Genomic DNA, 144,179 nt, shown 5'->3' with positions numbered 1-144,179 from the left:
AGCATGTAATATCAACAATCAGGCAGCACTAGGCACTGAAGGTTTTAAAACTGTGCTCAACCAGTCACATTCAGATGCTTGAGGGAGATGCCTGGGATCTAAGCCAATAGCTTTTGACCTTAAAACAAAAGAAAAAATTCTGTGAACTGGAAGGTCTACTACTATCACTTTGTCCTTGTTAAAAAAATAAATATCTGTAATCCTGTGCCGTAGCGTTAAAAGGAAATAGGCCATGAATACAAAAGAGCATTGGCCAAAGGCCAAAGGATTGCTCACTTTGAGGAGTTCTCTCACTGTGAGGCATCAGGGCAGGATTTTTGTTTTTAAGTTGTCAGGGCAGCCAGGTCAATAGGTAGAAAGTAATAAAAAAATAAAAACCTAGGAATATTTCAGCCCGCGGACTCTCACAATGCTTAACCTGCAACATGTTCCACAGGCTGGCTGTGGGGTATATGACATTCACACAAGACAAATCCTTACTTAGCTTACTCACCAGAGCAGTCCCATTAATAATATTTTCACTGATAATTAAATTCAATTAATCAGTAAGGCAAACAGGATTTGGCTCGGAAGAGTTAATTGCTATAAGGCAGCAGACTACATGAGAGTCAAGCTCTCGGGGTCTGGTCAACTAATAAATTATTCTGATGATGTTAAACTTTAACTTGTTTGCTTGGTTGAGTTTGTCATCACGTGATAATCATCATCTCTTGCTGCCATTTTGGGGGGGTGGAGAGCACACGTTTCTCTCATAGTATTACTGCTCAGCTTAGCTCTCTGAAAAACAACTGAGAGCAGTAAACTCTTTGATGAACTGTTTATTAATATTGCTCCAAACCCAATATTGGCAAGTCCCTCTGCTTGATGCTTGTGTGAGCCTTTTTAAAGCAACTGACAGATTAACATCTGATCCGACGAAGTGGGTATTCACCCACGAAAGCTCATGCTCCAAAATGTCTGTTAGTCTATAAGGTGCCACAGGACTCTTTGCTGCTTTATCTGATTCCAGAGGCATCCCTAGTTCAGATGTGTCTGGGGCACGGTTAGTTATTTTTTTAATGACAGACCCAAGATTTTTTTTTTTTAAGTAATTTGATTTCAAATGAACGGGAAACATAATATCTTTCACATATCATCAGAAAAGATAATATAGAGGTAGGGGGAAATCCATTTGTTTCTGTGCTAAAGCAGAGGTCAGACCAAGCTGAAAGTTACTATTACACTTAACACAAGTCCTTTCCTGTTAGATTTCTACCATCTTATTTCATGATTTTAGGTTGTATAGCTTTTCTTTTCATTTTCTGCTTTAACAGTAAAAACACACTACAAATAAATGAAATGCTATTTTCTCTAAAAGCCGGATCCAACCTTCATTTAAGTCAATGGAAAGCATCCCATTGGCTTCAATGTAATTGTATTGGACCCCAAAGCCAGAATAAAATCCCATCTTTGTATATTTTAGATCTTAATTATAGCCCATATGCATCCCAAATGAATTCAATAGGGTTAGAAGGGAGAATTTAGCTCTTTAGGGTAATTCTGCACTTAGTGAGGTTCTTTTCTCAGTTTTCACTCATGCAATACTCCCATCGATTACACTGGGAATTGAGACTTGCTCCCTAGTTATTGGTCATAAAATGTTCTGGCCCTTTAAAGTATTCAGCCATGATATTTCCCTTGCTGACCTCCAGTGCCCCCAACCCTTATTTGTAGACAAATGGCACAGAATTGTCTGTTTCCCCTCTGAATTCAAGTCACTGTAGTGCAGAAGGTAAGATGCAAGCTGCAGACAGGGTATGAATGGGGCTTAAGTGATGCTTAGGGCCTTGTGCAAACCCAGTGCATTAGGGCAAATTTAGCCTTTTAAAAATCAAGACAAAAAAACTTCAGTCAAGTCTTCTCTAATTTTTCTCTTTTGCAGGCTAAATAATCAAAGTAAGTGCAAATTATTTGGGCCGAATCCAATTCCTAGCACCCAGCCTCAATAGCTGGGCTGTGTATAGGGGAGATCCCCAGGCTGTGGACCTACAGCAGAGCTGATCTGCAGACGCTACTTCTGACTCATGGCTGGAATAGCTCCTCCAGCCTGGGCATGCTCCCTGCACAGGAGGTGACAACATTATCTGCTCTTGGCAGATCCTCTGACCCACCCCAATCCATCCCCAGCCTGTCCCTGCTTTGTCTGCAACCCACTCCTGTGCTGCAGGCAGCTCCATGGGAGTTTGGCTCTAGAGCCCTGCATGGATCAACCCGCAATCCGACCCGGAATCCGCTAGCCGACTTTTACCTGTATCCTCATCCTTGCCCACAGCAGCAAGCTGTCTCACAAGGGCCCACCCACTCCAATCCCCATGGCCGGGGGTGGGCCCTGCTGTCCAGGAGCTAGCGGGCCAGGCCTGGGACTGGGAGTGCAGCCAGTGCTGCCAGGCTATGGTGGGGATGCTGGCACTGCCCGAGGGGCCGGAGCTGCTGGACAGGAAGTGGCACAGTGATCAGGTGCTGGACAGCCCTGACTCCGACCTGCTGCCCAGCCCCAGTCCCTGGCTGCTGCTGCTGCCTGCCCCGAGCATGCTGCGCCGCCGGTGAGGAGAGCCCTGTGCAGTTGTATCTGTATCCGATCCATTATCCACGTCTGCACGAGGCGCTGATCCCCACTGCTGGGCAGTGGTGAGGTCAGAATTTAGTGAGCCAAGCAGTGGATCAGCATCTGCTGCATGGTCTGGGTCTGGAGCCATGGGGAGTGCACCTCTTACCATCTCTGGTAAGAGTAGAGAGGCTTGATTAATTAATAGATGTAAAGTGTGAAGCTGCTAGGCAGGCATGAGACATTGTTATGAAGTTCTCTGCTGCTGCATCTCTTTCCAAAGGTTAGAGGAGGTGACCAGACTTGGACACAGCCTTGTCCTTCAAATGAACACAATGGTTCATGTCCCAGAGCATAGCCAGCAACCCAGCCCCTGAATAAAGCAGCCCCGTATGCTGACACTTTACGGAACATGCTGTGGTCTTCAGATCTTGGACACGCTCAACAGCTGGGAGCCCGATCCACTGGAACGAGTCCCCGTGACTTGACTGGGCTTTGGATCAGGTCGTGCTGTGAGCCAGGTAGGCATAAAGAGTCTACATGGGACCAGCATCCCCTGTGTGTTTACTGCACTTGAGCCCTGTCTCTTGTCAATTGCGAGGAACAATAGGGTCCATCACTGCATAGGAGAAAGTCAGGCAATTTGCACCAGGAATAATAATAATAATTCATGTTCATCTCAATTAACGTCACCTGCTGTCGTGCCGCTCTGCTCTCCAATATACTTAAATCCATCTGGAGTTTATCACCATCCTCATTAGTTTTTCAAAGCATTAAATGTTCAATAGAAGACACCATTCCCTTATTATTAACCTCATTGCCATGACAACAGATTTGTGTTTTGCTGGTTACTGCTTTAGTCTCCTTGAGACCAAGGCAGCACAATTGTCATATCTCAAATATTATGTGAATTATCTACAGTGGCACTCTGACCTGAGCTGTTTTCCGAATGGCTGCTTGGTCCATCTCATCCGCTGTTTATCCAGTTGCTAATCTGTGGGAAAGAGTGAAGTGGTCAGACCATCAAAATATACAGGATGCCAGGAGGGGTCAACGTGGGAACCTAAATAAAACAGGAAATGGCACAGAAGTGACCTCGGCTGGGGAAAAGTGCCATTGCACTAAGAAACAGGGCAAATCTAGTAGCCCATTCTCATTGCTTTCCACACACTAATTCCATGGCATATACGCCTGTCAGCAATCTATTTCCTTTTGTGTTCCAGGATAGTTGCCAATAAATAGTTGAATGGAAAAGGGGGGGTTATTCTTCTTGGGCAAGTCACTTCCTGCCCCATGCCTCAGTTTCCTCATTTGTAAAATGGGGATAAGGACACTGATTTTTGTTCAGGTGCTTTGAGCTCTATGGAGGAAAAGTGCTACATAAGAACTAAGTGTTGTTATCAAATTTGCATGGACATGGTGACCTTTGAATAACTATTCCACTGGTAGGTCTCCATTCCTCTATTTCCCTGTCTAGACTAGAGGGAAAGGAGTTTTTAAAAACTCCAACTGCCATGTTTTAAAACACCGCGTAACACCTCAAAGTATGTCTGCATTGCAAGTAGAGATGTGACTAGAGCAGGTGTAGACATGCACACATTTCAGCATGGGCTAACCATCTGAATAAGTACCCAGGGTTCCAGGCAGGCTTGTGCATCCCTGCTATTGGTACTTGCGCTAGCTAGAGTAAAACTATCTCTGGTCTGTCCATGCGTGTTGCAATCATACCTCTGAGGGCAGGGTAGACACATCCCAAACTGGTCTATAGTCGCATTTCCACTGAAACAACAAAAGGTGTGAATTGAAGCCCATTTGGTTATTTCACTGCAAATCTGGAGGTGGACCCTCGCTTTGGAGTCGCTAATGTCAATTTAGCTAAACTCAGGGCTCGTCTGCCCTTAAAATGTTGCATTGCTGCCAGGGCCGGCCCACAACATTTTGGCACCTGAGGTGGGGAGCTCAAATGATGCCCCCATGTCCCCTCGCTTGGGCCAAAACTTTGAAAGGTCTCAATTCTGCCTTCTTCCTGTTCTACCCCTCTCATGGTACTGCTCTGCTACCTATCCCAATAAAGGAGAACTAACAACTTAAAATGCCTCATTCAAAAATTTTAAGTAACACTTAACTTTCAAACACCTGAACAGTAAATGTAACTTTTCTTGTCTGCATAGTAAACACTGGCATTTTTATCTGTTTGAATAATCAAAGTGGTGCTTTCTGTGCCTTCTTGTTTGCAAAGGTTTGAACTGCTTCCTGAAGGTCCACCATCTGGGCCAGCTCATGCTTTATTGAGATGGTTGCAAGGCCGACCAGCCTCTCCTGTGTCATTGTGGAGCGTAGACGTGTTTTTATTAACTTCAGCTTGGAGAAGCTGTGTTCTCCACTGGCAACTGTTACAGGAAGTGTTAGAAGTATGCACAGAGCAACAAAAGCATTTGGAAAGAGGGTAGTCATCTTATTTGTGCACATATATTCCAGAACAGCCTTTGGAGATGATCCTGCTAAAATGTATCTTGAAAGGACTTTCAGTTCATCACCTAAGTCACTCACATCAGTATCGCACATGTCATCATGTGTCAACACTGTCTCTAGTGCCCTGCATTGCTGGTCTAGGTCTTCTTCAGGTATAGTGAGGAGTTTTGGAATATCATACAACATCCCAAATATACTGTTCTGTTCCTTGAGCTACATGAAACGTTCTTCAACTGATTATATTGCACAATCTAGCACCTGGTTAAATAATTCAACTTTAAATTATTGTTTGGGGTCTCTTATAGGATTATCCCATGCCTCGTAATCAAAATGTCTTCTTCTTCGGTGATTCTTGTATTCTTGAATGGGTGGGAAAATAGCTTCAATGTGAAGTTCCTCTGCCAACTTCTGTGCACTCCTCAGAACATTTTGAAATCCCTCATCTGACCAGTAAGACTGTATGTATGACTTTGCTTTGTCCAGTTGTTCCATTGCTCCAGATATATCAAGGTCAACACCTTGAAGTCTCTTGCTTACAACATTTATTTCAAACAGCATGTCATGCCACAACACTAAGCCACGTAGAAATTTGAAGTTATGTATGTTTCTGGTGATTCCATTTCCCTCTGCCACTGTTCTCTCACAAACAGTTCCTGTCATAGCATTATCCTCCATAATGGCAACTATGGCATCATCTGTCTTCCCAACTTGGTGTTTGATAGGCTTTATTGCCTCCACTCAACTTTCCCATTGTGTGGCACTCAGTGTTTCAATGTCAGAGAAGATGTTCCCAGATGTTGCTTCAAAATTTGCCATCAATGAATTAATGCAGAGAAAAATACATAGAAGCTTTGAATTACATGAAAAAATTCAGCAGCCTCACTAGAAGCTGATGCTGCATCATTGACCACCAAGTTCAATGAATGAGAATTGCATGGGACAAAAAAAGCTCAAGGGTTTAACTCTCGAATCGGTGTCTGCACTCCTCTGTTCTTTCCTCTCATGTTGGCACCTTTATCGTAGCCCTGACCTCTCATGTCAGCTATCGCAATTCCCGTATCTTCCAGCTTTTTAAGAAGCACATTTGTTATATCAGCTCCTGTAGTATCATCAACGTCAATACAGTCTAGAAAATACTCTCTGACAGTCACCATTGCAGGGACATTTTCACTAGGTTCTGTTGTTACAAAACGCACCTTTAAAGTAATTTATTCCATATGGCTGATGTCAGGTGTGCAGTCCAGAATAACAGAGTAATATCTTGCTGACATCAGATCTGCCACAATCTTCTGTTTGACTTTTGTTGCCAGTAACTGTATGATCTCATTTTGAATTGTTTTTCCAAGGTAGTGGTGTGTGTACATTTCTTGGGTGGTGACTCTTCTTAGATGCACCTGGAGATGCATCAAACTCAACCATCATCTCCACAATTTTAAGGATGTTTCCATTGTTTGGCACATACAGCTGATCTGAAGTGCCACACAGTGCTAGGTTTTGGGTAGCAAGCATTCTCACAATGGCAATGAGCCTTTTCAGAACATTTTTCCAGTAAGGAGACTCTGATGAAATCTTCTCTTGATGCTGATCATGTATGATGGCCTTTAACCTTAGTCTCATCTCAAGCTCTTTCCCCTATGGAATGCTCTCTGGTGATTTGCTGCCTTCTTATGGCATGCCAGATTTCTAACCAAATTTTTCCAGTCCTTTGTTCCTGTAGAACCCAATGTGGCTGGAACATTACACTGGGAGAGTTTGCAACAAAAACAGTATGCAGCATTCTGGGTTTTTGAGTACATAAGCCCTGGCCTCTCCACTTTGTCACCATTGGGGATTTCACGCCAGTAATGTGTTGGATGGAAACTTCTATTTTCATTGTCTTTGGGGAACTCAGCTCCATGAGAAGCTGGTGATAATCAGTTCAGGCTCCTGGAGGTTATATAGAGGTACATAAGAGGCTCCTCCACCTCTCTCTCCCTGCAGCTCCTGCTGCTTTCTGTTATTCCCCTCTCACCTTTTCTCCTGCTTGCCTGTTATGTCTCTTGTGCCCTCCTTCCTCCAGCACAGCACTCCACCATCTCTGTGCAGCTAGAGCAGAGAGAATACATATGCACCAGCAGCAGACACAATTTTCTACACTCTGGGTCCTAGTGGCCCCCCCCCCCCACCATCTGGCACCGGAGGCAGCCACCTCAGTTTGCCTCATGGTAAGGCCAGCCCTGATTGCTGCAGCTGTGCTGCCCTGTGCTTCAGTGAAGATACCGCGTACGCTGAAGGAAAGGGTTCTCCTAGAGAGGTAGTAGCTAGGTCAACAGGAGAATTCTCCCATCAACCTAGCACTGGACTGCACTGGAGGCTAGGTCAGTGTAGCTGCGTCTCTCAAGAGTGTGGGTTTTTCACACCCCGTGAGAGACAGCTATACTGAAGTGAATTTGACATGCACACCAAGCTTCAGTAACTTTAGCTAAATTGTCTTTAGCCACTTTTATTCTGAAATAAGAGAGTCCAAAGTGGCTAAAACAATTTAGCTGAAGTTCATCCTTAGAGGTTTTTAAGGCCCGGCTTGACAAAGCCCTGGCTGGGATGATTTAGTTGGTGTTGGTCCTGCTTTGAGCTGGGGGTTGGACTAGATACCTCCTGAGGTCTCGTCCAACCCTAATATTCTATGATTCTACTGAGCTTAGCTAAATCAACTTTAGACACTTTTATTCGGAAGTGAGAGAGTCCACACACAGATTTGCAGTGAAATAGTAAGATTGGGTTTAGAAAACAGACTTAACTAAGGCTATGTCCATAGGTGCCGACTCTGTGGGTGCTGCTGACAACATTTATTTCAAGCAGGGTTTGGGGTGGAAGCTGACAGCTCACGATCCCCCCCCATGCAATAACCTCGTGACCTGAGGGGTCCTGACCCCCAGTTTGAGAACCCCTGCCTTAGAGACTAACAAATTTATTTGGGCATAAGCTTTTGTGGGCTAGAACCCACTTCATCAGATGCATGAAGTGAAAAATACAGGAGCAAGTATAAATACATGCAAGAATGGGGGTTGCTTTACCAAGTGTGAGGTCAGTCTAACGAGATAAATCAATTAACAGCAGGATGTCAAGGGGAGGAAATAACTTTTGAAGTTGTAAGAGAATGGCCCATTACAGACAGTTGACAAGAAGGTGTGAGTAACAGTAGGGAGAAATTAGTACTGGGGAAATTAAGTTTAGGTTTTGTAATGACCCAACCACTCCCAGTCTTTATTCAGGCCTAATCTGATGATATCAAGTTTGCAAATTAATTTCAGTTCTGCAGTTTCTTGTTTGAGTCTGTTTTTGAAGTTTTGTTGTTGAAGAATTGCCACTTTTAGGTCTGTAAAAGCATCAAAGAATTCTGTGGCACCTTATAGACTAACAGACGTTTTGGAGCATGATCTTTCGTGGGTGAATACCCACTTTGTCGGATGCATGTATTCACCCACGAAAGCTCATGCTCCAAAACGTCTGTTAGTCTATAAGGTGCCACAGGATTCTTTGCTGCTTTTACAGATCCAGACTAACACGGCTACCCCTCTGATACTTGACACTTTTAGGTCTGTTATTGAGTCGCTTCTAGCCTACGACAGCTTATGCCCAAACAAATTTGTTAGTCTCTAAGGTGCCACAAAGACTCCTCCTTGTTTTTGCTGATACAGACTAACACGGCTACCACTCTGAAACCTGACATTTTATAGTTATCCCAGAACCTAAAGGGCGTCGGCAGCCTGTTATAGCAGCAAATAATACAAACGGATGTTGCATGAGAAGGCCATTGTTGACATTCTCAACAGAGCCTCCTAAAACAAAGCTTCACCCAGCATTACTGCCGCCGGCTAATGAAGCTGGGAGGATGGAAAGTACTGGGCCATCTTGTAGCCCAGTGGAGCAGCTTACCTGTATTATATTCATTGCTTTATTATTCTGTTTTATTATATTTAGCAGTAATGCAAAGATCCTGCAGGCTTTTATCCTGTAAGATTTGGCTTTAGCAGATAGCGTGAGGCCTCAGGCCTATAACCTTTGGCATAGATAAATTTAAGTGACTCATAAGTTATAGGGAACTGAAAGTAGCAATACAAGAAGGGAATTTTGTCCAGAATACCAACATCAGCCACCCACAGAACATAGCTGACACCAGCATCTGGAAGGTTCCGGGCAGAACGTCCGACTGCAAAGGTGCTATGGCAACAAATTGATGTGTATGCTAATAGGGTAACATCATACATACACTAACCGATAGAAAACAGACACCTTAAGGGGAGGAAATACAAATAAGGACCTCTATTGAATATACATTGGTCATGGTAACGTCGGTGTAACCTACTATAAAAGTAACATCCCAGGGGCAGCAAGTACAGAGATGTAGACCTTGGGAGGGGCCAGAGTGATGGCCACCGGGGAAGATGAGGATGGTGACGGTGATGAGAAAGATAATGCTTAACATTCCAGGGTGTAAGTATGTCCGTCCAAATGTACTTTCTGTATGATCTCTATCTGCCTCGTTGAGTTTAAGTGTGTGTATAACTTTGCTAAATTATGAATAAATCATTTATTTGTATATATATACAAAGAGTTCCTACAGTGTGAGTGTTGCACCTGTGCACATTGGGGTTCCCAAATTATATGATAATTTTACAATAATCTAACGGGGCCTGATCTTGGGACAAGAACCTGTTAATTCTCAAGTTATAAATTGTATATACCCAACTTTGGGGCAGGCTACAATCTAAAGGCTTTCAGACAGGAGAACTTCTGTTTGTTCCCAGTCATCTGCTCGCATTTTCATTCCAATGCTCCTACGATGGTCCTGGCACAGACAACTCCCATTTGTACATGATCAGGAAGTGACAATTACTAAGTTAGTTTTGGAAACTGCTGCAGTGGCCAGAGATACTCTCTCTCTCTCTCTCTCTCTCTCTCTCTCTCTCACACACACACACACACACGCATTTCTGGCTAAGTTACATTGTACCCATAGGGTTAAGAAATGGCTTTAAAGACCCTGCCCAAGAAGAGATCTTTATCCTTTCTGGCATTACCCTTGACTTTGCTAGTTTTTTATTCATAAAAGCTTCTTAGGGATAGTTGGACGGGGGTATGTGATAAGAACAGCAGTACACTGTAACACAGCACTTTGCATCTCAGACATGGTGTAGCCAGGTCTCCCAAAAATCCCCTTCCACAGAAGGGAAGTGGTATGACATGGGTAAACTAAACACAGAGAGGGGACGTGATTATTTGCTCCAGGCCATACAGACTGACTGAGTGGCAGAGCAGGAACTAGACCCCCACCTTGAGTCCTGATTCCTAGTCCCTTGCTCTAAACACAGACCTTATTGTAAGTCACAGACGTTTGTGACATCAGATAACACTGCCACAGCTGGGTACAAAGCTGTTGACACCCCTCTACTCCACTAGGTTTCACTGCCTAAACTCTTCTTCCCCTTGTGGCAATTTGCTGACATGGCTGGAGTTCCAGCCATTCATTAGGTACTTCCCTAACTGCAATCATACTATCACCAGAGTAGCTGGGTGCCCTCCCCAAGGATCACATCAACAAATAATCACCATGCACACAGAGCTAATGTAACTCACGCTGCTTGACCCAGCAGCAGGGATTGAACCCGTGACCTACCAAGCTAAAACCACGAGCCATTTATCACTTGAGCTGAGGAGCTTAGCCAGAAGCAACAGCCAACCTGTTAACCAGCCACAAGAAAGGGACAAAGACCCAAATCCTCGTAGCATGGATTTCAGGAATATTCCACTACCTTCTTTTGTGCCATGGGCAGATCCTCAGCTGGTTAAGTTGCCATATAGCCCTGAGAAACTTCCCCGAGGACAGAGACCTGGAGATCACAGCAAAAACGGAGTGAGCTTTCATGGAAAAGCCTAGTCAAAACAGGAGTCTTACAGCTGAATGTGTTCATGCTCTGGCTTAGGCAAGATGCAGGTGGAGGAAGCCATAGAGGTGACAGCCTCCCATAGACTGAAGCAGGTTCTGTTTCTCCACTCATGTGCCAAGATAGCCTTCAGAGCACTCATGAGATACTTGTCCCTGGCTCCAGTTGCCAGGGAGGACTAGTGGATAGGTCAGTATGGAAAGTGTGCTTGCCCCTTTAAAACAGGGAGGGAGAAATTACTTTTGTTCTCTCTCCTCCCTCTCACTTAGTTTGTCTCTTGACAGCAGCAAGCTGAACAGGGAAGACGGGAAGAGATACAGATAGATCTGCTGGCAACTGTCGGCCATAAGACCCTTACATTTTAATGCCGGTTACTGTCAATAGTACATCAGCGGTTTGAGTGAGGCCAGGCAATTGAGAATGCAGTGAGCTCTCGGCCTGGGATCAGGAGAGAAGGGAAGCTGTCTGGTGTGTGAGTCCATCAGCAAAAAAGGAAAGAGAAATCCCTTCCAGGGTTCTTCTGTTACAACTGACATTTATTGTTTATATTACAGTAGTGCCCAGTCCGAGATCAGGGCCCCAGACACGCAGGCAGAGGCACTCCCTGCCCCATAGACCTTACAGTTTAAATGGACCAGATCAGGGGGTCGGCAGCCTTTCAGAAGTGGTGTGCCAAGTCTTCATTTATTCACTAATTTAAGATTTCGCGTGCCAGTAGGGTGACCAGATGAGAGGAAGAAAATATTGGGACACATGTGGGGTGTTGCCGGCAGAGCAAAAAAAACAACCCCACAGTGCAAAATATCGGGACAAACTGTGTCCCGACCAAACATGGGTTGGGACACGGGACAAACGCCTAAATATCAGGAGAGTCTTGATTTTATCGGGACGTCTGTCACCCTACGTGCCAGTAATACTTGTTGACGTTTTTAGAAGGTCACTTTCCATAAGCCTATAATATATAACTAAACTATCGTTGTATGTAAAGTAAATAAGGTTTTAAAAATGTTTCAGAAGCTTCATTTAAAATTAAATTAAAATGCAGAGCCCCCCGGACTGGTGGCCAGGACCCGGGCAGTAAGAGTGCCACTGAAAATCAGCTCGTGTGCCGCCTTTGGCATGAGTGCCATAGGTTGCTGATCCCTGGACCAAACAAAGGGGTAGCAGAAGCACAGAGAGGGGAGTGGCTTGCCCAAAGTCACACAAGAGGCCAGGGGCAGAGTCAGGACCTCTGGCCTCCTGCCTCCCCATCAGGTCCCTATCCACTAGCCAGCGCACTGAGCAGGGGTGTTGGAACAATTTGTATCGTGGGGTTGCTGAGAGCCATTGAACCAAACTGTAAACTGATGGAAACCACTTCAAGCCTGAGGGTGCGACAACACCCCCTGCACCCTTAGTTGTAGTACCTATGCCACGAAGGCCTTTCTGCCACCACGGACTCAGTCATTCGTAACTGACCCAATCACTCTGCACCACCTGAAGCACATATGACTCAGCACATTCCCCACTCGCCAGGCGGAATCAGATCAAGGATGCTTGTGTAAGGAGCTCATGCTGGGCTTGTAATGGAGTTAGTCTGGCTTACCCCACACCGGCTGGATCAGAACTCTGTACATACCAGTCAGTGTGTCTGCTCTGCGCAACAGGCGCCTGGCTTCTTACCTGCCAGGGGCTGTGTTGTGCTCTCAGAATAAAGCCTGACGTTGCTTCAGAGTCGGTTGTGAGGGTTGTGAAAAGCAGAGTCTGTTGTGAGGGTTATATCACGGTCCATCACAACTTGCAGCTTTGTCCGGAGGGGGGCGGGGCGGGACACTCCCATTGTTCACACTTGTTGAACTGATTTAGCAGAGCACTACGATGGGGTAGAATTTTACACTTTACACCCTGAGAAATATTAAAGGGCATTATGGGATAGCTGGGACTTCAGAGGAATAATGGAGCGATTGATTTCCCACAACCCCCTGGGAATCTCCCTAATTTTTTTTAAAATTAGAATGGGACCTACTAGATTTTAAAATCTGATGTACAGGTTTGCTTGGTACATTTTTTAATCAGAGCAAAAGCTCATCCTTTTTAGAGCAAAAATGTCAGCAGACAGGTAATATCCATCCATTACATTGAATATTTTCCTTGGAGTGAACAAATATTTAGCAGCTATTCACAGATGCTTGTCATGTGACACATTAAAATGATATTAGACCATTTCCTCATCCAGATGTTAACCAGGGGGAAAGTCTCAGCGCTATAAATAGCAGTGTGCAGTGCACTGGTGGGAGATGACACTGCAGCGTTACCATTGTATTCACAGTGGGGGTACTTTTTAAAGAACAGGAAAACCGGGTATCTCGCTAAAACACACGCTTTAGAAACCACACCAGAAAAAAGGGGCGGGTTTGCCCCACATCTCTGAAAAGCCTGAGTAGCTTTAATGACATTCTGGCACAGTTACAGGAAAGGTTAATCACACCACGCTGTGTTGTTCACTGAGGGACAAATTCTTTCCGAGTGTAAATGGGCAAAACTCCACCGAGACCCGTAGAGCGGTACACACTTGTAACAGCAGCAAATGTGGCCTTTTGAGTTTATGTTCTGCTGCCTGAGGCAGATAACAGTAAGTCTTTTGTCGGTGGGTGCTAATGAACTTAGGTGACTCAGAGCAGCTGCTGGGAAATAGAACTGGGGAGCATTAAGTTTGCATTGCACCAGAATGATGCTAATGACAGTTCCAAATGTTTTGCTGAGCGGAATGACAGTATTGTGTATAGCTAGGCTCCAAAACTCCTGTATCCTGGAATTTATGTTATGAAGGTCACTATAAAGTTACGAAACAAACAAAAACCTCAATCTCTGTTTAGAGAAGGCAGAAGTTTCGGGAAGGAAAAAGCAGCCCATTTGACTTGAGTTTATAAGCAGGAGCAGCTTTTTTGTACAAGTTACTGACCATTTCGAGAGGAAGGAGAGGATGGACATAAGCTTTTCAACACTGACATTAACCTTGCTCTTGGTGAAAATTATGGTTGTCTTTACAGACCACTGCATTTGATCGTTTTTTAAACCGGTTTTCTGTGACGAATACAAGCACGAGAGAATGAAGTAACCTGCAATGCTACTAATTTGCTGGCTAAAACTTCTGACCATTTTAGGTAACAATATAAATAAAACTTGCCAGAGTCTGGACCTAAGCGCCCAGCTTGTGTTCTGGGATCTCTTAACGAAGTTTGCGTCAAGTTCTGTGGTGAATTTTTGCCAACAATTTGAAAAAACGTGAACGGTATTAATAATGACTATTAAGAATGATGCTGTATTGCTTTTCATCCAAAGACCCCAAAGTTGTCAACACACTTTACAAACAAAAGGCCAGATCCTTGGATCAGTACCGAAGTCAGAAGGTTGTATACAAAAGTAGTTTAAAGCTGACCTTTACATTCTTCTGATCTTACTTCTTCTCTATATAGACTGGTCCACCTTTGCTGTGTTAGAGCAGCCTAAGGGCTGGTCTAACTTATGCTAGCCTTTAACAGCCACAGGAGGACAAAACATAGACAGGAATTGAGCTGGTGCAGGGACATCTTGACCAGTTCCCCTTTTCTTTAGCTGGGCCCCTCTCCCTGCTACATACAGTGTATGAATCCCCTTTGTCGGCCCTTCGCCACTGGAGGATCCCCTTTGTACAGGGGCAATCCTCCCCAGACTGGTTGAAGTGAGGGTTTCAGCCAGATTATGCTAGTAGTGAAGTACAAAGTGTTCATTCCCCACTGGAGGATATGGACTGGGCTGGAATCACTGACCATGTTATGCTGGAGTCAGCTCTGTAGGACAAAAACTGAAGGTTAGCATTTCCAACTGGCCCTGCTCAGGGCAGGCGGTAGCACCTGAATCAGAATGTGGCCAAACACTAGGTTCAATATCCCTAACTCTATAGTAGTCATAGGATCCTTAGTTACCTTAAGTGATCAGGAGCGAGGACTGCGATTTTATGTCGCAGCTGAAAGATACTAGAAATGGACATTTCTAAAAGATCAACCCATTGGCAAACCCTTTCCCACACACCATTATTTTCCTAGCAAAAATCTCTGTTAACTTGTTAACTAGAAGACAGAAATCTACATTCTTCCTAGCTCTTGTCCCTTCTGGGAGGCCATGGACACTTCAGTTTATTTTGATTACTCATTCTTCTTCTCAACCAGTGTCTTCCACCTCAGTGATCACACTTATTCATAGAAACTGTATCCCCACACCCAGGCATGACATCTGGATAGATCTGTTACACCATTCTTATTGAAACCTATTGTGAGATGTTATCTGCTTCCATTGACTTAACTTGCAGGTGCAGTCAGCCATTTGTGCATCTAATGGGGTTCAATTGCTCACACATTAGTGGAAATTGCCATTGAAAATCTAGTCCTACATTTTGACTCTGGAGACAAGAAAAGGAGGTCTACTAACACGTAGCCCTTTTCACAGGGCTTTACAACTTTCACAAATATTGCCATTCATTCTATGGAGCCATGTCAGCAGAAACCCAGCCATATAATAAACAGAGGTAATAATGATATAGTAGGGCTCAGGAATTTCAATCAAAGCCTAGAGCCCGGTGGTGCTAGGTACTGTAGAGATCATCATCGCTTGTGGTTTCAAACCACAGCCAAGACATGATGTTGTCACTAATCTCAAATAGTTTCTTGGAAGTAGAGTGTCGAGGGGGGACATAGGTGGCTGGGCTAGTGGTTACTGTAGGATGGGGGGACAGGTCCCCATGCCTGCTAGGGTTCCGATCCAGAAGGTCAGCAGCCGAATCAAGAAACAAGAGTCAGGTACAGGAATTAGGAGACATGAGCATGTAGCGCTGGGTGAGCAGTCTGAAGCAGGGTGGAGCCTGGTTGTACAGATGACTTCCTGTTCCTCTTTCTGACTTAAGCAGGTGGAGCAGGCCAATCAGGAGCCAGCATCAGGTCCCAGGGTGGAGCTTCCTATGTGAACTGGGAGTCCAGGCATCCAGGTTCTAGCTGATGTCAGTAGCCATTGGATGGAGGGTTGGAGCACGATGACCCTCCAGGGACCATGTGGACCTGGGTTTGAGACCTGAAGGTCATGACATGTAGGATGTTGATGGGGACACTGCAACAGGCAGTATTCAAGTGTTTGCCTAGTCTCGCCACAGTTACATTAGGGGCCATTCCTCAGTTTCACTTGGTCATATTGTCACCAGTGTTTGCCACCCCAGGTCTTGCTTGATTTAGAGTACACTAGTGTTTTCACTGCAGATCACTGCCTTGTGGGAGTTGTTCTCAGCAAACCAGGTTCTCCAAAATAATTGGCATTTTCCACCATTTTGCTGCTCTGTAGCCTTCCAGTGGTATTTTGGGGTAGGGGATTTTCAAAAGCAAAGCTCTTCCTGGATTTCAGCCTCTTGGATGGTGGAATGTGTCCATGCAGATGACGTCTTAAATCATGCACCTATTTTTCTCTCCTTTTTACTGAAGGCATCCTGCTGCCTCATTGATGGTGGTGCAATCTCCATGAGGCAGTATAGTGACAGTATGGGAGCTGGTTTCAAAGTCTCTGTGGTGATCCTACAGGACTGATTGAGTTCCGTATCGGTTTTGTGTGCATGGCTTGAGTGTGACCATACTGGGGCACAGTACTCTGCAGCTTAGTAACACAGGGCAAGACTGGTTGCTCAGAGTGTTTGGGGGGTCTGTGCCCCATTTTGTGTTAACCAGTTTCTGGAGCATACAATTCCTGGAGTTCACTTTCTTTTTCAACTTCTTAATATGCTCCTTGAATGTCAGTGTTTTGTCTAATGTGCCCCCAAGGCACACCAGATGTTCATAGTGTTCAAGGACTGTACCATCGCAGGATATCTAGAGATTTTGCTTGGCGTGATGATGGAAGGCAGAACTAGGTACAGGAACCAAGTACATTAGTACTTTCTAAGTATATTCCGATAACCAGTTAGAATATGCTCATTGTCCTCAAATCTTTCCGATTGGGTGGCAATGCAAAGATCATCTACATAAATGAATCTTTGCACGTCAGAATTTTGGTTGGTCGTTTGTGTAGACATGGAACAACCGTGGTGACTAGTAACAAAGAAGACAATCCTTGTCCTAGAGAATGCACGATCGAGATGACAAAACAGGATGACTACGCCGATAAGTGTGGGCAGAGGTAGGGTGGGGGGGATGAGGTAACAATGAGACTAACAGAGGTTATCGTGAAAGCAGAAGTCTCAGCTTGCAACTTGCCTCACCATGGCTAGACAGGCACCATAGCAGAGATTTAAAAGAAGATAATGTTGTCGCTTTGTGAATTTTCACAGAAGGGTGGTGTGAGAGAAAAGCCCAGAGCTGCTTGAGGGAGAAGATAAGTGGGTGCCACTAGCTGCCATCATTGACAGAGCAAAGGTGGGGGATCAGTGGTTTGATAAGCGAGATCTGACAGACTGGGTGGGGCTAAATTGCTAGATCTGACAGACAGGGCGGGACTAACAAGAGAATGGCCAAAGTTTACCCCAGTGGTGAATTTTCCCACAATTTTGCACAAAGCAGCCAAAAAGCTAAATTTTAGGGCCCGAACCAAAGCCCACCGAAGTCAATGGAAAGGATCCCATTGGCTTCAATGAATTTTGGATTGAGCCCTTTCTCACATAGCTAGGGAAAGTGAAAGCTCTCCCCATCCCCATCCCCCCCACCGATTGGGCTGCTGCTTTTAGGACATGAACTGCTAGAAGCCTTTAAAAATAGATCCCTGACTTCCTGTTTTTTTTACAGCTTATCTGTTTGGAGGGGAATAAAGTTTGGCACCCGTTATTGTGTTTTCCCAACTTTCTTGTCAACTGACATGTGAGGGGTTTTTTTTGAAGTCCCTTTCAGCTTAGAATAATAGAAACAAACTATCAGAGGATTTATAGACTAGTATGGGTAACAAAGGAACCATCTGGTTTTATACCATTATATCTAAGTGGATTGTTCTCCCAGCAGTAATAAATCCATTACAACTCCGTCCAACTGCTACACTGTAGGAAGCAGAGGTATTTTCCTCTTTTATGTATCACATACCGGTAAAGTGGCCTATTAATTTCAAATAATAATAATAGCTGATATGTAAATAGTGCCTTCAATGAGGAAGGATCAGAAATGGCATGCAGCATCCGGGAACATCACCACCTATCACCGCAATGCAGCTATTTTATGGACTGAAATGGGAGAAATATTTAAATCATACATAGCTGCACTGTACAGCAGTTTAAGAAAGGAATTATCCAGTTGAAATTGCAGCACATTTTTAGGAAGCTAGCATATAAGTACTAAAGATGGAATGAGGACAGGACACCTGAGTGAGCACATCACGATGGATGATGATAAAGACCACAAGGTCAGAACCTTGGTTCTCTGCCTCATTGCAAAGACAGAGAGGGGAGGTGGTAGGATGCACAGATAAAAGTCCAGTGGTGAGCGGCTCATAGTCCAATAGATAGAACAATAGAATAGGCCATAGAATTTAAGGCCAGACGGGACCAGCAGACCAGACTAGATGATCTCCTGTATATCACAGACCACCAGCTCCATCCAGCACCTGCACACTGAACACAACAACTGAAATTAGACCAAAGTATTACAGCCCACAGGACACTAGACTACTATGATCCCTTTCTTAGTCCTTGCTCTGCCACTGCCCTGCAATAGAAACTTGGACAAGTAACCATCTCTCTGTGCCTTTGTTTCTCCTCCCACCCTTTCACCGTGTTGTCTATGTCACCTTTAAACACTTTGGGGCAGGGTCTGTCTCTTACTGAGTGTTTGTATAGCACCTAGCCCCAGTTTGAGGCCTGCTGCAGGCCCCACCATAATGCAAGTAAAATTATCAATAATTCTCCTTTTTGTTCTGTTTCTCCATATTTACCATATTCATTTTCTCCCAATGACCCTGGTCACCCCTGCAATCCTGGGAAAAGAGAAGGTGAGATATCTCATACTCAATGCTATTTAGCTCTTGTACACTGCAATGGCAGGTCCAGCTTTGAACTCGGGACTCTGATCTCATTCAAAATTACTGATCAGAAAATAAAACCAATGAAACACAGATACTTGAGATTCTTCACTGGCCTACTCATAAAACCATCTTCCATATACATTTTATTTACGGTATATGGCATTTTATGTCAGCCAAAAAAATGGTGGTTTTTCTTTATTAGAGGGGTGCGGATTGCAAAATATATGAACACTAAGAAAGCAACCCACAAATCCCTGTCTCCTAGTTGAGTTGTGTATCTGATATTTGAAACATATGCTTTTTTTTCCATGATGCTAAGCCTTGAATTTTGGTTTCCTGAACAGAATTTACCCAAATCAATGTTTATATAAAAATAGAATAAAATCATAACAATCATTCCATCCACCTAGTGCTTTTTAGCTGGAGGCACTACACACATTAATTAAATGTCACAAAATTTACCTACCTTGGTGTTCATGCATAAATATCATAATGCTTTCCATCCATATAGCACTCTCATCTGAGGGCACTGCAAACATTAAACAAACTTCACAACATCTCATTCTACTGAGGAGTAGTAACATGGTACATATTTAAGTTCATACTAATAGTTGGGCAAAGAGGGGCTAACCAACTTTAGCAAGGTCAGACACAGAGTCAGTTTTAGGGCTGGGATTAGTATTCAGAAGTCCTAATTCCCAGTCCCCTGTTCTAGCCTCTAGATCGCACCGCCTTTAAGGTCCCAGGTACATAGAAATGTTTCCAGGGAGAGAAATTCAGTTCACACCTGCTCTGGTGAATAGGTGAGCGTCAGTAGCAGCCGCATGCAATCAATACAGTTATTAGTATTTATTATTTGTATGGTGCCAGCATTGCATGACGCTTTTTATAGACAAGCGTGAAGAAAAGGTCAGTGTCTGAAGAATTTTTCAGTCTTGGCAATTACAGACAAAAGGAGAAGAGATGGAAAGCAACAAAATGAAGGTGACTGAAATGTCATTTTGCCAGCGCTCATGATTGTATTCCCTGGTGTTGGGAGCGTCTGTTTTTCTTAAAGCCACCACTCCTAGCATTATGTGAGAATCACATTTTACATTTTTTTTGAAGTTTCAAGCCTTCATGGTTGCAGAGAAAAACTTGAAAACATGGTCCCTAATGGCTCAAAAAAGAATTCTAAATGTGTTTGTTTTTTTTTTAAATAAAAACCCTCATGATTTTTAAGTCAGTCTCAAGCGGACCTGACTCAAGATTTTTGAATGCTTGGAGCTGTTAATACTGAACGCATTGTTCTGCAGCCTTTGGATTATATATTTTTGTGTGGAGGAAGAGGTCTAGTTTGTGAAACATTTTTGTGACTTCTAAGAATCTGGTTAGTTTCTCTCAGCAGAACTGTGAACAGCACCATAGAAACTGACCAGATCTTGTCAATTTCACACTGTCATTTTGAGGAAGGTAAGGCTCCCTCCTGCAGCAGCAAATTAAGTCTGTGCATCTTCTGCTGATCATAAGGTTCTAAACAGTAACTGAGTGAAACTTACAAAACCCTAGGGGGTTTCACCACTGCTGTTGGTCAGAAGCTATTTCTGTTCAGTTCCACTCTGCTGCTCTCTGGGAGAGTTATGACCCAAAATCTGGGGGGAGGAAGAGAATGGGAAACTTCCCTTCCCCTTTCTTTGTCTCTTTCTTCTGAGGAATTGGATTCTTTTACGTATGACAAATGTTGTGCTCTGATCCAGGAAACTAAATTATTTCCATCCTTGGAAAAATGAGATGGAATCAGAGTTTAATTCAACAGGCTTAATTAGCATCCCAACAGACTGCTGTCAACACAGCAGCTTAGAACTGGCAGGATTCTTAGAAAAACATTATTGCAGAGAGAGTGAGAGGAAAACGTGGGGTGACAGGAAATCATCTCTGATCCTCCCGCTTTCCCCTTAACAACATTCATTCACCGTTTAACTGTTCATTTACTGAGCAGCATTTATTAATTACGTAATAGACCACTATCAGAACTACAGTCCATTCTGTAAAGCTAAAGTGACATACCTATTTGTTTGATTGAGCTTTTTAAACATTGTAATGCAATTGTGCATCATTAAATATGTACAGGACCCCAGAGTGCTCTCTTAAATGGAGCTCTGATGTATGAGAACCAGTAGTAATAGTACCTCATCATATTTAGATCATGATTTGCATAACAGGTAAATGTTCTAATGATATTTAAACTACGTCCCACTGGCATGGTATTAAAACAAAAATGCAGTTTTTTAAAAAACAAAAACAAAATTAATCTGGATATTTGATTTGAATACTGGGGATGAAATTCTGGCCCATTGACTTCAATTGCAAAAATCCCACTGACTTCAATGGGACCAAGATTTCATAGAATCTCAGGGTTGGAAGGGACCTCAGGAGGTCCTCTAGTTCAACCCCCTGCTCAGAACAGGACCAATCCCCAGACTCCTAAATGGCCCCATCAAGGATTGAATTCACAACCCTAGGTTTAGCAGGCCAATGCTCCCTTGAGTACTTTCCCATAAGTTTGCCACTACTTATGGAGGCAGCATTGTCTACTGCTTAGAGCAAAGGACTGGAAGGCATGGATTAAGATTTTCAGAAGTGACCAGTTGTTTTTGATGCCCAACACGAGGCAGCTCTAAAGAGAGCTGACGGCCCTTTAAATTGTCTTTTTGGGCACCCAAAAATTACTTATTACTTCCAAAAAACTTGGCCATGGATTTTATTCCCAAATCTGCCTCTGACTCACTGTGTGCACGGAGTTTTGTAAAGCTATTGACACTATGATTCTGGGCAGAAAGTACTTTTTTTTTTTTTTAAGTATGAAGTATTATTAAACCAGTCGTGTCACTAAAAGCAGGGAAATTGCTATGCTGGTTGTGCTTTAAAAAGGCTCAGCTTTTCAAAACTCAATGCACTGCCTAACAACAGACACTTACATTCATATTTAGGCACTTACATAAGTGAGCTGATTTGCATGGATTTAGAGCACCCACAGCTCTCTGAGAATTTCCACAATAACTGTGGGCTATATTCGGCTGGCGGGTTCACCAATATAAATGTGGAAAACAAAAGGTTACTCTACATTTGATTATCAGTGTAACTAAGAGCAGGAGTTAGATCACAAACTTTGGATAGAGCTAGATTCCCCACCCCCCACCTTCTTTCCAGGGCAAATTGTTACTGTGACTTGAGACAAGGTAGGAGAGATAATATCTTTTATTAGACCAACTTCTGTTGGTGAAATGTACAAGCTTTCAAGCTATACAGAGCTCTCCTTCAGGTCCTGGGACCAATACGGCTACAACCACACAGCCACCAACGCAATTGTGAATTGTCCATTTATTCTGTTGCTCGGTGGGTGAGATTCAAACCCCTGATATTCACACAATAGCATTTTATATGATGTTTTCTTTCAGAACGGGTTTGTGTTCAGCTCCAGGGGAACTGTACGAAAACCAGGGACTTCACCTGAAGCTGTATTGCAGGTGCTCAGCACTTCAGGCAGCTTGATTCGATGTTTAAATATGGATCTAGCTGATAGGTTGAAGTATTTATTTGTAGCTTTTCTATGGCTCCCATCATCACAGCATTGGAGCACCTCGAAAAATGACTGAATTTAATCTGTGAGGCAGACAAATGTGCGGGAGGGGGGGGTCTGTTTTTTTTAAAAAACAGATGGGAAAATTGAGGCATTGAGAGGGTAAGTGACTTGCCCAAGGACACACAGGAAGTCTGTGGCAGAGCTGAACCCACATCTCTTGATGCGTATTTTCAAGCATGAAACCATCCATCCTCATTCCAGTTTTATACATCTGATTTTGTGGCCCTACTGCATAATGCTATAAGTGCTGTTTTACACTAGCTTTTACGCTAGCTGCGGCTGTAAGTTGGGACTCTTTTTTAAAGGTGTGCAGAGCAGTTTCATCTGTAGGTGCCATTCGTTTCTACACACACTCAGCAGCAGCGTCTGCTTGCTTTCCACTGATTTTCTTATTAAAATAAATCTTAAGATTAACAAAACAAATACACACCAGAAGCCAACATGATGCAATTCCACTTTTCTCTTCCACAGGTCACCACTTACACATTAAGGAAGGAAACTGCTGCTTCCATTCTGTGATTCTCTCGCCTGGTCTACAAGTTACTGCACAGCTAGCCAGGGCGTAACACTACAGCGCACAAGCTTACTGCACAACAACGTCCCATATCGGCACAGCTACAGCACATTGAAAAAAAAAATCACAAAAAAGGATGCCTCTCCATTCCGTTATGCCTGCATGCCAGCTAATGCTCTAGAAAAAGAATGCTATTGAATAGGTGACTAAATACATCAAGACAGTGCATGTGTGTGTAAGCGCACACTATTACACGTCATATACCTTCAAGTAGAAATGCCATCTGTTCTCACCCCGGCTACCCCACATCCAAAGTATTCCATCTCCATCCCATTCTCTCTCAAAGTGGAAATTCCTTTCTCTTTCCTTTAGGGAGTGATTTGATTATAGCTGGGCTCACTTTGTCTCTTAATTATAGTTACACATAAGTAAAACAGTATCGCGTGTGCAGAACACAATCCTTTTTGTCAACGGAAGCTTCTGACAGCTTCTGTCCAGCAGAACATTCAGCACCGAGTGGATCTGAATGTCATACCATTGCTCTCAAAAGCCAAACAAGATCGGGCCCCTTGAAATGATAGATTTTCATGTATTTTCAGCTTTATTTTTAAAAGGCAAGAACCCGTTGCCACAAGATATCACTGATGCCAAGGGCTTAGCAGAATTCCAAGATGGACATTTATATGGGTGAATGAGAATATCCAGAATTGCACTAAAAAGGATTAAACGCCCCCAAAATAGAAGGGATATAAACCCTCATGCTTCAGGGCACAAGCCACCCTGTAAATGATGGAGTTAGGAGGTAACATTCCTTGGGGGCAAGTTATCCTGTAACTGCAGGGTTCCTTGCACCTTTCTCTGACAACTGGTAGCGGGCACTGTTTAAAAGAGGATCCTGGAATCAAAGAAGATTAGGGTTGGAAGAGACTTCAGGAGGCCATCTAGTCCAACCCCCTGCTCAAAGCAGGACCAACAAAATCACCCCAGCCAGGGCTTTGTCAAGCCGAGCCTTAAAAACCTCTAAGGATACCTGACCAGATGGCCCACTCTGATCTTGTATGGCAATTCCTGTGTTCCTAGGATGTCCTTGGGGATAAATGACTCACTCCTGCAGTCCTTGCTATGGTAGAACTTGCTCCTGTAGCTGGGTCATATGCACCATGGAACCCTCCCACAGTGAGGTCACTTCCAGTCCCACCGAATGACTTCACTCAGGGCTTAGTGCACTGGACTTAGCTTTCACGTCCTAGATGAGAGTCACTCTAAGGAAGGGCAGGTGGTGTTGCCACTGCTGTCACCTGGGGCTTTATCCCATGGAGGTATGAGCGTTAGTTTGCAGCCTCAGTTTCATAGGAGCCCTGCTGGTGGATGCTGCTTAGAAGGTGCTTCAGAACATTTTGGGGCTATTCAGGCTGGCTTCAAGCCCTCAGCTGGAAGGAAGATTGTTGCCACATTCCACCTTTTAGCTTTTCTTCCCATGGTTGTCATTGCACCTTGGAGGCAGGGGTCCTGTGGGAAAAAATAGCATGTGAGTGTGTAATTAAAGAATGCATTATAATGCATGCGCACAAGCAGCCTGCATTCAGGTAGCACAAGCTTGTCCTAAATGTTGCATGCTGGACTTTGCAACCAGAAGTATCTTTTTTAAAATACACATTTGTGTATATAATTATTAATTAGCATTAGAGATCGTATGATGGCAATGCCACTAGATAAGGGGTGTGGGAAGCGTTTTGGGCAAAAAAATGTCTATGCCCCTTCCTCCTGTCCTGTGACTTTCTCCAATGCTCTGAGAATGGAACTGGTTCAAAACTCACAGTGTGGGACTGGAAGTTCAATGACAGGGCTCATGCAAACCCTAATCAGTTGGATCCGTGTCCCCACTTGCTTTGACACTCAAATGAGGAATCAGAGACACAGAGAAGCGAAGTGATTTCACTCGGTGAAGGTCAGTGGCATAACAGGGACTAGAATCCAGGTCTCCTGACTTAGTACACTGCCCTTAGTATGATCCACTGGCCCACAGTGCCGTTGCCTGGCATGATTTGGTCCTAACTAGGTAGCAAACATATTTATAGTCTGAGTCTTTCAAACACACTGAAGAACAGGAACATTTTAGGACAGTTCAGTTTAGCCAGCTCAGCACATAGACGACACTCAGGACTTGACTTCAGTGGGAGTTCAGCATGCAGGACTGGGCCCATAGAAATTAGAGACAGCGTCAACAGTACATTGTCTCCGTCTCTGCCTCGTTCTATATTTAATGGCTAAATCAATGGGGTCCCACCACTATCTGTGGTTCGCAGGTCATTAGGTCTTACTAGGCAGACATTTTCCTGGTAGTGACATTCTTCCTAGAGAATGTTGGCTAAGTTAGATTGTGTGAGTGTCAAGAAATCACTAAAATAAATTTGTGCTACTTTGAAATAAATCCTTGGTAACAATGAGCCAAATTCTATTCTTTTCTGCACTGGTGTAGACAGAGTGCAGCTCCACTGCGGTCAATGGGCCCGAATCACAGTGGCTCCGGATTTATACCGGCTAGCAGAATGTGGCTTCTGTCTGAGATTTAATTCTCTTTCCTATTCCTGCCATATCTGAAGAACAGTTTAATATGCTGAACTGAATAACAAAAGAAAAGGAGCTGCTGCCTAAGCCACGCTGAAAACACAAAGCTTGTTCCCTCACCTAGAGCCGTCTTGTTGCCTTCGCACATAATAATATTAATGATGATACAGCTCAGAAGGGTTATAAAAAGCCTTTCACTGGATTAAAGAAATGTATTTTTATTTTTTGCAGCTTGTAGTATTAAAGGCTGGGGAAGGAGACCACATGACAATTAACACACTGCTGGAAATTCAACACCATCATGTGACTTAATTCCAAGTTCATTGCTCAGGTTTTTCTGGTATGAAAACAAATGGTACCCAAAATGCTGCTTGAGAACATAACATACTTTATATGCTATTGGATAGTGTTATGTTTCCTACCAGGGTGATGATAATAAACACACCATTGAAGATATTGTATGAAAGGAAATAGCACAAAAAGAGATCTGAAAATAAAAGGCTAAAGACCAGGGCTGTCAATTAATCGCAGTTAACTCACGTGATTAACTCAAAAAAATTAATCTTGATTAAAAAAATTAATTGAGATTTATCACAGTTTTAATTGCACTGTTAAACAATAGAATACCAATTGAAATGTATTAAATATTTTTTGATGTTTTTCTACAGTTTCAAATATTTAATTTCAGTTTACAACACAGACTACAAAGTGTACAGTGCTCACTTTATATTATTATTTTTATTACAAATATTTGCACTGTAAAAATGATAAATGAAACGGTATTTTTCAATTCACTTCATACATGTACTGTAGTGCAATCTCTTTATCGTGAAAGTGTAACTTACAAATGTAGATTTTTTTTTGTTACATAACTTCACTCAAAACCAAAACAATGTAAAACTTTAGAGCCTACAGATCCGCTCAGTCCTACTTCTTGTTCAGCCAATCACTAAGACAAACAAGTTTGTTTACATTTGCAGGAGATAATGCTGCCCGCTTCTTATTTACAATGTCTCCTGAAAGTGAGAACAAGCATTCACATGGCACTGTTGTAGCCAGCATTGCTAGGTATTTACGGGTCAGGTATGCTAAACATTCATATGCCCCTTCGTGCTTTGGCCACCATTCCAGAGGACATGCTTCCATGCCAATGACGCTCGTTAAAAAAACTAATGCATTAATTAAATTTGTGACTGAACTCCTTGGGGGAGAATAGTATGTCTCCTGCTCTGTTTTACCTGCATTCTGACATGTATTTCATGTTATGGGAGTCTCAGATGACGATACAGCACATGTTGTTCAATTTAAGAACACTTCCATGGCAGAATTCACAAAATACAAAGAAGGTGCCTGTGAAGGGTTGGATCCCAGAAACACCCTTGGGACTGCCATCTGGTGCGTTGCCACTACCTCTGAGCCCATTTTCCCTGCCAGTCTGGGACTCCAGAACCTTGTCTTGTTTGAGCCAGACACGTTTGCCTGCTGCAAACACAGACCCAAGTCTGAACCACGACTCCTAAAAGCTGCAGGCTTCACTGAAAACAGCTTAAGAAGTGTTCCTGTCTCCAACACTCAGATGCCCAGCTCCCAATGGGGTCCAAACCCCATATAAATCCCTTTTATCCTGTATAAAGCTTATACAGGATAAACTCATAAATTGTTCGCCCTCTATAACACTGATAGAGCGATATGCACAGCTGTTTGCTCCCCACCCACCCCCCAGTTATTAATATATACTCTGGGTGAATTAATAAGTAAAAAGTGAACCTTTACTGCCTCTGACACATAAATATCTTGTGACGCTGGCTACTACAGTGCCATGTGAATGCCTGTGCTCGCTTTCAGGTGACATTGTAAACCAGAAGCAGGCAGAATTATCTCCTGAAAATGTAAACAAACTTGTTTGTCTGAGTGATTTGCTGAACAAGAAGTAGGACTGATTGGACTTGTAGGCGCTAAAGTTTTACATTGTTTTATTTTTGAGTGCAGTTCTATATTTTGTACATAATTCTACATTTGTAAGTTCAACTTTCATAATAAAGAGATTGCACTACATTACTTATATTAGGTGAACTGTAAAATACGATTTCTTTTTTCTTTTTTACAGTGCAAATATTTGTAATAAAAAATAAATATAAAGTGAGCACTGTACACTTTGTATTCTGTGTTGTAATTGAAATCAATATATTTGAAAATGTAGAAAACATCCAAAATATTAAAATAAATGGTATTCTATTATTGTTTAACAGAGTGATTAATTGCACAATTCATTTTTTTTAAATCACTTGACAGCCCTACTAAAGACCTTGGGAGTGATCTAGCAGGTAATAAAGCTGGCCAAACCTGGAGCACAGGATCCATTCGGAGTACACTTTACCATATGCTTACTTGCTTTCTTGGTTCCTAGGACATAATCATGTTGTAGGCACAAAATATACCCAAGACTGATCAATGTAGTGACCTCCACCCATAGCTGGAGCATCTGACATCTCATTTCCTTTGCCCTTCTTTTGCCATTTAAGTAGCTCGTTAAAAACAAATGGGGTGTGGAACTAATAATAATAAAGTTTTTTTTAAAAGGATATTTGAAATAATTTTTAATTGAAAAGTTTGAAAAGTTTCAACCAGCACCATAAAGAATAAAAAATCAGGAATAAAAGCTGGAAGAAGAGTGATAAATTTTCCCTCATAGGGTTTTATTCAAAACTTGGACTTTTGACCAGAGCTACATTTAAGCTAGCTTCTTAGTGAAGAACATACATGTATGCCAGATAGAGCAACAAATCAATTGTACTGGAATAAGGTCAAGACCCCAATCTTGCAATGAGCTGAGTGAAGATGGAACCCAGTTCCTGCAGGAAATCCTGTTGTCTACAATGGGGAAGGGCCTATGCAGGGCTCGGAGTGCATGGCTCTCACTGTGATACTGTGATCTAAATGAACATGAACCCTCTGAGTTGAGCAGATGCTCTACATTGGTTAAGAGAAATGAGAGCGAAAATACAGGCATAACGGATCCTAGGTTAGTAAAGAAAATGAGAACTAGCTCTCCTCATTACTGCATATGAATTTTCAGTACAAAAATGAGGGCCAGCTCTGGCTCTCAAATAGCTGGTTACATTATTCTTTTAAAAGCACACCATACGTTGTATACTACGTCAACCAGTAAGGCATTCTCCTTTTAGAGCATCCAGAGGACCTGAACTTGAACCAAAAGACCATCCTAGATAGTGCCCCAAGATTAGACAGTGTTTTGAAATAGATTTTAACGTAAGTTTTCTGTCCTCTACGGAGTAAGTTATTACCCGTTCTGCAAACAGGAAGGAATATCATGTTTCCCAGAGGACCCCACTTACAGAATATCAAGCCAAAATCAGAGTAATCTCACGGTGTATCATGTTTACTTTAGTTGCATATCTCATGCTAGTGAAGTAAATGAAATAATCACTTTGCACTACGCAAAAGGATTGCATTTATAAAAGTTCAGACCACCAACTGGTTCTGGTTTTCATACATACATCATACCCATACATAAACACATCTGAAAGTCTGAATATTTCTCCCATTAGGTATCAGAAAGAAGCTGTCAGGCTGAAGTTCAATGACATTTTAAAACACTACAGAGACAAGGTGGGTGAGGTAATATCTTTTATTGGACCAATTTCTGTTGGTCAGAGAGACAAGCTTTTGAGCTTACACTGAGCTCTTCTTCAGGTCTGGGAAATGTGCTCAGAGTGTCACCGATAGTTCAGCATAAGTAGTTAACAAATATTTCAAGGGAACATTCGAGGTGAAGTGGGCCGTTAACACCTCTCCAGTCATGGTGGCCTGGGGTGGCTTAGTGGGTCATAGATTGTTGTAATAAACCATAAATCTCGATTCAGTTCATGATTTTTAGTGTCTAGCAAAGTTATGAATTTAAGCTCCCAGGCTCGTCTTTTGAAGGTGATGTGCAGGTTTCCTTTGAGGGTGAGGATTGATAGGTCAGTTATGGAGTGATTGTTTTGTGAAAAGTCTTCACCCACAGGTGATGTGGTGTTTTTGTCTTCTATCATTTTCCTAGCAAAGAGTCCTGTGGCACCTTATAGACTAACAGACGTATTGGAGCATGAGCTTTCGTGGGTGAATACCATGTCTACATGCATCCGACGAAGTGGGTATTCACCCACGGAAGCTCATGCTCCAATACGTCTGTTAGTCTATAAGGTGCCACAGGACTCTGCTACTTTTACAGATCCAGACTAACACGGCTACCCCTCTGATACTTGATATCATTTTCCTGTGTGAGTTAATTTGAGATGATAGTGATTGTCTGGTTTCACCCTCGTACTTGTTGGTGAGGCATTTAGTGCACTGGATGAGATACACCACATGTTGTGATAGGCATGTGTAGGACCCATGGATCTTGAAAGGTATGTTGTGGGGGGCGTAGATTATTGTAGCAGTGGAAATTTGTCTACACGTTTTGCATCACTTGTTCTGGCATGGTTTGGTGCCGCTTTCCGTTGGTGGGTCCTGGTCTGTGGGGATCTTAAATCTGATGATGAGCTTGGCGAGGTTGGAGGGTTGATTGAAGGCCAGAAGTTGGGTTCAGGAAAGGTTTCCTTCAGGATGAGGTTTCCATTTAGTATGAGTTGTAATTGTTTCCTGATACTCTGTATGGGTTCCAGGTCCGGCTCCAGACCCCAGCGCGCCAAGCGCGTGCTTGGGACGGCATGCTGCAGGGGGTGCTCTGCCTGTTGCCGGGAGGACGGCAGGCGGCTCTGGTTGACCTCCCGCAGGCGTGCCTGCGAAGGGTCCACTGGTCCCGTGGCTTCAGTGGAGCATCCACAGGCATGCCTGCGGGAGGTCCACTGGAGCCGCGGGACCGGTGACCTCCAGAGCGCCCCCCACGGCGTGCCGCCCTGCTTGGGGCGGCGAAATTCCTAGAGCCGCCCCTGATGGGTTCCAGTGTGGGGTGGAAGGTGACAACTTGAGGCGTGTGGTCAGAGGGGGGGTTTAGTTCTGTATTGTCTCTCGGGGTATCTGGGTGGCCCATTCCATGATGCAATCTACTTCTCTGGTGGAGTGTCCATATTTGCTGAAAACAGTTTTAAGGGTGTTACAGTGTATATCCCGGACTTTCTCTTTGGAGCATGTTCTCTGGTATCTGAGTATCTGGCTGCAGAGAACAGATTTCTTGGTGCGTTTGAGGTAGTTACTGGAGCTGTGAAGGTAGGTGTGGTGATCTGTGGGTTTCTTGTATATCAGAGAGGCACTATTGGGCCTCAATTCCTTCCCTGCTTCCTTCCGAGAGTAGCAATTTACAGCTAGCACATACCAGCAGCCAGAGCTGTCCCCGGGGTAGGGCAACCAGGGTGACTGCTCCAGGCCCCGTGCTTTGGGGGCCCCACACTTTGGTGTGATTGGCCAGCATGGTCGGTCCCAGAAGAGACGAATCCATCACTTCCGCCCCAGGCTCCCCACCCCCACTCCAGGCCTTGCACTTTGGGGGACCTGCGGGCCGGTGTGATTGACTGGCACAGTCGGTCCTGGAAGAGTCAAAGCTGTCACTTCCACCCCAGGCCCCGCACCCCGCTAGGGACAGCCCTGCCAGCAGCACTAAATAACACCCTTCCACATTGGCTCATACTATTCCAAGCCTCTGCCCATTTCCACCCCTTCTTACCCACTGCCTGCTCACTGGCAAAAGTAGCCCTTCTATGTGCCTGAACCCAAGGTCTGGGTATCCCATGTAGGATGTGAAACGGGTCCTCATTCCCTCTTCCTGCTCTGTACGGAGAGAGTCAGTCTAGAGAGTATCTGGAGCACACTTACAGTTTCATGGCACATTTACAGTTTATTTGGTATATTACACATTGACTGTAAGGGCCAGATATGTGTGTTCACAAATCAAGCGATTCCTTGAATGAGCAAATTGATTAATGATGAATGAAAATGCCAGTTTGTCTGTGCAAATCAGCATTTGCAAGTAAAGTTATCTGGTTTGGCCATACGGATGTGCAGTTTAGTCATAGAAAATGGATGCACCTACTAAGTTTGTCATCAACATTTAAGGAGGGAATTTGAACACTGGCTTGAAGTAAAATAATTTTCTAAGTTCACACACACACACACACCACTAGTTTTGCCTAGTTTATGAGCAGAGATGTAGTTATGTCTCTGTAATACTAGGTAATGGAGGAGTTTGCGGACTAAAAGCAAAACATAATCGATTACGCAAGTCCCTTATCAGTGACAGGACTTGCCACATATCTGCCCGTATACCACATTGGATGCGACTCTAATTGGGCTCTGTTGATCCCCAGGCAGGACAGTAGCTCCACGCCACCTGATAAGACAACTGACTTAAGCTCATCTCAGCTGGATGCGTATCTGAGAGACCTCCCTGGAGAAGTAATAGATAGCAATTAGATTAAACCATTAACCATTACATGTTGAGGGGAGGCAAATGCTTACTTGGCTGATTCTCATGAAGCTTTGCAGGGAGACTGAACCTTTCAATCATTCACAAATGCAGAGAGAATGACAAAGATTTGTAAGATCTGACTTTTGACCTTTGTTTTTAGATCCCATCCCTGCAGACTACACCATGATGAGGTGGGAAGGCTTTCATGTCCTCATGGCCCAAAGAGCTATGTTGGTGAGGGTTTTTAAGTTTAAAATCTGCTAAGCACCCAAGCTGGATAAGGTCAAAGGGCAGGGACCAGACACAAAGCAGTCCACCAGTTCTTCAGGTTGGGGACTGAGCGATAGGCCAACAACTTTTCCTTGTAAAACTAAGTTAGGCAGTAGAAACACAATGCATGGGCGGCGGGTGAACCCTCCCTTAGGGGAGGCTAGCCCTGGCACTACCCTTTTGCCTGAGGCACCCCCCATGGCCAGAACCCCGAGATCCCACCCCCATGGCCAGAGGAGCCCCAAGCCCCCTGCAGCTGGAGGAGCCCCAGGCCAGCCTGAACCACCCCAGCCAAGACATCAAGCTGCCCCATGGGAAAAACAAAAGCTCTTCCCAAAGCACCTGAGCGTTTTGTATGTGCCATGCAGATCCCGGGCGGCTGAGGACGAGGTATGTGCTACTCAGCTTCCTGGGTTCATCAGTAATATCTCTGGAGTCTCTCCAGAGAGCTGAGTAGCAGATACTGTCAGCCGCCCTGGAACCTGAATGGCACATAATAAAAACTCCCTCCGTCGGAAGCCCAGCCCATGCAAACCGCCCAAAATCCGCTACCCAGCATCCAGCGGCGGCGGCTGCTTCAGGGGAGGCTATACCCACCGCCTATGACAACAAGGGAGTGACTGCAGCAAACGGCATGAGAGACGGGGATGGCAGAGCCTTGTTTGTGCCCTAATCAATGGCTGATAGCATAGGAAATATTCAGATTCAACAAGATCAGACCTTCCATTGGGTTCTTTACGAGTGCGTTACCATGGTGTTATTAGTCACTGTATATTAACTAAGCTAGGCAGAGAATACCTGGGTGTAAAGCAGATAAATAAAGGATATTGTAGATATCAAAGAAAGTAATAAAAGGAATTTGAATGCCCAGTGTTGCCACAGCTACAGAAATAGCAAGTATTCCGCAAAGGTCATTTCCTTCAGATGGTTATAAATATGATGTGATTTAATCTGAAAGATGCTTTATACCAAGGTAAGTCTGTGATCTTACTAGTGATCCCCTGAAAGGCAGCAAAGGAACCAGCCCTCTCATGCGGGAGCGTATTGCACTACAGATCTTGAACAGGGTGTTTCCAGACACAGCATATCCCCACTCCACTCCCCTGGGGGAGTCAGAGCAACAGCCATGTGTCACATCAGCATTGGGGTCCAAAGATCTCCAGGGTCTTCTAGCCCAGAGGGGAAAGTGAGCGTCTGATATTTCTAATGACAAAAATCATGCAAATCCCCAGGGGTTATATAATGAAAAATCAACCTTGAATCAATCTTTATGCAACACAAAGACAGGAAAGTGCAGGAACGTGGGTTGTGACTGAAAGACTTCATCTACGTCTGCATGCATCTGCCTACAAACAGGATGCATCTAAAACAGCTCAGCATGTCCACACAGTGACATATTTCCCACTACGCCCACGCATGGACAGTGTTGGCTTGTCCATGTCTACTGTGCTGCACAGTTCTCCCCAGCTCCCTTTAGGCCTTTTAGGATCACGCTGGCACCCTTGTAAGCCCCAGCGACGACTGTGGTGTACTGCTTCTTCCAAGAGCCAGCTGAGCTTAGTCATCTGCTGGGCTGTTGTGGAGCTTGTGGTTTTATACCTTAGCAACCTCAAACAAAGAGAAGCACGCTGTCGCTGATCTACCTCAACCAAAGTAAACAATCAGCGCTGGTGTGTGCTGTGACCCTGCTGACACAAACGGACGATGTGGAAAAAAATACACCACCTCCCACCCCCCACCAACTCACTTGGGGCTCTGTGAAGGACAAGATTCCAGTCACGCTTTCTTCTTTTCTAATCCCATCCACTTTCTCTAGCCTGGGAGACAGCTGAGCCATTTGCTAACCAAAGGGTTTTAGTGCTTACTGGTAAACAGCCTGGGGAATGCACGTTTGGTGTTCTAGGGAATAGGGCTCGCAAAAGAACACACAATGGCCATAGGCTTAACCATTCCTGATCTGCCTCCAGCCAGCCAGTCGTGCCCCTCGGCCTGTCTCTGCCCTTCCTTCCTGCATGTCTTGTGGTCAACTTATTCCTAAGAGCTAAAACTGGACTCATGCTGTGAAATGGCTGAACCCCTTTCCATTCCCCATATCTCTGTCCCTGTTAAACAGTGTCACTGGGGACCCTCAGAGTCCAATCATCATCCATTGTCTAAGCACTGTACAGGCACACGTGAGAGACAGGCCCTGGGAAGGGAAACAAAGAGGTGAGGTGATTTGCCCAGGGTTACGCAGCAGTGATAGCCAGGACTAGAACCCAAGTCCCCCAATCCATCTGCTAGAGCACGTTGCTTTACCTTAGACTCCTCCTTCTTTTTCTTCCCTCAGCCAGGCAGTGTCCTCATGCAAAGCTGCTCGTCAGCTGCAAAGTTGTGGAATTTGTGGTTTTTCTCCATAGTGTCCTGGGCATATAACCATTCCATTCTAAGGGGCGCAAATACTCACACCGACCTCAGGAGACAACATCATCAATGGCCACAACTTGCATGAAGCCCCTTAGATCTGCATTTCAAGGTAAAAGGTGTTCAAAGTCCTCTGCCTTCCTTGAACAGAATTGGCTGGTTTGGGATGATCTTATAATGAACCAATGTCTCCAGAAACACGTAACATTAAACTCACTTTCATGGACTTGAATCCAAACCTACAACGAACGAATAACAGTCACGGGTCTTTGCCACACAACCTCAGGCAATGTTTGCTTTCTAAGCCTTCATAAACAATATGCATTTGAGAGGTCTGCACTTCTAGGGGGCTGATTCACCATCACATTATTGGAGTTTTACACAACAGTGTAACTCCCCTGACGTCTCCAAAAGAAAAGTAGACGTGTGGAAACATCACATCACTGCCCTTGTCTCTCTGCACAGCCTCAAACGTTTCCAGCCTCCCGGCATCAGACACTTGCCAGCATGAGCTACAAGTTACCATCACCCTCGTCACCTATAGTTCACAGATCCAGCCCTCGACTGTCTTCCAGTTCACTCACTGTTTAGCCAGGCATACTTAGAACAATGCTTTCTAAACACCTACATACCATAGACTGGTTGCTTCTCCATCCCAATTGACCACTACTTGTTAAGAAACCACAGCATGTTACCCTATACAGTCCAGAAACAGCACCTCCTGCCCGCCCCCCTGGTCCATCCACTATAAGGCCGAAAAGCCAATCTGCCTTATCCACCCTACATGGGCAGGAAATCCAGTATCGTCCCTACTTACTTTCCCCTTGTGTGTCAGAGACCCTCACCTTCAGCCAAACAAGAAACACCGAGTTCATATGAGCCTACTTCTCAGGTCAGGCCAGTACATTACTATTTCACTCTAGCGCGTGTGTAGCATGTGTTACAATTTCATTTGTAGTCAATGATTTTGAAAACAATTCTAAAACTGGGTTTACAACATAAGTGTATCCCTATTAGATGGATGATGGGATGCAGTAGAGGAGCAATGGAGCAGTGATTTAAAAAATGTGCAATATAGTATTTTATAGGTTTACAGTTGTATGAATTGTGGGTGCGTACAAACATTGATCTACCGTCTCTAAAACCAAGCAGATAGAGCAGTGGCCTGGATCGGGGTTCTGTTCCTGGCTCTGACCTGCTGTGTGGGTTGGGGAAACTGAGTCACAGAGCAATGAAGTGCCTTGCCCAGTGTACAAGATGGTGATAATGCCACTGACTACCTTCATAAAAGGCTTTGAGAACTACTGATGAAACGCTGTACATCCCTTCATGTGCCAATATATATTTACGCCTGTATCTGTAATTTTCATTCCATGCATCTGAAGAAGTGGATTTTTTATCCACGAAAGCTTATGCCCAAATAAATCTGTTAGTCTTTAAGGTGTCACCGGACTCCTTGTTGTTTTTGTTTAAGAGCTAGGTAGTAATTAGTACAGTAATATTATAATTAAGGGTGTTTCATAATTGTAAGACTAGAGTTATCCTGACCAAACTAGTTTAAGCGCTGGAATTTGCCATCTCTAAAGTGAATAGTTTGCTTTTATATACAGTGGGCCCACGGCCTGGAGGTGGGGAAGGGAAAGGCAGTTGTACACCAGCTTTTTGGTCTGCAGAGGCTGGATCTGACCCAGCGTTGTCAGCGTCAGGTTTTTCTCTAGGTTTGCCACCCACCAACTCAAACCTGGTATAGCCAGAGCATAAAGCCACTTGGGCCACACCCACTTTTGCCTTGCCACGCCCTCTCCACCAGGCACGGAAAGGGGAGCGCAGAAACAGGATGGCCAACTGTACACCACCTGGCCATTCCACAGCTCTGGGAGAATCCCCAAGAGACTGCGCCAGCTGGCTGTAAGTCTCCTCTGCACCCCAGAGTGGGCCAGTAGGTGTGTCAGTTTTTAATGGAACACGGTGCAAACTGGAGGAATACTATAGCTGAGAGGTAAGGAAAACGGCAGTATGCCTGTGATGAAGGAATCACACATTAAAAAAATAAAGAGCAAGCATCTGTTACCATCCACACTTGGATGGCTCATAAACTATTGTTCCTATCAGGGAAATTAAATTATAGGGAATTGAAATGTTTGTGGATATTTGATATTAAGATTTTTCTCCAGCAGAAACCAAAAACAGTCGCTCTTAAGTCATGTCTTTATTGCTAAGAATGTTTTCATTTTACGCTTGAACTAGACACAGGCCTGATCTAGACGCCCAGCTCCAAAAGGCTCTAAACTAGTGGATTTAAAACCCCGACAAAAATCCAGACTCTGTGAATGGGTCCCTGTTACTATAATGGGACAAACTGGACCTTAAACCCACCCATCTGGGAGCATTTGAAATCGAAGATCCAAAGCTTGGAATTGCCACTTCTCTTTATAAAGGGCTGAACTGGAGCCCCAGATCTAAACACTGCAACATTTACACAGGGAGTGTGTTGCCATCGAGTGCAAAGCTAGGTCTGAAGAAGTCCTGTTTGTAAGTAACTTTTATTGTTGTTGCAACCTGAGCACCTCAATGAAAGGATGGGGTGTGTGATGGGGGCAGTCCCATATCATGCCCCCTGGTGGCAAGATGTGGTTTTTCAGGTATTCCACCCTCAGCTCCCTTGAGGTTCTTGCAATAAGAATAAAGACCCTTGTGCAGTCGTACTGGACTACAGATCCTTCAGTTCCAACTCTTGTTCCCCTTTAAACCAGGAGCTCCATAGCCCTCCTTGGGAGTCTGTGCTGTGATTAAGGCAAAAACTTCTCCTTGGTTCACATGTCCCCAATCCTTTTTCTAGGGCCTGTGTCGACAACTCAGACTGACCGCGGCCCTGAATCAGCTTCTCTGAGCCAGCACCTTTTAAATCTGTCCTTTCCCCATGGCAGGCAGGCCTCTCTCAAGCTGCCTGCTCACTCCCTGCTCCTTTAATCTCTTTGGAGGCTTCGCTTTTATCCCTAGGTTTGGGACTGATTTAGCCACCCAACTTACCTATCCTTATTTCCAGTGACAGTGGAGAATTTGTTTGAAACACATGATGGAAAACACTATTTGACCAGAGCTGCCCTTTTTATGCCCAAGGGCTCCACTTGGCTGTAGAAGTGCAAAGTAGCATCATCATCAGGCCGTGCCCAACTCAAAAGTCACAGATGGTCCAGACTTTTGGACAAATCGGAAATCGAGGTAAGTTATGCAATTTCAGCTACATTAATAATGTAGCCGAAGCCGACGGTCTTAGATCGACTTACCGTGGTATCTTCACCGCAGTGAGTCGACTGCTGCCGCCCCCCCGCGTCAACTCTGCCTGCACCTCTCGTGGCGCTGGAGTTCAGGAGTCGACAGGCGAGCGCTTGGGGGTCGATTTATCGCATCTAGACTAGACTAGACGCGATAAATCGATCCTCACTGGATCGGTCGCTACCCGCCGATCCGGTGGGTAGTGAAGACATACCCCAAGGGATGTGAAGCTTTCTGCATTGCATTGCAGGGCCACTTGTACTGCACCTGGTCTCCCCTGTCATGAGAGGGGTTCAGTTTACTCACTCTCTCTCTCTCTCTCTCAGAACAAAGGAGGACTCAAGCGAATAAAGAGAATAGTAAGCAGGTTTACTCCAGCCTGTATCTGTTGATCTCTAGCTTTTGTATGAAACCTATCATGGGGTTATAAAAGAAGGAAACCTTTGTCTTTAGTTCCAAAGGCATTGCAGGGATTTTGTGAGCAAATTGTTCCCAAAAACTTACTTTATCCCTGTCCCCACGCTAATAACTAACAAATTCTCTCATGTTACTCTCAGTGTATTGCTTAATGTAGAACATTACACTACCTGGATGCTTAGTATTAGCACTACTGTAAGCCACAGTTAGTGAGCTGTACCCATAGACTTAGTTTTGTCTATATGCTCATGCCAATTATTTAGCTGAACGTACCACTTGCTGTCCACCACCTAGCAATCCGTCTTTGGTGGGGGGATCCACAGGAGGCAATCAACCTGGATTGTAGCCTTCATGGCATCATGGAAGGATACAATCAGACTGTGGAGGACTGGGGACAGCAAAGTCTCTCGCAATTGGAAAAGTCCCTTTCTGTTAATCAGGGTAAAAGCTTTACAAGAGCGATGTGGAGAGGTTTCCTTGTTCTTGACACTTTTCTTGCAGTTGCCTTAGTGCAAAGACCATGTTGATAGTTGATCTACTGGCACGGAAGCCGCACTGACTCTCTGCATATACATGTGCAGTAAAAACATGCAGTTATTTGACCATGACCTGTGTGAATGCCCCATGAGAACCACTAAAGAGAGAGAGTCCTCTGGAGTTGTTGCAATCACTCAGATCTCCTTTGTTTTTAACATGACATTATGAAGCTGGTATCCTTCAATGTGCTGTGGTGTCCTTCTTTCCATCCAGCAGGCCAGCCAAACATGGTGCCTGAACACCTGCACAACCTGTCCTCCTTATGTCAGTACTTCAGCTGGAATTCCATCTTGTCCTGTAGCCTTTCCTGCTGCTAGGGAGGGGATACCCCTTTCAAGCTTATTTAGAGATGGCTCTCTATGAAACTCTTCAATAACCTGAAGCCTAACTCAATTTTAGAAGAACGTCCGCAGTGAATACTAGAAATCTCAACATTTATACCAATTTTACTGTTAGAGAAACCTGCACAGAGCAAAGTTACTATTAATGCACTTCATCGCCCACTGCCAGGAGACTGTGTAAGCCATCTATTCTATGGACCTGTCGCTTACAGACTTCTCTGCACTCCTTGATCAAAGACAATAGATATTTTTAGAGCCCATTATTCCCTTGCTGTAATCTTTATCGTCAGGTTTGTGGTTGCCATAATCGGCCACTTTGACATTCACATGTGAAGGAGGTGTTAACAGGCTTGTTGCAGGGTGTACTCCTGGGAAATTCTGGCTTGATTGTTTAAAAACAAACGCAGAGAAATTGCAGAATGCCAGCCTAATTAACACAAGCATACGTGGCTTATTGTAGTACTTAGATGGAACAAATAATGAATGGAAAGTTGACATGACTTTTCAAAAGGATTTTAATTCTGCCCACATTGGCTTACCCACAGATGCAATGAATCTTTAGATAGCAGGCTTGGCTGTAGCCTACCGAACAGATTAAGCAGAGCCGTTTTTTTTAAAGGCACAGTATTTGGAATTACTTTAATGCAGGATCTGCAGCTCAGGAGAATGAAGTCCTCCATTCATATTTCAAACAGTACAGCCTCTCTATCTTCCATCAAGTTGCCTCTATCTTCTCTGGAGACACCACCTCAAGGGGTTATTCTTCTAGGTCATTGTGGGAGCTTTTACAATGGTCACTTATCTTTTGGGAATTGAAGAGAGACCCACCAAACAGGCAAATGAAACAGCTTTCGGATCAGAACTAGTTTCTATTATTATTGACCTGGCCTGGATTTGAGCCAGCAACCTAGAAGTAGAAGGTGCTGTACACCATCAAGTGAGGCTACAGAGAGATAAGATTGCACCATAGACTTTTAAAAAACGAACTCTTTTGAATTACAGCTGGAGTACAGAGGACTGTCCCACTTACTGGAAATGAGTGAATTATCACCTGCTTCATTCCAGGCGAGGCTGAGGCAAAGCTAGTGGGAATGGGATTTCAACACAACAATGGCTACTGTTATTTGATGAGTTTGATTTGCCCCCTAATCACCTAGTCCCCTTCAATCCTTAGTGCAGGAAAATTATCACACATCTAGTTTATTAACAAAGCTCAGATTTTGCAGCCAGTTCCTCACCCCTTTGTTATTTTGTCAGTCAGACCGAGTTATGTAACATGCTCGGCATGTTTTACAAACACCGACAGCACTGGCTCAGGGTACGGGCAGGGGCGGCTCTAGAAATTACGCCCCCCCCAGCGGGGCGCGCGCCGCCCGCCCTCCCCCGGCGGCTGGGGCAGAAGTGTCTGCGGCGGGTGCGCTGGGTTCAGCGGCTGCTCAAGCGAGCCGCGGAGAAGAGGAACCTCCCGCGTCATGCCGCGGCAGGTCCGCTCCCCGGGGGCTCGGTGGACCTCCCACAGGCTGACTGCGGAAAGGCTGGAGCCAGCCCTGGGTACGGGCATCTGGAATGAGCAGTGCAGGATGCAGCCAATACCACAGTGCCCATTAGTTCACCCACAACATGTCAAAGCAGAAAGCTCCTCATTTTTAATCCCTTTGCATTACTAAAAAAGGCAAGTGCTAACAACATGGGAACTGCTCGGTCCAAGGCCCACCTTTACAAAAGGAAGTGTCGTGCAATGGTTAGAACAAGGGACACCTGGCTCTCCCACTGGCTTGCTTGGTAACTCCAGAAAGGCCTACAATTTCTCCATGACCCAACATCAACATTTCTAAAATGGTGAGGATAGTACCCATCTTTCTTAAGTACTTTGAGATCCTCAGCTGAAAGGCACTACAGCATATGGTTCGGCTCACTGGTATAAATCAGCATTGACTTCAAAGGAGCTCTCCCAATTTACTGAAGCTGAGGATCTAGCCATGCAAGTGTAAAGGTTTATTATGTTAATGATCTCCTCACTACCACGCTATCATTTAAGTTTTTCTTGGCTTCTCCTACCCACTGCCAGGAGGGATGCTGCACACAAGTTATCAGAAGATTAATTTGTCAGGATGGCCTTAGAAGCTGGTTGGCGTTCTTCTAGGGTCTGCCCAGAGCGTTGAAAAATTGTACAAAACGCCCACGGAAATACTCCAACCGTAGCTCTGCCCAGATAAAATAAAATGTGCAGTGTAAAATAACAGACACAGACAACTAGCTTTCCAAACACAGTGCGCACACCAGCATGGAACTGGGCGTGTGAGCCACACTCAGAGTGAACGTGTGTGCATGCGTATGTCCAACTGCAGTGCAACCAGAATACGAGAAAATCAGAGTGCAGTTTCCCATTTGCACACAAGGTCTGTTGTGTGAAAATTTAGCATGCTAGAAAAGATGGGACTGTTTGTGGTGTAACGTGTTACTCACCGGAAGTAATGTGGGGAGAATCAAACTCTCTAGCCAGATTTTGCTGCCAGTCAACCAAGAGAACCTGCATTGAAATTAATGGATTTGTACTAAGATAACAGAACAGAATCGGACACTAATCTATAATTTAGAGGAGGATTGCTTGGTTCCTTGCTTAATTTTCCACATTTTCAATAGCTCTAAAATAGATTCTGACTCTTTAATGTGCATCCCTGTTTTAGGGGGGGAAAGGTACTATCATTAACTAATCTGCTTAGGACAATTCAGTTCAGTTGAAAGTGCCCACAACCAAAGAAAGATGAAAGGTATGTGGAGATTAGGGATTTACTTTATCCATGGTCTAAATTAAAGCATTTCAAGCCTGTAGAGCTGAGGTTGCAGAACAGCTGGTAGGTAACAGCCTGGTGGTTACCCGGCATTGACTTTTGTGCTACCTTGCGTATGTTGACTGGTAGAAATGGTAAGAGTCATTAGGACGCGGGTGTATGTGTAAATAATAAAAAATGGCCGGAGAGAATATCATGTGTAAGTGACTCTCATGCTAAGTAGATGACAGAGCTCCAGGCTGTGAGATGAACGTTATCTCTGGCATTACATGGAAGTGAGCTTCATCATCATTTATTTTCAAATGCAGGCCACAAAGGTTAATCAAACGAGGTGGCTTTTAATTTCCCCTTTTTAAATCTCTGTGCTTGCGAGCTGACATTTCATCCATAACAATATGTCAGCAGAGACTAGTGTTGTAGAACGGTAGGTTATGACAGGGAGAGAATTGCTTAATTCTTGTTTTATCAGTTTCAAGCTATGGAATAATCAAGGGACCTTCCACAGAATAAACATCATTTAAAAAAATTGAATTCTGTGCTGCTGAAGGGGTCTCATGGAGCACCCTAGGGACCAATGTCCCATATGCAGCTGCAGAGCAAGTAGCATGTGATAAGCAGTTTAAGGCTTCATACATTGCCTTGCCAATCACCTTGATTGTGTTTTGAAGGTGCCAGCTTTGGGGACTGTGAGACGGTGCTTACATCCTGTTGCCCCGTCAGCAATTAGCATCCCTGTTCCGAAGGCAATGCCAAGATAGAGAGGTGGCTTCCAAATCCTACTTTTTCTTTACCTCTCTCTGTAGCGAGACACCACCTTGTGGAAGAAATGCAAGTTAACCCCCCAGTGTCTGTTGTTCTCATATCATTGCAATGTAGGGACTGCCATATTGACTCAGACCTGTGCTCCATCTTCTCTAGCATCCTCTCAGCCAACTTCAAGCGAATAGGGAAAGGATAGTGGCCTTAGAATCACCTAGCACCTTTTGGCCCTCATGAGTGAGCGTCTCCCCCGACTCAGCCGTGGGAGCAGAATAAAGCTCCAAGTCAGGCAATGTTCTCATGTGACAATTCAGGTTGTCCAAAGACATGAGCGACCTCCAAGGAATTGTGGAGCTGATATTTCAAACCTAACAGGCAAGCAGAAAACAACTCAGAAGAAGCACTAAGGGCACCATTTTTCCTTAAAAGGAGAAGGCAAAGCAACATTTAAAAAACCTGTTTGACAGTTTTAAAACAACACAACGCTTGGTTGTGCAGCAAGGGGATTCCAAGGTTGCACACTGATAAAACTGTGTGATCTTAAATGAGTTGCATTTTCAGAGTTTGGATTGAGACACTTGAAGAAAACCAGGTTTCAAAGATCTTGGAGTTACAGGACCCAGGATGAAAAAGACTTATTAGATCATCTAGAGTAGGTGCCTGCCCATTCAGGATTGTTTACCACTGTACATTTATTAGTGTTTTCTTTGCTCTAGTTTGGGCTAAGTGAATTTCCTGGTTTATAATCTACTTAACATGAAAACTTACATTAAAAATAGGGTTTGTCTGACACAAAAAGCAAATTGACAGTTAAATAGAAAATGTTTCATGTGTCTTAGAATATTTAGGCAAAAAGGATACATTAGAAAAGCTATTAAGATGGGGCTCTGCTGTGCCTAGCTATTGTAATGGAAAGTACATTGAAAGCATTGAAAATAAAAAAGGCACAGAAAGAAATAATCAGCCAAATAGTCATCACAAATCTCAAATCCGAGCTGGCAAAATGGCATGCCAAGTTTCAGCTAAGCACATAGAATTCCAGCTGACAGATTCAACTAATTTACTGCTTTGTTTTTGGACATCAGGTTAAAACAATCTAAAGAAAAACTGAACCAATGCAACTACAGATTGAGTTTTCCAAGTGTGATGAGCTCAGATGGCAAAAGAAATGGGTATTTGACCCAATCATGCAAAATTTACTTTTTTCTTAAAATATTAGAATATATATCACCATATTATCAGTAGAAATGTGTTGCACAGTAACATCAAGGCAAGCATTTAAGAGTGTAAGAAGAATCTCGGACGGCAGGGAAAGATGGTCTTACGGTTAAGTCACTGGTCTGAGATGCATGAAATGTCAACGGGATTTAAGCACATGCTTAAAGTTAAGCATGAGCTTTGCTTAATAAGGATCTTAAGTGTGTACAGATAGGCTTTGCTGAATTGGGACTTTAATATCTCTGTGCTTCAGTTCCTCATCTAGAAGATCGGGATCATAATACTTCCTTTCTCTGTCTTTTCTATTTAAATTGTCATTTCTTGGGGAGGGGAGGGGAGGACCATCTTTTACTAGATATTTGTTCAGTGCCTAGAGCAGGGATTGGCAACCTGTGGCACGCCTGCCAAAGATGGCACGCGAGCCGATTTTTAATGGCACGCTGCTGCCTGCCGGAGTCCCTAGCCCTGTGTGTTAAATAGTTGCAATGGGGAGAATTTTCAAAAGCGCTTTGGTGACATAAGTACCTATGTTCCTATCTGAAAAGTGCCTAAGGCCTAATAAGAGTTTGGGTAACAATGTCCCAAAACCATCCAAGTGATTTAGGAACTTAAGCCAAGTCTACACTACAAACGTATGTAGGTATAACTGCATCACTCAGCGTGTCAAAAATCCGTACCCCGAGCGACGCAGTTATACCGACCTAATGCCCACTGTAGACAGCGCTGTTGACAGGACAGCTTCTCAAGTTGACATAACTACTGCCTCTCGCGGAGGTGAATTAATTATGCTGATAGGAGAAACTCTCCTGTTGGGTTAATAGCATCTTCACTAAAGCTCGACAGTGGGGCAGCTACACCAGTGCGGCTTTTTAAGTGTAGACCTGCCCTTAGTCACATTTTCAAAAGCAACATAGGAGCTTGAGTCTCATTTAAAAAAAAAATGGGACTTAGGTTCCTACGTTACTTTGGAGCCTAGGAATAAACCGAAGTCAATTGTTTGACTTTGAAAATTGTACCTAGTAGAACTAAATATAGAGATGAGAGTCTATTATGTATCAATGAATGGCCAAGATTTTGAAAAAAGGGGGCCTAAAGCTACATCCTTTTTTAGGCAGCTTAATCATAGGCCTGATTTTCAAAAGTGCTGAGCAACCAGCAGCTCCCACTGAATTCCCTTTGAAAATCAGGGGTGAAAGTTTGGCCTCACTGTGTCATTGAGTTTGCCAATGGCATAGCTCCCTTTGACTCCAGGGCAGTCAGGATTTCACCCTAGGGTCCTTATGCAGAAGCAGGATTTTCAAACGCTCTTGGCACTGGCCCAGTTCTGCACTCACTGAAGTCAGTGATGGTTTTCTTCACTTCAGTGGGAGCAGAGTTAGGCCAATGCAGAGGGCTCTGAAAATCCCACCCTAGATGCCTGAATCTGGACTTAGAAGTCCAATTTTAAGCACTCTTTCCTGAAAATTTTGACCTGTGTAATTAAGTAGCCTGTCTACCAAACATGGCTTTTTAAAGAAGATTTGAGAATTACAGTTCCTGGACCTGTTCCACTATTACCAAACCTGTATATGGTGCTGGTATCCCTGGCAATGGGATCTGCCATTTAACTGATATTTAAATATGTTCTCTTTAATGAGGCATTATACACAAAAACAGGTAACGCATCTTATTGTTAAAAGCCTGGGCAAGGTACAGACTTTCAAAGCTGCTGTAAGTTTAACGGTGGGTCGCAGGTATGTTAGACACATTAAGAGAACCCTGGCCTAAATTTTAAAAAATGATAAGCAATTTGTTGCTTCAATTGTTTGGAATGAAAATGAAAAGGGCCCAATTTTCAAAAAACGCTAAGCACTCATCCTCCAAAAATCAGGCCCTTTTAAAGTATCTGAAGTTGGGCACCCAAAAATTGGAACTCCAAAAAAAAAAAAAAAAAATCAGTAGCCACTTTTAGAAGCTCACTTTACAAATTGATAAATCTCTCTCTTTCCCATGTTTTCCAATGGTGATATACTTCTTTTGTAGGTAATCATCAGACTACCAGCTTCTTATTTGATTTTTAATTCAATTATCAAATTTTAATTCCATTTATGACATTTACTTTTTTTTTTTTTTTAAATCATGTTTATTGCAGTATGTGCAACCTTACAGGCAAGTGTTCATGCATATCAAAATTAAACAAAAGGTTAAAGCTGGGAGTCAGTCGTAGTGCTTTAGAGGAAAGATTATACAGAGAGGAAATGACTTGGAACAGGACAGAGAATCTTTATATGACAGCTCATAAAAACCTTGACAATAGATGCTAACCACAACACTGAAAATGGCTCTTTTAAGCAGCTCTGTAAATAAACTTTGATATAGCTAACATTTGCATAACAAGGTGGTTTTATCAGCACTAAAGCTGGTGCATTAAAATAACAGGAGACCCGAGATGAGCCACAGAGGCCCTCCTTTGGAAGTTAGCCTCAAATTTGCCTGCCTTTTGAACACAATATTTCCCCCCCCCCACTACTGCAAACTCGTTTGCACATTTTACCTTTTTCTTTCTTTGTTTTTGCGTTATGAATAAAGATCACCTGAACAGTAAATCCGAAGAACGTTCAAACTGCAGAAGGCTTTCATTAAAAATGAAAGAAAGTGCAATGCAGATTTTCAAATACCAGACAAGTTAAAAACAAAACAAAACAAAACAACCTCAATAAAAAGCTTTGTGTGACAGGGTTATTTAAATATAATCATATATCTGTCGTCAAACATGCCTGCTTAGAAAGGGGTTGTCAATTCTCCGGGAGTGGGGGTGGTCTGCAGTCAAGCCATTTTCTGCACGGAAAGCTTTTAAACAAGGCTGTCACATTTATTTTTAAATCCATCATGGGCATGGGAGTAGGAATCCACAATTATAATTTATTTCTATAACTGTAGCAGCCAAAGGCCTCAAATTAGGACTAGAGCACCATTATGCTAAGCATTGGACAAACCAAGAGGCTGATCCTGCAAATATTTACACATGCCAGTAATTTTACTCCCGTGAAGAGTCCCATTGAAGTCAATGGGATTACTCACCATAGTGTACTTCAGCACATGCATAAGAGTTTGCAGGACTGAGGTCACTGAATAGAATTTAGAATGAACATGGTCCCTAAAACCAGTTCTCTAATAGATCATCATCATCTGTCTAGGATTATTCACTCACAGACCGTGGTTATAATGGCCCAACACTCAAATTTGTGCAATATCTCTAACAGCGGATGAAAAGATATGCTTTGGTTACATGCGTGTTGTGACTGCTGCTTATGACACTGCTGCCCCTCTCTCTTTGTTGTATCCAACTTTTGCCTCTTGAGTTCTACTTAGGTTGTAAACTCTTTAGGTCCATCTCTTTATTGTATGTTTGTGCAGCGCCAAGCACAGTTGGGTTGAGGTGTGTAGGCTCTAAAGCAATATAAATAATATCAACTAGAGCTGTCTGAAAAATAGAACGTTCATCCCAGGGAAACTGACGTTCTGAAATTAGTTGGCATTTCAAATTGGAAAAAGTAAAGAAATAAAAATAAAAAACCGTACCAAGATTTCCCAGAATTAAAAATTCCACAAAGGATTGGTATTGGAAACAATTTGACATTGTAAAACTAAAAATATGGACATTTTTGATCAAAATGAATTGTGAAATACAAAATATCTCACTTTGAAATTTTTACTTGACACTTTTTTAAAAACAAATTCTCCCCACGGAGAAACCAAAAAATGCGGTTGGAAAATTTCCCATGGAGAATTTTGATTAAATTACATTTTCCAATGGGAAAAGTTTTCATGATAAAAATTTCAACCAGATCTAATAATGTTGAACTAAAGTCCATTTTATTGGGATGCTAACACAGAACCCCACTGCGCAAAGTTCTGAGCACCCTCAAATCCCATTTAAATTCCAGGGTCAAACCCAACTGGACATGTGCCTACCGTTTGACCAAGATAACATAAGAATTTTTACTATTGAATTCTATGGGTTGGGGTGCTGACTTCCTGACATTAAGATGTGCTTTTGTTTTTAAGTCACCTCTATTTTAAGAAAAAAGAAAAAAAATGCAGGTGTTTCAGCTGCTCCTATGTTACCTTAAAGGTGGGGGGGTGGTGGAAACCCAGGAAGGCTTGGAAGAGTAGAAGCAGATTTAATGAAACACTGCAGTCTGGATCCCACCCATATTGGAATGAATCTTCAGAAATTACATCCAGTAAAATGAGAGCAAATAAAGTTAGGACGTCATATGTTTAATCCTAAAGAATTTCTGTAAGAACAAAGTAGCTAGGGGAAGATTTATACATGGCTGCAGAAGTTCCATTGAGAGCAAAGTTTATTTATGTTTCCAGGCATTTACACTGCACTAAAGAGTGCTCCTGGATTCCTCGCTGCAGCTAAGGTCTCATATAGCCGCTCGATGGCCTGGAACCAGTATATATAAAATGCCATCTAAAGTTCCAGGATCCAGAACATTGGATCCTCAGGCCTAATGGAACTTTCATCTGTGCAGGAGACAGAGCTTTCTGAGGGCCAGTTTGAGACTGTGACAGAAATCTGCAAAAGAACTAAGAAGAAACGGTTACTCAGCTCTCATAACTGTTGTTCTTCGAGATGTGTTGCTCATATCCATTCCAATTAGGTGTGCCCGTGCTGTGTGCACGGCTGTCAGAAAGTTTTTCCCCTAGCAGCATCCGTCGGGTCGGCTGTGGAGCCCCCTTGAGTGGCGCCTTCATGGTGCTCAATATATGAACCTGCCAACTCGGCACCCCCTCAGTTCTTTCTTGCCGGCTACTCTGACAGAGGGGTAGGTGGGCAGGTTTGGAACGGATATGAGCAACACATGAAGAACAACAATTACGAGAGGTGAATAACTGTTTCTTCTTCTTTGAGTGATTGTTCATATCGATTCCAATTAGGTGACTCCCAAGCCTTACCTAGGCGGTGGGGTTGGAGTTAAGGAATGCTGATTGTAGCACTGCTCTACTGAAAGCCGCGTCATCCCTGGCGTGCCGGACGATGGCGTAGTGCGAGGTGAAGGTATGTACCAAGGACCAAGTTGCTGCCCTGCAGATTTCTTGGATCGGTACCTGGGCCAGGAACGCCATTGACAAGGCCTGGGCCCTAGTGGAGTGTGCGGTAAGAGCTGGGATCGGCACCCCGGCCAGCTCATAGCAAGGGTGGATGCAGGACTTGATCCATGAGGACATTCTTTGAGATGAGACCAGGAGGCCTTTCATCCAATCCGCCACTGTTACGAATAGCTGGTTTGATTTTCTGAATGGCTTAGTGCGCTTGATGTAGAAAGCTAGGGCTCTCCAGACATCGAGGGAATGTAGCTGCTGCTCCTGGGGACTAGCATGAGGCTTCAGGTAGAAGGCTTCAGGCTAGATGGGTAGAAAAATGTCCTGGCTAGTGTGAAAGTTCAACACCACCTTGGGGAGGAAGGCCGGGTGCAATTTGACGGTTCCAAGGCAAAAGTTGCATTCCTTTTTGGTCCTATGATGAAACCCCTTGCAAATCCTGCACCTATCGGCTTGATGAGCCTCTCCCAGGCACTTCAGACAAGAGTTGTGGGGGTCACCCATTGGCATGGGCTTGGAGCAGTATTTGAATCCCTGGGACTTGGGCATGAAAGCCCTCCCAAGAAAAAGCGGTCGGGATGGAGGGTAAACCCCCCAGCACAACTGCTACTAACTACAACAAAAATAAACGACAAGAATTAAAGAAATGTTAGAACAACTAGTATAACAACTACTATAAAACAAGCAAGGGAAACGTGGAGAACTAGCTAAGCAAGACGCCACAGTTCCAACGACTGTCACGGACGGTAAGAAGCAATTTATGGGATGCCGGGTCGGCAGGGTCATATATTGAGTGCCAGGAAGGCACCACTCCAGGGGGCTCCACAGCCGACCCTATGGGTGTTGCTAGGGGAAAAAACTTTCCAATGGCCGTGCACGCAGCACGCGCGCACCTAATTGGAATCGATATGAGCAATCATTCGAAGGAGAACCAACACACAAGCCTCACCGTCTTCTGCTTCAAGTGCCAGATGAACGTCTTTGATGTTGTCTTCCCTAATATATACCTACAGCTGCAGGTACGTGTATTAAAAATAACCCCCAAACCTATAAAACACTTCACTGCACATGCAATTCTCCCCAGGGGGAGAGGATGAGAGAAAGAACAGACCAGGCATGACACACGTTAGTCATGTTGTTTAATGCATTACAGGAAGGTGCTCACATACTACGGTGACAAGGGCAGGATAATAACTTAAGTAGAACAGAATCACCACCACAATGTCCGAGCACCTTAAACAGTCTAAGACATGCATGTAATCCTTTTGTGCAACTCTCTCTGCGTTTACATTTCTATAAAAGGTCCTACAGACTAGCTCAGCCTTATGGCCATAGCTGAGGATCACACAGCACAACTCACGAGGGGTGTGTGCAAAGCTTGCCTTTGTGCCCCCTTAAAATCCTTTGCTATCTGAGCGTGGGCTGATTCCTGATGCAACAATGAAGCCTGATGCTGGTTCTGAGTTGCGCTGGCTGACAATAGTCCCAATGGGCCTTTATAAAAGCCAACTGTTGCATACGGTCATCCTGGCCATACCACTTTCTCCCAGCCCATCCAAGCAGGTAGGGAGGTGGTTTAGTAGCGTCTATGCTGTCCCTAATATGTCATTATCCTAGAGGATCCTGCTATGCTGTGGGGACTCTCCTCTGAGCAACTAACTTGGCTGTTTGCCCTGAATTGGCTGGCAGCATGAAACAAAGTGGCTGTACCCCAGAAGAGGATCAGACCCAGTGTGCATGCATGTCCTATGCTGTTTAATAGCAAAACTTCCTCCTTATCCACAGGAACAAACTAAACAAACCTAACACTCCCACCTTCCTGGATAATCGTGACATTTTTTTCCAGCGTGTGATCAAACAGCTGTATAAAAGGCAAGATGAAATATCTAGCTCCGCCTAAGGGCTGAATCTGGAGGATGTTCATGCAACTGAACTCCTTAGATCAGGGGGTTCTCAAACTGGAGATCGGGACCCCTCAGGGGGTCGCAAGGTTATTACCTGGGGGGTCACGAGCTGTCAGCCTCCACCCCAAACCCCGCTTTGCCTCCAGCATTTATAATGGTGTTAAATATATAAAAAAGTGTTTTTAATTTATAAGGGGGAGTCACACTCAGAGGCTTGCTGTGTGAAAGGGGTCACCAGTACAAAAGTTTAAGAACCACTGCCCTAAATCCTTGCAGAATTACTGGACTAATGATTTAATCCCACCAGTTTGGAAGGCATCTTTTTGTTTATTTTGTGTATCGCTGAAACTTCTGGGAGCTTTGCACAAGCACCGTTGGGAGAGAGCCTACAGCTGCAGTGATGGAAGCAAGATTTCATAGAATTAATAGATTATTTCTGCTTTTAAATCCCTCCACCCTTTTTTTTTTAAAAAAAAGATGTTTTGTTCGAGTTACAGACTTCTATGGAAATAAACGATCTCCATTAAGAGGTACCAGCCAGTAAACATGCGCAGTGAGAACATGTGCAAGTTAGTTTCCACTTGTTTAGAATACGGTAAAACCAGAACACTCAGTGCCAAAGATTGGGTTTTGGTTGGAACAATACGCAGCAATGATTCTACAGAGAGGATAAAACAATACTTCTAAGAGCCAAATGCTCTCTGATCCCACCCATAAAGGTAGCAGAAGGCCCCAAACATAACAAAACTGCCATGTTCTCTCCCAGCCCCACCTCATTCTCATGTGCTAATCCAGAGGAACCCTTCCCCCCACCATTCTTGGAGCCATGAACACACCTGCAGACACATGGGATCAGCTGCATTCAGATCAAGGTGGTATGATGAGGCCCTATAGTTGTTTTTTGTACTTTTCCTTAAAATGTCTAGAGAGACAGTCTCAAAAAGTTTTGTTTCTGATTGATTTTTATATGAGAAAAAAACAACAATATCAGATCCTGAGTCCTCATTTTCCTGGACAATTCTTGAGGTTAAGAGCCAGTCTTCCAGAAAAATCAGGGAAGTCAGGACTTGTTATTTTGAATGTATTTAAAAAAAAAAGTTTGACACTCTCTTTATATATCATAAAAGCACTATAAAGGGACCCATACTTTTCAGCATCACAGTTTGCCTTTAAACTGGAACACCTTTGCTTTTCTGAATATAAGTCAGATTCTTGAGCTCCTAGTAGCCGAATTTTGTTATTTAAAAATGAAAATTTTTAAAAGCATGTTCCAACATCTGTTGTATGAGTGAATGATTCTCAGCTGTTAATTGTGGGCTAATTAGACACATCTGAATGCATGGACTAAGTAGAGCACTAAAGGCACCTAGATCTATAATTTAGCACCTAGAGTCAGTGCGTTGTTCCCACCCTCCACACCCACCTTTGTGGCCCACTGTGGAAGCAATTCCGTTTCCATTTCCTTCTTCGTCCTGCCAACAGTCCTGCTTTTCTTCAGGGAGGTTCTGTCGAGAAGCAGTCTCTAGTCCAAAGAAAACATAAAACAAGGGGTTCTTGCATCCCTTCTGGGCAACCGTTCCACCCTGCTCTCTCATAGAGTGCTGACCCTCCGGACTTTCTCATTAATGACCAGATACTACCTCAGCTGCTGACCATAGGTCTTCTTTGCTGAAGTCCTTCCCCCAGGTTCTCCCAGGGTGGATCCTTACTATCAATCTACCTTCATGACATGATCCTGGGGCTTTTTCCTAGGCCTGCCATGCCATGGGACCATCCTTTTCCTCAGCTACCCTTTCCCTTCAAGGCCACTCACAGACAATTACGTCCTTCTTACCCTTCTCCTCCCGAACTGAGAGAGCTCAGCCCTTTACAGAAATCACGCCTCTTCCCCAGCTGCGCTATCTGATCTGAATCAGCAAGGGTAGGAGGCAGTAGTTGATCCATCACAGGCAAGGCTAAGCCCAACTCCCCTAAAAGGGTCAGTCACTGACTTTGGTGGGTGCTCAACATCACTGAAAAATCAGTCCACTTTCATGTACATGTCTTACTTTAGACATCCACATGTGAAAATGTCAGCCAGTGATGCCACTGAAAATTCCAGAGCACAAACAACTAAACCACACCAATTTCAGCTTCATGTGAAACCAGCAATAAATACTGAATGGAAAAGATGAAGATTTGTAGGGATGTGAATTTATTTTTAAACCCCCAACTGATCATTATAAATTATGGACTTTTTAAAATATAAAATTATCAAATTTACCCAAAATGTCCTTTTAAGTATTGATTGAAGTATGTCAATTGCAAATAGATGAAAATGCCTCAATCTACTGTATTCTTTATTGAAAACATGAGATAGGTAGACTTTTGGGCCAGATCCTTGGCTGGTAAAAATCTGCGTTGCTCCATTGACTTCAATGGAACTGATTTAGACCACCTGACAATCTGGCCTCAAAATGTTTAGTTTATATAGTCCCAACCTCCAGCTGAATTTTCTTCTCTTTGGAGGAGATTGCCTGAGACTTTAGTGCTGAGATGTAACCTTTAAATATTCCACACCCACACACAAATTGAAGCTTCACTGTGAATTCCCCCTCCCCACTCCAAATTAGTTTTCTTTAGTTTACAGTGGAAAGGATTAAACTGAAAAGAGATGAAATATTATTAGCTACTTCTCTTGCATATAAGAGCATTGCAAACACATTGTCAAGCTGCCAGGTCAGAATCGTACCTTAGTTCATTAAAAAGCTTGCTTTAGTAAAACTTTGCTTATTTTCTATATGTCTGAAGAATTTTCTACATTGGCTGAAGTTAAACACTTATTAGTTAAAAATAAGAAACAAGTGAATTATACTAACACAGGGGTGGCCAACCTGAGCCTGAGAAGGAGCCAGAATTTACCAATGTGGATTGCCAAAGAGCCACAGTAACACATCTGCAGCCCCCCCTCAACTGACCCCTGCCCGCAGTGTCTCCCACCCGCCAGCTGCACCGCTGATCAGCACCTAACCCTCCATCCCTGCGGCTCCTGCCTGCCGCGATCAGCTGTTTTGTGGTAGGCAGGAGGCTTGGGGTGGGGAGGGGGAGGAGCAAGGGCGCAGTAGACTCAGGGCAGGGCCGGCTCCAGGGTTTTTGCAGAAGGAAAAAAAAAAAAAAAAGCTGTGATCGCGATTGGCGGCACTTCGGTGGCAGCTCCACCGCACTGCTTCTTTCTTCGGCAGCAATTTGGTGGCAGGCCCTTCCCTCTGAGAGGGACTGAAGGTCGCTGAATTTCTGCTGAAGACCCGGACATGCCGCCCCAAGCACCTGCTTGCTGCGCCGGTGCCTGGAGCCGGCCCTGCTCAGGGGAAGGGGCGGGAGCCTTGGGGGAAGGAGTGGAGTGGGCCTGGAGCAGAGCCAGGGCTTGAGCAGTAAGCATCCTGTAGCACACTGGAAAGTTGGTGCCTGTAGCTCCAGCCCTGGAGCTGGCGCCTATGCAAGGAGCCGCATATTAACCTCTGAAAAGCTGCATGTGACTCCGGAGCCACAGGTTGGCCACCTCTGTGCTAATGTAATGTAAACTTGTATTATTTTTATTAATATGCTCATAGCTTTCTTGGCATTGTTGCAGCCCTAAAATGAACTTTCTAGGTTCTGAGCAGCGCCAATGTTCATTCAAGTCTAATGGAGTGCCCAGCACAGCAGCTTGCAAAATTGCTCCTACTCATAACTTTTTCCACAGATAGAAGCACTTTGCAAGTAAGAGCTAAATTGTTGCTTCTCAAAAAGAAATAATACTGCCTAGTTTTTGCTTGCTTGCTGTAATTATCTATAAAGGTTAGAGCTTTTCCCCCACCCCCAAATGATTAGTAAATATAATAAGCCCGGATCCAGCAAACTACTTACACACATCTGCAGGAAAGGGAGAAAAGTGACTGTACTTTTGAAGTGCTCAGTATTTACATGAGTTCTCATATTTTGAGTTCAGATCTTCACAAAGGAAGTAATTTGCCTTGCCAAGCCCTGGGATATAAATAAGATGTTAAACCTGACTTATTGCCCTTGCCTTGGCATGTGATACACAGACAACGTTCAAGAATGACCATGTGGTACCTTAGCGCACACTGGTTTTCAAAATTACTGTCATTGCAACAGAAGTTTTAAGTTTTGAAGACCAAAAATAACCTTGTAGTTCTAATGTAGGAGTTTACCTAGTGTGCATATTTGAGGTGCAGTTAAAGATTGCTAAACACTGATGATTTTCTGTTGCAATCTTTACATTCTTATCTAATTGTTCCTTGATTTTATGGGGTTTGTTCTGCTCTAGTAAATTAGGTAGCCCTCATATACGCTCTTTTGGGTGGCTATTGGGAGTATGAATGATCGCATGTGGTCTGGTTAATCCAACATTTGGAATTGCTTAGGGATATTAAAAGTGTGGAGAGACTTAATTGAGAGCATGGTTATCATTTTCCAATACCTTTAGCATATAAGAGAAAAAGAAGATATTGCTATAGTGCTAAATACATAAATGTGTTCCATGACTAACAATAGATGAGATCCTCACCCCTGCTCTGGCCCGTCAATAGTCCTAAAAACCCAATTCCAACTGAGGGAGGATTGCATTAACTCAGGCACCAAGACAGACTTATACATAGCCATGCTCAAGAAGCTCATTTGGTTACTGACCACAGTTGTGCCAATGTAATTTAAACCCCCAAAGCTGGTTCTCCAAAATGCTGAATGGAGGGTGAAGGAGTACGTCGCTATGTCTTGTCCAACATGTGGCTTCACTCATCTAATTTCTCCTACCTCCTGCATTGAGGGAAGTGGGATGCAACTTTGACTTCCAGCCAGGGTCCCTGGGCAGGCCTGAGGGGGCATTGACCTCCTATTTGCCCTTGTTTGTAGAACCCAGCTAAAATCCACACTGATTGATGCTTTTAATAAAGTTGTAGCTTCTGCACGTAACCATACTATGGCAAACAATATGTGTCTCCTTGTTTCCATGTCCACCTCAGTGAGAAAAGTATTAAGCAAGCTGAGCTTTAGAAAGAAAATATATATATTAATTTATTTTTCCATGAAAATGCTTTACAAAGCTTTAGAGGAGGCACCAGATCTTAATGAAAACAGCCAGAGAAAATTCATGCTTATCTATAATCATTGTTTGTCTATCCATCAGAGTTCATCTCTGAAGCCACCACATCTACTATAGCAATTTCTTTTCTTCCAGGATATTACAGTACATTTACTTTGTATTTAGAAAAAAAGATATATATATTTTTTAAAAACTACTGTAATCCTAAAAAGATGTTAGAAAATTCAAACACACAATGCTACGTGTAAGGAGCTTACACATCTGGTTGCAGATGGAGATCCCTTAATTCAATTCTCCGGAGGTTCTGTACCAATTAATATATAACAACTATCTTGTAATATGTACAGTTAAAAAGGGATGTGGCTGCATTATATTTGGAATAGCAGATGTGACAACAAATAATACTCTATTCTAACATCAATGTCCCAAAAGGAATTCTGAACTTTTTATACTCAGGGAAGAACAAAACAAAAAGAAAGACTTAAGGGACATTTATCAAGGTGTTTAGATGTGAAAAATCTGGTCTTCAACATTGCTAAAATATGACACGCTTCTTAGAGCCAGATCCTCAATGAAGTTATATTGTTTTATGCCATTTCAGGATCTGGCCTTTAATATCTACCATAATTTATATTTTTAAAAAAATCGTCCAATATTTATATAGCACATGTAAAATCCAGGGGTGAAATCCTGGCCACTAACTTCCAGAGAGCCAGGATTTAACCCATAGAGTTTTACAATCATCATGCACATTTCCATATTAAAAACACAGAGGAACAGATCTCAATCTGTTGGCTTCAAGGGACCTACGTTGATATAGAACAGCAGAGGATCAGGCCAAGAATGTTTTTATTTCGATAAATCCAGTTTAAAGTGGAAGCTACATCAACACAAGTAGCAATTCTGCTCCTTCCACTTTGCTGTCATTACGAGATGATATTTTAATTTGTAAATCACAGCCCAACAGTGTAATCTTGATTGTGTGGTTTAAAACAGATGATCGTTTACAAAAAAACAACTGAAAACATGAGTTCTCCTGTTCTTTAAATGTTAAATATTCCCAACCCAGTTTTAAATCATCGTGATTTATTGGCCATTGTCAGGTTTCACAGAAATGTTGTAGCTTAAACAGGCTAAACAGAAAAGAGAAACATTTTTCATGGCTAGATGGGTGCATTCCTTTGCAAAATGTTAAGTGCAGAACATTTCAATGAAGCGGACTTACGAGTGTATTTTTACAAGTGGTTTTTTTTAAGCTCACCATCATAGATACTGTACGGGAACTAGGAAGGATTTGGAAATATTTGCAATGCTTTTGCTTAGCGCTGGGGCCTTGGGTAGGATAAAACATTCTCTGGTATACTTGAGAAAAGCAGGCCAGCAAAGAAGAGGTACACCAAACAATGAATAGCAATGGCTGTGCCAACATTCCCCAACTAACAGCCAGGGTTTTCAAACTTCCCAACTGTGACACAAGTGTCAACCTTTGGTAATAATGAAACCAAAATAGCAACAAGATAGAAAAAGAAAAAAAAAGGTATATTTTGCAAACCAAGCAACTAAAGTGTTTATTTTATAAAATCAAGACTTATTCAGCATAACCCTGTCTAGTGTGTTGGGATGCTATGCCGGAGGGTGAGGTTCTGAAGCGGGAGGGTGAACTTTGGGGGATCTTCCTTTGGTAGGTCAGAGGTAATAGGGCAGATTTTGATGGCAATAACACTAGTATAAATCCAGAGTAACTCCAGGGAAGAGAGGTAAAAAAATGCATGTGAAATCCATAATTGCTCCACTGACTCTGCATTTACATGATTGTAACTGAGATCAGAGTGAAGTCCATTGTCTTTGATCTGTGGGGTGAAATGGATGCCAGTTACATGATGGATGTCCATTGGTCACTGATGGTTCAAAAAAAGAAGTCTGAGCCACATCCTTGGCTGTGCCCTCTCCCCTTGCTCTTTACAAATGGGGAACTGAAGCACAGAGTGGTTCAAGTGACTCGCCCAAAGTCACATAGGAACTGAATCCAGGTCTCTCTAACCTTAGACCATCCTTCCTAGCCTTCTGGCTGCTCTAAGCAGAATTTCTAACTTCCTACGGATATCACAGACATACAAAAATTTGCATTACAGTAATTAAAGCGAGTGCAAGTTTCTCTGAGCTACAAATTGAACTGAAGCAGGGACAAAGGATGCAGGGATCAGTATGCACAATATATAGCATTTCTGGGAGAAAAATGAAGTTTTTCCTTTAAAGGAATAGGTGTGAAGTGCTTGCTTGAGACAAGAGTGCATCTTCTGCATCTGGGGGGAATATGTTTTCTATTTTTGGCATGAAACCATCTCAATGATGTAGTTAAGGACGATTTCCAGCTTTGTGGCAAGCAAAAAATGGAATGGGTACAATTTATTTGCACAGATAATTTGTGGAGTGCAATGAGGTGAGCAAATAGTCATAAATTTAATCAAAGACTGTTGGCTCTGGCCTGTTTTCTTATACTTACACTGCTTTTAATTCCCTTCCCCTACAATTTGCACTGAAATTCCACCCACAATTGCAATCTGCACACCTCTCCTCTACAGAAAAGAGTAAACTGTTCTGAATAAAAAAACAAAAACAACTCCTAGCCTCTATTGCTAAAATGTAAGCTGCTTCCCGAAACTAGGATAACTTAAAGTTGACCATGATGAAAGTGCTCAAAGGTCTGTTATGCCCTGATCCTAGACCTCAGATTTATGTGCCTGTGACGGTAATCCCAGTGTTTAGTAATATCTCTTCCCAATAAATGTATATATGAAAGAGAGATGTTTTAAATTAGTAATAACTGAAAAAGTGGAAGCTTTAAAAAAAATCAGGGTATGGCCCTTTAATCAATTTATACATGCACATTTAGGGAGAGAATAATACCTGTAATACTATATTGAAAGCTCTGATGCATTACATTTAAATAAAATAAGAGCTACACACAGATAATTTTTCTAAAGCAAGAAGCTCAAAAAAGTGACACTTTAGGATAACAGACTGGTTAACTCTGTACAAGTTTTTTTAATCTAGGAAAATGACCGGCTCACATTTTTATTATCCTGACCAACTCGAAATGGACAAATATGAATTATTATCTTAAAATTCAGAGAACAGTCCAATTTGGTTGAATGATATACTCAAGACAATAGAAATGGTCTGATGTGTCATTTCTAACTACTGAAACTCATACTTGGTTTTATTGGTAGGTGACAAAAAATTTATGAACTAGATGGAAGTAGAACTCAGGTTTCCTGGCTATTATCCAAGATTTTTATGTAAATTATATATATAGAATATATATTTTAAAAAGAGCACAGCTTTTGTTATACTAACTCTAAGGACTGGTAAATTATTAATATCTTTTCCTTAACCCTGCAAATATCATTTGCAAACAGCAAGTAGACCCAGAAGCCAATTTTTCTGTCTATTTCAAACACTAAAATAAAACTTAGGCTCATTGGCTTGTCCTAAAAAACCTGAAAGCATAGGTGAAGAAGGCTGCTTAAAAGATTCATGTTCAAACCCTAGCACTGCTGCTGAGTATTAATAGAGAGCTTCCAGATCATGGATATGCTGACATTTGATTTTAAGAGGGAAGGAAAAGCCAAGCCACTCTCTATTGTTCCCTTAAAACAAAAGTCTCAGAGTTCACAAGCAACATTTTAGTCAGTTTCAGAGCAGGAAAGACCCTCAACAAATTATCTCAGCCATTTACTAACAGGTGTTATGAACTATTCTGACTATTTTAGGAGAACTGGCTATTAAAAATATCATTCACTTACACATACTAAAATATACTTTATAAGAGTTATTATTTTAAAACTATGTGCAAATTCATGTTGCACATTAGAAAGCTGAAGTCTATTTTGTTGGTTTTTTTTCCTCTTATCAGAATTAAACCTTGTGATTAGAGTATTGGGCCCGATGCAAATACCACTGAAGTCAACAGGAGTCCATCCAATCCATGTAAAGAAATCTACTTATGCCATTTACCATGATAACTGATAGTGAAGAAACGAAGGATATTTACTCACCTGAAGAAACTTGCTTGAAGCAAACTGAATTTTGTATTACAGTATCATTGTTGGAAGAGAAGACTAGTACTGATTGCTAATGAAGGCTGAGATCCTCCAAACACACGCATGAGTTAATTACCATATAAGTTGCCCTACTGAGCACAGTGTTCTGATTCAAAGCCCACTGAAATCAACGGAAAGACTCCCATTGACTTCAAAGACCTTTGGATCAGGCCCTAAGTGTATAAAGTTACCCAGGAGCACAAGTATTTGCAGAATTAGGAGTCTTATACTATTCACAGAGGAGTTGTAAAACCATGAAAGGAAAACCATTCATTTGAGAGAAATAGTTGACATTTAATGGTTGCAAGTTAGAGTAAGAAATATTACTTACACTCTACTCTCTAAAATACAAATGGAAACACTAATTAGAAAAACTCCTGCATGCCAACTTTATATAGGCACATTTGTGGTGTAACATTTCTATATGACCTCAAACAGTTCATTTCTCAAAAGTTTTTCCACACAATTGTGCTCTTCAAATAAGGCATAAATATCTAGTTTTAAGAAACAGACTTGATTTGCACAAAAACAAACAGCCCTGTGTTTTCAAAATATATTACATGTGTTTTAAATGCTTTCATCGTAAAATAAGAAAAATAATTCTTTTATGACCTGCAGAAACAAAAATCAAGTTTTTAACATTCTATTAAAAACAGAGGGTGTAAAAAAAGGAAAGTTGCAGTTGTTCTTCCCCAAATGATTTCGATGTTGCTACAGTATGCAGTGCAAAAGAATATCAGCAATATCACAATGTAATACTGGTCCTTCAAAAATGGACTCTTCAAATGGTTGCTCACGGCTTAAAATTGCCTAGGCCCAATCTATTCACAATAGTCAACAGACAAAGTTTAAGGATGTTATTGCTCACATAACAACAAAAAGAAATAAAGTGACCAAGATACCATTACAATTTTTCTTGATTCAGCACAAGGCATTTCTGCTTCATCTTACAAAGCATATTATGCTTTAGAACTCTTCATATGCTATTGGAAGACGAGGAAAAAAATCTACTAATATTTTTTTGCCCGTAAAAACGTTAGAAAGTAAAACTAGAGTGTGAATCTGTTGGGTTTTTGGTTTAGTTAAAATGCATATGTCAGCTCTACTTGAGCTGTGCTACCTTGGTTTGTATCAGCTATCTGTAAAAGCTGACTGAATGAGATTCCTTTCATCATACAGGCACTGCTGTCTTTGCTACAGTAATAGAGGCACACTTTGATAGACAGTACAGCTTCGGATGACAGGCAGCTACTGGGTAACTGCAAGGAGATGAGAGGTTGATGGGAAATGTCCTCAATTTCTCCAGATGGATTCTGTCCCTGAAGTAGCCACTCATTACCTGGAAAAGAAAAATATGGTGTCACTGCCTTTTATACACAAAGTTAAATCTCACAAGGCATCAATTTGTGCATGATTTTAGTTTTAGGACAACATATCATATTTTCTCACATGCAACAGCAGTGGAAACTTCGCTGGATTCTCCCAGTCTGCTAGAAAATTGAAAATGAATTCACAAATACTTTTTATTGTATAAAGCTTGGATTTAAACATGTGGGTGCACCTGACTGTCTTAGGTATGCGCAAAGAATCTGCAATATGCTTTGTAAGCTGATATTCAAATTTCTCTGTTCAGTTAACAGGAAGCTGTGCACATATATCAGAGACCTAATACTCAAGATAGATGACTGAATGCCCTTAAAGTACATAAAACTTTAGATTCTTATGAAACATTTTCAAATAAGTGTTGGCTTTATAAATGGCTAACTGGAAGTTAATAATGTTTAGCCTGGCTGAGACCTGAAATTCCTGTGTGTTTAAATATTTAAGAGTATATAACAATATAGAAATGCAAAATGAGAATACGGCTAACTTGCTGCTTCAACTTCTGTCTTGCCATAAGTGAGATAGATGAAGTATTCTTTTGGCATTTTTCATAAAATAACTACAACTTCAAAAAAAAAAAACCAAACCAAAAAAACCTGTTAGATTTATGAGCTTAAAATGACTGCTTACATTCTACATTTTTACTAACCCTCAAACTATATAGAATATAAATACAGCTCTGTAACATCTCCTAAAAATATATCAGTCCCCTTAGTTCAAAAAATTAAACACTGTCCAATTCAGGTTGCAGATGAGTGAAGACGATTTAAAGGGCCAAAAACTGCCTTTAGATTTTGTAGAGGCAATCCACTGCAGGAACAAATGTAATCTGGACCTTTGAAAACCTGGCCTCAGAAATGGAGAAATAAGATTAAACAATGACATTGTTAACTTTTAAAAAATTTCCCTTTTTCTGTTTAGTGATGCTTGGGAAGAACAGACTGGTAAGCCTTTCAATATACTTTTCTGGCACAAAGGGTGAGGAGTTCACCTAATTATATGTAGAATACAGCTTTTTCTGAGGGCATCACTTATTCTCTAGACACCTGGAGATTACCAGTGGGTAGTTGTGCTATTTTTTAAAACATCTAGGAGAAAAAAATGTTCCTGGTTAAGTACACAAAGATCATGAACTCACTTTTCGAGAATGGCAATATGGCGTTCATTTAAGTACAGAGCAATGTTTTCTGAGTACAATATTCTATGGTGACAGTTTAATTTAGGCCCATAGTAGTATAGTAACCCTAGTTTGGGTATGGTAACAATGGGTGATTTTTACAAAGGGGGATCACAGAAGTTTAAGACTTCTAGTAGAACTTTTTAAATCCACATTTTTTTCTACCATTAAAGTACTTGTGTAATTTCTAAATTCAACAGTCAAAAGAATCCTAGAGATGGGATATGTTAAGGGTAGGGAATGAAAAAAGAGCAAAGATCCAGCACTGAGAAGGCATATGTGCATTAGCTTCCAAAATTCTAGAAGTACAGAGAGAAGCATGTGTTATTAAAGGAATACAGCGAGAGAGAGAGAGAGAGAGAGAGAGAGAGAAACACATATCTAGGCACAGACCTGGCACTCTCAATTAGGGGTAACATGACAGTTCTTCTGATGGAAAATGCTGGTTGGTATTCACCTGAAGGATGTAACATTAGATAAGAAGACACTACCAGTTGCTTCTTCCTTAAGATGCTCACACACCAGGTTCCCAGTTGATTGTGGAGATTCTTATGTTTCAACTGCTACTGCAAGTTGTGCCCAGCAAAATCAATCAATGAGGAGCATTTGTGCCTGTAGACGAGCGGACTCACCCCTGAGGCGCCTCCTGCTGGTTGTCCTTGGGAATTAGCTCTTTTTCCAGCTAGGAGCACCCTCTGCAGGCTGGTGATCCGCCTGTCCTCTGGCCCCGTGTCCCTCCCTGGACCCCAGTGCCTCTTTTAACTTGATAGGGTACTGCCAGGGAGCAGCACCCCACCCATCTGGGTCTCCCCTCCCTGGGGAACCCCCAACCCACTATCCCCACTTTGCCTCAGTTTTGGCTACTGCCCAGTCTCCATCTAGCCCACGTTCACTGGGGCAGACTGCAGTATCAGCCACTCATCAGAGGCAAAGGGGTTTGGAACTGCTGCCTTTGCCTTCCCCTTGGGCTGCCCCCTGCAATCCCCAGTATCTCTTGGCCTTATGCTAGGCTGCAGCCTGGGGCTTTCCAGGCAGGAGCTCCCCAGCTCCTCTGGCTTTCCCCAGCCCTGCTCCACTCAGGTACCTGTGTCTAGCTCCCTGCAGCCAGGCCCTTCTCCCTCTACAGCCAGAGGGAGACTGTTTGCTCCTGGCTTCCCTGGCCTTTTTATACAGGCCAGCTGTGGTCTGATTAGGGTGTGGCCCACTGCGGCCGCTTCCCCAATCAGCCCAGCTTTTAGAGCTGCAGCTTTCAAGCCCTCTCAGGCCACTTTTTAAACCCCTCAGGGCAGGAGCAGGTAACCAACCCGCTCCAGTGACATTTTTAGATTAGTCCAACGTATGGCTTTTGTTATGAATAAAAGTCGAACATACTAACAACTGGCAAAGAGACAGAAATGTTATCAAGGGATACTTTACATATGTTTTGGAGGATATATTTTTTAGTTTTCTTTGTATTGTGCCTGTAATAAAAACATCCACCCATTTTCAGATGTATATTTAAGTTAATTCCGGGTGAGATGAGCTTCTTAATTTTTCAAACTTTCAGGCTAACAGGTACATAATTTTCCTTTAGCAATTTTTTTTCAGATACATTAGAAATGACAGTGAGATGGAAAATGTACTGCATTCAGTAGAAAAAGGCATACATGTAGGAAACTACTAGTATTTGAGCCAGGCCTTAGCATGAACAACTGTATTGCACTACACATCATGAATGTACATAAAACATTTGGAATATAAATATAATAACTGAGCACCTAGGAGACAATGAGCTTACATTCACAGCACTGTTGTGAAGCAAGGAAGTATTATTATTCGTCCATTTTACAGAGAGGCAACTGAGGCACAGAGAGATTACACTGAATGAAGGAAGTCAGTAGAAGAGCCAGGAACAGAAAGCAGTTCACCTTGTTTCCAGGGCATGAATAACAATACTATTTTAACTGTGTGCCTTGCTCTGTATGTGTGTGTATGTAGTATAGTGAATCAGGTTCAAATTTTGGCTTAACTTAAAAATAAGTTCTCACTGAGGATAAAATGTGACTTCCTTCAATGGTATATATAATTTCCCGCTAAAAAATTCTTAATTGATCTAGCTGTCCGCCTCCCAAAAGACAGATGATGAGGGTGGAGCAGCCCATCCCCAGAAGATGACGGGAGGGCAACCATCTAAAGAACATAAAGGGGATGGGCTCTGATTGTTGATAATAAACAAAACTTGATATTTTACTTATCCATCAAATACGTTATTCACTCTGGAGGAGTGAGCTAGTAGAACTTTCCAAGGCTGCAATATATGCAGTCTTTCTAAAAATGCAGTCACTTTACCTTCTGCTGTGAGAAACCAGGAACTGGGTGCTTCTTCAGTCAGCTTCGTATTTGCAGGAAGGCTTAACCTTAATAAAAACTGAAGGGTCTGGCCAGGGGTTACAGTCAATGAAGGAAGTTGGATGTTCGGTGCAGATTTAGGCAGCTTGGGGATGTTTGCCGTCTTATTGTTTTGAATAAATGGATGATCTACAACATCAAATATTTCAGTGCACAGGATAGGCAGCTGTCAAAGAAATCAAAAGAAATATTAACAAGTATTTCTATTTGAAAGCTTGCTTTATGGTATAAGACTGCAGCGCATCTTGCAATTCTGAATTCATAGCACCAAAATCCACAGCTGGTGTGTGAACAAGGAATTTGTACTGAAATAAAGATTTATATTTTTACTGTATAGAACTGGAACCCCCTTAGCCAGCATACAGAAATTCTGCGCTGATAGGAGAGGGAAGGGGAAATGCCAAGAGAAATTTTATTTTTTAAAAAAATCCAAAGAATTTACCTTAAAGCAATATCAACACCCCCATCTATTTTTTTGTCTTCTCTCATTTCAAATTTGAATAATTTCATTACAGATACCAGTTTAATAATAACCCAAGAGTGCATTTCTGTTAACTTGGTAATAACTAGCCTGAGATAATAAAATTCTTGGTCTTTGACTGTGCAGATTATGCAGTCCAGGACATGATTATCTCATATAGCACTGGTTCACAATCTTTCCAGACTACTATATCCCTTTCAGGAGTCTGATTTGCCTTGCGTACCCCAAGTTTCAGCTCACTTAAAAACTACTTGCTTACAAAATGAGGCATAAAAATACAAAAGTGTCACAGCACACTATTACTGAAACATTGCTTATTTTCTCATTTTTACCATATGATTATAAAATGAATCAATTGGAATGTAAATATTGTACTTGCATTTCAGTGTTATAATTGAGCCAGTTTTTCACTTATAAACCTTCTCTGAAGTCCAAGCCCCAGGCAATGGGGCTGAAGGAGGTAACCTGGCTTTGTGGTGTGGGGTCTTTGGCAACTGCCTGCTGCCACTCCCTAATGCTGGCCCTGTACCTGTAACCCCCATAAACCCATCCCATGACCCTGTAGGGGGCTGCAACCCCAGGTTGAGAAACACTGATCTAGATGAGCTGACGTATCTCCTGATTGAGAACCATTATCATACAGGAAGCATTGCACAGTTGGTATTTAAATATTAAACATATAAAAAAATGTAGATGTTACCAAATTTATTTAAATACACTTCACAGTTCTGAGGAAGAGAGTTTAGCCTTTATGTCAGTGTACCTACATGGCAATAGCTACTTAGCTATAAATGATGCCATCAACCGACAGAGAAATTCATTCACATCTGTTTTGCCTTATTTGTAATAAGCAAACAAAGTGGAATCCAGTTTTGAAAGGGGCCTTAACTTGACCACTTATTTATGAAGAAATCAGGAGCACAGAAAATTCTGTATTTGCTCATCCAAGATTAAAGGCCATTATAAAAAAAACCAAACCAGCTTTCAGCACTAAACATTGTAGCAGTACTGGATTTGGGAAAAAAACGATTTAATAAGACAAACACATATTTACGAGCAATAGATGTGTTTATACGAGAGAGTGGTGAGCTATTTTGCTTCCCCACTGACGGACACGTGAAATAAAAAACAGCATGCTACCATTCTCAAGGTCTTTGTTGCAAGTGCTATGTTTTGCATTCCTACTGTTCCATAAGCCTTTTGCCTTCATTAGAAGTTAGAAAGATAACTGCAGAACTACAGATACTGGCAACTGCACATGTAACAATACCACCAAGAGGGTCTCACCAGCCCTTTCTTTTGGGACTTGATCTGGCAAGCTGCTGAGCATTAACTCATATTAATTCTGTATTAATGTGGTTGTTGATTAGGTGATCATCATCTTGCAGTATTGGGCCAACAGAGACTATTTCTTGAGGGCTGAAGTTTCTGTATTCGAACTCTTTCATGCAAGTTTATCAATTTCTTTCTCTATGCACAAGTGTCCTTCCCGAACTCCTAGCAGAGATGGAATATTTATTTTAAGCCTAACAGGATATCCTTAAAGTAGACAGCTTTTCTGTTTGTCAGACTATCACAAATATTATGGGTATATGTTTACTGCACTGAGTAAATTCATCAACTATGCTATTTTATACCACCCAAAATCACTGTGAGACAATATAGTAAGAAAAACCTATAGTAGTAATTTACAAAATCTTGTGTCAAAAACCTTTAGTAAGTTTTACTTGCCATGGAAATAATTTTTGTTTCTAAGTCCAGCACTTTAATTTGATGATTATTTGTGTCAGCAATATAAAGCAGACGACCATTCTCTTCAACACATAATCCTCCTGGTTCATTGAAAGTCGTCTGCGTAAGGCTGGAACCAACAACATTACTTGCTTCTCCTGTACCTGCCAGTGTAGCGCAATTCTTCATTTTGGGATCTACAAACTTAATCTAGGGAAAACAAAATGAAAACTTTGAAAAGTTATCAGAATTATAACAAACTCTTCTGGCTAGTGTTTTCAGGAGACACCAGCAATTTTGGGTACTTCAATTATTGAGTGTCCAACTTGACACCCCATAAAAAAAGATAGCCCTTCTGAGGGTGGAAGCTTAGCACTTTGAAAACTGAGATACTTTTAGGTGTCTCAGGTTGGATACCTCAAAACTGAAGCACCCAAATTCATTAGTCAGTTTTGAAATGAATGGCCAATTTCCCTTTTCCTGAAAATAAAGCTAGAAATATATATGCAGACATATAAATAGTAAATAAGTTAATCACACTTTTTCTAGAACAGGCAACCTAACCAACACTAAAAGTAACCAAACTCATATCTTGCTAATTTAACTACAGTATCAATTTGTAAGTATCTGTGCAAGCACAGGAATTCTAGGAAGTTTATTAATAATAATTATTATTAAATGGATCTCTAATCAATTATCATGAACCTACACATACTTCCACTGTAAATATTCACTATGATTCTAAACATACCTTGTGAACCCTGAGCATACATAATACTAAAAACTGTTTTAATAATTAGTTTACATACAGTTGGGGATTGTTCATACACGTTGTATTTATTATTAAAAGTTGCAAATGTATATGAAAATTTGATAGCTTTGGTTTTATTCCCTCACCCTGTGCCTTTTTCAAATGCCACTTGCTTCTTAGGCCCCAGTCCTGCAAAGTTTTCTACACATGCTTAAGCTTTACATCATGCAAGTTTTAAGTTCAATAAGATTACTGAGAGGTTAAAAACGTGCTAAGACTTTATAGGATTGGGGACTTGGACTGTTAGATTTTCTGGGCTAGGACCGTATCTATATCCACACACACACACACACACACACACAGACTTATATAGCACCTAGCACAATAGGGCCTCTGCGTGCTAATGTAATATAAATACTAAACAATAGTAACAATCTGAAAAAACTGAATAATAAAAAAAACCTGACTCTTCCTTCCCATTGTATTAGTTTTCCTGCAGCAAGAAATGAAGAACAAGTGACATGCTTCGGTGTGAATGGCAAAGCATCTGAATGTTTGTGTGACAAACGTAGGATGTGATTTAAAAAACTTTTTTTTTTTCCTTTTTAAATATTATGGGAGCAGTCAAAGGCCCTAATCAGGAGCTGTGGTAGGAACTATAAAAACACATCATCTGTTTTATTTTCATATATTTTGTTTTAATTTAACATAAATTAGATTAAGAAAAAAAGAAAGACCCCCTGTTATTCCTGTGAAGTGAGTTAAAGAATTTGTAGGTCAAATACAGTTTAAAAAACAAAACAAAAAACCAAGAAAACCTTAACTGTAACATAGTTCAGCCACCCAAACTGTTTTAATAATTGGTTTAACTGATACGCATCTTAAACTAAATTTAAATATAGTTCTTTAACTCTGTTCCCAGTCTAATATGAATGGGTTCTTAGTAGTGCTGTCGAATAACTGCAGTTAACTCATGCGATAAACTCAAAAAAATTAATTGCAATTAAAAAAATTAACCAATTAATCTCTTTTAATCAACCTGTTAAACAACAGAATACCAACTGAAATTTATTAAATATATTTGGATGTTTTTCTACATTTTCAAACATATTGATTGAAATTACAACACAGAATACAAAGTGTACAGTGCTCGCTTTATATTATTTTTATTACAAATATTTGCACTGTATAAATAATAAAGAAATAGTATTTTTCAATTCACCTGATACTAGTACTGAAATGCAATCTCTTTATTGTGAAAGTGCAACTTACAAATGCAGATTTTTTTTGTTACATAACTGAACTGAAAAAACAAAACAATGTAAAACTTTAGAGCCTACAAGTCCACTCAGTCCTACTTATGAGCAGCCAATCTCTAAGACAAACAAGTTTGTTTACGTTTACAGGACATAATGCTGCCCACTTCTTATTTACAATGTCACCTGAAAGTCAGAATAGGCGTTTGCATGGCACTTGTGTAGTCGGCACTGCAAGGTATTTACGTGCCAAGTATGCTAAACATTCGTATGGCCCTTCATGCTTTGGTCACCATTCCAGCGGACATGGTTCCATGCTGATGATGCTCATTTAAAAAAAGAAAAGTGTTAATTATATTTGTGACTGAACTCCTTGCAGGAGAATTGTATGTCTCCTGCTCTGTTTTACCCGCATTCTGCCATATATTTCATGTTATAGCAATCTAATTTTAAGAACACTTTCACTGCAGATTTGACAAAACGCAAAGAAGGTACCAATGTGAAATTTCTAAAGATAGCTACAGCACTTGACCCAAGGTTTAAGAATCTGAAGTGCCTTCCAAAATCTGAGAGGAATGAGGTGTGGAGCATGCTTTCAGAAGTCTTAAAAGAATAACACTCTGATTCGAAAACTACAGAACTGAACCACCAAAAAATAAAATCAACCTTCTGCTGGTGGCATCTGACTCAGATGATGAAAATGAATGTGCAGATTGTTATTGAGCAGAACCAGTCATCGGCATGGGCGCATGTCCTCTGGAAGGGTGGTTGAAGCATGAAGGGACATATGAATCTTTAGAGCATCTGGCATGTAAATATCTTGCGATGCCAGCTACAACAGTGCCATGCGAACACTTGTGACATTGTAAACAAGAAGTGGGCAGCATTATCGCCTGCAAATGTAAACAAACTTGTTTGTCAGAGTGATTGGCTGAACAAGAAGTAGGACTGACTGGACTTGTGGGCTCTAAAGTTTTACATTATTTTATTTTTGAGTGTAGTTTTTTTTTTAAATATAATTCTACATTTGTAAGTTCAACTTTCATGATAAAAGCAGCAAAGAATCCTGTGGCACCTTATAGACTAACAGACGTTTTGCAGCATGAGCTTTCGTGGGTGAATACCCACTTCTTCGGATGCAAGTAGTGGAAATTTCCAGGGGCAGGTATATGTAAGTGCAAGCAAGAAGCGATACCTGCCCCTGGAAATTTCCACTACTTGCATCCGAAGAAGTGGGTATTCACCCACGAAAGCTCATGCTGCAAAACGTCTGTTAGTCTATAAGGTGCCACAGGATTCTTTGCTGCTTTTACAGATCCAGACTAACACGGCTACCCCTCTGATACTTGATTTCATGATAAAGAGATTGCACTACAGTACTTGTATTAGGTGAACTGAAGAATACTATTTCTTTTGTTTTTTACTGTGCAAATATTTGTAATAAAGATAATATAAAGTGAAAACTGTACACCTTGTATTCTATGTGGTAACTGAAATCAATATATTTGAAAATGTAGAAAAATCCAAAAATATTTAAAGAAATGGTATTTGACTATTCTTTAACAGTGCGATTAGATTAATTGCGATTAATTTGTTTAATTGCTTGACAGCCCTAGTTCTTAGCAACATGAAAAATAAAAGAAAGCAGAAGGGAAGAGATTGAAAGCCATGACTAAAAAACAATGAATACTAATACTACATCTGTAATTCATAACGTTCGGTATTTAATTTTTGTTGCTATTTTTATTTTCTTTTTTAATTTACAGCACTGACTTAATCATACTGTGTAATTTTAAATAGACCCTCAGTAAATATTTAAAAAAACATTAAAATAATGGAATCGTAGAATAATCTATTTAACAGCAAGATAAGCAGTAAATACAATTTCAGCCTCGCAGATAATTAAGATGTCGGATAATAAAAATTATACAAACATGTATCACTTCAAACAATCATCTGTAGTTTCATTACCATAATTAGACATGAAAAAGTCACTTTCTTGAAAATTTATGAGCTGGGTACCAGTACTCACTGGTTAAAAGGCATTTTATCTAATTCTATGTAAAATAGGGGAAGGGAGAAAGATTGACTGAGCTTATTTAATCACAGGGTTGTCAAGTCCCTTCAAACTTTCAGCTTTTCAATAGGAGCCTGGGGAACTAGTTGTTTCCCTTCCTAAAGCATGATTTTAGCTATTTATTACTGAAAGATTTATGCCATAATTCAAAGAAATTAGTCTTGAGTGAACTAAATACATGCCCTAAATGTAGAAAACAAGAAATCAGTCAGCTATGAAATAGAGTACAGGGCTACAGTTCTATTTCATGGGTCGGCAATGTAAACTATGAGAGAGATGTTTGAGTGGTTATGTAATAACCAGAATCCAAGGATGGAATTACTGCCTCATAATTCAAAATCTGGTGGGTATTTATATTGTTTTTAATACATGTCCCAACTGCTTCTTTCTTCTGTTAACCTCCCATGCTTCCCTGCTGGACAACTTCCCTTCTTTTGGTCTTCATTCAGTGCTCTCTCTCATCATTTAGGTATTTCTAAAACATATATCAATGTGGTATCTACATCTGTATGCTGCTGAATGGCATGTTTCCCATAAAATATAAAAACGAAACCTGCCAAATTACTTTGCTCCTGGCTCTTGAACAGTTTTTAAAAGAACAAATAAATTAAATTTTGTTTTAAAGTACTGAAGAAAAATACATACCAAATATTTACTTTTCTATTTTTTTAAGAAAAGAGTCTTTTACTTAAATATCTACTACTGCAAATTAGAGAATTATTGAGTAACATTAAATACTTGACTCTTCAGCTTAAGTGAAAAAACAAAAAACCCAAATAATTTCGAGAATAATTTATTACTATCCAGGATTATTTTATTATGAAATACTAAGAATAAATAACCTTAACATGCTTTAAGCAAACTCAGGATTAAAGGTATATCAAGAAAATAATTACTGGATTCAGCATTTTTTGCTAATTTGAGTAACATTTTGCTACTCTTAAATTGTCATTTTTTTATTTAAAGGTACAACTGTTCATGCTATACAACTGTGTGCAGTGTTGTTGTAGCTGTGTTGGTCCCAGGATATGAGAGAGACAAGGTGGGTGAGGTAACATCTCTCATTGGACCAACTTCTGTTGGTGTGTAAGCTTGAAAGCTGGTCTCTCTCATCAACAGACGTTGGTCCAACAAAAGATATTATCTCTCAACTTGTCTTTCATGCAAAACAATGTAATTATTAAAAATTATAACCATAGAGGAAGATTTTTTGATAAAAGTTGTCTGCTCTTGTATGTGAAAAAATAAATTTCTAATGTAATAAGAATTTTTAATGAGAATTGGATAATTTAATGAAAACGTTTTCCAAAATATATTATCCAATGCAGCTGTTAAAAATCTAAGCCTCCTACCAAAGACAATTCCTGTGTTTTATGTATCAAATCCTCTAGCTTTAAAATTCTTCTAACAAGCATTCAATCACTTTAAATCTAAACATTAAGGCAGTTTATACGCAGGATGAAATCCTTGCCCTAGTGAAGTCAATGGCAAAAACAGCCATTGACTTCGGGATTTCATCCTCTATTCATAGAATCTAACCCTTCTTGAAAGAGATTTAGGGTTAGTCTATAGTAGAAGAGGTTTGTTGGTATAGCTATACTGGCAAACCATCATAGTATAGACACAATTTATACCATAAAAAAGTGCTCTTGACAATACAGTTTATAATGATTCCCTGGGCAAAATAAGCTATACAGACAAAAGCGCTTTATGCCAGTAAAACTGTGTCTACACCAGGACTTTGCCAGTATAGAAAAGTCGGGGGGAGGGGGAGAATCACAACCCCAACCAACACAGAGTTGTGTAGACCTGGCCAGGGTAAATAATTTGTTTTAGTTGAGTAAATAATCTAATCAATGCAGAATTACAACACTCGCAGAAATAGGGATATAAAACATCTACACATCACAATCTTTATCTCACCTCATGACTGGCCCATGAATGAGCCAATGAGAGTAACCACCAACCCCTTCTATCTCTGAGAGATATGGGAGGCTATATGGATGAGGGCATATCCCCTTTCCAAATTACTCAAAGCTGAAAAGACCTCTGGTGGCTGTGACCAAGCATTCTGAATTGCTCTGCTCTTCTTTTGCACCTTTTTGTGTTAATAAAACCAGCCCTGAGGAAAGGGCCTTGGCTGAACTGTTGTTTGGAGCTTTATTTTACCTTCCCCGGCCAGTGTATCTGCCCATCAGTACACAAGTCTAGACACACAGTAAACCAGGTGACCAGATAGAAGTCCAAGATCAAAAACAAGGGGGGGGGGGGAAGTATGTCATTTACTTCCTTAGGTATACAAAATACAATTTTATGTTACTGAACCATAGAGGCATGCTTTTCTGATGCTATCTGACTCTGATGCTGGTGGTGAAATGAGTTACATAAATACGGTTCTGCATAATATATTATACCGACTTACCTTATGATTATAGGAATCTGCTACATAAAGCAGTTTCCTTTTCTTGTCCCAAGTTACTCCAAGGGGGTGCTGCAGCTTTGCATTTATTCCTGCTTCATCAACATCACCAAAGGCAAACAAATTCTAAAAGAGTGCATTGATTAAATTTGTACAATTAGTTGGTTATGCAACGCTGACATAAGGCACAAAAATCACCATAATTAAATGGAAATTAACTGGCTATTTTTAAAAAATGCACTCATGGGAAATGGAGCACTTAGGGGGACTGGATATGGATGTGGAGACTTTGCATTTTAGGCCACCAGTGTGAATCCAGCCCATTTCAATAGCAATCAAAAGTCACTGCCACGCATGGTTATTCAGCGGATTTTGTGAATGAGTTGGTCAGTTCAGTTCTTGTTGACCAACAATCTGCATTACAAAACTTGTGTTGGCACACTAAACAGTGAAACTAAGAAATGAAAGAGCCTGGAGACAGAACTACCCTCTTGCCCCTAAAAGTGGTTCCTCCAGATCAGGCTTGAGGAATATTGGTAGGGTGGTGCAGGGAAGATTGAAGTTGTGTGTTAGTCTATTACCAATGGATCTCTCTCTCCCCCTACAAGATGTTTCACTGCTCCATCTTTCAGTGAGATTGTTCGCACGGTGCTGCTCTCACTATCTGCTACAAAAATACAGTTCCAGGGTTCTTCAGAAGCCAGAGAAAGACCTGAAGGCTGGGCAAAGGCTGCCTTATGGGGGTATGCATTGTTTCGGTTCTCTTCATTCCCACTCCCAGCAAATCGAAGGCAGGTTCCTTTCTTTAAATCACTAAAGAAAAAACAAGTGCCCAGGTTCAAAGACAAGTCTGAAATAGTTCAGATAGAATTCTTATATAGTTTCTGTTTGGTAAAAATAAGTTACCAAAATAACGGTATTTGAACTGCTTTTATTTTAACTTGTATTTCAGCTTTATAACTAATACTTAAATGATTTAGCATAATGCAAAGTAAAACAACATTTAATTATATATATTTATAAGTGTTTTCCAAGAGGATAAGTCTCCTTGAAGTTTTAAGGCTCTTGTTCATCAATAGGTAAATAGCTGTTTCTAATATCTATCATTACAGTAGCGTACCTTCCTTTTGGGAGTTTTCCACATTCCAACATGAGCGCCCAGACTTGATGAGTACCTGCCATGGCTATCCATAGAACATCATCTTCATGGGTCCCTGAAACTGTACCAAACATGAGTATAAATATCATCGAATGGACCTTGGGCAATATTTGCAAAAAGGAAGTACCTCGGTCATGAAAAAAGTGAATTACTTTTGGTTACGTAGCCGTTATTCTTCTGTAGCTTTACTAGGGGAGAAAAAGTTGTACCTTTTAATCTTTGTTGAAGATACCACTTCTGCTAGGGAATGAAGTCAGCAGTCATTCTGATAGTGGATATACATTTTACTCAGTGTCCCAACAATGATACTGAATAACAAACCAGATAATAGCAAAGACATTGAAGAGCCAAGCTAGTGAGAAAATTAGCAGTGATCATTGAACGCTGCTTTTTGCAGGATTTAGGAGATAAATAGTGAAGAGATATAGCCTCTCACTTATATTTTATATTCATTATTTGTTCATTTAGTTTAGCTTTAAAATCTAAGGCCTCAGTCTTGCAAATATGCACAACCTTCAGTTTACTACCATGAGCAGTCTCAGTGAAATGAATGGGATCACTCATAGTAGTCAAGGATCAGAGCCAACTGAACTTGGTGCTTTCAGAAGTGCAGATCAATACTGGAGACTGAAATTTGCTATTTTTTCCAAAAGCAGGTCTGGCAAGCACAGCCACTGCCCACATTTCCCCCCCATTCCCATACTGCCCTGCTTATATGCCTCAGTCCCCCCACTTCATAATAAGACAAACTTGCCGTTGAGATAAGTGGTTGTTAATTTTCTAATTGTTTAAAACTTGCTTTTACAAAAGGTATATTGTGCCTATCATTTTGCCAAATATTTATATACTATAAAGCTATTGATTATCAACACATTTATAAAATTAGACACAAAATTTGCTCAGCTGTTATTTATTTTCCAGTAAAATATGACAAAGATTTAAAGATTAGATTAAATGGATGTACCTCATTTTACAACACATTTCCACAACCAACGGATTATAAATGCGAGCAATCAAAGGCCCAGAGGAACAGATAAAGAAAAGGGTGTTTCTATACAAAAAGAACAAAATTAAAAGGACAAAAATTGACCAATATAAAGAATACGGCATTAAAGCACATGATCTATCATCTTTCTAATAAAAGCACTAATTAAGAATAGGATCTGTCTAAATGTATTGCACACAACTGTCATATATAGCCACACATTGCACTAAGAATTTTTGTTTTTCAAAACCAGTTAGCTATTAAAACATTGCAAATCACACTGATTAACAGACTTGCAAAAGAGCTGAAAAAATGTGTTCAATCAAATACTGGAATTCTTACATTTAAATTTTTTTTAAATTAATTTCAAAGCTCGTAATCACTAACACGAACTCACAAATATCCAGTAACTTGGGGTTCCCTAGCTCTGCTCTTGCAGGCATGTTAATAGGGCAACCAGACATTTAGATTCTCTAACCTCAGAACTTAAATAATTTATTACCTATATTTCAAATTGCATTGCAGAAAAGTTACATGCCCTAAATTCTGAGAGAGTTAGACCAGATCAACCTTCCCAAAACAAAACCAACGCAAGAAATCTACACAATATTTTAAGCCTGCATGTCACACCTAGAACACCAAATTGTCCTTCCAACTCCAAATCCACTATTTCATTAAAGGAGAAACTTCCATGAAGCTGGGATTACAGTTGCAACATCAGGGGAGAAAAAATTCTGTATTTTTCCAACTGCAAAAACAGTGTTCTGACACTGGTGAGCCATCCTAAGGATATTCCTGGCCTATACCAAAACCAAAAAAGTAATGCACTCTTAATGCTTTTCCTCTGCTGGGATCAAGATAGGAGTTTCCAAGACTTTGATCAAAGAGAATGCCACTGAATCTCTCCTGCTCCTCCACATACTCAGCATTTTTATTCAAACAAAAGTTCCAGAAATAAAGTTATCATCTATAAGCTGTTGGTGAGTGGGAAGATCTGCCAAAGAGTTAAAAAAAACAATTATAAACATGTTATAACTCACCAGGGGGTACACCAAAGCACAGAGCAGTTTTAAGAGAAGTCTGCCTCTGCCATCATCTTATTTCCTAATTTCTAGTTTCAAGTGGAAGAGGAATATATTGTAATTATTGTAGCATATGAAGGCATCTTAAAAGTAATTTCTACCACTGTTCTATCTAGATCAGTTAACCAGTTGAGAGAGAAAATACAGTCAACTCTGAGTAACCACTATATCATTTAAAAAGCCTGGCTGCTGCATAATATAATTTCCAATGTCTATTTTTGCCCTATAATATTTTAACGAGACTGTTGTATGGACAAGTGTACTGTGGCAAGTGGGAATGATTTCTAATAACTAGAGCCAAATTTGGTAGACAGGTCTCACAGGTTCTTTTCACTTAGCCCTGCAAATGAATTATTGGGATGCCTTCACACCACTGTACTTCAGTTTCTCCATCTGAAAAATGTGTCAGAGTTGATGCAAAACAATTACAGTCTGTGAAGTGCTTAGAGAAGGTGCTTTGTAAAGTGCCACATGGCATTACTAAACAGTAAATATGCAATTTTACATTTAGCTCTTGAACCACAGCAAGGCTACATTTAATTTGTCTGATCATATGTTCTGGAGAATACAGCAGGCAGCCATGATTTAGAGTCAGATAGTCTGTTTCTATAGAGCTAGATTTCTGGCTTTGGCACAAGCCCTGTGTATGGGGTGACATGTAGTTGTGCCACCACAGGAGCAGCACAAGGAACAAATTAGGCCTCTAGGGAAGGTTATAATTTGTTGCTGGCTACACCCCCAACACTAGCTCTGCTGTACTGGCTGGTGAGTTGCTGGTGGAGCAAAGGCTCCACATCTTCCCACTCTCCTCCAGTGTGCATGGGGGAATATCAGATACAGAATATCCACTTACTACTGCATACTTAGACCCGTGGTCCAGAGAGCCTACATGAAGTTGTAAAGGGTTCTTACTCCCCCAGCCCGTCCCCTCACATATGGGCTTGTAGTCCAAGTCACAATCTAGCCAATAGTAACTGGTAAATATCTAAATCACTGTTCTCACTAATAAAGCAAGGAGAAGACAGGACAAAGGAAAAATGTATTTTTTGTAGTAAGGACAACGATTATGCAGCACACAGTATATACACTTTAATTCTTGTTTGTTTTATTTGGTATATTCAGTTAATACCTGTGTAGTAAATCTTTAAACCAGTAGATACATTCCTTAACCTTCCTCTAAGTAGTTTTTCCAAAATAATCTGTAAACGGCATTTAAAAAAAATTCTATTAGTTAGAAAACAGAGTGCATCCTGGTGGACACTACTAGAAACTTAGCTTTGGACTTTTGTACTGGAACAAGCTAGTGAGAATACAAATAATCAACTTGACTAGTACTTTTCATTATTTCCTTTGTCACTATTTAGTGTGTGCGTTTTTAAAGGGGAGCTTTCCTTCACAGCCTATCTTCTTCTGATGGAGCCTGCTGGTAAAGATATAATCTCACACTTGAGACATCAATCTTAATCTATAGTAGCTATATTTGGTTCAAGAGAAATTTGTTTAAAATTGAAGTAAAATTTAATCAAACAGAAATTTAAATATGCCATCATCCTCTGATCATGTGCAGAATGCCAACAACACACGAACATGGATAAGTATTCACACTTTCTCCCATTGTAATTCCAAGTTACTCACTCTAAATAGAACATATTAGGTTGATCAAAGGCTTCCACACAAATAACAAAAATTACATTCCAGTTTTCATGATATTTTTATTAATTCTATGGGGGATATCATCTTCTAATTACTTTCCACCTGGAAAGAAGTCAAATGGGATATGGTCAATTCTTGTAATTTGTCAATCTGATACATCTAAGGATTTTAAATACCTTTTGGAAAGACAATCAAAATTGTTACCTCTTTTCTATTTTAAAATTAATTGGAAATTTGATATATTTGGAGTCCAGTACAGATAACCTATTAATAATCACTATGCTGTATTCCAGCCTCAAAATGAAAGAAAATATACTATTAGCTCACCTGAGATTCTCTAAGGAAATATGCCATAGAAATGTGTATTAGTATCTGCTTAATTTCACAGCAATTTTATATGTTACTATTCTAATACATTATGGTCTAAATTTTCAAAAAAGTGAGTCACAATTTTGGTACCTGAAGTTTCGTATCGACAATCATTAGTCACTTTTGAAAATTTAGGATTTTATCATGCATTTATATGTGCAGTTTATCCTGAAGGATCTCAAAGTATTTTATAAATTATTCAATATCCACTTCATCCATCCAATGAAATACAGCATGCTTTGTGGTGGAAAGTAGCAGCTGTTTTAACATAAAATAGCAACACAACTGAAACTATTAAGAGAAGCAGATGAAATCACAAGTTCTCAGTACCTGTAATTCACATCTCAAATGAAACACGGGCTCTCCAGAAGCACAGAGTGACATTGGTTCAAAACCAACTAAGAGGGAAGAATGCACACAATTATATATGTATACCTTTACTTAACATTTTAAGGCTATTCACGTGAGCAAAGCTATGCACATGATGAAACGTTAGCTCAAAAGCACTCATATCATCCACAAGCGCCTTAAGTTTTCTTTGGCGCTAACATCACTGGCTAAGCCTGATACTGCTTAGCTATCAAGATCTGAAAAAACCGCAGCCCCAAGTGCCATAGCTAAAAGCAGAAATGCAAAAGTTGCATCCTTACCTAGAAAAAAAAAAAACCCTGCTAGGTGACAATACACACTCAGATTACCATTTTAAATGTCCCAAGTGAACTAAACATTTAAGTGAGCATCTGAACAACAACTGGGACAACACCATAAAGAACTATATGAAAAAGAGAAAAAAATCGAGGTAAAAAAATGAGGTGTTGAAGTCATGGACTTTAGATGTATTCTTGCAGCAAGACAGAGTGGTGATTACAAGATTACAGCATGATGTTTGGGAATTATGAGTATGCCAAGATGCTCTACCAAAATCAGAATGTGGGGTACGATTTTTAAAAGCTCCCAGGATTTCAAAAGCTCCCATAGATTTCAGTGAAAGCAGTTAGGTCAACAGTGACAGCTTATGAAAATCCAACCTATAAAGTCTAATTCTAATACTGGTCAAATATAGGCATTTCTACTCAATGAAAATTAAATGTTGAAAGGTAGTGTAAAGATAATAAAATCTAAACTTTCTTTTCAAATTATGTGCTTGGAAAGCCCACTAAATGTGTTGCTGAGAAACAAAGAATCAGTATTTATTTAAGTTTTATTAAATATATGAAATATTGGTATAGAGAAATGTCCTTCTCTCCCCAAAGAATGGAGACAGAAGAACTATGAAAAATACTCAACAACTGTAGTCATGCAAGTCAAGTAGTTCTTCCTAGGACAACTATTAGATCAACAACAAACAAATAACAACAACAGGAAACAGATATGGCAACAGAACAAATGTTTGGATGATGAAAAACAAGAAAAGATCTCTAATCTCAAAATTACCATAGAAAAGCAAAACAATTAACATCAGTCGTAGCATATCTGTGGGTATTTTTAAAAGTAAGTCACTTAGTTTGTTATACAGTGCTCTGATAGACGTTACAAAAGTTTACTCTTCTTATACGATTGACAGAAAGTGTTCTACTTTAAAGAGGAAGCAATTTAGAAAAAACAGCAAAACCAGGAGAGTACATAGAAGACACCGACAAAAGCAGGGAGGAAACCAAATGCTGAACTAGATTTTACTTTCACTGCAGTTAACGTGATAATACCAAGTACTCCTTATAATCCTTGTATGGTGAGGATTTATTTATTTTCAAAGGCTTTATTATAAAATAATTACCCAATAAAAAGAACAAAGTAATTCTTTTATGATTACACAATTAAACACTACATTCCAATCTATCTTGGAAGGTTTTTTAAATCCAACGTAGTTTCTCCTTATTTGGGAATGCATAGTTTTATCTCTAGTGCTGCTTGTAATATCAAAGTAGAAGTTTTTCTTGTTAATGTGATATACTTGTATTATAGTCACTAACAAATTATAGCTTTTGATGCATTATCTCATGAGATAGCATTTGTTTTGCAAAATAAGAAAATTATACCAACACAGTTTCAAATTGCACTTTTCCCCCAGGCAGATCTCCACTTTACTTCTGGAGTTTCTGGGATCCCCCATTTTCCTCTCCTCTATATCCTTACTGTTAAGGGTGTATGGCCATGATCTTGCAAACATTCATGAACATACTTAACCTTAAGCATGTGCTACTATTGACTAACTCACTTACTAAAGTTAAGCCCATGAATAAGTGATTGCTGGATTGGGGCCTGTGTCATAACCACAATTTTTTCAGCAAGGAGGACTGGAAAGGATTTATTTTATAACTAGTCAACAACAATCTCTGTTAGAAAGGATCACATTCCCAAGATTGCAGCAAATTTCCAGCCTCCACTGTCCTGGGACTGCATGCCTACTTCCAGTCTGGAGATAAAGAGGCTGGGAATCAAAGTCATGTCTCTTGGATGACAGCACTAACATTTCCTAACTAGACTGAAGACTGAAAATATTCTTCCCATCTACTCATTTTATCTTTTTTGAAAAACAGGGTAGAAATCTGTCAGTGCACACATCCCTTGCCAACATATAAGAGGCAAGAAAGAATAACTTTCATGCAGCAGACCGCACTCATGTTTAAGTATATGTAGATGGGCACAATGGGTGAAATCATGGCCCCACTGAAGTCACTGGGAGTTTGGCTGTTAACTTCAATAGGGCCAGGATTTCACCCAACACCTACAAATGACTGGATTATCTCACTGAAGAAAAAAAATATTCCTTAGATCATCCCTCAGCCTGATTCAGATCCAGAGAGAGTAAATCCAAGAAAGATGGTCACAGCTTGAGTCTGTACCATTATGAGTAGGTGGGGATTTTGTCCTTTTTGATTTTTTCTTCACAGTATTTTAGGAGAGTTAAAATTCCTGTGCTTTTTTTGCATGATAAAACAGCAAAGTCACGTACATACTGTTTTATCATGCACAAAACATCTGTGTGTGTGAAACAGCACAGGTCTTGGAGTGTTCTTTGAAAGAAAGAGCACAAAGCCTTGCTGCATGTACAAAATACAATTCTTTTTCTTAAATTTCATGGCAACGCATGTTTCCACATCTCCACAGGTGCACATGGCTCACTGAAGGAAAAAAAAATTAAGACAAATCCTTGACTTGATGAACTTTCAATCAAAGTTAGACATAAAACAGCAAGGAATGTCAAACAAGGGCTGCAGAAGGGACCAGAGAGGATGAAGATTACAACAGGAACAAATAATGCAATATTGATTTTCACTAAAATCTTTACCAGCATAACCAAAGTGCATTAAAAAACAAAATAGAAACCTAACACTGCTTCCTCAAATAGAAACCTAACACTGCTTCCTAAAACGTGGAAAGGGTGAAGAGCAGAATCCTTGATTAAGCCCACTATTAACATCAATATGCAGTAAGGTGACCAGATGTCCTGATTTTGCGGACTTTTTCTTATATAGGCACATATTACCCCACATCCCGATTTTTTACACTTGCTATCTGGTCACCCTAATATGCAGATCTAGCTCAACACTTCAGTGCACTGATATTATAGTGATGGGTACTATAGAAAAAATCAAAGATAGACAGCTAAGCAATATTACATTTCTTGTTTGATACTATTTAAAAAATATATTAAAATTATTGAGCAGCAATAACGGTAATTTTTCCCTTAAACCAGATAGTTTGTATTCCAAAGAACTTTTACCATCAAATTAGAACAACAGAAGACGACTTAAAATCTCTTTAGGAGTTGTCAAGCATGTTTATTTTTGGCAGCTATGCATCTGGCATTCACAGTACAGAAAAAAATCCAGAACTTCAAACAGTGCTTAGGAATCTAATTCACAATCAATTTATTAATGCCCACTGGTTATGTTTTTTAATCACAGTCTGAATATGCTTACCAGAACAAAGTTACTGACTGTGGAAAACAGAATATGCAATCATCATCATTGCATGTACAAATATAATATTTTACAAAGTACATTGTGAAATTTGCAGATTGGGAAATATTAAATTTACCTTCTGTTATGTTTACAACTTTGCTAGAACCAATGTTTCATTTTACTATCAGAAAGGATCATAATCATCCGCTTTGTCAAAATTCAGAGAAATCTAAATTATTAGAAATTATAGCTATCAAATTAAGTTTTATAAATTCACCTTTACAGTTCATTACACGCTATGGAATGAACTGTTATTTCCTTGTTATTTCTGTTCAAAAGATCTTTTTTCTAGTAAAAGGCAGTTTTGTAATATTAAAACACCTATGTTTTTCTTGTAACATATTTCTATTATGTACATTTAAATTATTAATGGAACCTAAGGTATTTTAATAACCCCTTAAACACCAATCTTATCCCCTAAACACCGTTCTTTTGGCTTGATAAAGAACAGTAAATAGAAGTTAATAGCTTAAATTGATTGCTGTGCAGTTGTTACGAAGTATATCAGAGTAGCTGACTACTTGACCACACAAAACTTTATCAACTCAGTGCCAAGTCTCTCCTCGATTAGTTTCCCTTCAGATGTCTAAATGGAAAAACACTGCCAATTTAGGAATTATTACACTTGCAGGATGGGGTGGAGAACCCAGGATACAACTTGTTTAGGACATGTGAAAGTTCCCATTATAGCTATTTATTCTTTCCTTCTGTGAGTTTTGTAAGCAAGGCTGAAAACAGCTGTTCCATACATTCAGATAATATGTACAAGGAAATCACACACTATGAAATCTTTCCAAAACAGTGAAAAATTTCCTGGCTACTCTACTTGTGCATGGCATGATGTTTTGCTGTGACTTTTTTATATCACTTTCTCAAAAGACCTTTTCTCTAAGTACTTTTGCTATGCGAAATAAAATCCCTGTGTCTCACTTCCCACTCATTTGCACAGCCCTGTCCTCAACTCCTGAGCAATTTTTAATTATGTTCTCCAAAGTATTTGAAAGAAAGACCCTTAAGTTTTCCTTTACAAATATGTATCTGGGAATTTTGGGATCTCATTCACAAATACATCTGTAGCCCCTACTGTTACATTCCAATTATATTTCTATTACAAGATCTTCTGTAAATTAGAACACACATTGTGTAATGAGGTCACGAGAAATGTGCGTTTAGAGAGCCTAAAATAGTCAAACTCTGTGATAACAAAGAGCCAAAGTTCAGAGCTTTTTCTGTGCCTTGATCTGGGAAATCAAGGTGCATCTGTTAAATGGTATTCAATTATTATCATTGTGTGGAATTATGGGTGACTCATCAGGAATAATTGAGAAAAAATATAGCATCTCCCCTGGAATGCAATTTTTGTAAATAAGCCGTTAACAGAAATATGGAAAAAATCTTACATTCCTCTGCCTTTTAAAGGTTATAGAATTTGTACTACTTTAATAAAATACTGCAGTTTCATTTAAATTTGATCCATATAAAATTTACAGTGGTTTGAAGAAAGTACAAACTTCCAAGTAGTTTACTGAAAGTGTCGTCAACACTTGGCGTTTCTATAAATAGATGCAAATCATGTAGTTCAAGACTGGATTTTGGAATCTAAAGCACACAGCTATGTCACTAAACATGGGTCACAGTTCCGTTCCTTCCAGTAAGAATGCAGCTATCAAGAACATTTCGCACTTAGATCAACTGTGCATTTAAGTATCACTTGCTTTCAACAGCCACTGAATAAAAATAGAAGAGAGCTTCAAAAGTACACACAAATTAATAATACATTTTTAAAGGCATACCCATCCATATGAAAAAATGGGGTGAAATACTACTCCATTTAAGTCAATGGGAGTTTTGTCATTGACTTCAATGGGGCCAGGATTTAACCCCTGGGGTCCACTGAAGAATTATAAAGCAGACTAAGACAACATTTCAATGGACACAGCAATGAAATCAGAGATAAAAACAGGATTTTATCAACAGTTTTTTGTCTTGTCTTCATAAACTCCCTACCTTAAAAAGATATATTTGTTTCAGTTTTCTTATGGTGGCTCAGCAGTCACTTAACCTCTTTGCCTCAGTTTTTGCCAACTGTAAAATGGGTATACAAAATGCTAACTAACCTCATAGGGATGTTGTAAGGCCTGATAAACAGGACACTGAGATCCTTGATGAAATGTGGTCCAAGTACCAAGTGTTTTGCTTTTCCAGGGCCATTTTAATGCTTTTAGTGTCTGATTGTGTTCAATGCACCTTCCTTCCAGGTCCTGCATAAATCGATCAAGGACTGACACACAGACCATATCGGTGATCCTAGAATAATACCCATTAGTGTATCCATTTCAATTCCTTTTGATTGTCTGATTGTTTGAATGGTTTGTCCCTCTAAATAAAAATTCTGCAGTGTTTTCTAGGATGACCAGACCATCTACTACACAGCTTTTCACATTTGAATTTAGCAGTTTGCTTCTTGATATATTGCAAAATAACAGCAAGCACATAGAATTTAAACACATTTCAGAACAAATTTTGTGAAACGCTTTACTCAAAAACCTAAGGCTACAATCTATGATCCATATATTTGATATAAAACCCCTTTCCTGAATTATCAAGCCACAATTCCACAGTAAGGGCCTGATCCAAAGTCCAAAGGCTTTGGATCAGACTCTAGATCACCTGGAATCCAAACACTGTGAAATGTTATAACTACACACAACCATATACTTCATATCTTTGAAGATGAACATTTTGAAACAGAACTGACCACTAATTGATCTAATGTTGTAAGAGCACCAGTGATATGCCAATATAAAAATGTCTTTTTAAAACCAATACAAAAGATTTGAAATTGTTTCTGTTCTCCAGTGAAACACACAGGCAATTAAAAAAAAACTTAGTATAGAAGTCTTTTAATATACTAATGCATGCTATAAATTACTTTATTGAGAAGGATTAATCTCTTAAGACAACAAACTGATATGGAAAAGGCGGTTCACTTTTAAGATGTAACCTTTTTCTTTGAGACTTTGAAAAAGGTCAGCACAAGTTTTTTTATGTTGTAAGTGTCTAGTATAATATATACAGAGCTTAAGCATATAAGCCTCTTTTCGCCTGCCTTTCATACCCTGAATATCATGGCTTTTGGCATATAAAAAGAGACTCACAACTGTCTCTTGTTTAAAATCCTATGAAATCTGTATACATATATGCCCTGGAAAAAAAAAAAAACTCCTTGTGCATCTGGGGCATAGTTAAGTTATGTACATACTAGTTTAAGTTATGTACATCCTACTTAGAGAGGAGAGGGCATGCAGGAAAGTGCAAATGTGTGCTATAGGTAATCTTCATTACATACACTATACCAGTTAGCAACACAAGTCAAATGAAACAATTCATGTATCATCAATCTTGATTTGCTCATTTAACCCCCAGCTTACCTGCAGATAGATATTAATACATCAAATTCCCAATGCACTGTGAACATCAGTTCTGCTTATCTTAACACAGCACACTGAACATCAACAGGACAGCTGAATCTCTGCCTGGAAATGGAACCTCTGTGTTTCTTTGCCCAGAATATTGAAAATTTCCTAACAAAATTGTATTTTATATAGCATTACTTGAATTATGAATATATATATTTAACATATCAAATCACATATTTTACCACTATTAAAGTGGAGCAGTTTACATTACCTTGTGGTTCCACAAAAGCTGTAGTGTGACACATTTCATCTTATTTCACATTTAAAAATATTATGATTACAATAGTAATATTTTCTGAACACCATATAAGATAAATCTGAATGTCCTTTACATAGATACATTAGTATAAGTGATAGGACTGTAATGCACACTAGCATCTAGACATGCAAATATACTCTAAATTATCAAAATATCCTGCCAACTCCAAATTGTTGGATATCAGTCAGTAAGAACTGAAGTCATACAAATGGCACTCATTAAGGGGGACTGGAAATGTAATGCAGAACATTGTCTTTGGATCTTAGTACAAATTTGTGCCAGGCTGGTGATGGATAAAAATTATTACGAGCCTCCATTAAGCAAAATGAGTTTGTGGTCACTGACCAGTTTCTAGAGAATACATATCTAAAAACATCACAATTGGTACTCAGTGGCTTCAACAGAGACACCAAAAGACCAGATGGGCCTAGAAAGAACTATGCTTTCAGCAACAGAGATGGACCTCGAGGTCAGGGTCGAGGTAGAACATCAAGAAAGCAGGCCCTACTGATGTCCCTGCTGTGTCTGTTCTGTGTATAGCTAGAAGATTTCAGTCTCCAGGGCTGTCTAGCTGGCACTAGAGAAGCACTAAACATTTTTTAAAAAGGTAAACAAATAAAAAGAGAGAGTATTGATTTAAGTCTAGTAGACATGCACATAAATGGACAACTGATTGCTAGGACCTAATTCAGTTTGAAAAATCTACACAAGGTAGAGGGGTAAGAGCATTTACAAAATCTGGCATATATAAAAATCTGGCAACTGTATCAAGAATCAACCTGTCATGAAGCTAAATACCATGTAGACCTGATTCTCTACCGCCTTTCATTATGTGCAGTCATTTATATTTGTGAAATGTGAAAGTAAAACGCTATCAAATCAGAAGGTGAAAGGCAGTGGAAAATCAGGCACTATATTTTTAATGTGTCAGATGCCTAGGCTGTTATCCACAATTTCTATTCTTGTCTCTCACAAAGAGCCCATCAGTTAGTGCCTCATTTAACAATCAATGCTATCTTTAAAAAACAAAAAACAAACAGATTTTGTTGGCACCTGATAGAAATAGAGGCCAGAACCATGAAATAAATTATAAGCAACATATACACTTGCCTACTGGATACTTCAAACTGCTCCACTAAAGAGCTTAAGTTACACACTGCATAGCTCGAACCTGTGCATGTCTGTTTGTCAAAGTTCAGGGTGTCGTAGAGTCCCACAAAAGACCATACTCCTATAATCAAGACAATTGGCTACTCATTACATCACATTCCAGAAATAAAACAGAATGGCTTAACCAGTCAGGATAAAGTTCAGAAGACCACCTCTAGCTACCCCACACTTTCCAAGGCAAGGATTTCCTTTCACATTAGTGACTGGGCCTTTTGTAGGCAGGTTACTGATGAACCCTAATTATATGGAGAAAACTCTTTGGATAGAAACCACACAGATAAGAAAGACCATGTAGCACTAATGCAGGACAGGCTAAAAGTGCTAATAATACATATGGGTGCAGTTACCTGTCACGCTTCCCAATAACCAAGTCCACTGGTGGTACCACTCTCCATTATACAGATTTAAATTTTTTAAATTCACACTCAGATTGTGTTTCTCTGATATCTGACCCAAGATTAGTGCTTAGAAAACTGTACTGTCCTGAAAGTATTTGTACTGGGCCTACCAAAGTACTTCTAATTAGAGATATCAGACTCAACTCATACCATTCATGTCACATTCTTGTTTGCCTACATCTTCAAGTTCTGACATTATTTTAGAGACTTATTTAGAAGAAATGCTGGAGTTAGAAGTCAACTTTTTATACCAAACTGAATGCTGAGGTTCCAAACTTTAAGGTGGTATGAAATATTGGTTTCTGATTGTTATGGATCTTGAAATAGCAGCTGCTAAATTATGTTGGAATAGACATTGAGTGAAAAAATAAAATATTAAATCACAGTTATGTGATGTCAAGCTCTGTACTGGGAAAGAAAGTTATATATACGTGGGAAGCGGAGATATTTTTTCGTCTTACCAGTTGTGTAGAGCTTTCATTTTTAGCCCAGATTAAGAACATAAGAACGGCCATACTGGGTCAGACCAAAGGTCCATCCAGCCCAGTACCCTGTCTACCGACAGTTGCCAATGCCAGATGCCCCACAGGGAGTGAGCCTAACAGGTAATGATCAAGTGATCTCTCTCCAGCCATCCACCCAGAGACTCCACCCTCTGACAAACAGAGGCTAGGGACACCAATCCTTACCCATCCTGGCTAAGAGTGATCATGACTCCCTCTAGTGTCTGATCCCAGGGATTATTCAGCCAACTACAAGTCACAAAGTTCTCCTTAGGTAGCAGAGTTTTATGTTTTTATGCTAAAAATCATGGATTTGATACCTGCGGAAAATGGTGGAATCTGTGTGTATGAAGCCATCATTCATTAGGCTTGATTATGAAAACAGATTGATTTTACATCTAAGAATTAGACAATTAGTAAAAAAAATAATTTAAATGTGCAAAATTTCAAGCTCAATTGATACAATACCTGAACTTCCAAAGATCACATCCCACGGTGAGCTGATGGGCTGCTCCTCTCCTTTTGCTCCACCCTCCTTGTCCGTGCCTTGTATTCCAATGCCTGCTACAGTGTTCACCATCTCTAATTCAAGGTCAATCTAGGAGGGAAAAAAGTATTACATACAATGATTTTATATGCGGTGATATTGACTTTTTCCTTAGCTAACTGACCTAAATGTCTAAGGATATATCTACACTGGAGCTGGAGATGTAATTTCCCAGTTGAGTAAACACACTCGTGCTAGCTCTCATCAAGTGAGCACACTAAAAGTAGAAGTACAGCTGTGTTTTGTGAGTGATGGAACAGGCTAGCCACTCTAAGTATGTGCTTAGGGTTTCAGATCCGACCACTCTCATGGGTGGTTAGCCCAACGCATTGCTCATGCCATGGAGGCTTCACTTCTAGTTTTCAACAAGCTAGTTTGATCAGGGCTAGAGCTGATATGTCTACACAAGCTAGGAATTACAGATCTAGCTCCAGTGTAGACTTACCCTAAAGCAGAAAGTCTGCTATGTAACAAGTTGCCTACAGACAGAAACGGATTGCCAATTTGAGTGTCAGGTATTTTACAAGACAATTAACAACTTTGCTAAAATTAGTAGACTTATTGAAAAGCCTTAACTTATGTTCCATCTGCACCAAAATGGTAAATGACCTTTCTGTCATGATTAAGTCAAAGCAACTAAAGAAATACATCAATCTTCTCTAGAAAAGTGCATGGGTAAACAATGGACACCTATGTTTGTTTTATTTTAAAATAAAATTCTATGTGTTTTAAAAAAATTATATACACACAAAAACATACCATGTATCATAACGTGCACAAAGCAAATGATTCTCTACAATTTACTTAATAAGATGTGCAACTCAGGCTATGTCTACACTACAGATCTTACAGTAGCACAGCTATACCACTGCAGCTGTGCTGCTATAAGGTCTCTTGTGTAGGAGCTCTCGGCTCTATGCCGGCGGGAGAGAGCTGTCCACACCAGCGCTTTTGTTGGTGAAACTTATATCAGTCAGGCGGGTGATTTTTCACACCCCTGAGTGACCAAAGTGCTAGTGTAGACAAAGCTTAATTTATGCCTATTCTTATGAAAAAGAATGTTTCTGCCTTCCAATCCCTTTCTCTTCTCCTGCGTTCATTTTCAATTTTCAGAAAGGATTTTCTGATTCAGCCTTCCTCCAATTTGACATTAATTAATCCTGATGATTATGTAAAAAAGGAATAAAGAAGAGTCTATTTATATGCAATATAACACCACATCTGTACCAATAATTCCACTTTTACATTTGTCTTTTGCAAGTGCCAAAAACAACTGAAAGCACACAAAAATAGCTTTTGATTACCTCAGTTCTTTAAAGATTGTACTATCGAGGTTCCCCTTTAGAAAAAGGGCAATAGTTAATTATCTAGGAATAACTATGTGCTAAAGCAATACGTTTCTATGGTATGTAGAAAATGCTTTCATCAGTAAGATTTCGTCTTGTTGCTCCCATGAACTTCAACTCCTGGGTCTTCTGAATCAATCACAGGTCAAATCCAAGATCCAAACCACAAATTTAAGGAAGATTGCATTTACAACAGCATAGCCCTTCATTTAAGAACCAGGGGGAGATCTGAGTCTATAAATTCACATATTGAGAATCCTAAATTTATTATAATGTAAATGATTACTTGTGGCTTGTTACTTTATTGTATACCTCTACAAAAACTATGAGACTCACTCTACCTCTGCACCACAGTACTTGTACTGTATGTAAGAATCTGATGTTAGGGTTGTAACTTGAAATGAAGGGAAAACAATTTCCATATTCATTACTAATAGCAAAATAATAGGCAAATCAGGGATCTGTCAGGACAAATCATGTATGCATCATTTTACTGGAAAAAATTTCATGGCACACAATATTTCAATTATTATTGCACATTTTCCATTAGGAAAGTAATACATTGCTGTCATTAATAGTTTTAAAGTATTTAAATATAGCAAAAGTGAACATCATTCCTTTAAAAACAAATTGGGCAAAAATACTGGGGCAAATTAGTTACACAGCAGAATTTGTGAATAATTTCTTTGATGTCAATTTTCATCTGTGCAACTGGGAATATAACTTGCACTGTTATCCTTTAACTTGCTTTTAAATGAAAATTTTACCTTTCTAATCAGATGGTTTTCTGTATCAGCAACATAAATAATGTTATTCTTTATAGCCACCCCCTGTGGGGAATTGAATGCTGCCTCTGAAAATCTTCCATCTTTTCTCCCACTGTTTGGTCCTAAACATGAAACAAACCAACGAGGAGAATAAGATTTCACATCACAAAAAAGGAAAACAGTAAGCAAGCACATGTAAAATTATTTTACAGATTTAAGCATTTTCCAGAAGGTGCTTTTGCAGCTCTGCATACAGCTCAGTTATTTTTTAGAACTATTCTGTATAGTTTCATTTTAGAATCACCTTGCTGTGCAACAGCAATGACACAATTCAATATCCTGACATTTTTTCTCTCCAGTTCTAGACATACATGGGTTCTCCGCTCAAGCAACATTAACAATAAAAGTCTTTTATTGCGATTCTAAATTGCTCCTCTTTTCTTGGACTAAGACAGACACAATTTCAGAAAATCCATCCCTCAGTATTTTAGTTCTGGTTACATCAAAGCAAATTAGCTGCAAACATTTTAACTTCATTACTTTTATTTACTTCAGTTATTTAGTGTTCTGGATAAGCTAAAAAGCAAAGTAATGTTCAGGTAGCAAAAACAGTTCTTGATCAATAATTATTAGCAACAAAGAGGTATGGAACTGCATGTAAAGGGCAGCATGAAGAATGGAACTAGTTAGCCTTCTAGACAGCACGATAAGGAGAGAGAAGAGCATCATGATCTACATAAAGAACTGTAAGCATCATATCTTACAATGAGGGACAGAGTATATTGTAAAATGAATTAGCTGCAGTTGTCACAGGAAGACATTTAGACTTATGGATTATTAAGTTTGCATCACGATCTATGACGCAAATTCAGTTATTTTCACCTCAGTGGATACCAACTCTTATTACTGAATTATAATCTTCGCTACATTGTTTTCTGCCCACAGCTCTTTTACTGAGTCACTAAAATACACAAATCACTATTCACTTTTACATATAAATTGTAAGATGACTTTTTAGGGTTTACAGATAGCAAATACAGGATGTGACAATGTCAAATTTAATTAGTTATGCAAAATCAAGCTAAAAAAGTACTTGGATGCAAGACCTCTCGGGGACTGCGCAGGATGTGACAAGTGGTCTTATTAATTAAATACATAGTATTCTTCCCTTTGAATCACTAGTGAATGGCTTACCCAACATCATATTTGCTGTTAGAGATGCCATCTTACTGGTCATAAGAATTCACATAACACCTCTGCTGTTGTGGAAGGTGCTAACGCTGGTGTCCTGATTAGATTTTTTACTTGGATAATTATGTTCTGCCTACTTAATCTGCTGTCATTCAACTAATAAGGTTCCTGTTTTAAAAACTGTAGTATTGCTGGCATTGTTTTAATAACTGCAACATCTTACAATGAAGCAGGTGTTATTCAATGGCAGATGAACTGAAATAATCCATATATACACACACACACACACACACAGAGGGCTTTGTCCAAAACTTACTTTTGTTAATTGGAAACTTTCCCTTAACTTTAATGGTTTCGCATCAGACCCACAGTAAAATTTGTCAATAGTGGTTGTCAGTAGGATGGCTTGTAATTGGGCTGTTATAACAGGCATATGCTTAATATAGTTATAACCAAAGAACCTATGAGATGCAATCACTATTCACTTTTTTTGTGTAAGATTATAACAAAAAAAGCATATAAGAGGTGCAGAAGAATGATTAGGTCTGTGTAGTGAACAAAAGAGAAAGCTGAACACTTTAAAAGAGACATTAAAAAGTACCTTTGCTATCCAGGCTATCTTAGCAACTAAATTTAAATATATAGTTTAATTCTCACTTTTGCATTCTTGCTTTGACAATTGTTTCTAGTCAATTTCTAGACTTTCAGGTTCCTATACAACAGTACAAGACTTCAATTAATTTGTTGCAGACACTCATTAGATTGTTAAAAAGCAATGCTCCTACGCAATCCCTAGTTAGCAGCTGGCCCCAGGATCCCACTAATAAGAAAGGGTTCATCAGCATTGCATTGTCAGTGGACTGAGGGAGGTGTTCGTGTCTCGCCTCATCTCCCTGGCTCACCCACTCCCTTGCAGTGGATTCTGTCTTTGTGGTGTCAGGGAAGGGGTGACACAGTACCTGCTTCGTAGATGTACAGCACCATGTACACAAAGCGATCTATAACTAGTCATTGTCTGTGCAGATTCTATACTCTGCTATCTGTACTGCATGTTGAAATTAATATAAAAATGTCAAAATTACTCTAACAATTAGAAACATGAGGCACCTTAAACAAGTGTATTCATGGAGTCTCTCACATAGATTTGTTCTAAAAGTTATTTTACTATCCAAAAAAATATTTAAAGGGGAGTTTTAAGCAAAATGCTTACACAAAATAGTTGAAAAAAAATCAGTAATTAGTTTCAAATGTCTACAATATGCTGAGCGCGAAACATAAAGAATGCACAGACTGCTCTGAAGAGCCTATGCTCTAAAATAACATGATTCTGAGAAATTTGTGTAAATCTTACCTCCAATGGTGTGTAGGATTTGCCCATTTTTCCTGACAACCAAAATCCTGTGATGTCCGGTATCTGCTATCACGAGTCTATCTCCTGAATTGTCTACAGTCACTTTGCCAGGAAACAGCAAGGGAGAAGAAGGTAGAGAGTCTTTGTACAATTTTATTCCAATTTTGTTATCTGTGATTTGTCCTCTCTCTTTGTAGAACTTTAGAGCAATAGAAGTAAATAAAAATAATTGATCTTTGTGTCCCTCTCCAACAAGAGAAAACAGCATATTTCCACGAGGCCCAAGAATGACCAGGGTTGGCCAGCAAGACACTTCCAGCTCATGCCAAAGTGTTGCATCAGCATCATTTACAATAGGGTGGGTAATGTTATATCTAAGAACAGCACTTTTAATGTTATTGAGAACCTTTTCGTTTGGAAACTTCGCTGAATGGACACCAACAACAAGAAGACCATCTGAAAGCAAAAATAAAAGAGAGTCTTGCATTGAAACATGCCTGCATCCAAATAAGAGTTTGAATAAGAGATTAAAAACAAAGTACAGTGCTAAATCACAACACGACTGACTTCATTACAAAGTGAAAGAAGTGCGATATAAGTTAAATAAAATAAAGATCACAGCTGAATACAGTAATGGCTGCACAACCTATCCATTAATACTAAATACTGAGGTTTACAAGTAAGATTTCAGTAAAGTTTAGATGCTATTACTTCCCAAGCTGGTTAAGATTTAGTGCATCAAAAATGTTCATGATTTGCTTGGACCCCTTCAAAAGTAATAATATGGAGATGCTAATGGTTCCACAGAAATTTAAAATTTTCTCAAGCATTCGTCTCATCAACATATTACTTTTAATTCTACTGTACAGCTTTTCTGCTTTAGAAAAATACTGTAATGGAAAACTACATTCTAAAACTGGTAATCAAACTTACCACAGAAATCTGGAACTAGTAAGTAGGATATAAATAATTATTTGAAAGTTATCATGAAATAATGGGAGATTGAGATACTACAGCATTCAATGTTGCAACAAACATTAGAAGCACATTATAACAAGCCAGATATGAAACTTTTCACGTATTTCATTTTAGGGAGGATTAACAGAGTCATAGAAATCAGCTAAAAAACCCAAACTGCCTCTGATTTTCCCCATAAGAAAAAAAGAGAGGATAACAGCCTTAATATCCTAAGAGAAAAGGTGCCATATAAGTGCAAAGTATTATTATAAATCAAGTAATGTACACCAGCAGCCACCCTAGGTCATCCATAAATAAGATGGAAACAATCAGCTAGTCACCTTCCTCAAGTTCCTTGCCTACTTTTTCTCTGCTTTCATAAAATTCAAAGCAATTTTTAATTTCTACTTAATTTCCTTTTTGTGACAAAAGGTTAAATTTACTTAGTTTTATTATGCTTGGCACTTATGGATGTTGCTCCTCTCCTGCCAGAAAGTAAGAGAAAGAAGCTTCACCTCTCCTTTTAGTAATCTTCCAAGGAACAAAGCAGAGACTATTTAATTTTCTATTTATCATATTTTGGCAAGGAGAAAGCAGAACTGTCTCAGAAGGATTAATCTATATTAGTGTCCAAGATTCATTGTGTACCTTTATTATATATCATTTCTGTATTCTTTTAAATTGCAGGACACAACTATATAACATAAAAGGCACACATAGTCCCACGTTGTCTGTAGTTAGAACAGAAGTGAAAGCACAGTACTATCTGTAGTATTTAGTTTGTAGGACAGTGGTACATCCTAGTTAAGGTTTTATATTGTGTTTTGGGGAGAGATTATGCTGTTATATTAAAGGAATTTAACTGTGTATGTGACAATGATATTTCCTAATCTTTCCTAGCGAAGTACTAGAGTGCTATTAGCTATAACTATATTTTTATGTTATATATAAATAATTCATGAGCTCTGTTCTTCCTAAACTTACAGATCTGAGAGGAACAGATCAGATTGTCTGAACCACAATCCCACACTAAATTCTGGAATTTGTCCGTTTCCCAGATTGAGCTGCTCACAGCTATAATCCCATTTAGTCTCCCATTCCTTTTCTTGAATGGAGCAAAATTACATCAACGAGGCAGTTGTATAAAGCTACTACTTGATAGGAAATCAGAATTTTTAATACAATGGAAAACCTTAGCAAAGCATAATATTGCCAGTACTTTTCCAAGACCACTCATGCTTCTGGATAGTGTAAGTGATCTGGAACCATAAATAACATCTGGAATCTCTCAACCTCAGTATCCAAGTACAGTAGATGCTTGTTTGCAGCAATATCTTGTAAGAGCAACCGCCGCTTACGAGCAACATTTCCCCATGGAAGACTTTTCTCTCCTGTGAATTGTCCACTTGGTAACAGCAACATATCCACTGCATAAGAGCAACATTGGTCACGTTGTGATGTCACATCCAAGGAGTGGAGATTGGGGGGCATGTAGGGGCACTGTCCCCCCCAAACTGCATCTTTCCACTCCCCTTCGAACCCTAGCCCTTCGGTGCAGCTCCAGGGCACACAACCCCATTCACTTGCCCTCCCTGATAGAGCCTGCATGGAGAGCATGTGGAGGGAGAGTTTGGGGAGAGGGATTTTTGGGGGGAGGAGGGGAAGTTGGGGTTGGGAGAGCAGCAGAGGCACAGCTGGAAGGCTTCCTCCTCCCTTCCTCAGCATCTGCCTTGCAGGCGGTGGGGTATGTGCATGCTGCTATTTTGTACTGGGGAGTATTGGGAACCACCGTGCATTGATCTATCCTCTCCAACTTGGTTGCTGGTGGAGGGCTCTGGGTGTGCTGTTTTGCAGTGGAGGATCGGGGAACCCCCTACCCTGGGGCACTGACCAGTCCCCACTGTCCATTCTAGGAGCCACTCCCTGCTCCATTGCAGGCTGTGCACAGTACACTCCCCATCCATCCCTCACCAGAGTGAAGCACGAAGGGTCAAATTCAAGAGAATTGACCATTTTTTTGTATTCTTTTCTTCATCTGATGTCAACTTTTCTTTTTACCATGCATACAGAAAAAGTTTATTACACCAGAGATTCCAGACACACCACTGCCAATTTGTATTATTTCTTTAGGAGATAGCAGCATTCAGGAAGTTGAGTCTCTCTGTGCTGAGCCTTCAGATTCAAGGCTCTCCTTATCCACACTCCTAGCCATGTATAAACAGGAGCAGGGAGAGGGGGAAAGTGGCAAATGAAGTTACCTCAAGAGCGGAGCTACCAACTTCGATTCTGAAGCAGCTTGCTTCTCAGGTGAATTCTCTGTGGTTCACCAGATGGGACTCCTAATCTGAAGGACCTGAGTAAATTTGTCTGACTGGGATTATAGCTCGAGAGTATGAAGACCTCCTATAGTGCTTGGGTGGGAGCCATGGATGGGGTGGGGGAAAAACAGAAGCTGAAAGGCTTTTGCCCTTCCCGCATCTCCTCTCTCTCTCTCTCCCCCCCCTTGTGAATATACTGTGTAACAATCAATCAAGCATGCTTGTGCATGCACAAAACACACAAACACGTTTTTAAACTCTTATACCATTGACAAATCACCAGACCACCCAAAGGCACATTAGCGACCAAGACATCAACACCCTGCCAAGATTTCAAGTTTCTAGCTTGCATGTTTTTTTTAAAAATAATGAAAAAAATATTTTTCATTCTGGAAAATGGTTGAAATTTTTGGCTCTGATTTTAAGAAGTTCTTGAACCCTGAACACCTGCCAAAATTTCAGCCTAACAGGTAAAAGGGAAAGTGTTAAGGAAACAAAAACGATCCCTCTGAATAGAAATGTTTATTCAACCTGAATATAGATGTCACTCTGCTTCTTATACTATAACTGTATTATGCAGTGGTGGTAAATCAGGTGGAGTGATAGTAAATAATGAAAGAGTACATGTCAGTGGGGAATATTTTGCAAAGTACATGTTTCTGGGTAGGTGGGAGGAGGGAATTTACTAGACTCCACTGACACACATTTTTAAGTTTTTAGTCCGAGTATACTGAAGTCAGTAGCTATGTCAACACTGCAACTGGGAGCATGCCTCCCTGCCTGGGTAGGCAAACTCTTGTGCTAGCTCTGCTCAAACTACCATACTAAAAGTAAGTGCGTATGTTGTAGCCGGAGGTGACATGGGCTAGCCGCCTCAGTCAAAGCCCACCAGACTGCCAGGGGTTGAACTAAGGTGGCTAGCCCAAGCCACTGCCCTGCCACAACATCCACAGAGTTATTTTTAGTGTGCTAGGTAGTACAGGGCTAGCACCTCTGTCTACCTGAACTGGGAGACGTGCTCCCAGCTGCAGTGTTGACATACGCCCATGGGAAGTCCTACTGGGTAAGTGTCTAACTGCACAGATCTGATTTCAGAATCAGAGCCCTACTCCTTCTACTTGCCATTGCAGGGTAATTTCCTTCAACGGGGATGGATGGACCACTCGATAAGTGCCCTGTTCTATTCATTCCCTCTGGAGCATCTGGCATTGGCCACTGTCAGAAGATAGGATATTGGGCTGGACAGACCACTGGCCTGATCCAGTATAGCCATTCTTCATATGTTTTCTAGTACGTTGTCCAGTCTTACTTTAAATGTCTCATATAATAGGGTTTCCCACACTTCTCATAGGTGACTATTCTACAGTACAACAGATCTTACCATTAGGATTTTTTTCAGCCTAGTTTTCTTTTTTTGTGATTTCAACTACTTACTCCATTATAACCCTTTTTGTACCATACTAAAAACTCTGACTACTGAACATAGTCTTCAGATATTCATAGTTAACTGTGTGTCTGATCAATTCTTCCAGGCCATTTTTAATACAGTGTATGCCTAGGAAATCTTTACAATTAGCCTGTGTATAATTTGTCCAGTATGTTAATCAATATGAAACAAACCGGAAAATAATGCAGATAAACTAGGCATTAAATCAAAGTACTGCTCTTTACTGTGTTAAAGTAATTTCTGCAAAGGTGAACGCTTGTGTAGCTGTCACTTTTTAAAAAACTGTTTGAATAATCACAAATTAATATAATAATTTTAAGATGTGGAAAAACACAGAAGTGTTTAAAACCACTAAGCAATGAGACTTTCAGATAATGTCTGAAAACTGACTTTCTGTATACAGCACTGTAGGTCCAATGCACTGAAATATGTATGCCAAGGATTAAATCAATCTTTCCTTGCGAAAAAAACAAGCTTAGTTTAGACTTTATAATGACAGACTGATTTTTTAAAATCTTTACACAAGTTACGCCAACCTTTCAGCACCTCATATGGAAAATCTCCGAAGAATGTTTCCTTTCTCTTCTGTTATACAGTGTTGGCAGAATATCATCATAAATGAAACTGTAAATACACAACATGCCTTGTATTAATAAACTGAATCCTAAAAACAAGTTTTTAAAGACAGTGGCAACTATCAGATTTTCCTTTCAGTTTGATTTCTGCAATGCACTTCAGAGCCCTCATGTAGTAGAATAAAAGAGCTTTGAATTGTTTTGTATTTTAGGTTGTGGTTAAAAAATAAATGTTGGACAAATTCTCACTCAAACATTGTAATATCTACAAGAAATCTATAGCGTTTCCATTAATAATACTCTCAACAGAATAGCACCGTCATTTCGACAGAAATCAAAATTAGGTACAATTCAGTATCAGTAGCGAAAAAGAGTATTACTAAGGGTGTCTTAGCTGGAATTCTACAGGTTTCATCCCAGGTCCTTGCCTTTTCTTCCTCTACACGTATATCCATAACTTATTTGATCAGCTCTTACTGATTCAGCTATTACCTCTACAATAATTATTCTCAAATATTTATCCACCTGTGATCTCTGTCCAGTTCTACATCTCCATCTGCCCTCTGTGATCACTCTTCTTCGATGTCTTGCCACCATCTTCAATTTAATGAACAAATTCACTACAGACATAAATGGGAGCAAGTTCAATTAAGTCAATGAAGTTACACCAACAGTGAATTTGGTCCAGTACGTTTCAAACTGGGGGGGGGGCGGTCACGAGCTGTCAGCCTCCATCCCAAACCACGCTTTGCCTCCTGCATTTTTAATTTAGAAGGGGAGGGGTCGCACTCAGAGGCTTGCTGTGTGAAAGGGGTCACCAGTACAAAAATTTGAGAACCACTGATCTAAAGGAAGTTATTCTTTTCTCTCAAACTCATTCTCTTCCTCATTTTTCCTACCAGCAATACCATCCTTCCTGTTACCCACACTCACAACCACGGTGCAATCTTGATTGTTCCTTCCTGTTACATCTTACATTCATGTCCTTGTCAAATTTTGCCACTATTTCCTCTATAACATTTCAAATTCATCTCGTCTTCTTTAGTCTTATTGTCAAAATAGCAGTCAATGCCCTTCTATTCTGGCTCGAAAACTGCAACATCTCCTCCTATGGGCTGACCTGATCTAGTGCATCTAAAACAAATCTGCCAAAATCATCAACTTTTCATGCTGCTCTGACCTTGTCTCCTACATTTCTTAAGTATCTTTATGTAGAGGAAAAGTGTGAGCCAATAAAGTTCAAGCTTCTCCTCAAGTTCAAAGTTTCTACAAAGTGCCAGCACCTCCCCTCCATCTTTGTATCCGTTCACTGCTTCACCATACACGCCCACCTAAGCTGCCATCCTAAGCATTTCCTTTGTCTCTTCCAACACTTACTCTTGGGGGAATTCTGCATCAAAAAATTAAAAATTCTGCAATATTCTGCACATTTTGTCAAAATAACATTATCTAACCATGCAAGTTTCAATTATTTAGGTAATTTTTTTCATAGTACCTGTCAGCAGGTGTGTCTGCAACAATAGACACACAAACCCGCCCCTAGCAGTAAAGAGTTAAAGAAACCCCTATGACAACCCAGTTCCTGCTTCTCTGCCCCCCGCACCCCCGGGGCCAACTGGGGGGCAAGAGACACACACACCCTCCAGAGCTCAACTGCAAGGCCCACCCCCCAGCCCAGACACTCACACCCCCTCCCCAGAGCCCAACTGCAGCCCCCCCGACACACACTCTCTCTCCCTCCCTCCACAGAGCACAATTGCAGGGTCACCCCCCCAGCCCACACACACTCTCACCACCTACTCCCCAGAGGCCAGCTGCAGGGCCCCCCTTCCCAGCCCAGACACTCATATCCTCTACGCTCCAGAGCCCAGCAGCAGGCTGCCTCCAGCCAAGACATTCACAGATCCTACTCTCCTAGAACCCAGGGGATCCAGAGAGAGAAACAGCCTGATGCTGGGTCCTGGGTTTGCAGGGAGTTTCCTGCACGCCATGGTCACCTTCCTTCAGGACGTGCTGGGAACGGCAACTGCTGGAAACCCTCCCGTTCCCATCCACTTCCCCTGGCCTTGTCTTTTATTTATGAGCTGGGGTCTGCCATGTCCAGGGGCCCGTAGTGGCGGCCAACATCTCTGCGGCCCATTTTTTGCGGGGGAGGGGAGGAAGAAATTCTGCGTGCGCATTAATTTCTGCAAAATTCTGCATTGCACAGTGGCGCAGAATTCCCCCCAAAGTAAATACTAATCCCATGTTTTCTTCCCAGCATTCAAAACATCTGGAATCATGGTTAATGTACATCCAGCTCGCCCCACTTCCTAATTCAAAGATTCTAAGGACCCATTTAGCATGCAACGCATTAAAGCTCCACTCTTTAGTACGTTTTGTATTATTTTGTAGGGTCTCTGTCTTTGAAGCATGATTCTGTTAACTACTGAGCACATCCCATCCACTCTACAGTGTCATGGACAATTATGGCGCCATATAAATAATGAGAGAACATAACTGCTCCCCCTTTTTGATGTACTATGAGATATAAAAGGCAATTCCTTCCCTTCTTGCTACAAAAAATAAACTCAGCATACAGAAATACAATATGGTTTTCTGTCTCCTGTTCAAGGAAAAGTAATTTTCTGCTACAATGCATTTTTTACTGCTACTGCTCACTGGATTTGCTCTGTAAAGATGGTTGCCAAGCTAAAGTTGTTATTTTTGCCACACAGTTCCTGCCTTCATGATTTTAAATGACGTAATTTGCTGGTTTTGTGGTAGAAACCTAAGAAAGTTAGTTATTTTAATGATTTTTAATCTGCATTGGATTTAAATACAGCCTACAATATGTGAGCCCAGAGGAGATGATTTTTTTTAAAAGCAAATTTAATCTAAATTGTCCACATTATTGTGCGAACTGATGAATGTGTTGCCATTTTAATATACCCCCGATTAAAACCTTGGTTTCAAGGATTATGCAAAAACACAAATTTGGGCCTCTGCCAACCCACTTCCTGAATATTAAAAAGTATTTCTTCTTATAGAAATCCAACAGGCAATTTCTGGTCTACTGATAACATGAACTAAATATGCCCCACGGTTTAAAATAACAGATTGAATGCCACTTTGAAAACAGAAATAGTGTTGCTGCAGATATGAGCAAGAACATATCAGATAAAGATCTTGGGTAGCATTTAGTCCAATGCAAAGTGAACTTTATTATGAAACAAACCTATTGAGGAGCCAGATAATAAAAGTTTGTATGTGCATGTAGATAGATTTGATATTTCTGATCATCCTAAAACAACAGCTTCTTGTGTTCAGGCATCTCATGTCACAGCAGCATACTGCTAAAGTTCCATCAGTCTGGCATCATACTGTTGTACTCTAAGATGGACAACTTGTTTCCACCAGGCTGACATCCTCCATCATTTCAGAGATGCTGTATGTGTATAGTTTGCAAAGTGGTTTGGGACTCTTAGGCACGTATGGTATTATATCTACATTTCTAAGGTTCTTCTTATACATTGAAGATCAGCCCATCGAAGCGCTACATTAATACCCTAATCATATCTTAGCATTCTTCTTAAAACATTATTTTCATTTTACTGGACATATCTTTTCAGAGGGAATGTTTAAAAATAATTTAGGAGAAAAGTAGAAACACACTGTACCATCTGCCTCAAATTTTTTCATTGTTTTTAAAAATCTTTTCGTGTCCAACTCTGACTTCTTGAAGCTGTCTAGAGCTCTTCCTGAACTCCTATTTCAGACCCATTCCCCAATTCCTTAATCCCCGAAGGCCCAATCATTGCATTCAACAATTTGGTTAGCCTGCAGTCAATCTTAGATTATTTTAGGAAACATACTGAAACAGTTTAACTTTAAAAATATCCCAGGTTTCTGGTGAAAGGTTACTGAAAGGAGAACAGAATGGCCAAAGAAGGCCTTTTAAAAACTTTTTTTTCTTCTTTTTGAAGTACACACCTGCTTCCTAAATTCAACAGAGCTACACTTGCAGGTGTGCATCGTTAACGTTTTATTTTCTAGAAGAGAAAGCTAAAACTGAGATCATATCCAACTCCTGACTCAGGTTTTCCACTAGAAGGTAAAGCATGAAAGGAGTTGTACCCATCCTTTAAGAGCTCGGAGGGAAGTAGTTGAGAGTGGGCGGGTGGCTGGCTGTAGGGACAGAATGGAGTTTAAAACCTCCTGAACTTTAAGTGATATATGCTTTTAAAGCCTGATATATATAGATTTAAAAAACAAAACATCTGTTAAAAAACTTCTATTTTAAAACCAAGCTTTCTTCACACTTTTTACTGCATTTTTTATGTTAGATGGCTATTTTACATAAGTTAGAATACTAACCTATTTTATTTTCCTTCTTTCTCCAGCCTTATTCTTCTTAACATTCATCTCTCCAGGTTCACAAACTGTGAGGTTTCTCTTGGTTCTTATCTCCTTATCCAAGTGATCACTAAACCTTGAGTCACTTTCCTGTTTCACACACACACACACACACACACACACACCCCTTCATTGTCATCACTACTAAAACCCTTGTTCTCTGACTTAAGAAATCTCTCACTTTGATTACTATATTGTTTATATTGTAGTAGCACCTACATTCACTGTAATAGGCACAGTGCTAGGAAATTTATTATAATCAGAAAAAAACAAAAACAGAAAAATTCCCCAACTTGGCATTCAGCCGAGTGCTAAGGACCCTAGCATGCTAATATAAAGCCATGAATTTCAAATATTTAATATAATATAATTTGACTAAACAGAATCAATGGTGGAATCATATTGCAAGCAAAATTTAAGAACACGCAAAAAGCCTATTTGTGAAACAAAAGCAAAAGCCTTTTTTCCCCCCAGTGAGATCTGGTGGTGGAATGAGAAGTTCAAGAGGCTGTGACAGAAAATAAAAAGTGTTTTAAACTTTGACAAATGAGGCTCCAACAGCAGGATTTTCAGTAATGTAAAACATCCAAAAAGACAACAAAAAAAGGGGTGGTAGCCACTAAGCCTAAAGCCATGGGAAGCATATATAGCCATCTTGAAATGAAGGAGGGTTTAGAAAAATACACAGAGTGGCAAAGATCTTCAATAAGAGAACTGAAGACATCAGTGAGATCCAAGTCACTAAAGATGAAAGTGGCAATATGTTGATCAATGAGAAACAGATTAATGAACAGTAGAGAAATAACTTTGAACCGATTATGAATGAAGAGAATCTAAAAGAAGCATGCCAAATGATAAAATCAAGACAGGATCTGGTGGCACCAATCATAGGAGTTGCAGAGGCATTGAGCAATATGAAACGTGAGACCTCTCAGCCCCAATAGCATACCAGTAGAAGTGCTTGGGGCAAGTAGGTCTGAACATATTGACAAAACTGTTTCATAGCATCACGAGGACTGAGAAGATGCATGAACAAAAATAAAAAATTACTACCAATATTTAAGAGAAAAGGCTACATACAAGAATGTAGTAACTACTGCAGCATTAAACTCACGAGCCACATGATGAAGTTCTGGGAAAAAGTTATTGATAAAAGACTTCAAAGAGAACTCGAGGTCAGGACAATCAGATTTGACTCATGTCAGGCAAGTCAACACTGGATGCTATCTTTGCAATAAGACTGCTTGTGGAAAAATATGGAGAGAAGAGGAAAACCCTGCCCACAGCATTCATTGATCTTGAGAAGGCTTAAGACCACGTTCTGAAAGAAGTCATCCCAGTGATGCATGAGAATGAAACAGATACATGAAGGCTGTATCAGACTCTTCCAGAACATGTCTGAGGGTCCTGTTACCACAGTGAGAAGACAAAGTAAACAGTTTCTAATAAGAGTCAGAGAACATCAAGACTCGGTACTTAAGCCTTTTTTTATTCACATTGATGCCTGATGCACTTACAGAAAACATTCAAAAAGGGGCACCTTGGTGCATGCTTTTTGCAGATGATGTAGCGCTCATGGAGGAGAGCAAAGAGGAAGTGGAAGACTGAAAGAATTCAAAGGTCACTCTTGAAAGAAACGGCATGAAAATCAGCAAAAATGAAAGAATATATGGTCTGTAGATCTCATGATACCTTGCAAGAAAACAATGAGACTACGTCTGGGGAGGTCAGGCACTAACAAAGGTACAGCAGTACAAGTACCTAGCTTCAAGTGTACAGGATAATGGTGAACTCAACAACGAACTTATAATAAGCAGAATAGGAAAGAAATGGAGAGAGGTGATCTGCAATAAAGAATGCCTATCAATTGAAAAGTCAGGTCTACAAGACACTAATTAGGCCTGCACTTTTGAATGGCTCTGAATGCACAGAGGAAGTGACAGGAGCAGATCTTGAATACAGTGGAAATGATGGATGCTTGGAGTTACAAGAATGAAACACATTAGGGCAAGTGTGAAGGTGGTATCAGTTATAGAAAAGCTTAGATGTTTTAGGCATGTGAAAAGAAGATCAGAAGAATATATAGGAAACAGGGTGTTCAGCTTAGGAGTGGAGGGTAACAGAAGAGTTGGAAGACACAAAATCTCGATGGACTGATGGATTTCATTCAAAACTATTTGATTAGCTGCAGAGTTTCCAAGGAACTGCTTCAAGACAGACTGGAATAGAGTGGAACTCTAAGAGTCAATGCCATATAGATAAAACTAAGGCTAGAAGCAAAAGAAGAAAAGATATACTATTCACACAAATACATAGCACTTTTTGCTTAAATCTTTCCTGCCACTCTGGTACAGCCCATTTTCTGTGTGTCAATCACTTCCCCTGTCCCACCTAAAGTTTGCTTCTCTCACAAATTGCGGTTACAGTATTTCCTCACTGGCAACTTCTCCACAACTTTTTGCATTTCAACCATTGTACCAAGTATTGTATTTCTCCAAAATAAGCTATACACTCTTCAGGACACGGAACTTCTCTTTTTAAGTCTTTTTAAAAGTGGTCTATTTATTACAGTATATAAATAACAGTACTTTATGCAAAACTAGCAAAGTTTTAGTACTCTAACTGAAGTGAACAATGTAATAAAGTTAAATATCAACAAGATAGCTAATAAGAGAAGTGCATGGGAGGGTTAAAACAATAAATTATCATGGTTTGTAACAAAGAGTTGAAGAACGAAATTAGTTTCAATCCCTCTCATCAGAAGAAAATACCTTTCCAATATGTCATAAAGTGTCCATCACAGGTTAGAAGCATTTAGGACCCTGCATAAGAATGCAATTCTCCTCTTCTGACTCAGCCTGATGCCAGGAGATCAGAATTTTGCATAAAGATGGAGGGCAATTACTACCCATCTATGTAGCTCAAAAGCTTGTCTCTCTCACCAAACAGAAGTTGGTCCAATAAAAGATATTACCTGTCTACCCTAGTCATGAAAGATAGGCAGATTTTGTCTCCAACCAGAATTTAAGGAGGAAGAATTAAATGTATTCAATTTATTCATAAATGATCTGGAGAAAGGGGTAAACAGTGAGGTGGCAAAGTTTGCAGATGATACAAAACTACTCAAGATAGTTAAGACCAAAGCAGATTGTGAAGAACTTCAAAAGATCTCACAAAACTAAGCGATTGGGCAACAAAATGGCAAATGAAATTTAATGTGGATAAATGTAAAGTAATGCACATTGGAAAAAATAACCCCAACTATACATACAATATGATGGGGGCTAATTTAGCTACAAGTCAGGAAAAAGATCTTGGAGTCATCGTGGATAGTTCTCTGAAGATGTCCACGCAGTGTGCAGAGGCGGTCAAAAAAGCAAACAGGATGTTAGGAATCATTAAAAAGCGGATAGAGACAGGGCCGGCTCTACAGTTTTCGCCGCCCCAAGCAGCGTGCCGAATTGCCGCCCTGAGGGGGAGGGGCAGTCCCTGTGCCCTTAGGGCGGCAGGCGCGTTTCCGCGGCAGCTTCTATGTTTAGCTGAAGCCGCCCCGGACAGCTAAACATAGAAGCTGCCGCCGAATTGCCGCTGCCGCGGAAACGCGCCTGCCGCCTTAAGGGCACACGGACTGCCCCCCCCCCCCCGCGCGCGGCGGCAATTTGGTGCGCTGCTTGGGGGCAAAACAAGGGGGACTGATTAAAGAGGCTAGGACTCTTCAGCTTGGAAAAGAGGAGACTAAGGGGGGATATGATAGAGGTATATAAAATCATGAGTGATGTGGAGAAAGTGGATAAGGAAAAGTTATTTACTTATTCCCATAAGGAAGTTCTTCTTCACTCAGCGCACAGTCAACATGTGGAACTCCTTACCTGAGGAGGTTGTGAAGGCTGGGACTATAACAGCATTGAAAAGAGAACTGGATAAATTCATGGTGGTTAAGTCCATAAATGGCTATTAGCCAGGATGGGTAAGGAATGGTGTCCCTAGCCTTTGTTCATCAGAGGATGGAGATGGATGGCAGGAGAGAGATCACTTGATCATTGCCTGTTAGGTTCACTCCCTCTGGGGCACCTGGCATTGGCCACTGTCGGTAGACAGATACTGGGCTAGATGGATCTTTGGTCTGACCCAGTACGGCCGTTCTTATGTTCTCATAAGAATTGAAATGGGTCTCTGGATCAAAGAGGATAGAAGTGGAAATGAGGAGGTTCTGCAGGAAAAACCATAGGAACAGCTGAACTTGGGGGAAAACTTTAGCTCGGGTTTCTGTTTTATTGTTATTGCAGTTACTAATAAAACCAAACCCCAGGAAATGTGTAAGTGTAGATCATACACAACTTACGTTTACTCTGATCAGAGCAGGTAGGGAACCTCACCTACAAAAAAAATCAATTTTTTTTCTTTTTAACCTATGAAGCCTTGAAAGCAAATTCAGCAGATCACATATGTCTAGAAATTCAGGGCCCAATTCTTGCACCCTTACTCACATTGAGTAGTACCTTATTCTACAAACAGCCCTATTTATGAGAGTAGTAGACTTGGACTTTTATGTATTAATATTGCTTTTCTAAATACACAGATGCAACAACTGCCAAATTTAACCCTTTTTAGAAGTGTTGTGGGATTACATACAGTCCTTCTTTTTTTAGGCTACCATAGATTAGAAGGTAATTTTAGACATCACTGAAGTCTTGCCAAGTGCCTAGTAACCAGCAACGAAGTGACTCAGCTACTCCATCTGTGACACTGCCAGGAAATTTTATTCCAAGCAAACTAAAGTGCTGATACCTTTATCACAGTATTTGTGCTCTAACGCATGGAGGTCAGGCAGCAGGTGTATGCAGTTGATGCAGCAGTAAGTGAAGAAATCCAAAACCACCACTTTTCCACAAAGGTCTTGGTACAGAGAAATGGGCCCTTCAGTGTTCAGCCACTCTAGATCTGGAATTTAGAAAACAGAGGCACTCAGTTAATTAAAGAATGAAAGAACAGATGACAGTGTTCAACATTCTTGGTACTTCAGTAAAATTTAAAAACATAACTTTCTATGCAAACAGGAAGGCAAGCCAAAAATCTTAGAGATGGTAAACATGTTTTCATGATCTGTATTTTTTTATAATTAATTATTTAAAAGGAACATTAGAACAGTGTACAGTTAGAAATCTAACTTAAGCTAATGATAATCACAGATAAACCTTAGAAACATTCTAAGTGGTTGGAATGATCCTCAATTACTCCAAGTTTTATGTTAGTACCAAACTCTTTCCAAAATGTATCATTGTATTTTTTTTAAGCAATCTTCTTGATCATGTCAAGAGTTTTATGAATCAGTTTCTTCCTAATAACCTTTAGCAATTTATGCTGCTGGAGGGTTTCATGGGATACATTCAGAGGAAGATCATCAGAGTCCACAACATCCTTGACAAAATTAAGATATTTAGGCATCATATCATGGAAATCATCAGTGATGAACACTCTCCAGACATACAACTTAATGTAATCACTCTTTTTGGATCCATATTCATTAAATAAGCCCCATGGAGCTGTGGTGGGAATAAACAAGATAGACTTGAATGTTACATCTCCTTCAGCAGTGAAGTGAATATAAGCCAGAGGATTTGCAAAACTCAACCCCATGAGAAAGTCATATAGATAACATATCTGTATTTACATCAAGCAATGAACAGATAGTTATAAATAATTGATGTTAGTAAATTAAGTACCCTGCTGAACTTTGTTCTTAATGTCTTATAAAGATGTAAAATCTCTTACTGAAAGAATATTTGAATAACCTGTGCTATGTTTCTGTTTTTGTTCCCTCTTAAATTTACTGTAACAATATTAAATGACAGCTATAAATACCTGTTTGCATACTCATTTCCAATAATAAAAGAACTACTATTCCAATAGGAAGTGACTTCACAAGGTGAGATCGGAAGTCAGTAACAAAGCTAGGAATAGAAATCCTCTCTCACAATCATATGCTCTAAACAGTAGAAAACACTTCTTTTGAAAATACTAAAGATCAATATATGGGTGGGATTTTCAAGAGAGCTGAAGTGATTTAGGAAAATAAATTCTATTATATTTTTGAATGAGACTTGTGTTCCCAAGCCACTTAGGCACTTCTGAAAATTCCATTTTATGACTGTTTCAACAGACTAGACTCTCCTCAGCCCATAGGCCCGAGGACAATTTTGCTATTGAAGTCAATAGGAGTTATGTCTTTTACTTCACTAAGAGAAAGACGGGGGCTTAGCTACATATTTACAGCACTGGTAACATTAATGGCACTTATTCACATAAGTTAAAAATAGTCTATTTACACTACTAGATTATTAAAAAACCTGCAACAGAATGAGATTTATACTTTATGGCATTTCTCCTTCTCTCACTGGAGTTAAAGTATCTTTCATGAATTGGATACAAATATGCAGGAAATAGAAAACATTTGCTATTTATTTGTGCTGCTTTTCAGGCCCTGACAAAAAGCACAGGGGAGCAGGATTTACCTACGAGTGACTAGCCGAAGGTGAGCTTGCACATAAGTGGCAGAGCTGAGAATGGAATCCAAGAATCCTAAATCTAGCTAGCAGCTCATATTGCCTCATTAGTCACAAATCAAATACACTCCCAGGATGGATAATTTAATTTTAACCTATCCAATGCTGCTTTTTCAATTTTATACATTTAGGCCTCAACCCTGCAAACTCCTCCATATGGTAAGGTTGCCAGGCAGCCGGTGCTGGTCGAAAGGGGACCCTGGTGGCTCAGGGCTATTAAAAGTCCTGCCCAGCTCTGAGTGGCTCCCTGGAAGCAGCTGGCATGTCCCTCCGGGCCCCTAGGCGCAGATGTGATCAGGGAAGTGCTGCCCCCGCCCCCAGCACCAGCTCTGCCCCAGCCCTGAGCTCCGTCCCACAGCCAAACTCCCTCCCAGACCCCACCTCCCTACCCCAGGTCGAAACCCCCTCTCACACCCAAACTCCCTCCCACAGCCTGCATCTCATCCGGTACCTAACCCCCAGCCCAGAGACCCCTCCCACACCCTGAACCCCTAATTTCTGGCCCCACCCCAGAGCCCGCACCCCCAGCTGGAGCCTTCACCCCCTTCTGCATCCCAATCCCGTGCCCCAGCCCAGTGAAAGTGAGTGAGGGTGGGGAAGAGCAAGCGATGGAGGAGCGGGGCAAGGGTGTTTTGTTTTGTCCAATTCGAAAGTTGGCAACCCTACTATACAGGTGGACCCCTCTAACCTCAGAAAACCCCACTGAGTCACTATGGCTCTGTGTAGGTAAACCCTCTTGCAGTATTTAAACGTTGATGCATAAAAGGCAACATGGAAAAAGGTACAGAGGCATACCTGTGAGAACCTGACACGCCAGCATGTGAGGCTGGTATCTCTGACTTGGTATGTGGGGTGTAAGCAACATAAAAAAAAGATCAAAGACAAGTAGGGAGAGGAAGAGTTGTGAACTGTCTTTAAATTGAGAACAAGAACTTGATGCAATGTAACAGGGGAAGCTCAGGAAGGAATCAGTGAGGCAGTCACAGTGATCAACAAGGACAAAATATGGGTACTGAATCAGATATACTGGAGATAAAAACAGGTCTTTTCATAAATAATTAAACTGCTAATAAACTTCTTTATTCTTATTTTCTTTTAAGGTAGCCCAGTTCCCAATCTAAGATCTGGGAAAGGCTGGGGATAATCTGTCAAATTGTCTCAACACATACAACAGAAGGAAAATGTGGAAATGGGGGGGAAAGAACAACCTAAAATTGGAGCTTAAATTATACAGGACTAAAGTCTCCTCTCAAAGCTGAACAAAAGATGGTCTGACATTTGCTCTCACTACATGAGAGCTGCCATTGACAATAACGGTATCTTGAATATCTGACATGGAGATCAAAGTAAAGAATTTTGCATTAGTTTGGTATTAGACGGATAGGCATGAAGGGGTTTTCATTTAAATACTTAAATAGAACATCAGGGCACGAATATGGCATCATCCTTCAGGATTTGGGAAAAATCCTGAAGCAGTCCTTAAATCTATTATAGAAAAAATAGGAAAGGGATAGAAAATAAGACAGTAAATATCATATAAATCCATGGTATGTCCACACCTTGAATACCGGGTCCAGTTCTGGTTGTTCCAGCTCAAAAAATATATTAGAATTGGAAAAGGTACAGAGAACAGTTTAAAAAAAAAAAAAAAAAAGAGAGAGAGAGATTAGGGGCACGGATCATCTTCCATGTGAAGAGAGATTAAAAAGACTAGGACTTTTCAGCCTGGAAAAGAGATGATTAAGGTGGGATAGGGAAAAAAAAGCCTATAAAAATCATGAATGGTGTGGAGAAAGTGAATAAGGAAGTGTTATTTATCCCTTCATGTAACACAAGAACGAGGGTTCACCCAATGAAATTAAGAGGGAGCAGATTTAACAAACAAAATGAAGTACTTCATTTAAATCCTAGTCAATCAGTTGAACTCGTTGCCGGGAGATATTGTGAATGCCAAAAGTATAACTGGGTAAATTCATGGGGGTAGGTCCATCAATGGCTATTAGCCAAGATGGCTAAGCCTCTGACTGCCAGATGCTGGGACTGGATGGCAGGGGATGGATCACTTGATAATTGTCCTGTTCATTCCCCCTGAAACATCTGGCATTGGCCACTGGCAGAAGACAGGATACTGGACTAGATGGACCCTTGGTCTGACCCAGTAATGCCTTTCTTATGTTTTCTATTCAAAATAATAAAAGTCACAGACGCTCCAACAGTTTCCTGGTTAGCAAACAATACTATTATGTGGCTATTAATATTATCTTTAAGTCAGCCAAAGGATATTTAGGGACCAGCATATGCAGTTTTGCAAAAGCATCTGAAGAATTACTAGCCCACATACAAAGATCTACTTGCTGATCCTTACCATAATGACAAAAACTCTAATGCAGTGGTTCAGGAGCCAAGTTAGCAATCAACGTTAATCAAAAGAGCTGCCACAGTAGTGTGAATTCATTGTTTACTATATAGTCATATTTAAACAGTATGACAGGGAAAATATTTAGTTTTTATATATTATTCTCACAGCAAAATGACTGGCCAAGTATTATTATTTTATCAGCTACAATTGGTTAATAAACATAGCAAAAGCATCCTGACTGGTTAAGAACTTAGACTGGTTAATAATTAAATCACAGAGTGTTTTAATATGTGCTGCAAAGAGCCACTGGAGACACATTAAATAGTCACTTGTGGTTCACAAGCCTCAGTCTGAGTATCAGTGCTCTAATGATATTTTACCCAGCCATTAGTACTTGTGAATGAACAAGTAAAGAACAAATGAACAAGTAAAGATTTGAAGAGATGGTTTAAGATCTGCTGTCTCGCAAACAACCAAGGCTACAATTTTTAATATGTTTTACCACAGTTTGAAAACTTGGAGCTGCTTTCTTTTTGACTGGGATGGCAACTAACACAAAATGGGGCATTTAGGAGAAGATCAGAGGAGATCCTGGAGAAAAACAATTTAACAGATAAGTGTCTTTCTTGCTACAATATTTAACACTTACTATTTTACTGAAGTTTAAGTCTTCAGTATCAAAGACATGAATATCAGTAAAAACATTTTAATTCCACTGGGTTGGGGTTTTTTCATTTTTTTTTTTTTTACATTTTGTCTCTAAAGAGACACAAGTGTCAAAAAAAGGTAAACATTTATTTGAATTAATAAAGAAGTTAGGACAAGTGATTAGAGCAAGGGATTTTACACCCAGCCTCCTGGGTTCTGTTCCCACTTAAACATGAGGATCATTATACTACCTACCCTACTATTTCTTGACTGCTATTAAGTCAAGGACACCGTAACACACAGGGAGGTGTAGACACATAATATACCAGATAACAGTACTGCTAACCAACCCCCAGCATTAAAAACAATGGGGAAGACCCCCCCCTCCAAAATCATCAGAGAGGCTAAAAATAATTTTTAATGGTGTTCTGTTTATTTACCTTTTGACTGGAGCCTTTGATTCACATTTCTTGCAACCATGAGGGTGAAAAATTTTTCATACTTTTTAATGAAAATCTAAGATTCTCAATTAATAATCTGATTCCAGCAGCTAGGGCTTAAAGAGAAACACCAAACATTGAAATACTGACAATAAAATTGTGAGAGCTGGCAACACTAAAGTCTAGAGCATTTTTATCTCAAGGCAATGCCATTGTGTTTGCTTAACTTTTTATCCTGGAGACTTGTCTTTATTCTACAGCTAGGAAAACGGAGGCCACAACGTTAAGCAAAACTGCTCATGATTAGGAAAAAAAGACAGAACTAGATGAAGAGAGAAGAGGGATGAATACTCGGAGTTTCCTGTCATCCAGTCCTGTGACGCTCACATACCACCCGCCTCCTGGAGAATACAGAAAGGGGTGAGGTTAGAACTCAGGGCTTCTTATCTCCCAGCCCTGCACACCCAGAGAATGAATCATGGCAACTGATTTTCTTACACCAGCCCAAGTCTCTGGGTGCGATTCCTAGGGCCGTGGTGGCACGTGCCAGAAGCAATTTGGGGGGAGGGGGAAGGGAGATGACAACAACCCAGAGCTGCCTGTCGATGTCGCGCTACAGTAGGGTGCCACCCCACCGCCCCGCAGTCCGACGGCACCAGCCCCCGGCCCGGGGAAGGGCCCAGCCCTCGCCTATCACCCACCTCCTCCAAAGTCGGGGACCTTGAGGTCCTGCTCCCAGCTGTCCACCTTCCTCAGGTACTGGTAGACCAGGTTGTCCTTCTCCTGAGGGGTGAGGGCGTCCAGCAGGGCATACTCCAGCTGGGTCTGAGCAGGCAGGAGCCCAGGGAGGCCGCCACCCGCCGCCATGTTGTCTCCCAGCCTGTCCGGCTCTCCAGGAACAGACACTGTTTACTAACCTGCCTTTTGCTCTCAGCATATTCGACACCCACACCTTCCATTTCTTCGAACGATAGGAACAACAACAAACGGGGGGTTTTTCTTTAAAAAATCATCAATTTAAAATAACAAAATGCATATATTTTAAAAGCAAAACAAACGTTTGATTTTTGAAAAGATAAAAACACCCTTCATATTCCCAGTAGCATATTCGTCAAACAAAACAAAAAAATCGGAGAAGGTGGTAGTTTTGGCTCTGCAGATTCGACGCAGCACATTTGGTCAGCCAGTTATTGAAAAAAAATGATGGAAGCAACGTGAAAAACGCAAAGATTAAAACGATCTCGAATATTATTACTGAGTCCCCCTTCCCTTTGGGAGAGGCGGAAAAGGGAGCAATACGGTGGAATGGAATGTGCGGCAGCGGATAGGGTGACGCTGCCCGAAGGGAGTGGAAGGTCTGTGGCAGCGGCTGTGGGAGGGGGGGAACCAGGGGTGGGTGCGGGGTTTGGCCCCTCCCGGGACAAGTACCTTGGGGCTTCGGCCCCTGTGGCAGCGGGGCGGCTGTTCCCGTAGAAGCGGGCCAGGCGGAGGGGCTGTGCCCAGGGACACCAGGCGCCCCGCCATCAGGGGCGGAGGTGGATTCAGATTTATTGGTGCCCTGGGCACCAGGAACGGTTGGGTCCCCCACAGCCTGAGTCCCCAGGACTGGGGGGGAGACCCAAGGGGGCCATGTCCGCCCACTTGTTAACATGGGCGTTGTAGCCTCAGGTTGGCACAGTGCCATGGTGGCAGGTTGGGGGGGGCAACACCCCCAGTTGCAAGCCTCGGGCACAAGGTGACAGGAGGAGGGGCAGTGCCACACATGGTTGCTGCCTCAGGCACAAAGCCCAGACAGCAGCTGGTGTGGGCAGCCTGCCAGCGGGAGCCTGCACAGGCACTCAGTGAGCCCAGGTGTGCAGTGGCTGCTGAGGCTGGGCTAGTAGCAGCAGGAGCCCTCCCTGCCTGTGACTGTCCCAGGGCTCCCCACCTCCTCCTCCTAGGCCAGGTAGGGCCTCCTTTCACCCCAGAGCCTGTCGACAGGCTCTGTGGTGGGGGCTGGAGGCTGTACCAGAATTCCTGCCCCTGGGTCCCACTGGCAACAGCATGCCCAGGGGGTGGGTACACAGGCCAAGGGCTGCTCTTGGGCATTCTGGCCCCTGCTCAGACAGGTGGAGGGTCTTGGGATCCGTGGGTGACTCTTGCCACTGTCTGGCTCCAGTTTTTGGCCTGACCAGGGGGCGAGGCCTTGAAGGGCAGAGTAGGAGTAGGGGGCAGGGCCTCCCCTTTCTACCCAGGTTCTGGTGCTCCGGCGGGGGGGGGGGGGCAAATTGGCTGAGGCCCCTGGGCCCATGAGCCTGGGCGTTAATCCACCCCGATTAGGGAATTTACCTTATATATGCAATGATACACCCCATCCTCCCTCAGAAAAAGTAGTATCCTGATTTTTGCTATCTGATCATCCTAGGTGTTGCAGACCCCCAGCCTTGGCCCGGATGGGGGATGTCTCCTCCCACTGGGTCAGTTTTCAGCCCCTCCCCTGAGGTGCTGGCCATCTGAGCCCGGAGGTGCCTTTGAGGCAGAAGACTACAAGTGTGACATGTGAGTGGACCAAAGGCAGGGCCTGATCCAAGTCCCCTTAAAGTCAATGGAAGATTTGCTGCTAACTGCAGCAGGAGTTGGTTCTGCTCCATAAAGCCACTCAGTCTGTCACTTCATACTGCTTTTGTTCTGTGGGCAACCACATACATAGTAAAATCTCATTTGTTTTCAAGCTCTCACCTTTCAGGCCCACAAGGCCCTGAAAGGAATCTCTGTCAGATGTGGATTTGCAACCTCTAACCTGGCTTTCCAGATGCTGTGATTATCTACAGCGCTCCGGTGGAAGAACAGTAACTGCAGCAAATGGCTCCTTCTACAAATAAGTACATCTATGATCCACTTTGATTTGATTTAACGAAAGCATTAAAATATACAACCCTCCCCTGCGTTCTTTTAAAACTGGAGCTCATGGCCTTTCAGATCCATCTGTGATGGCTATCCAGTTTGTGGCCCAATGTAACATTTCAAATGGAGTTCAAGTGCCTTTCAGCTTCAGGTCTAGGGAAATTAATAAGGAAAAGCATTAAAAGAACAAACCCCAGACTTAGGAACATTGAAATACTATTGCGTAAAGCTGAGGAAAATATTTGATGTGTTGCTATTTTGCCATGTCTGAAAATGACGGGTTGGAAGAAGATATTTGGGAGTACAAATCCATTCGGAAACCAAAGTCAGTATATCAAAATAATAATTCAGTGAACATCTCTACATCTGTGCAGAAAGCAAATGATGGGAAGTGCAAATCAAAAGGAAGTAGAGGTGGGAATAATAAAAAAGCATTTGAAAACAAGGACAAGTCTAAGAAAAATGAACAGGGACCAAGACAGAAATGTATTCAACCACTTATAAACCCTGACCAGAACTTAAATCTGTCTAAAGATGACCATATTGTGCAGTCCCAGGAAAGTGTAACTACGCCAACAAAGCAAAGCAGGACTTGTAACAAAAAACAAACCACACCAAATGCAAGGCCAGTTTATGATGGATACTGCCCAAGCTGCCAGATGCCTTTCTCTTTACTGTTAGCCCAGACACCTCGGTGGCATGTTACTGAATGTTTGGACACTCAAGGATCCACTGAAAAAGGTAAGGCTCTGTTGAGGAGAAATAGCCCATTCAAATAGATTTTAAAGGTTATTCAAAGAAAGTTGCTTGAAATTTAGGTCAGATTTAGTAGTATAGAATACCCACTTTGTATTGTGTCTGACAAAGTGGGTATTCACCCACGAAAGCTTATGCTCCAATACGTCTGTTAGTCCATAAAGTGCCACAGGACTCTCTGTCGCTTCTTACAGATCCAGACTAACATGGCTACCCCTCTGATCCTTTACAAAACGTGGAAGCTGAAGTCAAGATTTGAATGCTCAGTCGACCAAAGACTGGTGCTGATATATTTCAAATCTTAGTCTCAGGGCCTGTGTACTTTAGCAATCCTCTATTGACTGGGTCTGCTATGAGAACACAAGAGATCACAGACTTAATTTAGTATGGGAGAGGAGTTGGGAGCAAGGGAACTGGGACCCTCTAACATACAGTTCTATGTGATGATATGCAGTGCTTTCATGGGTCCTTAGAGACCTTGTAAATCTCCCAGGAACCTAATCTGTGATTTTAATATATCTTTTTTTGTTTGAAAAACAGGAAGTACACAGCCAGGAAACTTAAAGGCTGCCCCTTTTCCTATATCTTTGTCTTTTATTGAAGGGATGTTTGAAGTCACTGTTGTTTTATGAAAATGGAGCCCTTAGTTTTTCTATAGTTTTAACTGTAGGCAGCTATATGTGGCACCTTACTTCCAGTTTTAAAGTAATAGCTGTAGAATCTTGCTGTTTGGCACTGATTTAGCCACTGATCCTAAAATTCTCAAAAGGATTAGGTTAGTAAGACATGGACCTCAACATTCGGTGACAATGTTAAACAAAAAAAGAGAGAGACAGCTACTGACTATTTCATAAAGTTGAACATAAAAACACTTATTCCTGTGAATAGTTTCAATAGCATTTTAAAAAGTTCATTGTATCCCAGCTGACAACTATGAGGTAGGATGTCAGGTTGATGTGATTCAGAATAGCTCAGGCCTGGCTCTGGCCTCAGACGACTCTATAAGGGAAAGCTTTTAACAGTTATACCATAACATTAATATAAAAATCACTGTATGTGTTTGTGCTAAAAATGCCTTTTGACAAGAGATCAAGAGTGTGTTATTCTGTTTGTTTCCTTAGAGTGCCCTGATGGTCTACTGTGCACTTCTACCATTCCATCGCACTACAAGCGCTATACCCATTTCATACTTGCTACAAGCAGAGCAGGGGATTATCTTGTCAGCCCTGCAGCATATAGCCCAGAGAGAAAGTTCACATGCTCTGATGCTGCTAACTCAAGCTGTTTCTCAGGCCTTGTGGATGGAACCTCACAGCAGGAGAAACTGACCAGGAATGTAAGAAATGCCCCAAATGAGGATCATACATTGGTGATACAGAGTTCAACACAAGCAAAATCTCCAAATGTAACCAAGATAAATACTGTGTCTTCCACAAACATTCTAAAGCCCCAACAGACACTTCTACTTACACAGTCTGCAGATGATAATGGCCAACTTGAGTCTTTGGATTTTCCATTTTCTCAAGGAAGTGAAGCTAGTGGAGATCTGGATAGTCAGAATGATTCTAATCAGTTAAAGCTGCTACTTCCAGAAGCTGACTTCAGTGACTGTGAAATTTCCTACTCTCCGCTTAATACTGATGAGGAAAATGAAGAGGAAACAGAGAAGGAGGAAGAGGAGGAGGAGAAGAAAATAAAACATTCACAAAAGAGATTATTTCACACCCAGAACTCTGAAGATGAGAGCACGAAAAAGGAGGAATCTAGCTGTATGTTGTTTACTAAATTAGATTGTTCTCCACTTCAGCAAGTACACAGGTATGGCTGCCTTAAAATAGGTGGTTTCATAATACAAAACAAACCTTGTGAAGAATTGAATGGACTGAGTCATTTAGATGGTTGTGTTAAGCCTGTTTCTCAGGAGCACATGAACAACATGTTCTCTAATTCAGGAAGTGCTGCTAATCAGTTAAAACACCCACAAGGGGCACTAACAGCACAATCCTCTCTTTCCCTTAATTATGATATAACGAAGAAGGAATTTGATTGGCCAACATTCAGTGCCTCTGTTTCTAATACAGGTAATTTGGAGCTAGAAGATTTTAATGCTTGCCATTTGGATTATGCAAACTTGGCTGTGAGTGATTCATCATTGCCCTTGAAAGTCAAAGAAGAAGGTGGTAGATCTTTTCTGTCAAGGCAAAGTGAAGTTTTGAAGAAACCTAGTAACTTCCTAATCAATAGAAATAAAATGTCCACTAACACAAGTGGAACTACATTATACCAGAAGAGTTCACAGCCAGTAATAGAGGAAGAAGGAAGTCTTCCTAATACAGCAGCCGTACCCCTTCCCAGTACGGTCTCTCCAACGCTGCCATCTGTTTCTGTTGCAAATATGAAAGCCAAATCTATTTCAGCCAAAGAACTGAAACAAATGGATATTGGTGTTTTCTTTGGGTTAAAACCCAAAACAAAAGAAGAGAACAAAGGAAAGAAACATTTTGGTGAGGGAACACAAGCCTCAAGTCCTATAACTCCCAATGGAAAGAGGCCCAGACAACAAAAGAGGAAAGCTGAAGGATCTGTGGGGGACATAGATGCGGTCACAGAAAGTTCAAATAAAAATGGAGTCTGTATAGATACAACATCTGGTGTGAAGCGAAGTTGGAGAAAAAGATTTAGAGAATCATCTTCTACAGAAGAAGGAATAAAAAACAAAAAGTGTCCCTTTTATAAGAAGATACCAGGTGAGAAGTAATTGTGACTTTTAATTGTAATGGTTGAATTTAGAACTGTCTAATGGATATAGATTTTTTTCCCCCATTTTAATACAAGGCTTTTTTATTCTGTTTCATTGTGAAAACCTTTTAGGCCCCAGTCCTTTAATGATTTCCACTTGGGTGGACCCCCTTTAAAGTTAGTAGGGATCAGGGCCATAGACATTTACAAGATTACAGCAGCTCATTCTATGAGTGAGCAGCAATGAAAGAAGGAAATAATGCTGTAAAAATATAATCTTTTAAAGATACTGCTAGAAAAATAAACTTTTTGACTTAAATTATATTTTACAGGGCAGGTAGCCTAAGGGGGAGATTTTCAAAAGCATCTAAGGGATTTAGGAGCACCATTGAAAGTGAGACTTATGCTCCTAAATCCTGTAGGTATCTTTTCAGAACTCTCAACTAATGTTTGTCTTGTCTAAGTCATCACTTGTAACTTTTACATAACTTATTTTGAAGCCATAAGAAAGGTTGGCTAATAGCCATTTATAGAACAAAATGTTCATCACTCTTGTGATTACTTTACCAAGTACACAATTGAGCTTCATTTTGTGTTTAACGTATAGTATTACACTAGAATGATATTCTCCAGTGTTAATTAGTAGTGTTCTTAAAAAATACTTTCTAAAGCTAAAGAAACAGCTCAGAATTTACCAAAATCTCCTAAAATAACTATTCAAAGTATAAGGAAGACTGATCAATAGTTTGAAAAGTTTAAACTTCACAGATTTCAGATCACCAACAGAGGATCATCTTAGTTGTGCTTTTTGATTCTGGAATCCTGGATAAAGATACAAGGAAGATGGGAGTTGAGGTAGTAAATGTAGTAAGCATGTAGCCTACTGTCTGGGACCTTGATCCGGCAACCTGATGCATGCAGGTAGATCCTCAAGTTTGTATGGAGCCCCATGATGTCAGTTAAGTCCTGAGGATCCTCTGCATGTATCAGTCTGGAGGACTAGGCCTCAAATCTACAATATAATTGTCAGTTTCCTTGGCTGCCTATCTAGCTTTTGTTTTGAACCACATCAGTTGTATGTTAAATATTTCTGAATTTATTTTCTATAATGTTTTCAAATAACTTGGAAATGTACTTTTCAAATGGATACATAATAATGGGTTGAATGGCGTGGGAGAAATTGTATGAAATTTTTGGCGATTTTTAGAATATATAACCAAATTTTTTAAAAAGTGTACCAATAAATTTGATAGTTGTTTTTTTTACATTATTGATTTCTCATTTGCAGAGAATAGGAAAGACTCCTTACATCTCATTTATCATGAGAAATAATAATTCATTTAAATATATAATACCAAATCTATGATATATAACCATCAGCAGATAGAGATTTTTTTAAGAACCCAGGTCAGTTGCCTGCTAATAGTAGTAACATTTAACAAGAGTGTTATATGTATGGAACTGGCATGGTGCAGATTGGAAGTGAAATACATAGTCAGTGCTTTGGGAAGCTTGCACTGTGTAAGCGTTTCAGAAATGCCATTTTGAATACAGATGAACACCAGGTATTTATTTGGGAGGAATATGTCAATGTTTGTATTTGAAGATAGTTTACTTTGCTTCATTATGACTTTACTCAGTGAAACTAGCTCTTTCCTTGCTGTTTGCATAATGCTCATGTCTGCAAGCTGCATTTGTTCTCACATACTCCTTTTTTTTATTGAATACTATTTTAATGCATTTTCTACTTAAAAGAAAAGAAAATCTGACCAGTAACTGGCTGTAGCTACTCCATTCATATTAGTTGACTTGCTCCTGTTGTGTTTATATTGTAGGAACTGGTTTTACGGTTGATGCATTTCAGTATGGAGAAATCGAAGGCTGTGTAGCCTATTTCCTCACTCATTTCCATTCCGATCATTATACTGGCCTAACAAAAAAATTTACATTTCCAATCTATTGTAATAAGGTAAGATTGCCTAGGGTTACTTGATAATTACCAAATCAGTATGCAACTATGAATGAAAACCAAAAGAATACAGTGTTCAGTTTCAATGGATATAGAACCAGAATCTCTGCTGTGGCTGAGGAGCATTTGGCCTGGCTAATGTTCCTGGGTAAAGGAACCCTTCGCTCCCTCATGAGCTGATTCTGTATCAGGCCAGTATCCCGGAGGCTGCTGTAACTAGTACCAGTTGCTAACAACCCCAAAGAGCTGTTACAGTAGTGATGGATCAGACAGATGTAAGGAAAGCCTTATTAGAGCCTCTTTCTTGAGCCAGCTGCAGGGAAGTACCTGAGGCTCTCCCCCTACCCAGGAGTTTCTGTAACCCAGATATAGCAGATGTTATAAGAGGCTGGAGCACAGGCCAGTGTTGGAGCCATAATCTTTCATAACGCACACATTGTGCTCTGTGGCTTTGAGATCCTTCTAAATATTTACAATATAATCTAATAACATTAAATAATATTTAGAAATTCCACAATGCTTATATCTTTAAAGACTCTTACGCACTATCCTTCTGATATAAACAAGCATAGAGATTGGGATGTGGAGGCATAAAGATTACTTTTCCTGCAAGCAGGCAGAAAGTCTGTTGTAGAGTCAGGAATAGAACTTAGGGGTTTCTGACTCCAAGTCTCAGGCTCTAAACACCAGAGACGCTACCTCTGTTTGTAATGGTCCTTGCCATAACTCTAGCCATACTGTGTGGTATTTATGCTTGGGTTTTACTTGCTGGCACCATTAGAAAAATGACTTAAAAAATAAAACCTGAGCACAGAAAAAGTGAACTTGGTTCCTATTAATTGTTTTCCCCTGAAATATTTAGATGTTTTTCTTTGTCTTTCTACATTAATTATCAGGGTAAAGCACATGGGGTTGATGTGGTCTTTTTGTTTGTTGTCTTAGGGTATGTCTACACTAGAAATGTAAGTCGACCTAATATGGGTTGACTTACAGCCACCACAGTAATTACTGCTGTGGTGCATGTCCACACTACCCTCCTTGGCTTGGTGGTGCGCGTCCTTACCAGGAGTGCTTCCACCGACCTAAGAAGGGTAGTGTGGGGAGCTGACAGCCTGGTCTCTCAGTTCTGCTGGCAGCTCCCTACAGGGAGCCCGGCTGCCCCACAGGCTCCTGGGATCCCGGTAGACTGCCCCCTGCTTCTGTTCCCTACTGGAAGCAGTGGAAGCCTCCTGGGGCTTCTCCCCTTCCCACCAGGAGCCATGGGAAGCTGCTCAAGGCTTCTCACCGCTGGGGAGCAGGGTCCATCTGCCCCAGCTTTTTGGCCTGCTCTCCACTGGGAGCTGGGCAGCCTTGTCAGTTTCACATCTTGGCTCCCACCTGGGAGTAGGGTTGGAAGCTGCTAGGGTTTCTTGCCCTGGCTCCCAGCTGGGAGCAGGGTCCATTCTCCTACCCTGACATTGACAAGACATCAATGTAAGGGATGCACTGTCTACACAGATACTGTGTCGCCCCGACTACACCGACATAAGCCTTATGCCTCTCATGGAGGTGGAGTTATGATGTCAATGTAGTGGGGTACTTACATAGGCAGGAGGAAGGCTGTAGCTTAGACACTGACATAATCAGGTTGACATACACTGCCTTATGTCAACCTAACTATGTAGTGTGAACCAGCCCTCAGTACTAAACTCTTTCTCTTCTGCAGATAACTGGCAACTTGGTGAAGAGTAAACTTCGAGTGCAAGAACAGTATGTCCATACATTGCCAATGGATACAGAGTGTATAGTGAATGGAATCAAAGTGATCTTGCTTGATGCCAATCAGTATGTATCTTTGCAGCTGAATTTTATATATATCATTTGCAAATAGTGAATGTCAAAGATAAGTTATTGTTTAGAAACGGTTTATACCTTCATGATTTTTTGGCTTCAGTGGATCTGGAAGACTAAGGATAAATTTTTTTAAAGTGCTGAAGTGTTTTAGGAGCATATATGTTGTTTTCAAAAGTGAGTTAAGGACATAGGAGGTAAATCTCATTGAATGCCAATGAGACTTAGTCTTCTAAGTGCCAAGTTACTTTTAAGAATGGGAATTAGGCTCCTTTGAAAATGTTACCCTAAAAATATTTTGTGCATTTGTAATGAGCTCATCACCAAGATATCTGGATGCTAGTGATACAAAGTGCTTTAATTTTCACATTTCTTTACAGACATTAATCCTGATTGATACTTAGAATACCTCTCTGAAGTACATAAGAAAATAGAAGCACAGCAAGATTTTAGGACTAGGGTTTCCAAAGTGGTCTAGATTCTGAGTGCCCAGCGTGAGGCGCGCTGGGCCTTATTTTCAGAGATGTTAAGAACTTTACAGTTTGCTGATGACAATGGGAGCTTCAGATAGTGAAAATCAGGCCCACGGGGTCTCAAGCTGGACACAAAAATCATTTGAAAGTTTGAAAATTCGTCTCTAAAAATACCTGATCTTGCTCCCATTGAAATCTTTGGCAAAGCTTTTATTGAATTCAGTGGTGCAGGGCCAGACCTTAACTGCCCAAGGCCATGTAGACAATCTGTGGTAATGTCAGGATTAGAACTCAGTAGCTCCTGGCTTTCAATCCTGAGTTCTGATCATTTTGCCTCTTGGCACCTTATTTGTGTATTGGAATAAAAGTCCTCTCTTTTTAGTATATAAATTTAAATGCAGAACTCTGTTACAGCTGGTTTGAATAATACTTGTCTTAGGACTTGTTTATAGTTTGAGAGATAAGATTCCTTGCAAGTCCTTTGAAAATGCTTGCTGGGAATGAAAGAAGCCTTGCAGCTTACGTAATTTGGACATTTTTCAGCTTTTCCTTCCCCCTTCATTTTAAAAGGAATATAAACTATAGGTATAAAGTTCAAGTTTTTGGAGCACTTACCATCTCTGTCTTCTAAGCTGTGATCTATGGCCAGTGCTTCCTCTTTTTTTAACTTCTGTATATGACTCATGTACAAAATACTCCTATTTTGGCTGCCCAGTCTGAGTGTCTGCCCTGCAAAACAAACTAACTTTGGTGAGGAGCTGCACGAGTAGCAATGGACTCACTGCAATCATAGCAAACAGGGAATGGTACCTACCCAACAATAAATTCGGGATGCAGGATAAGGTTTAAAATCTATAAAGAGAACTTAAAAAGCAAATATTGCACCAACTCCCACAGCACTGAAGATGGAACCTACAATTATTCAAAATTTTTTTTTCCTAAATCATAACAATGCCTCTTCTTTCCCCAGCCTGCCATTTCCCCTTTATTTAAAATTCATATTGGAACAGAGAGACTGATAAACATAAAAAGATGGGCCTGGAACATCATTTGGGCCACACGTGCTGAAAGACTGATGAACACAAGAGGCAGCCCATGCTTTATTAGTTGTTTAGGTGTAGTTGTTCTCCCATTGTCCATCTAACCTAAAAATTGTAGTCTATTAATAGGACTTAAACAGCGGTTTATTTTTTTAGGTTCACTGAAATTGGAAGACGAATGAAACTTTGCACTTAAATAGCACTTCACAACTTCAAAATCCTGTGTAGATTATTAATCTCCCAACAGCACTGTGGGCAGTTAATATCATCCTGTTTTTTCAGATGGGGAAACTGAGACACGAGAGGTGGTGGCTTGTTTATGGTCGCGAGACAAGTAGGTGGCATAGCTAGCATTAGAAAGCAGGAGTTTCTCGGTCTCGATCTGCCAGTGCGTGGGGCTGACTATCTGTGATTTACCATGTTTTATCCCCACTACTGCTTGAAAGCAGTATAGTTTGTGTGGTAATGGATGCCACTTTGGAAGTAAGAATATGTTGGTTGTTTGTTTTTTTTTCCCCCCTAGTTGTCCAGGTGCCACAATGATCCTTTTTTGCCTTCCCAATGGAAATGTCATGCTACACACTGGGGACTTCAGGGCAAATCCTTCTATGGAGCATTGTCCTCTTCTGATCAGTCGAAAGATTCACACCCTGTACTTGGATACTACGTAAGCTAGTATATCCTTCTTTCCCTGTCCCAACAACAACCGTGTGTCCAAAAATAGTACTTTATATCTAAAAAAATTAATATGAGTGACGTGTTTTGATACTCACTTAACTCTGATGAGTGGTATGTAAAGAAATATTGTTTTTGTTAAAAGGCCATTTACATAATGTCTATTGACTTTATATAAATCGAGATATAATAATTATGTGTGGCATAAAGGTTTTTGCAGTATTCATTTGAGATGGCCAAATTAATCATAAGTGGTATTCAATTGTGGGTGCCATTTGTCCCTGTAAAATCAGAGGTTTATAAAATTGAAACTGGTTTTATATGGGTCAGGCCCTTAATGCAAGAAACAAACATTCAAACAATGAAAGGCTGCTAAATGTTGGGGTCAGTTGTCTAATTTTTCGTTAGACCTTTCTTTGATTCATCCATATGAAACTTTTTCAGTACATGATGACTAATGCCCAGTTGCAATTCTTTTATTTCCTGACCCATATTCTATTACTGTGAATGAATAATGCCTTATATGACAACTATGTGCATGCCAAAAAATATAAGACCTATGGATGTAATTAGTATGTGACACAAACATCCAGCTTTATAAAAATAGTTCTCAAAAGGGGGAAAGATTTCAGTAGTCATAGTGTCAGATGAGTGAATATTGGCAGTGTTCTTAAATGTGCATATAGAAAAGAGTGTGCATAGAATAACTTAAAATGTATTTATTGAAAAAGATTAAAGTTTAATCTTTAAAAAATTATCATATGCCACCATGATTTTTAATAAGTAAATAATAAGTTGAATTGATATTGACGAATAACTTGGCTTTCTCTTCCTTATGTCATTGTTGTGTGCAGTTTCTGACAAAGCCTACTTATAAAGTAGGATGCCACCTGTATTATGCTCTATTACATATTCATATCCAATTTCCATTTATTAGATACTGCAGCCCTGAATATACTTTTCCTTCTCAACAAGAGGTTATCCAGTTTGCTATCAACACTGCCTTTGAGACAGTAACTCTAAACCCACGTACATTGGTCGTCTGTGGAACCTATTCCATTGGAAAAGAAAAGGTCTTTCTAGGTGTGTAAATGGACATATCAAATCAAAATGAATATATGCATCTCTGAATGAATGTAAAATGAGCTTTTTCTTAAAGTATGCATGAAGGTAGCTTAGGCTCAACATTTAGATTTTGTGAATATCAAAAGAAAGTATGGCTGTTGACTAATCGCAGTTAACTCACACGATTAACTAAAAAAGATTAATCGCGATTAATTGCACTGTTAAACAATAGAATAACAACTGGAATTTATTAACTATTTTTGGATTTTTTTTACATTTTAAAATATATTGACTTAAATTACAACACAGAATTCAAAGTGTACAGAGCTCACTTTTTATATTATTTTTATTACAAATATTTGCACTGTAAAAATGATGAACAAAAGAAATAGTTTTTCAGTTCACCTCATATAAGTACCATAATGCAATCTCTTTATAGTGTAAGTGCAACTTACAAATACAGATTTCTCCCCCCCCCAACTGCACTCAAAAACAAAGCAAAATGTAAAACTTTACAGCTTAGGAGTCTACTCACTCCTACTTCTTGTCAGCCAATTGCTAAGACAAACAAGTGTGTTTACATTTATGGGAGATAATGCTGCCAGCTTCTCATTTACAGTATCACCAAAAAGTGATTCTATTATTCTTTAACAGTACAATTAATTGTGATTAATTTTTTTAATCGCTTGACAGTCCTAAAATATAGTAAATTTTAAAATCTAATACTAATTTTTTAAAATGTCAGTAAGTTTTAAAATTTCAACTAAAAACAAGTTTATGATTGAAACATTCATCTGCCGTGTTTGCAAACTTAACCAAACCATGTTGTGCCATTGCATAGAATGCACAAAGTAGTTACACACAGAAAGTGAAACTAAGCAATCTAATTTATTTAGTCATACCAAGAGAAGTGCCAATAGATTACTTAAAAAAAAACAAAACCCCAGTATCACTGGTGAGATTATAAAACTTGTTTTCAATTTTAATAATCTCAAGTGCTATTAGTAACACAGTGAAGGAAATGTAATTATTTTTAAACTTCAATTCTATTAACACTTATTTCCAAGGGTGATATGTATTTCCCTGTAAAATGGAAGCAAGTCATACAAATGAACAATTTATTAAAAATATTCTCAGCAACTAACTGCATCTTTCTGCTATTTTCTGTCTTTAAGGAAACCTGTTGTGCCCCAGGCTTAAATCAGCACAGTGTTTACCTGACTGTACTTTCGAGAGCAGACAGCCATGCAACATTTGTACTTTTTAAAAGATTTTCAAAGTCATTGGTACCAGAATTTCTCTCACTGAAATTCAGGCCATGATTAACATAGGTTGTTTGTCCCTTCTTCAGAACTGTACCAAGTTCTAGCGTCTTAGAAAGAAATATTAGTTTGCTCCCTTGAACATCAATATATTATTGAGGCGGTATGATTTGTAACCTATTAATATACTTTTACTACTCCTCTCCCTGCAAATAATTCTGAAGCTACAGTACAGCAATCAGTGTTTGTCAACAGTTATCACAGTTCTCCTCTATATATTTTATAATATAAAATAGCTTTGTTGGCAAGCATGGATTTTCGTATTGGTAATCACTGAATCAGTGATATGATCAGGAACATCTCAGAAACAACAATGGAAATCTTTGTTATTTGCAAACTGTCTCTTCATTATGTCTGATCTTTTCCCTTTCACCCTACAGCAATTGCTCAGGTTCTGGGCTCTAAAGTGAGCATGTCCCAAGATAAATACAAAACACTGCAGTGCTTGGAGTCAGCAGCGGTTAATTCCCTCATCACCATGGACTGGAACAATACTTTGCTTCACCTTCTTCCCATGATGCAAATTAATTTTAAGGCAAGTGTATCATCTGCACCTGTTGGCTAACCTTAGCTTGGATGATATAACAGCAAATGGGTGTCTTTGGTGCTTTTTGCCACCTGTCAGATCATATTTATTTAGTGATGTTTTGACATATAGCAACACATTGAAATGAGATGCAATTAACCATTAATAACAGGCTCCAAACATAATGCACAGAAAGTATCATTTCACTCTAATGTAGTGTTCATGGAACAAGATTAGATGAGACTCGTTCAAAGGCTTGCTGTTTGTGGCCTTTTTTTGAAGTAGGTTTTAGTTAATGATTGCAGGATCTCTCCCATTAACAATGAATATACTGTGACACTTAGTCCCTGGCTTCTCTCTTTCCATTAATTTGTGTGTGGTAAAAAAAGGACTGAAGGGGTTTTCTTCCTCAAACTTCCTCTCTTTTGAAGCAGTTAATAGAAGGGATATTGTCAACTTGACACCTAGTCAAAAAAATTTAATCTTGTGGTTTTTTTTTTTTTAAAGTCATTTCAGCTATGACACATGCCCCTAGGTCCACTTTCAGTTGTTATGGCTTTACATTCACTTTTCCTCATTTTAGATAGTTTTTCTTTCCTCTGTTGCTGTATGGAAGACCTACACAAACCACAGAAGGAAATGGATTATATGAGAAACAGTGAAACTGATACAAAATGTAGTTAAATGAACATCATGATCAAACTGAAGAGGAAATAAATTCCCATCTTTCAGTTATAAGAATATCAGGTGTTACTTGTAACAATAGTAAGTACAAGGATTTTAGACAGACGTGTTTTATTTTTTGTTAAGTTAACTTTTGTGTACAAGTTTTATACAAGGGAATCAGGTACCATCTGTTTTCCAAAGAGATATTCAAGTTCCATTGAGGGTAATTCACGAGTGCGTGTGAGAGAGAAAGTTTCATTCTGCTAAAGGTGCTAGATTGGTAAACTAGAGGATATTTTCGGTCCATAATACAGGTAGGCTGGTTTAATGTCCGCTGCATGGCCCAGCCTATATATTTAGAGGGAAGCTAATTTTCCTTGCCCATTAGTTCTTAGCCTCTGTGCTACACTGCCAAGAATGGTGCCAGTCTGGGAGTGGGGGGGTTATGATATGATCTCAGAGGCTTCATTTCAGAAGTATTCATAGATGATGGAAGGAATAAACATGTTTTTATTTTAGTTTTTAAAAGAAGCTTCGTTCCCCCTTCTTATTTAAAAGCTAGAATATTGACCCCCAGAAAAAGCAGATTAAAGGTGAGTTTATAGGTCTGCGTTGATTTTACCAGAGCATATACGTTGAGGGAGAATGGGAAAACCATTCGTTTTGGAAGTAGATTTGAAAGTGCAGATCAGCAACAGGCAGTCAGCACAGCTGGGAGGAGCTCTCTATTTGTTGTAAGCTACTTGAGATACATTGCACCCTTTAATTGTAGGAGAAGTTGGTAAATTCTACATTACACCTTAATGTTAATGTACAGGTACTAAGTTTTATGTTGACTGACTCTCAGGGAATTTCCATGTCATGAAAGATGCATAGTGTATAGGTAAATATGTCTAGCCTTTAAATAGGGCAATACTGAAAAAGAAATAAAAACAACAACTGGACCATGTTTAAAGGTGATATAAAACAGAGAGGAAGTGATGAGGATGTAATCTGGGACTCTGGGGTCCTGGGTTCAGTTCTTTGCTCTGCCACAGACTACCAGTGTGACCTTGGGCAAGTCATTTAATCTCTCTGTGCCTCATTCTCTATCTGTAAAATGATGATACTGTTGTCCTACCTCATAGGAATGTTGTATGAATAAATACATTAAGACTGTGAGGTGTTCATACTCCAGTGATGGGGGCCATATAAGTGACTTAGGTAGATAGATAGAAACACATGTAGTGCCATAAGTCAGGTTCTCAACCTGGGGTCCATGGCCTTTTGGGGGGATGTGAGCTGGTTTCAGGGGGTCCGCCAAAATAAGCTAGAGAGCAGGGCTGGTGTTAGGGTCACTGGGGCCCAGGGCAGAAAGCTGAAGTCTGAGCCCCCCCACCCGAAGCTGAAGCCCGAGCCCCCTGTGGCGTTGAGTGCTGGCCAGTTGCCCTGTTTACTGCCCCCCAGTGGCGGCCCTGGCTCAGAAAAACAGTTGTTGAGGCACAGGTGGGCCATGGAGTTTTTATTGCATGTTGGGGGCTCTTCAGAAAGCGAAAGGTTGAGAACCCCTGCCATAAGTTACACTGTGGGGTGGAGGGGAAAGGCCAGGGCTATACAGGAAAGACAAACAACCAGAAAATGTAAGAAAAAAATACTTTGAGGGAGAATCTTTTTATCTTTCATTGTCCTTTTTAGATGATCTTCCTGCTAAAATCCCATCCTTCTGTCCCTTTAGTATGTAAGTTACAGACATTTTACCATTTCTGTCACCTCAGTGTGGCCTCCAGTTACCATTATGAGGATTACTTTGCCCCCACACAAAAGAACCATCTAGATCTGCCACCTTGATAAGCTTTCAGTGAAGCCAGTAGCTGGATTCAGCGTGTCCGGGTGCCAGTGATGTTGTTAAGATGTATGGAGATCACAAACTCAGTGTTAAATGCTTAAGGATGAGCCCATGCAGCATTAGCCTGGTGTCTGTTTAGTAAATGTGTGAAAATCAAAAGAATAATATTGTAAACAATAAATCAGCTAGTATTTGGTAGTCTGTTGTTTGGATTAAGGAATAATAAATAATATGTCATTTTTATATACAGTACACATTTGTTTACCCAGGTGGTTCTTCCCTCTTTTACTTTTTCATGCTCAGCTGAGCAACCTTTGTCCTGAATTGCAGACTTGTTACCTGGGAAATCTGGCTACTTGTTTACTGTCATTACTGTATTTTACAGCCATGTAAAATAAATAGAAACATATTTACACCACACTGTCATTTTAGTCAATTTTATCCACACTGTGAGTTATAGAAATATTATCCCAGTTTTACATATGGGGAACTGAGAAACAGTTGATTTGCCTAAAGTCACACAGGAATTCTCTGGCTGAGATGTGAATTGAACACTGGTCTCCTGAGTCCCAGTCCAGTCCAGTGCCTATCCACTAGTCCATCCTAGCCCTATATCAGGATTTCTGGGTCTGCCCCACATCTTGTTTTGATATGCATTTTGTTCAGTCCCTAGCCCTATTTAGGGACCAGTCCTGATATTGTTACTCAGCCCCATTGATTTCTGATAACTAAAGCTTTGTGCTAGCTAAGAAACCTACAAAGCCTGTGAAGTCACTAGGGAAATTGTCTGTCAGGAGCTCAGGTTCAGCATTTAATACATGTTTTGAATCCATCTGTGATCTCAAACAACAGCTGGATTTTAAGAGCTGCATCATCATCATTATTATTATTCATTCTGTATTGCAGCAGTGCCTAGAAGCCTCAGTTATATACCAGGGCCCCATTTTGCTAGGCCCTGTGCAAACACAGAACAAGAAGACTGTCCTGGCTGCAAAGAGGTTATAATCTTGTCAGTTTTAAGGATTGTGCTGCAGTTCTTCTCACTTAGACGGTTAATGCCTCCCCAATAACCCGCTTCCAGATAAAGAACTGAAAAAGAAGCTCTAAAACTTAAACAAGCTTTCCATGATTGAAGGTTAGTTTAAGGTGATAGCTCATGATAATATTGTGCAATTATGTAGAACACTTCCATGTTTCCACAGCTGGAGGTTCCCTGGATCAAATCCGGATGACTTTTGGCTTTTATTTCCACTCAGTCAAGTCAGATTTTGCCTCTTCTCAAACAGTGAATATTTTAAAACTTGCCTGGAACAAAGTTATCCCCGAGATGGTACTCGGAGTGGGTTAACAAAAAATGAGCTCAGTGTGTTATGAGTGAGTCTTGCATTCACTGACTTCCTTCTTCACTCACAGGTCTTCTGTAGCGATCATTGGCATATTCACTTCCTTCCAAAATGCCAGCCTCCCAGTAAAATTCCACAGAACCTCACTCATCTAAAGACACTTGGCTAATCATAAAAAACCACAGAACTCCCTCTCCCTTTCTCCTAAACAGTGACCAGAGTTTAAAATATCAGCATCTTCAGCCTAGACCTGAAGCGGGCAAATATCACTGCTCTAAGATTCTGTACTAGTTACGATTATGACCTAATAATAACAGGTCAAGTAGCAGGCTGGGCACTAGCAATTTCAATGGCAGGGCTAAGGATCAAAGTAGACTTCTGTGGCTCCAGTGCATCCCAAGCAGATCCCTGCCATACTCCCTTCCTTGGGCTCCATGCTTGTCAGCTAAGTGCTGTGCTGTGCAGAGGGTATGTTTCCCTCTCCCTACCTGGGTCCATTCTTCTTTCTACAGCAGATCTGCACTAATGACCATTACAGCATTGAAGGTGGGGGCTGTAATTGCCCCAGTAGAGTGTATATATAACTTTTTATCTACAAAGCTTTACATACATTGAATAATAGTTCTCTCAAAAAACCCCAAACTAGACCAGGAAGGACAAGTCACACACAGTGTACCAAAGAAACAAATCCAAACCTGGGAAGCAAGCACACCCCTTTTGCCCTATAAATAGCATCTCTGCTTGTTATCCAAGTCAAAGAGCAGAATTCAAATCAACATTCTCTATTTGCAGTTGTTACAGTTACAACGGCTTTCAGCCTGGTACTGGGTGAATGTGGTCAAAGATTAACTAGTAATTTTGCAGCATTTTCTTGAGACCAGTAATGGAATCAAAGTTAAATATTAAAATAAAACTATTTTACAGACATCATATCAAGTGGAGGCAAGAATCAGGGCTACAGGTTCACATTCTGGATGTCCTTTTTCCAAATCCTCTACTATGCAAAGCTTTGTTTTTGAAAGCATAGGAAGAATAAAATAGATTAATTGCTCCAGTAATGCAAATGGATTTGCTGTGTGAAAAGAAAGGGCAAACGGGTATTCAAAGAGACTGGTTACTTCAATGGAATGCTTAGTTTGACTACAACAAAATGCTGGGATTATTTAAATACTGATCTGCTCTTGAATAAGCAAGCTGCATGGAAGTTTTGTCAGGGCTGATTGTAAACTAACCAGTTAATCATGTTTGAGCCTTCTCATACCGTATGGGCTCCATTTGCACATACTGCTGCTGACTTCAGCAAAAGAGTAGATAACAGGCTGTCATGGTGATTGAAGGAGGTTGATTGAGGAATGAATTATATTTTCCATTTTAAAAGGATGAAGGTTTTGGAGCAATATTTACTGAAGGTCTGAGGAATTTTAAAAAAGCATATGAATATGTTTCTTGTTTAACTCTTTATGAAGAAGCTCTGAAGTTCGCCATGTTCTTGTAGGAAGGAAGCCTTCCCCCCCCCCCAAAAAAAAATATTAACATTAAAAGAATTCCCCTTGCATCACAAACATCTGTTTGTAACAGTGAAATCATGAGACTTTTTTCCATTTAAATTCATAGTGGAAGAATTTCAAAGAGCACAAGCTTTTCAGGGCAAGGACTATGTCTTCGTATGTGTTCTATCCATGACTTACCACAATGGGGTGCGACTGTAATATACAGGCATTAGGGTGGGATTTTCAGAAGAGTCTAAGGATACTACACAACAGTTAAAAACCCACAGCTGCTCTGTACCAGCTGACTCAGGCTCATGGACTCGGGCTAAGGGGCTGTTTAATTGCAGGGTAGACATTAGGGCTGGAGCCTGGGCTCTAGGACCCGGCGAGGTAGGAATATCGCAGACCTTGGGCTGCTGCCCGAGCCCAACATCTACAACACAATTAAACAGCCCCTTAGCCAAGCCCCATGAGCCCCAGTCAGTTAGCACAGGCCAGCCGGGGGTGTCTTACTGCTGTGTAGACATAACCTACGTGATTTAGAAGAACATTCGACTTTCAGTCAGACTGAAAATCCCACCCTTAAAAATAAACAGTATGTACCCAATTAATAAACGCATACAAAATCTGAGAGCAGGCTAATCTCATAATTGTTCTACTGAATTTTAGTTTATCTCATAATTGTCCTACTGGAACTGCATGTACTGTCCTTGGTTTTTATTAAGACAAGTATAATGCATGTGTATTAATCTTATGAAGCGTTGCAGTAAGAAATGTCAGTCTCTTTAAAAATGAATCATGATGGGCAGATATAGGCTTTTAGGCTTCTATTGCCATCTTAATAAAAGCTAACCTTTTCCACTGTACTAGGTAAATGGAGTCTTTGAAGAATAGCTGTAGCTCCCATTACTGAATAAAGAGTGTATTTATTTATTTATGGTCCTTTATTTTCAAATGTGCCTGTCTTGGTAGTTCTGAATATTGCTGTCGAGTTTCTACTGGAACCATGGTGCTGCTGGTGAGAGCATTTCACTTCCCTTTCCCCAGACTCTTCAGCATCTGCAGGTTCGGTTATTCTCTTTTCTTTGAAGCAGTCATTATTTATCTTGTGTTCTTCTTCCTGCTCTGGGCTTGTTGTTAACTGTTCTGAAATCTAAATCTTGTAGGGCTTTCAAATGGACAAGATGGATATCTATAGTACACGTGAAACTGATTTCCTATTTCTGACTTCTCTTTATGCCAATGTAGGATTGAAGATTCCTTACACTTCTTCGTCTCCCTCTCTTATCCTTATTCTTTTGCTATTCCATAAACAAAATTGAAGGCTGCTTCAGGAAAACTATGAGACTTTCAGGTCAGATCTTTGGAGTCAGTTGAGTTAAAAGACGATAAACTATTTCCTCGGATCATGTTCAGTTTGGTTTTTGGAAGATGGTCTAGTGGTCTGAGCAAGGGAGGCTCGATACATATCACAGGAAGTGACTTGCTGTGTTGTTTTATGTGGGTCACTTATTCTCTCTGAGTGTCAGAATTCCCATCGGTAACACGGAGCTAGTAATATTTGTTTGCATTTGTAGAGCATTTTGAGGTCCTTAGCTGAAAGGTGCTATTTAAGTATTAAATATTGATCATAACTGCCTTTTAACCAGCTGGCATTTAAAACAAAAAAAAGGGAAAGTGCCCATTAAAATGTTGTGCAAAAGTATAGTTTAATCTCCAATGTCCTGCTCTCCAAACCCCAAAACCTTTTAGACTACTGGATCATTGAGAGGGTGGTGGTGGTGATCGTGAATGTGCTGTCTTTTTATTAACAGGGCCTGCAAAACCACTTAAACAAGTTCTCAGAGAAGTTTGACCAAGTTCTGGCTTTCAGGCCCACTGGATGGACGTACTCCGATTCATGTCACACTCTGGCAGATATCAAACCTCAGACCAGGGGAAAGATCACCATATATGGTACACGCACTATAAATGGCTCAGTACATTTAGTTCTGTGTGGATTGTTTGCATACATTTTATTCTAGCACCTCTTACTGTTCATCATATTATCCACTTATTGGTTTCACTTCTGCTAAGAAGCTGAGCAGATAAATGTCTCCAGCATAAGTCTTAAGAATTGACCAGTCTGGAACACTGTAAATGCAGATTTTAAATACTGTTTCCTCTAATGCCCCTCTCTCAAAAAAACAGTTTGATCTAATGGCTTTAAGACAGACACAGACTCCATGGGTAAAATGCTATTCCCATTTAACTCAATAGGAGTTTTGCCAGGGATTTCAACAGAGCCAGGATTTCACTCCATATATGGTTTCATGTGAAAGACCCTGTGCCTGCTGCAGAGCTTCTGTAGGTACCAGCCTGTTTCCTCTGTTCTTAGTGGTGCAGTCTCTGGCAAACAATTTATGGATGGAGTTAAATCTCCTAGAAAATCTCTCCGCTTGTCACTCAACAAAGTAGCTGGGGTCACCGAATTTGCACTAATGATTGACACTGTAGATCGATCCTAGTTAATCCTTCCAATAATGAAGTCTGAATTTTTACTTGATCCTTGGAGTAAAGTTTAAATCTCCATTTAATTAAAATATTCTTTTTAAGTATTGCTTTGTTTCTTGCAAAAATATTTTTAGTCAGCTAAGCAGACTGCCTGAGGTACCTTTTGCATTGTTTTGCTACAGGGATTCCTTACAGTGAACACAGCAGTTACCTAGAAATGAAACGATTTGTCCAGTGGCTGAAGCCACAGAAAATCATCCCCACTGTAAATGTTGGTGACTGGAGAGCCAGAAACATGATGGAGAAGCATTTTAGAGACTGGAAGATGGAGCCTACTGAGCAGAGGGAAGAATGTACGTTCCAAAGGACGTGTGCCGGGGGAGGGATTGAACTACCCAGGACTTTTATCTAGCCTTCCTTTTTCTATGAAGCCTCTTTGAGAAGAAACAAGCTGCCATTCTCCTGCAAGAGAGAGTATGGTCATATTCTCCCCCAAGTGAGCCTAACTTTCCTATGTAACCATTAGCCTATTTTCTCCTAGCTTACACTTTCAAAAAAACTGCAAATGTGTCTTTTAGGTTATTTTGGAAAATTATTCGGTGTATTTTCTTTCCACCAAACTATCCAGTAAAACAATTAAGGACTTTCATAAGTTTAAGCACCTGAATAGTCCCATTGACTTCACTGGGACTGCTCAGATGCTTAAAGATAGGAACATGAAGTAGTGCTGGATTCCAGCCTAAGTTTCACTCCCCTTTGCCATCTTTTACTTGCATGATATGGCTTTAGGATGTTGCAGAGCTCAAGGAAAGAAACTGAACCATGATTATTACCAGTGTGTCAGAATTATACACTCTTTCTGATATCAGTCTAATGTCCAGATGTATGACACTGGCCTTTATAATGGGGAACAGACCACCCAATTTTACTAAAGGTATAAGAGGACATTTGAATGAAGGTGGTATTAACTCATTTAAAAGGAGGTGGAGTTTTCTGTCATTTCAGTACCAAATCAAGCATTTCTGAGAAATGACTAATGAATGAGGGGATGACATCAGTTTGTGGCACAATGTAAATTCTGAGAACAGGTTGTTGCATTGTGAGGGAGAGCTAAGGGGTTGTAACACTAATGTTTTCACATATCTGCAAACTTTACACCGTAACTGAGGACCAGTTTGGGCTACTATAGTATTGTGCAATTAGACACTTTGTAGAATAATGAATGTTTATAAAGATAATTCCCATCCTCGTGTATTTATAACATTCAATATACGTACATTTTTATAAATCTATTTTAAATAAAGAATCTAAATTAAGCCTGTTGTTTTTTCTTCAGATAAAGGCCTTCACAATTAAGAGGAAGTGAATGTGAGGACATGTTGCAAGGCCAGCCTAACGAGCCTTCTTCATTCAGAATGCCCATTGAAGACACTGTGTGTTACACATGTGCCCTGGGCATGCAGGATTGGTGCCATACCCTGGGTCATACAAACATTTATGTATGTTTTTAAACATGCATTTGGTCCCACTGAAGTCAATGAAACTTCTCAGGTGTTTAAAATTAAGCCATGTGCATATTTGCAGGATCAGGTCCTAAGTCTGCACATATAGGCTGGTCTCTCCTCTGCCCCACAGAAAGCCAGGGAAGCAAATACTAGGAGGTGACAATAATAATATAAGTTTTGCCTGCCAGGCTGTTTTCCTGAATCCTGCACAGTGTTCATGTAGTTTAAGAAGGTGACTGTGGGCTTTCACACGAGTATTTAATTTAAACATCACAATAAGATTTAATTTCAGGATTCACTGCATATATCTAGAAGAAACAAACAAAAAAAAAAGCATCATGTATCAAAAAGATCCAGAAAGGGGAAGTCTGTGGTGCATTTTCTTGGGGAAAATTTTTGTTTACTGATCTTTTGTAAACATAATCAGACACTTTCCTATAGTAGTGAGCTCTGTGTTTTTGATGAGCAAATAGTTGCATAGTTCTCTGTCTCAGGGAAATAATATCCCATAAGTCTTTTTGTTGAAAAAAGATCTTATCTACATTACAAATTTTTCAGTTAGAAGCAATTACATTTAGATGAACTGAAATATGGCAGTCAGTTACATAATTGTATCTACATTAAGTAGTTCAAAAATCTGAGATTCAGGTTTTTCTTTAACCACTGTTTAGCATTCAGTATTAATCTCAATTAATTATGAGAATTTCTCTCATCACAAGAGCTACTTAATACCACTGATTAGAAAAGCTTCGTACAGGTGTCAGTCCTTGGATCAGGCCAGGCTGTGTTCAGCGCAGGAGTGGTAGCCATGAAAAGTGGCTGAAAAAGTGATGCAAGTCTGAAGAAGTGGGTATTCACCCACGAAAGCTCATGCTGCAGAACGTCTGTTAGTCTATAAGGTGCCACAGGATTCTTTGTTGCTGATATTTGACAGGGGCCCTTAAGTGCTATTGCAGTACAAATAATGTGACGCTATTTAAAATCCAAGCCCCATTTCTCCTCAGATTTTTCAATTGGTATATGTTCCAGTGTAAATAGATAAAAATATGTTTTAAGTTGTATGTTTTGAGTACAGGAAGGAAACAAGAAGATATTGGCTGTGATCAGACAAGATTTTCTGTAGCAAACGATGAGAATTTTGTACCATAGGGCAGGCGAACAAAATAAATTGTAAGCAAAAACTGCTCCAGTATTCGCTCATTTTGTACAGCATATATACAGTGTGGTAAGCACACTGCAAGACAAAGCCTAATTCACAAGCGTACTTCCATAATTCTGTTCTCATGGACTGATGTCCCAGGAGTGCACACTTGATGACATTATAGCCTTGTAATTCAGTTGCTTATAATTTACTCTATTTAATAAGGAGCCAAATGTTAAAACTAGCTTTCATTATAAATAGCGTATTCACAACACCTTGTTGCCTCACACTGGCTCTTCAGTGTCCTGCAGGTGATTAGAATTTATTCCCTCTGGGGGTCTCAAATGGCTTACCTTGCCCAGAATAAAGGATTTTAAAAAGCTCTTTGAAACTAACCACAAAAATGATACATCTTGGAAAACACTCGTTGACACAGGCATTAGCTGGCGTGAGCCACTTGTAGTTTTCAGCCAGTTAATACTGTTCTGATTTGGAACAGATGTTGGTATTTTCTTCAATCTCTAAAGCATTTCTGTATTGGATTCCTCTCTTGTCAGTATGTATCCGGGTCTGTTTTCACTTGCATACTGTCCTGTAGGTGCCCTCTGTGTGCACTCATTCCTCCATATTCCTGGTCTATATTTGCACTTCTGCCAACTCTTTTTTACATGTGGTCCTCAACTCTTCAACATTTCATCCACCTTTGTATTTAACAGCATTCCATTTCCCCCTTTTACTTGCCCTTATTCTGGTGGGAAAAATGGCTGTTGAGAGGCCAAGCTCGGGAATAAATTAGTCTTTTTATTCACCTTATTGTAAAGAGAGATGATTAATAACAGGAAGTGACTGCTTAGATTACCAGGCAGGACATATAAGCAGCTGTGGAAAATCATTTAACTAAACAAGAATTTTGTGGAAAGATTTGTAATAAGACCTGACCTTCACCATTCTCTTTTCTAGATGGAAAGGTTGCTGATCACAACAGATCAAACCTGATGTTGTGCATAAATGTATGATGAAACTTATTTTTGTTCCAAATTCTTATACCTACCTTCGCAACCTCACATCAAGATGTGCTTGATTCTACAGGGCACCTCCTGAAGATCTTGTCCTCAATGGAACAAGTAGCAGGAATGTAGGTGCTGAATTAGGTGCCTAAATACCTTGAGGGTCTGGGCTAAAGGCTTCTCATACAGAATGGGTCAGAGAATGAGATGGCTGGAGAACCTGTGGATTGAAATAAAGTAACAGGAAGGATTTCACTCTGGTTAGTGGTTGGGAAGTTCTACCAGCTAAGTACCAAATTTGCCTTCAAAGAGGTTGCACAGGCATAACTAATTGGAACTTAAGGTATGTCTACACTGCAATTAAACGCCCGGGGCTAGCCCAGGTCAGCTGACTCAGGCTTGGATCGGGCTGCAGGGCTGTAATATTGCGGTGTAAACATTCATGTCCTGAGAGGCCCAGAGCCTGAGCTCGACCATCTATGCTGTAATTTTACAGCCCCACAGCCCAAGCCCTGGAATCCAGAGTCAGCTGATCTGGGCTAGCTGCGGGTGTTTAATTGCAGTGTAGACATACCGTAGGAAACTCCATTGTTGCACATGAAGGAATACTATTGTGTTCACTCTCTTAGCTGCCGTGGTTTTACAGAAATAGAATTATATAGTTCTCCATGCATTGAAGAAGTGGGTTTTTTTACCCATGAAATCTTATGCCCAAATAAATGTTAGTCTTTATGGTGCCACCAGACTCCTCGTTGTTTATATAGTTCTGTTACTCAAGTCTGGAGCTCTGACACTAAATACACTGAGACAACAGACCTGTTGGGAAAACTGTTTCCCGCAGAGCTTCATTCATTCTATGAATATATTTGAGGATCCGAAAGTTTTCCCCCCCATCTTAAATTGGGATGAAGAGTCAAAAATCTTGAAAATATTTACAAACCAAAAAACTGCATTTTTGTGCATTTCAGGCCAATTGAAACTTTGTGTTGGTAATTATGAAGCATTTAATTTCATTGTTGACCTTTCTTTAATCTTTTTACAATCTTGTTAGCTTAAATTTTGAAACAAAAAGTTGTTTCAAACTGGAAAACTGACGTTGTCAAAATGTTTTATTTTGACAATTTGAAACTGTCAAGTCAGGAAATTGTTTGTCAAAGTTTTTGTTTGAAAGGACGAATCAGTATTTTTTGACAAAAACAACTTGTCAAAAAATTCCCAACCAACTCTTCTGTTGAATAAGAAGGTGCCATTTTTATATTGCCACTTTTCAAACCAGAAATCCACTTTAAATACTAGGGGACAGATTTTGATCTTTGTTACATTACAGCAAGATCAAAGTAATTCCATTGATTTGACTGGAATTACTCCAGATAATACTGTACAGAGAAGAACCCCAAATGTGATTTGAGGGCTGGAAAAAATGCCTTAACGAGAGAGACTTAAAGCTTCATCTTATCAAAGAGAAGCTGAAGAGGTGACATGGTCTTAGTGTCTAAGTAGCTTCACAAGGAGAAGATACTGGGTACTCATGGAGTCTTTAAGGAAAAAAGGCAGAACAAGATCCAACAGCTGGAAGCTGGAGCCATACACACTCCAATGAGAAATTAGGCCCTAGTTTTTAACCGTGCAGGTGATGAACTATTGGAATAAACTCTCCATCTCTTTGTGTCTAAAAATCCAGACGGATGCCTGTCTGGAAGATGCTTTAGTCCAGTGGTCTCCATCCTTTTTACACACACGATCACTTTTTGAATTTAAGTGCAACCCAGGATCTACCCTTCCCTGAGGCCCCGCCCTGCTCACTCCATTCCCCCGCTCTAACACTAGCTGTCCCCCACCCTCACTCACTATCACCGGGCTGGGGCAGGGGTTTGGGATTTGGGAGGGGGTGCAGGCTTTGGGATGGGGCCGAGGGGTTCAGAGTGTGGAAGGGGGCTCGGGACTGACCCTGGAGCAGGGGGATGTGGTGCAGGAGAGGGTGGGGGGGGCAAGCTCTGGGAGGGAGTTTGGGTGCAGGAGGGGACTCCGGGCAGGGCAGAGTGTTGGCGTGCAAGAGGGGGTACAGGGTGCTGGCTCTGGGAAGGGCTTAGGGCTGGGTGTTGGGGTGCAGGCTCCCACCAGGCAGCACTGACCTCAGGTGGCTCCTGGTCGGTGGCGCAGCAGGGCTAAGGCAGGCTTCTTGCCGCTCCCCAAAGGGGCCAGCGCACCCCTAGGGGGTGGGGCAAGTGGCTCTGCATGCTGACCCTCTCTGCAGGCACCACCCCCGCAGCTCCCATTGGCCGTAGTTCCCTGTTCCTAGCCAGTGGGAGCTGGGAGGGGCGGTGCTTGCAGGCAGGAGCAGTGTATGGACATCCCTGCTCCCTCCGTCCCTTGGGGGCGTGCTGGCTGCTTCCGGCCCCAGCATGGGGCTGGGGCAAGCAGGAAGCAAGCCTGCCTTAGCAGCAGCCCCGCTGCACCAGGGACTTTTAGTGACTGGAGATCATGATCGACCAGTGGATTGTGACCAATGGGTTGGTGACCACTGCTTTAGTCAAACCCAAGTGACTGGGCTCAATAGAGGGGTGACTGGGTGAAATTTTATGGCCTGTGTCGTACAGGAGGTCAGACTAGATGATGATTTGCAGGGAGGGATAGCTCAGTGGTTTGAGCATTGGCCTGCTAAGCCCAGGGTTGTGAGTTCAATCCTTGAGGGAGCCATTTGGGGATTGGTCCTGCTTTGAGCAGGGGGTTGGACTAGATGATCTCTTGAGGTCCCTTCCAACCCTAATATTCTATGATCTAACAGTCCTTTCTGGCCTTAAACTCTATGAATGAGTCAAAATCTGTCCTATTTCCTTTACACCAAATAGTTGTCAGATCTTGGAATAAAAAATTGCTGTAAAGCCCAATGGTCCTGTAATCGGATGCCTCTCCAGTCTGTCTGATGGTGGCAAGAGTCAGAGCAAACAGATAGGGGACCTTAACACTGGATTGATCACTTGCCTAGACCACTTTTCAAAGCCAACCACTCTAAAGAATCACTATGTGCTTCCCATCAGGACTCAGTGCTCTGTTTACACATCACTCTCTGATAAGCAGATAAATGAACTAAAAGCAACATTGTTTGGAAAGGGAAAAGAGACAAGAATAATCTCATTCTGCTGAGGCAAACAAAGGCTTTCTGTTTGTTGCTGTAAGCTGTGGAAGCCAGGTTGTTCACACGAGCCCTTCCATGGTAGCCATTGCAAAGGATTCTGGGAAGGGATAACTTAAAGACAACTCTACATGAAACCTGTGGCATGAAACGTGCTCAGAGGCAGATGAATGGGAACTGCTCCGTGCTGAGTACTTGTGAAGAATCTGGCCATAAAACAACAAGCAATAGTTTCATTCCTTTAGGCAAGCGCTCAGCTATGAGCAGAAACTTCATTACGATGGGGCAAAGCACCCCATTTATATCTAACCTTATCACTGTGTTTTTAGTGAATCTCAGTAGGTTATATTAATGGTTAATGCTGTATAATATATTTTTGAAAGATACTGTATACATTGAAAGTGGTTTCAAACACTTCAACCATTCA

General features: G+C 40.6%; 2 protein-coding genes across 6 annotated transcripts; one reads left to right on the top strand and one right to left on the bottom strand.

The window, feature by feature from the left end:
• Window positions 1–60,555: 60,555 nt before the first annotated feature.
• On the bottom strand, window positions 60,556–119,048 carry NHLRC2 (NHL repeat containing 2). 3 transcript variants are annotated; one of them, XM_039547197.1, is made up of 11 exons: window positions 118,981–119,048; window positions 108,650–108,802; window positions 94,170–94,625; window positions 91,628–91,749; window positions 89,436–89,565; window positions 75,066–75,165; window positions 74,527–74,758; window positions 73,949–74,071; window positions 67,443–67,652; window positions 65,171–65,396; window positions 60,556–61,621 (listed from the first exon to the last, which is right to left on the bottom strand). In XM_039547197.1, the coding sequence occupies exons 3-11, from the start codon at window positions 94,435–94,437 to the stop codon at window positions 61,365–61,367; spliced, it is 1,668 nt and encodes a 555-aa protein (XP_039403131.1). In that variant the 5' UTR covers window positions 94,438–94,625; window positions 108,650–108,802; window positions 118,981–119,048; the 3' UTR covers window positions 60,556–61,364. The 3 variants fall into 3 exon arrangements, with proteins under 3 accessions (XP_039403131.1, XP_039403129.1, XP_039403130.1); XM_039547195.1 differs by lacking the exon at window positions 118,981–119,048 and adding an exon at window positions 114,573–114,798; XM_039547196.1 differs by lacking the exon at window positions 118,981–119,048 and adding an exon at window positions 113,872–114,049.
• DCLRE1A (DNA cross-link repair 1A) lies at window positions 115,075–139,254 on the top strand. 3 transcript variants are annotated; one of them, XR_005601256.1, is made up of 11 exons: window positions 115,075–115,226; window positions 116,276–117,495; window positions 118,632–120,257; window positions 122,085–122,218; window positions 123,924–124,042; window positions 126,085–126,228; window positions 127,174–127,319; window positions 129,004–129,158; window positions 136,288–136,429; window positions 137,149–137,462; window positions 138,303–139,254. XR_005601256.1 is itself a non-coding variant. In XM_039547193.1 (10 exons), exons 2-10 carry the CDS (start codon window positions 117,000–117,002, stop codon window positions 137,376–137,378), a joined length of 3,192 nt encoding a protein of 1,063 aa, XP_039403127.1. In that variant the 5' UTR covers window positions 115,075–115,226; window positions 116,276–116,999; the 3' UTR covers window positions 137,379–138,282. The 3 variants fall into 3 exon arrangements, 2 of the variants coding, with proteins under 2 accessions (XP_039403127.1, XP_039403128.1); XM_039547193.1 differs by lacking the exon at window positions 138,303–139,254 and having other exon boundaries at window positions 137,149–138,282; XM_039547194.1 differs by lacking the exons at window positions 115,075–115,226; window positions 138,303–139,254 and adding an exon at window positions 115,299–115,406 and having other exon boundaries at window positions 137,149–138,282.
• Window positions 139,255–144,179: the final 4,925 nt, after the last annotated feature.

Source organism: Mauremys reevesii, linkage group 7 (genome assembly GCF_016161935.1).
Source record: "Mauremys reevesii isolate NIE-2019 linkage group 7, ASM1616193v1, whole genome shotgun sequence".
Classification (NCBI taxonomy): domain Eukaryota; kingdom Metazoa; phylum Chordata; order Testudines; family Geoemydidae; genus Mauremys; species Mauremys reevesii.
Note: the sequence above shows the minus strand (reverse complement) of the source record. Positions and strands in the feature narration are given on the sequence as shown.

Excerpts from the sequence above, each read along its gene's own strand:
- NHLRC2 (XM_039547195.1), bottom strand. The coding sequence starts at position 114,738 with ATGGCGGCGGGTGGCGGCCTCCCTGGGCTCCTGCCTGCTCAGACCCAG. Across the intron at positions 91,750-94,169 it reads AATCCTACACACCATTGGAG|GACCAAACAGTGGGAGAAAA; the intron begins GTAAGATTTACA and ends TTTCATGTTTAG. Across the intron at positions 74,759-75,065 it reads GGAAAACTCCCAAAAGGAAG|TGATTTAAAGAAAGGAACCT; the intron begins GTACGCTACTGT and ends TTTTTTCTTTAG.
- DCLRE1A (XM_039547193.1), top strand. The coding sequence starts at position 117,000 with ATGTGTTGCTATTTTGCCATGTCTGAAAATGACGGGTTGGAAGAAGAT. Across the intron at positions 129,159-136,287 it reads TGATGCAAATTAATTTTAAG|GGCCTGCAAAACCACTTAAA; the intron begins GCAAGTGTATCA and ends TTTTATTAACAG. Across the intron at positions 136,430-137,148 it reads GGGAAAGATCACCATATATG|GGATTCCTTACAGTGAACAC; the intron begins GTACACGCACTA and ends GTTTTGCTACAG.